The sequence below is a fragment of the Crinia signifera genome, chromosome 3 (genome assembly GCF_055691185.1).
Source record: "Crinia signifera chromosome 3, ASM5569118v1, whole genome shotgun sequence".
Taxonomy (NCBI): domain Eukaryota; kingdom Metazoa; phylum Chordata; class Amphibia; order Anura; family Myobatrachidae; genus Crinia; species Crinia signifera.
Window position 1 is genome coordinate 247,555,900 of NC_139219.1, and position 125,830 is coordinate 247,681,729.

The 125,830-nt window shown below is 45.6% G+C and overlaps 1 protein-coding gene and 2 long non-coding RNA genes across 6 annotated transcripts; 2 read left to right on the forward strand and 1 right to left on the reverse strand.

Moving 5' to 3' along the window:
* The first annotated feature begins 52,835 nt into the window (after positions 1-52,835).
* Positions 52,836-82,826, forward strand: LOC146064386 (uncharacterized). Of its 4 annotated transcripts, none has more exons than XR_014471801.1 (5): positions 52,836-54,001; positions 54,584-54,690; positions 55,111-55,228; positions 55,461-55,573; positions 55,846-57,533. XR_014471801.1 is itself a non-coding variant. In XM_083177834.1 (5 exons), exons 1-4 carry the CDS (start codon positions 53,855-53,857, stop codon positions 55,559-55,561), a joined length of 462 nt encoding a protein of 153 aa, XP_083033960.1. In that variant the 5' UTR covers positions 52,836-53,854; the 3' UTR covers positions 55,562-55,573; positions 82,360-82,826. The 4 variants fall into 4 exon arrangements, 3 of the variants coding, with proteins under 3 accessions (XP_083033960.1, XP_083033959.1, XP_083033958.1); XM_083177834.1 differs by lacking the exon at positions 55,846-57,533 and adding an exon at positions 82,360-82,826 and having other exon boundaries at positions 54,595-54,690; XM_083177833.1 differs by lacking the exon at positions 55,846-57,533 and adding an exon at positions 59,850-64,270 and having other exon boundaries at positions 54,595-54,690.
* A 14,015-nt stretch (positions 82,827-96,841) lies between these two features.
* On the forward strand, positions 96,842-115,466 carry LOC146062695 (uncharacterized). Its single transcript, XR_014471470.1, has 3 exons — positions 96,842-97,435; positions 101,782-101,900; positions 115,372-115,466. It is a non-coding gene; the product is annotated as an uncharacterized LOC146062695 (long non-coding RNA).
* On the reverse strand, positions 98,307-98,887 carry LOC146062694 (uncharacterized). The gene is made up of 4 exons (XR_014471469.1): positions 98,861-98,887; positions 98,701-98,764; positions 98,434-98,455; positions 98,307-98,338 (listed from the first exon to the last, which is right to left on the reverse strand). It is a non-coding gene; the product is annotated as an uncharacterized LOC146062694 (long non-coding RNA).
* Positions 115,467-125,830: the final 10,364 nt, after the last annotated feature.

The following is a 125,830-nucleotide window of genomic DNA, read 5'->3' on the forward strand; positions in this document are numbered from 1 at the left end:
AAATGCAATTCAGGGGTAGAGAGGACAAGGAAAAAAAAACAGGTACATTGTTTAGACCACTGAGCACACATACTGCTAAATCCTTAACCACACAGCTTTGATATCACATGTAGCTGATGACAATGAATACAGATGACTCAAACCTGGTGGTACATTGCCCCTGGAATGTCAGAAGATACGTAACACAGTAACAAGGAAAGATGCTGGAAAACAACAATCATTTGTAGGACTTGTATCGTGTCCATTGCACAGTTTTATAGTTTCTGTAACAGACTGACTGATCTACTGTATAATGATGTATTTCACACAGTGATTAAGTTAAAATGTTCAACAATTGATATATAGTTACATAGTTATATAATCGTTAAGGCAGAATAAAGACGAGCGTCCATCAAGTTCAACCTAGTTTTGTTGCACGCAGGAGTCGTGCATCCCCCTGCTCCGGCGTCATTCTGTCTGGTTGCTCGGCACCCAGGGATCCCGGGGGACAATGCAGCCACGCGCAGCTTCCGGTGGTAGCAGGGACTGTTGCCCAGCAATGGGGAATGCCACCGGGGGACAGCGGCGGAAGTACTCTGACGTTGCCGGTCAGTAGGCAGGATGTTCCCCAGCGCTCAGCCCGCAGCTGTTTTTGATTAAGCTGGGCTGGTCTTCCATGGGGATTGGCCACAGTACCCCTTTTAAGGAAGTCAGACCAGCACAGCCGGGCCGGTGATAGCGTCTGCCTTGTGCTATTCACCTGCTAGCCCTCAGCCGGTGTTCCTGCTCCTGTCTGCTCCTGGGGACGGGTCTCCAGTGGCATCTTTCAGCATCACTGCTTGTCCCTGGCTCTGTAAATTCCCATTTAGGGGACCAGGTTATTCCTATATTTCTTGGTGCCCACCTGGGCATTATCTTTCATTTGTCTCCCCTCTGGGGTTACCAGAGGGTATTACAGCATTACGCTGTTTCTTTATTTGCTGGCATCTGGATGTTAACCCTGTCACGGTGATCCCAACATTATCCATATAGTGCTTTCTGTTTGTTATGTGCTATTGGTTTGGTGTATTTTTCTTGTGTATGCGACGCGGTCACTGGTGGTCTTGTGACTAGATCTCTGGCGCATTTAGCAGTGTTACTCAGTTTAGCAAGTTGCCAGTTTCATATTTTTCACAGTTAAGCCCTTTTAGTTAGATCTCCTTTTGGCCGTACCCATAGGGGATCGCTGATTCTTTGTCACCCCTTAACACCTGGTTGCACCGGAGCTAGGGTGGGCTTAACATGCCCCTTCAAACATGGCGACTAAAGGTGAAGCCTAGCGTTTGCAGGAATCAGCCATCTCACTTCGGAGGTCAACAGAGTCAGCATAGGTTTTGCTGTGGCCGTTCACACCCGAAATACATAACAAGTTTAGTGTGTATGATCTAAAGTATTTGCTACATCCATATCCATAAGCGCAAATGGGGATCACAGGTAAATACACCATTGGTTCTGAGGAAGCCGTCAAGGGTAACCACAAGGCGGGGAAATGCGTCAACCAACGGACTAAAACTCTGCACCATCCGGTTCTATATACCTACCTGCAGACCGTTATGAGCACTCCAGAAAATGCTGCAATAATAATTGGATAAGTACCAGCAGCTGGGAGAAGACTGGGAAACTGACAAGTGCAGGTATCTTACAACCGTTTTAAGTCTGGCCAGACATGGACTAACATAAATGGAAGGATATCTAAAGGAACTTTAATAACAGTGGCCTTTTTTCTTTTTTAATAATAGACTTGTAACACGATATACCCCGGGGTTTTGTTATCCACCCTACTCATACTATTGGGACCCTTTATGTTAAATGTTGTTTGTCCATGTTTAGTGCTAAGTGCACCGTCTATCTATTTTTAGAATAATTTTTTTAGTGTTTATATTTTATGCCACACTCGCCAGTGATTAATTAATAAATTAACATAATTAATATACAAATCTTTCTAGCACAGTTTTTTCTTTGTTTATTTGCTACATCCCTTTTATAAACTTTAAGATTTGTTTTCATTATAGACAGATTACGATTGTTGTATGAACATATGGTTTTTACCTAAAAGATGCTTGACCAACCTTATTTTAAATGCATTTATTGTGTCTGCTGTCACCACCTCTCCAGGAAGAGAGTTTCACAATATAGCTACCCTGACCGTAACAAAGTTTTTTCTTCCAAGGGTACGAAATCTTCTTTCCTCCAGTCTAAACTCATGCCAAAGGAACCTACAGTAGGACACCTAGGATCCTTCCTCAAAGCAAAGAGGGTTTGTGACATTTCCTTATATTGGTTCCTGATATATTTGTACACATTAAGTATATCTCTCCTTAAACGTCTCTTTTGTAGAGAAACAATCCAGGTTTGTCTTATATTTCTTCATAGCTTAATTTCTCCATCCGCTTTATTGCTCTTCTTTGGACTTTTTCCAGTTATATGATATCATTTTTTATGGTTTGGGACCCAGAATTGTACTCCATATTCTAGATGTGGTCTAACCAATGCTTTGTATTGACTTTAAGCTAACTTCTGACTGGCATGCAACAATGACACAATAATTACACAGATTTTGTATTTTGCTTACATACTGTATATACCATACCTCCCAATTGTGTGGGTCTTGAAAATAGGGTCCCTTGTGAGACATAGACTAGCATGCTCCAAAAAAGGGACATGGCCTCTGACAGGAGGGGCATTATTGCAGCTATGAGAGTTGGTTATCAGGGATTATACTTCACATGCATGAGGCACGCAAAGCATAATTCCCCATTAATGCTGACTACTAGAACTAAACCATTACATGCAGTAATTCACTGTAGCTAATTCAATACCCCAAAAAAGTTATAATTTATCTTGGTTGGCACCAAAATGGAAAAGATGGTCTATAAAGAAGGAAACAGAGTTTTAATGTATAGTATGTGTCCTATTATACTGAAAAAGGAAAGATTTTTAAGGGAGGAAGTTAGAATACATTGCAATAACATTGCTAATCCCGTTCTGTTACATGGCAACTGTGGCCAATAAATGTATTGGAATAATGGATTCTTTGTCAGATCTAGAACAAAATGTAGAAAAAAAAACACTTTCTCTGTTACTCACAATGGCCCTTATTCTGAATCGGACGGTACGGCCCGCGTGCGGCCGTACCGCCGATGTTTTTAGTCTGCACATGCGCAGAGGTCAATCTGCGCATGTGCAGCCCCATTCGCCGCAGACGTATTTCGTCCGCCGCAAAGGGGGCGTATAGGGGCGTGAGGGGCTTCATACCCTCATTTCCCTATGTATACGCCCCGCGTTTCATGGGCGTTCCCATGCAAACGCGGGGCGTATGCATGCTAATCAGGGTATGACGCCACTGATGGGGGCGGAAAGCTGACGTCGCCGGATGTCAGCTCTCAGCCCCCATACAAGCTATCACACGGACGATTGTCCGTGTGGTCTCAGCTTGCGGGAGCTGCTGTGGCGTGCGGCCCTGCCTTCGATGGTCGACGACCATCGAATGCAGGGGGCAGCTCCCACCATGGTGGAGGCGTACGCCCCACCATTTTTATGCGGATCGCCAGCCGTCCGTGTACGGACGGCCGTGGCGATCCGTCTCGTGGGCGGGGATTGGTTTGTGCGGCCGGAGCACCGTGTGCGGCTCCGGCCGCACCAACCAGAATAAGGGCCCATGTGCTTTGCCTTCATTACAATACCATTACATTGTGCAAACTGATTAAAGTCAGCCTTTGTGCATCACTTTACAGATTCAAAACAATTGAATTAATTGGAAGCAATCAGGGGCGGATTGGGGTCTAAAAGTGGCCCTGGAAAATATCTAAAAGTGGCCTCATGTGAGCGGCAGCAAATCATTATGAGCAAGCATATCAGTAGTCTGAGCCACATCCAGCAGCGCTCGGCCTTATATTTACTGGAGTGTATGGGCAGAAGTTGGTGGGGTGGGAGGAGCTGGGGCAGTGGCCAGGAGCAGGCAGAGAGGAGGACAGCAGGCAGGAATAGGTGGGGCCGCATCCAGCAGCAGGGCCCTGTGTGGTGTAGCCACCGCTGATACATTGCCTGGGCTGGGGTGGCTCCATAACAAAATGACAGAGGGGCACCATAACAGGGAAGGGAGGGGGTTATTTGTGCATGTTCCCAAAACAGTTGGCGTTGCCTCCAAACAAGGGCATGGCCTCAAAGGGAATGACAAGGAGAGACAGTGGGTAACAGTGAACAGATGATTGAGAGATGCAGAGGGTGATGTCTTGAAAAGGCAGAGTGACAGGAGAGAGAGGAAAATGGGGAGAAAGTGCCACGGGGTAGAGCTAGATGGTGATGCAGTGGGTGATGGGAGTGATAGAGAGCCAAAGGTGGCTATAGGGAGCCAGGGAAGGTGAACGGAGGGATGGGAGTGAGAGTGGGTGAGAGGTACGGGAGACAGGGACAGTGAGAGGGGAGAGGAGTGAGTCAGGGAGGTACAGAGAGTGAGGGGAGAGTAAGATAGAGGGGAGAGAGGATGTGAGTGGAAGAGAGAGAGGGGGAGAGAAATGGGCAGGGAGAGAGGGGACTGGGAGGGTGTGAGTGAGAGACATAAAAAAGGGGGGGAGAGAGGGAAGACAGAGAGAATGTAGAGAACAAGAAGGATCGTGAGAGAGGTGGCAAGAGAAAAAGGGGGTAGGTGAGAGGAGGAGAGAGAGGGGGAGAGAGGGATTGGGTGAGGGGAAAATAAGTGACAGGGATAATAGGGGGAGGGGAAGTCAGAGAGAGGAGGGATAGTGAGAAAGGGAAGAGAAAGAGAGAAAGTGAGGGGGGGTGCATGAGAAGGGTGAGTAAGGGAGATGGGGTAAAAGTGGCCAAAGAAAGAGAGGGGTGGGTGAGAGGAGGAAAGAGTGAGGGGGGAGAGAGAGGTTGGATGAGAGGGGAAAGTAAGTGACAGGAGGATATTAGGGGGAGGGTTTAGAGGAGGTGAGGGGGGTGTAGAGGAGGAGAAGGGTGGGTGTATAGGGGGAGAAGGGATAGTATAGGAAAAGGGGGTGGTAGATGAGGATAAGGGGGTGGTAGATGAGGATAAGGGGGTGGTCAAGGAGGAGAAGGGGGGTGTAGAGGAGGAGAAGGGGGGTGTAGAGGAGGAGAAGGGGGTGTAGAGGAGGAGAAGGGGGTGGTAGAGGAGGTGGAGAAGGGTGGTGGTAGAGGAGTAGAGGGGTGGTATATGGGGAGAGGGGATGGTAGAGGAGAAAAGGGCTGGTATAGGGGGAGATGGGATGGTAGAGGAGGAGAGGGGGATGATAGAGGAGGAGAGGGTGGAAGTAGAGAAGGGAGAGCAGGCAGGTGTTTCAAAGTTACAGAAATTACTCTGCGCCTCCTAATCCTTCCTTCCCCCTCAATCAAAGTGGTGACTGTACCTCAGGCAGCTCTCCCTCTCTCTGTAGCATCGGGCCTCCTCCTCTCTCTCACAGGCATGCCAGGCTTCTTGTCTGCGGTCCCCTGGTGTAGAGCCTCCTCCTCTTATATTCGGTGCTGGGCTTTTTCTCGTGATTCCCGGCACTGGGTTTCCTCCTTCCAATCCAATGAGGAGGAGACAGGGGTTAGAAGAGGCAGTAGAGGAGGAGAGGGGGCAGAGGAGGAGATGGGGTTGCATAGGAGGATAGGGGGTAGAGAAGGAGAGGGGGGTGTACGCTCGGCACACTAATTTATTCTCCCTCCAGGGGTGTCGTGGACACCCCAGGAGGGAGAAAGTGTCGGCATATCGGCGGTCGGGATTCCGGCGTCGGGATTCTGAACGCCGGGATCCCGATCGCCGGGATCGTAACTGCATCCCGAGGAGGGAAAGGGGGGTATAGAGGAGGGAAAGGGGGTGGTAGAGGAGGAGAGGGTGGTATAGGGGGAGAGGAGATGTATAGGAGGAGACTGTGGTGGTAGAGGAGAAGAGGGGTGGTATAGGGGGAGGATTCAGTACTAAATTCCGGCGGTCAGAATCCCGACCACCGAAATCCCGACAAGGGGGGGCCGTCCACCCTTGCGGGCTTGCTGCTCTCGTCACTATTTTATTCTCCCTCTATGGGTGTCGTGGACACCCATAGAGTGAGAAATTGTCGGTATTTCTGCGGTCGGGATTCCGACGGCGATATTTCGACTGCCGGGATTCCAACCGCCGTGATTTTGACACCATCCGGGGGAGAAGGGATGGTAGTGGAGGAGAGGGGGTTGGTAGAGGAGGAGAGGGTGGAAGTAGAGAAGGGAGAGCAGGCAGGTGTTTTAAAGTTACAGAAATCCTTCCTCCTTCTCAATAAAAGTGTACCTCAGGCAGCTCTGGACAATATCGATACCGATATTGTATGAATATCGTCCAGTGTGTACAGTCAAATGATGTGTGATGCTGCGGGGCGTTAAACCCCGCTGTTGTCTGTACATGCAGCTCAATCTGACAGTATTGTCAGAGGCTGCATGTATGGCGCGAGGGGCAGGTGACGTCACTGGCGGACATTGTGAATGATATCTTAAACTGAGTGTTAGGCTGTGGGGAGGAAAGGTTAGGGCTAGGCTGTGGGGAGGAAAGGTTAGGGCTAGGCTGTAAGGAGGAAAGGTTAGGGCTAGGCTGTGGGGAGGGGGTTAGATTTAAGCTTCTAGAAGGGGTGGTTGGGACATGATGGGGGCAGGGCTGGTTAACTGGCAGGGTACTGCTGTTAGGGATAGGCAATATCTGGGAGGGGGAGGTATAGTCTGCTGAAAGGGAGGGTTACAGTGGTAGGGGGAGAGGGTTAGGGTGCTACAAAATGGTGTCTGCTTCCAATCTGATACTGGTCAACCTGACCATACTGTAACTTACTGACCTTTTACTTCTGTTCCAGGATGCTCCTCACGTGCTGTGGATATACTTCAGTGGGTGGTGTGATGTGCAAGTCACAGGCAGTGGCCACTGGCCAGCAGCAGTGGGTGGTAGGAATAGTGAAGGCAGGCACTGCAGTAGGAGCTGTGCAGGCTGGCAGCAGGATAGCTGCATGCTGCACTTGTAAGGCAGTTGTGAGGGGGCAGAGGGGGAGAGTTGTGGGTGGGTGACATGAGCAGTGCCGGAAGTCAGAGCAGACAGTTCCCCTGCCTGGACTCTGTGTCTGTGCTGCTCCTCGGCAGGAGGAAGTTAGGGAGGGGAGAAGGTCAGCTCCACAGCAGCAGCCAGTTTCATACAGGGCATGGCAGCCCCTGATGGCGGTGACTGATTAGATTATTATTACTCGTTCGTGGGTGAAACGGGGCTCATAGTCACTCTGAAACAGCCACTATGACAGCTCCCTTACCCAGAATCCGGCACTGGGGTGGAGACTGTCTCAGAAAGAGGGGGAGGGCACTTTGAGGCATCAGGCTCCGCCCCCAAAATGTCCGCGAATCGCGGGGCTGCAGAAAGGCAGAAGCCAGCCAGGATGGTGAATGGGGCTGGGAGGAGGCTGAGCCGTATCCAGCCTTGGCACTGCTGCTGATGATGCTCGGCCCTGGGGAGGGGAGGGGACAGGGCGGCCCGGCTGGGGAATGAATGACTGACAGTCAGTGTGAGTGTATACTTTACTGTATTTCGGCCTCACAGTCATCGGCCTCCCGGGAAACTTCCCGGTGGATATAATGGCCAATCCGCCCCTGGAAGCAATGTTAAAACATAAAAAGTCAAAACACAAATCGGCAGCAGCTGCAAGATAAACTACACTCTTATTTATACAGTATATTGTTTTCATTGAACTGACAAGGAATCTTGAAATGCATTTCTTCAGTGCTGCATTTATTTGACATTTGAAGGGTAAAGATAAAATATAATTCTGTACGTCACATATCTAATAGCTTCCAATTGCCGTCAAGTATAGACATTGGGTGTGTGGTGTCTGTGCGTCATATATCTTACAAGTGTGCTTTGATGGAGACAGCTTCTTTCAAGATTTCATGTACAATGGTAATAACATTATGCAACTCTCCATCAACTAATTCAAAAGGGTTTTTTAAGGACCAGGTGGTGCACATCAGGTGGGTGCTGTAAAATGCCTGTATATTGCAATGCTACAGTCTTGTTGGCTTATTAAAGCTAAACATACTCAGGTAATACTACAGTACAATGGTAGTAAGGTATACTTTTATAAGAATTTATTAAAATGACAAAGTTACTGATATTTATGGATGCCAATGTTTTGTATACCTTTTGTGTAATTGACACCATTAAGTCAATCATATTTCAAAATTCAAGAAGTGGGCTAAGTAATGTTGTAACATAAGTTGAACAGCTGTGTTGTCAAAGAAATGGACGCTGTTAATTAAATCATGAAAAACATGAAAAGGTTTTGTTTTTTAGAGGCTTACACTTGATAAACACACATGCAAACAAAATGCGCATAAGATAGTAATGTTGTACAAGTTGCAGATGTTATATGATTTCAGCACTGTGAGTGTTCTTGCAAGCTGCCACTATGGCGGGGCTGTCTTAATGGCATTGCGGACCCTAGGCAAAGCAATGCACTGGGGCCCCTACTAAAGTTAAAAAAGCATAACTTCCTGTGGCTTCTATCCACCTGCTATCAACCATATACTGTAGCAATTAGCAGCTTACAGCCGGTAACTGCTTGGCTGCAGGCTGGTAGAGAATGTTTCCCAGCAGCTCTGATGTTGTGTAATTCACAACCAAAGCACCCGGGCAGCAATCTCTACTAGCCTCACAAGAAACTCTGCAGGCCCCATCAAACCACTGCTCAAAGGCCCCTAGAATTGTGAGGCCCTAAATATATATATATATATTGCCCCTGGCAATGAGCATGTAACCCCTGGCAATGGGCATGTTACTCCCTGGTAACAAGCATAAATCCACTGGCAATGAATTAATAAAACCTGGCAACGAACATGAAACCCTTGCCTATGAGCATGTAACCTCTGCCTATGCCAGCATGAAACTCCTAGCAATGAATATGTAATCCCCAGCAACAAGCATGTTACTCCTGTCAATGAGCATGAAACCCCTGGAAATGAGCATTTATGTAAAAAAAAATTGTAATAAATGTATGGGAGGGGGGCAGAAATATTTTGGGCAGCGGGGAGCAAAGTTTCTAGTTACGCCACAGTATGTATGTGTACTAGAATTGATGCCCAGTCATGATATAATAAGTGTTCCCCATCACAAATTGTTATTACCCCTGCTAGGAATAAAATAATAAATAAAGAAATAACTATAGCTCCCTTAATAAGTAAATGATCTGCTGCTGCTGCTCATGATCTTTCTATTTTATTGGTAATCAAACATGGGTACATTCATAGCAATATTATGCTTCTAGGGAGACACCTTCCAGAGATATGTCTGTCCACTCAGTTGTGTATATACATGGACTGCTACCAATGCATTTCCTCGGTTCCTGCCCCATCGGACACTGTATATACTGTATCACTGTTGTAACGCATGTTTATTCAGTCACTGTGACATCCAGACAATTTGAACTCTTTTGCCCATTCTCCATAGAGGTCTACTGTTAACAAGTTTTTCATCCTCCTTAGAAATGATGTTCACTTTATATTTTTCATTTTGGGCACCATGCAGCGTAACAACAGTATAGAGAATGTTACGTGTGGAAATGTCATGGATATAACAGTTTCTGAGATACTCAAAGTAAAGTCAATTAGATCACTTCTCCTCCTCATTCTGTTGTTTGGCGTAAGCTACAAATTGTACCGCACAGTACAAACATGCATTTCAGCATTGATTTGCTGCCATATGATTGGCGGATTAGATATTAGTTGGCACCTATACTGCTCCACCAAAAATAGTAGCTACTGGGGGCCAGACGTAACAAGCTTGAAAAGGGATAAAATGGAGAGTGATAAACCTCCAGCCAATCAGCTCCAACCTGCCATGTCACAGACTGTGTTTGAAAAATGACCAGTAGGAGCTGATTGGTTGAAGGTTTATCACTCTCCATTTTATCACTTTTCAAGGCATCCTTAGTACACCCTCAGTATATAGATAAAAACTATTGTAAATTACACATTATAAAAAAATGAGGAGATTAGGAGTAAATGCAGTAAAGAACCTGGTTTTAGGAAAGGATATATTAAGCTTATAAATGGTGTGCTTTGCAGTGCAGGATTCCAATATTCTGTGATTTCCTTAGAGACAACTTTGAAGGATCTTTGCACTATTGTACTTCATGTTGATATTTTTCAAGTGCTGTCGGTTGTTTTTTTATTAGAATCACACTTGGATATTCCCTTGGGCTGTACATCGTGGTGGACAAGCCACCAAAATATCTTACCTCATCCTGCCATCTTAAGTGACCTCTGTATGATTCTCAGCTTCAGCTCGCATAGAAAGAAATCAGTTCCTTTGGTCTGATTACAAAATAATGACACAGGGTCAAGAGAGCTCAGGAAATGATGAAAATATATGAGCTGTTTCTGGAAGTTTGGTACGACTCCCTTTATTGTTTTGCTGCCTCTTATTTACTTTTTGAAAGTCCCCGTTATGAATTAGCATGTAATTGAAAGAAGGGTTATATGTTTAGCCATATGGGTATCAGTACTTCATTCAGACATATCAAATAGTATATATCCAAAGATGTGAAAAATAACCCACAGTACCACCGGCATACATAAGAGGTATGGATTTTATAGCTAAATCAATATTCACGGGAGTCTAATGTTCAATTTACTAGGAGCTAATACCATCATTTAGGCATTGGGCAATGTGCATAACAACCTCCTAGTACAGAACATTTATAGGGTGGATTTTGATACAGCCTGCAAAATGCCTTCACTATGCACATTGGCATCACTGGGGGGGGGGGGGGGGGTCATGCGGGTGCCACCCACCGTAGGGTGACAGCACAGTGCTATCTAATGCTCAGCAGTGGCGTAAGTTTGTCCCAGTTGCCCAGAGGCAAGATGTATATTGGTGCACCCCCCTCTGTTATGAAATATATATATATTTATACATAATAGAGAACACACACACACACACACTGAAGTGCAGAATCCAGCCCCTGTTCCTGTGTAGGACATGAAACTGCAGCAAAGACACTTCCTGGTGGCAGTCCGCACCTTCTGGACTCCCACAGTGATGAAAATCGGGGTTCAGGCTGTGAAACCATGCCCCAACCTGCAAGGCCATGCCCCCAGCCAACAAAGTCACCCCCCCCCCCCCCCCTTTTGCGGGTGTCAAAACAGGTAGTGATGCTGCTGACTATGCATTGTGTACGGAAAGGATATATTTTAATGTGTGACAGTGATTTAGGTAGGGACACAAAACACAGAAAAATATGGTGGTTAATGAGGTGCCATATGTACTGGGGTGTGGATCATTAGAAAGACCTTGTCTAGATAGACAGTCAATACCCCCCCCCCCCCCCCCAAAAAAAAAAGGTCAACATGCTAAACATTTGACAGGGTCAAATGTTTGACATGAAAAGGGACAATGTGTTAATAGGTTGATAGGGTTAAAAGGTCAACAGGGTCATAAGGTCTACTTTAAAATGGTAGACACGTGAAAAGATCGACATGATTTTTACAATTTTTTGTGCTAATGTCTCCAACTGTCGACATGAACCCCCAATTACTGTAATGCTCATCTTCACATAGGGCGATTCGCTCTCCATGCTTCGGGCTCGGTGTCTCGCTCGGCGCTACACACTTATATTCTCCCTCTATGTCGACATGGATGGTAACATAAGAACAAGTCGGTTTAAAAAAAAAAAAATAGAAAAACTTATATCGACCTTGTCATGTGTTTACCTGTTTCATGTTTTCCTTTTGAGCCTGTCCACCTTTTGACATTGTCGATCTATTGCATGTTGACCTTTTTCATGCTGACCTTTTGACCCTGTCAACCTACTGTGTAGGTCTACCTTTTGGGGTAGACCTATTGACTGATTAGATCTATCAACAGAAACCATTTTTAATGCTGCTAAAAAATGTAACAGTGCCTTGTGTGTTTTCTATGACATTACGCAATATAACTATGGCCCTTATTCTGATCGGTGCGGCCGGATCCGAATATGCGGCCAGGACCGTGCATGCGAAACCCCGCCTTCCATACGGATCGCCAACTCTGTCCGTACGCGGTAAGAAGCTGTCCGAACGGACCGCACGTGTATTTCTCATGAATACACCCCCTCCATCTCAGGGAACCTCCCCCATAATTCGATGGTCGCAGAACATCGAATGCAGGACCGAGTGGTCCACCAGCTCCCGCAACCTCAGACCACACGGACATTTTTCCGTGCAAAAGCAGGGATCTGGGCGGGCAGCTGACATCCGGCGATGTCATATGTCCGCCCCCTACACGTGCGTCACGGCCGCATTACCATACGTACGCCCAGCGTTTGCATGGGAACGCCCATGAAACGCGGGGCGTATGCATATGGTAATGAGCCCAAATAGCCCTTCACGCCCCTCTCCACCCCCTGTTCGGAGTGTTCACATTTCATGCGGGATTTGGCCGTGCGTCCCGCTCGCACATGCGCAGAGACGCCTCTGCACATGCGCAGACACAAAACATCGGCGGCACAAACGCACGCGGATATTACTGCACCAACCAGAATAAGGGCCTAATGCAACATGACCACATCACATACCAAATATGGTTCTCTTCGCTTAAAAGAACACAGGGATACACTGGAATCCATTAATATCTGACGGCAGATAAAAGTAGTGTGACCATCTCCGTCTGCCCTTTCCTTGCTGATTTAATACCTTAGACTAAAGCATGATCCTTGACTTTCGTTTCATCTATTCCGAGAGATTTGTTTTATCATAGTCATTCTCTGCCTATATTAACCTTTAACTGTTATGAAGCCAGCACATGGCATTGTTTATGGAGTTAGAACTATCTTTCAATGCAGTGCAAGCTTCGGATCGGGATTTTCAATTTTACTTTGACCAGGAATGTTCAAGCGACAAGCTTCTATGAAGGCACAGCCCTTGCTATAACCATTGCTATAGAATTTACTGTCTGTACTGAGGTTCTGTGCTATGACACTTCAGAGAAACTATGGGGGGAGATTTACTAAGATGTGTATTCTACTTCACATGTGATGTTGCTATGGGCAACCAATCAGATCCTGTCTCCTATCTTCTAGAGGGTGCTAAATAAATAAGAAGTAGATTCTATTTGGTTGCCCATAGCAACATCACGTGTGAAGTAGAATACACATCTTAGTAAATTTCCTCCTACAATATATGTGAAAACAATTTAGATCATGGCAGCCCGCAACAAGGTGTCCCGGAAGGAGGTAACACCTCCCAATGGGACTGCCTTTGTGACTGGCAGGTCGGACTTCCAATTGGAAGTCACTGCCAGTCTCACAGACTGCATATGGCTTCACTACAGTGGCAGCAGATATTACCTGAGGGGGCTGCAGCCCTGCAGCCCATACTGTAGGTAAAAACCGCCACTGGTATTTATTGTCGCTTATCAAACCAGCACTATTTACAATTTATAAACTTATAGGCACTAATTAGTATTAATTAATATTTGATAAGTATTTAAATACATTTAAAATAAATCATTAAAAAGTCACTAGTTACCCTATAGATTCCCTTAGGGGTAATACTTGCAAATCTGAATTGTAGGCACATTAACCCAACCACCTTGCATCGGTTATAAAGCAGTGCATTGCTCACTATCGGCCAGATGTATCAAGCTTCAAAAAGTGATTAAATGGAGAGTGATAAACAGCCAGCCAATCAGCTCCTGCCTGACATTTCTCAAACACAACCTGTGATTGGCTGGCTGTTTATCACTCTCCATTTTATCATTCTTGAAGCTTGATACATCTGGCCCTAAGTATACATGCTGGGACCCAGGGTGGTCTCTCATCCAATTTCATGATACTGCCGCACCATGTGATTGTAGTAGATCTGAGCTTGTGCGAAGTGACATGGTGCAAAGTGACTATGATGTGGAGCTAATTGATTCTCTTGTGATTCTGTGAGGAGATCTGGAAAACATGCACTATTGGTAGCTCTCGAGGACTGGAGTTGGTTACCCCAGACCTAAGCCATCCTCAGAAAATCACCTGGCTTTTCCCATCAGTGTAGATCACTGTGTCCTGTGGGGGGAGTGGCCAAGAAAGTTTGCACTGCCATGAAGCAGCAACACTTAACAATGTAGGGGATGCGGTTAATTTCCCGGCGGTCGGGATCCCGGCGGTCGGAATCCCGACACTGGAATCCCGACCGCCGAAATCCCGAAACTTTCTCCCTCCGTGGGTGTCCACGACACCCATAGAGGGAGAATATAATAGCGTGCCGAGCGTAGCGAGGCACCGGGCCCGCTGCGTGGCGAGCGCAGCGAGCCCGCAAGGGGGGGCGATCCATGTCCCCCCCTTGTCGGGATTTCGGCGGTCGGGATTCCAGTGTCGGGATTCCGACCGCCGGGATCCCGACCGCCGGGATATCATATCGGATCCCAATGTAGGCGTGGTTATGATCCACTATCAGTGCCCTTTCCTAGAAATGGCCAGAGAATCCATACACTATTTACTCATAAAATGATTGCAACTGTTTTTTTTTTTTTTTTCAAAGCTAGGACTGATTCTTCAAAACAGCGGTTACACTGTACATACTGTAGATATGATGCACGCATTCAGAAATGAGCATTAATTAGCAATTTTATCGAATCAATTAAATAGCATGGTTGCAATGGAATTTGACTTCTGCCAGATGGGCTTTTACTGACACAGTTGCTTCCCGGTTTGACCATATCCTTCTCTTTATTAATTGGAAAGAAACTCAGTTTGGCACAGTTCTTCTAACCCAATGCAATCTGATATATTGGTGCATTTATACCCCCAGCATGCCTCCTGCAGATGTCTTCATAACACATCCCCTTGCATGTTAATGAGTGGAATCGGCGGTGGTGGGGGACGGCCTTTCGGACAGTCGATGTCTCGGGTGCTCGGTAAGCAGATACAGAGCCAACCTGAATCGGCCCCTTACTCCCTAACCAGGTGCAAAATGCGTTGACAGAGAGAAGGAGTTGCCGGCCTATCCAAAATGATGCATCTCACAGGCGTACATCATATACACTTACACACTTTTGTTTCAAACTTTTTTCAAAATTTCAAAAATATGCATTCACTGATAGATTTGAGTTGGATTCTATAAAATCCTCTTGAATACAGGAGGTATCACTCTCCAATGTACAGTATGAAAGAATAATATCTTACTAGAAGCACAAACAATTTAGGAAAGAGCTATAAGCTACAGAAATTAATTTTCAGTCAGAATCGTAATAGTCATCATGATCCTCATCAATACCTATTCACACCAGCAACCAGGCATGTAAATTGATACATCTTTGACAGACGCACCTGCACCTCTATGGGGGGGGGCTGTACAATTACAAGAATATGTCTTTACTGTACTTGGACTATGGGTCTGATTCAGACCTGATAAAAAACGCAAAATCTTTCTCAAATGGGCAAATCCATTCTGCACAGCAGGTGGGGCAAATGTGAAATGTGCAGAGAGAGTTTGATTTGGGTGGGGTGTGGTTAAATTGAAATCTAAATTGCAGTGTAAATTTAAAGCAGCCAGTATTTACTCTGCACAGAAACAAAATAACTCACCCAAATCTAACTCTCTTTCTGCTCATGTTAGATTTGCCCCACCTGCAGTGACCATTGTTTTGCCTATTTTAAAAAGATTTTACTTTTGCAATCAGGTCTGAATTAGGCCCTATATTAAACAATTTTTAATCTCCCCAGTTCCCTCCCCTCTAATTGTAGGTGTAAAAGTGGCCTTACACTGCAGTGCTACAGCTCCAGGCCCACTCTCCAAATAAGCCCATTTTATAGTTGAGGGCCAGGGCTTTCCAACGAGCCGAAGCGAGCCCACGTGGGGCGGCGGTACGAGTCCTCTGACCTTTTCATGCCCCCACTATCCACGTCGGCGTGGAGTTGATTTTATATAGTGTGGTGAGTGCATCGAGCCACCGCGCCCGAAGCGTGGTGAGCGGCCGCGGATTACTTCACATGTATTCCGCGTCCCCTCGCGGGGCTCGCTGCGCTATACACGCTTCCGGCTCGGTGTCTCGCTGCGCTCGCCACACTATATAAGATCAACTCCACGCCGATGTGGATAGTGGGGGTATGAAAAGGTCAAAGGGCGCGTACCGCCGCCCCTCGCGGCCTCGCTGCACTCGCCACGCTTCGGCTTGGCATTGATAGTGGGGGTGGCGTTAACAATGGGGGTGCATTTAACATAGTAATCACCCATCAGGGTGCCTGTACAATTACAAATCGCATCGCATGCCATTGCAATGGCATGCAATGCAACGCAATATTAAAATTGAACAGTGCGGCTCTTAGGACCCGAAACTAGGGTCCCATCGCATACCATCGCATGCCTTAATTAGTGGTATGCGATGGCATAGGATGGGCGCCGTGCTAGTAAACAAGTACTGTCTCATGTAAATGGGTCAGTTGTTTCCGAAGATAGTTGGTTGGTTAAAGGACGGGTTGGGGGTTGTTTCCTCTCCCCCTTACACCATAAATGTGCAGGGACTAGGCTGGTGTAAAAGGGGCCAGCCTGGGAATGTCCCTGCATGATCCTGGGACCATATTCCCAGTTAAGTCTCTGCCTTTTCTGATGTGAAAGGAGTATTATTTCAAATAGCTGGGACCTGCAGTGCTCTGAATATAGCCGGGCAGCCCCCTGCTCTCTGCCCGGCTGTCATTGGCTGTAATTTCTGCCCGGCGGTGGCTGTCCCCCAGTTACCGTGAGCATGTATTCCCCTTCTTGGCAATGAGCATGTAATCCCACATGGCAACGAGCATGGAACCCCTGGCAATGAGCATGGAACCATTGGCAATGAGCATGTAGGTAAGCAGCACTTATGTAGCATAATTTTTAATAGGCATTATGGTGTTTGGCATAATACGTAATGGACATTATGGTGTGTGGCTTAACATGTAATGGGCATTATGGTGGCAATTTTTATTGCATGCCTTTGGTGCGCAATGCCCCTATTTATGAAGCATATTGTGCATTATTGCTCAATCCGTTTGGTATAGTGTGTATTTTGGCTGCTCAATACCTATGTCAAAATGTGAATTTTGCCTTAATCTGTGTGGCATAACGTGAATTTTGACTCAATCTGTGTGCCATAGTGTGAATTCTGGCTCAGTCGGTGTGAATTATGGCTCATTCCATGTGGCATAATGTGTAAGTACAGTATAAGGGGTTTACTATTGTGTAGCATGATTTGTATAAGGGGTATATGGTGTGGTAAACTTAATTGACCACATAAAAGGTGCTAAAATGTTGTCTACCAAGTTTGGGCTTTCATTTTTTTTTTTTTATGACTGGAGTGCCGCCTCGCTCCGCAAGTATTTTAGGACATCGGTATCCTGCGGGTGCACCTTTGGAGGGCAAATATCTCCCTGCATTTTTCCAATGCCAGCCCCTTGCCTTTTCCAGGCATATATAATTAGTTGAAAGTATTTACACAAATAGAGACACACCCATGAGCAGATCACCCAACCAGAACACTGGTCATGCCCCCCACATTATTAGGTGCTGGCCACAACCCCTATTATTGCGCATAATAGGCCCTTGATCATTTTCAGCTACAGGCCCATTTAGACCTTAATCTGGCACTGCCCTTAAACCAGGCATGTCCAAACTATGGCCCTCCAGCTGTTGTAAAACTACAAGTCCCATCATGCCTTGCCACAGTTTTGCTATTATGGAATGCTAAAACTATTGAAAGGCATGCTGGGTTGTGTAGTTTAACAACATCTGGAGGGCCACAGTTTGGACATGCCTGCCTTAAATCAACTGGAACCTTCCCGGGCAGTAGGATCACATGTGATATATTGCATGCGGTCCTATTACATGCAACATATTGCATGCAATCCCAGACAAGCCTGCCCGGCTCAGAAGAGATTGCATCTGTAACCAGTGCCACTCACAAGCTCCAGTACGATGCAAACGGGACTGCGAATCCCATTGGACCTGCTGTCATTCACGTGCAATTTGGGCTCTTTTCCTGCGATTGACCACCACGTTGCAGGTAAATTGGCTAGTGCCTTACGATACAAGCAACAAAAAAAAATGCATGTGGCCTATTTTCTTGCACACTATTTTCATGCGTTCACTGGAGGATCTGGAAATTGGGTATTGATGGTAGTGTAGAGTGTGTGTGTGTATGGGGGGGGGGGGTAGTTTAACGTTTTGCCTATTGTGCCACGAATCCTTACACCAACCCTGGGTGTGCTCCAACCAGTTTTCTACCCTAATTAAACTGGCTAAATCCATCCCTGCCTCAGTCACTGCTGGATTATATGAAGAAATAATACAAACCAATAACGTGTATGTGTGCACTGATTCAGATATATGCAGCTGTGACAAGGGCTCCAATTTGTGGAAGCTGTTGTTCTACTTATGTTCTGTATTCCATACTGTACATCCTTCCACGAATCAGGACAAAGTTAAATTATTCATGAAGCTACTGTTACTGAAGGAGGTGTGATGTCAGCAAAGACAAATTAGTAAAATTGCTGATTAAGCAAATTTGAGGTTTAATTAACAACATTTGTCACCTAGAGACATATTTCCAGCAGATTTCTCTCTTGATCAGAAGAATGATCTACTTATAATGAATCATGTTGCATCAAAGAAAGTCAGATACTGTCAATTTCAACAGGATTCCTGTTATCTGCTTGTGAACGTGTGCAAGAATGAATTCAAATTAGGTCATTTTCTGCTGTATTTCACATAATGATGAAATGTTGGAATATGTAGTTGATTATTGCATCCAGGTAAGGATGAAAAATGTCAGGTTCTTACAGTATCTCTTTGTTAGCAATAAAAAGGTCCTCTAGATTTTGTTACTTAAAACAATTATTTTTCATCCATTTGCAACTCCAGAATTTTTTTTACATTTTTATCAATGTGGTCCCTATTGTAATATCTTCACTGACAATGTGGGTGTGACTGGTGGTAGTGGCGACACTGGTACCGTCAGGGCTGCCGCTAGGGATTTTGGGGCCCGGGACTGATTTTCAGTCCACCCCCCCCCCCCAATTGCTCACCCAGTGGCGTTGTCAGTGGCGCGGCATCACCCTCCTGCATCCCCTCTGTCCCACTCGGGTCTCCTCAGTCATGAGTGCACATTGCACAGTGCAGCCTGCACAGCGCCAAACCTGGGACACAGAGGGGAGCGCCCGGATGATGCTGATCGGTGCTCCCCCCCTGTGTCCTGGGCTTGGCGTTCTGCGGGCTGCCCTGTGTGGTATGTGTGCCTGGCTGGCTGGGGAGCCGCCGAGTGAGATGCAATGTGCAGGCAGGTGGTTGCCCGGCCCCCGGCCCTTTCAGAGGCCGGGGCCTGGGACAGCAGTACCCACGCACCCTCTGTCGGCGGCCCTGGGTACCATAAGCCCTGATAGGCTGCATTCTCAAGAATATTGGGTTATACCGCACCAATAAATTGCTGTATCAATTTATGTGAAGTAGAGTAGCCTTTCAATTATTAATTGTGTTATAGTACACTGGGTACACTGGGCCAAATGTATTAAACCTTAACAAGTGATAAGTGGAGAGTGATAAAAATAGATAAAGGTTCTGCCAATCAGCTTCTAACTGTCATTTCTCATACAAGGCCTGTGGCATGACAGTTAGGAACTGATTGGCAGGTACTTTACCTTTCCTTCTCACTCTCCACTTTATCACTCATTAATACATTTGTCCCAGTGTGAGAAGTTGAGCCACTGCTAAAATAAAATACTGTAATTAATATTACGGAACCAATTACATATAATAAATACAGAATCTTAGAAAAATTTGTATGGCAAATGGGTAAATCATATTTCTTCAGAAGTCAGATGGGAAATGTGAGTTACATATTGTATAAAAACAAAACCAGTTCTGCTTTTGATGAACATATCACTTTAATAATGCATAAAGTCATTAGATGTTTATAACGTCTACACACTGGCAACTTCAGTATGAAAGTGATCGCGCCAAAGCTTCATGAAAAATGTATACAGGTTATATGTGTAGATTAGAACGCATTGAACAGAGAATTATGAAACTGATAAAGATATTGAATGTTGCAATCATTAGTAGAGCAAAGAGGTGATGATTGCAAAGCATGCCACATTATTAGTAGTAATAATAATAATAATAACAATAAGAAGATAAAGAAAAAAATTGGAATGATATGATACAAAATCATTATTATTTTTGTTTTGCTTTTGATTTACCTGTCAGATTGTTTTCCACAAAATATGTGTCATATTTGCAACACCAAAGTAACAATTCTCTCTGCACGTTACTTTGCCCAACCTGCAGTGCACATGGGGCCTTATTTTGGTTCATTCTTTCTGACAAAATCCTTCTTAGATGGGCAAAACCATGTGCACTGCAGGTGGGGCAGATGTAACATGTGCAGAGAGAATTCGATTTGGGTGGGGTTTTCCTTCAAAGTGAGATCTATATTGCAGTGTAAAAATAAAGCAGTCAGTATTTTCCCTGCACAGAAACAAAGTTACTCACCCAAATCTAATTCTCTCTGCACATGTTACATCTGCACCCCCTGCAGTGCACATGGTTTTGTCCATCTAAGAAGGATTTTGTCAGAAAGAATGAACCAAAATAAGGCCCATGGTCTTGCTCACTTTAATAACAAATTTTCTCTGCGATCAAATCTGAATTAGACCCTAAATTCATTAGCGATATCAGATGTACCTTCTCATAAACTCAAAGTCAAAGTTGGGGTTCCAGTACTATTGATGCACATCACTGATGGACCTAAACTATGAGATGAAGAGATTATGTATTACGAGGCTTGTAAAAACTAAATTGGAGCTACCATTTTGACAGCATCGGCAATGGGAGAAAATGTATTTATGCCCAGGAATCCCATAATACTTATGGGTTTACCATTTCAATGTAAGTTATCCAATTCTCCTTGAAGCTATCATTCGCCATGTCCATCAGAAAATCTAAGGGCCAGCCTTTGAAAGTGGCAGGTATACACTTGGAGACGTCTTGCTTTTCTCATTGACAGGTTTTCTTTGCTCATACATAGGCATATGCGTATTTCTGTAAATAAAGAGTAGGGTTGATAGAATGGAAACAAAATGATGGAAGACTTAAACTTATCAAAGTTCTTCTGATATATTTTATATTGCAAGGAGGACCAAGGCATCTTGGGGCCTGATGTAGAAGTACGCAAATTCACATGTGCCCCAGCAATTTCATTTGCAGTGGACTTCTGCAGCTTACATTCATAAGCATAAACATCAGGAACATTGGGCGCACATGGCTGGGCCTAAATCAGGGCCTTGGTATTTTAAACGGAGCTACCTAGTTTTGTAGAACAGTAGGCATGACTAGCGATCATTGATGGGTTACATCTATTGTTGGTTTATAGACAATGGTAAGGTACTGTAAGTGTTTTTTTTCATAGATAATTTTTAGTGGGTGACCCTTTTATATAGTGGGAAAACAAATCAAATGGATTTAATTTTTGTAGATGTAGCAGAGATCGGGTATTGTACACTATAAAATGGAATTAATTATGCCTCTTTCATTTGCACTTGTGCCAAGTTGTATTTGGGAGTAAAGAGTGATGTCACCATAGGGGCCATTTAGGTAATAAGCCAAACTATATTGCAGTGTGCATCACATCCTCTTTTGACCACTTGCCTGGCTTGGCTTGGCCTTCCCTGATATGGTTAAATCTGATGCAACCAGTCAGAAACACCCAATTTACAGAGGATAATATCCCATCCCTTCTGTTTCTTGGTTCCCTAACCCAGTGCCATGCAGTCAACCACTGCTGATTGGACCCTCCAACCTGCAGCTGAAAGAATTGGCAGTTACTGGGAGAATTAAAAAATGGAGCACTAACCAACCTTGTGGAGGAATGGCTGCAGAGAGGAGCAGCCACCAGGAAAATGAGCCATGATGATCATCATGGTCCAATCATCAATGATCTGATTTAGTAACCATTAATATTTGTACCAATGTTTATAAAAAAAAGTAAAAAAATATGTATTTTTTTTATAAAATCGTATTGTATGTTTTGAAGAAGTGCAAGATAAGGGTCTGTGAGTATCCTCTCTGTCCATCTGACTTTGTGTGTTTGTCTCTATCTATCCCCCTTTCTTCTGAGCAGACAGGGGGCCCATGCACAACTACCAATAGTTTTTAATTCATGCTCTGAGGCCAAGAGTGCTGAGGATGACATTCATGTAAGCCCAAAGCTCTCTCTGGGAGACACAACGTGAGGCGGTGAGTGCATTAATCTGTGCTCACGGAGGATGGAACTCAACTCATCTCCTTCCTCCAAAGTCATTGTGTCCGAGTCCAGTTGGGTTACCAGGACCATCAGTTGTTATGGCCCAAAGGTTAGACAGTGCTAATGGGTCTTTCTACACCGGCATAGCAGCAGGTACCACACTGCACCTGGCTGATTCGCCTTTGCATGCTGAGCCTGGATGGCCAATCACTTAAAATATCACAATAAAATCTCTGTCCCCAATTTATTTTATCACTGTCTACAATTGTAAAGCGCAACAGAATCTGCTGCACTACAGTATATAAGAAACTGTAAATAATTAATAAAGAAGTATATACAATAATATAATTCCAAAAACAAATATCTAAATGTAATATTAACAGTTCATTTTGAGGCAGGAGGGTGGTAGATAGGAGACCTGGGCTCCAACTGAGAATACTATATTCTCTGTGAACGTTTCTTGGTGCAGGGTAGGGAGTATGTTCATTAGATTTCTCCCAAATCCATGTCTAAACATTCATTAGAGCTAGGTCTAATATATAGCTGCTGTAGATGGTCGGCTTAATGCTCCTCCGTTGTGACAGGAATAGATGTGCAGTCACCAAGACTTTCAATCAATTTGATTGCACTACTGACAGCTGTGTTAAAGCAGCTCTGTTTTAATAGCCAAAACCTCTTATGATTTCAATTCAAAGTACAGTACATCAGAATGCTTAGGATTACCATACTATCCGTTTCAACTGGGACACTCGTGAATTACACAGGCTGATTCAGGTGTGTAACTAGACCTTCCTGTAAGCCCCATAGCAACATTTTGAAAGTGTCAAACTCCCCTCCCTACAGGCTCCATAAGGGATATGTGGAGCGCAGACGGGAGGGTGGCAGAGAGGCAAGGGTTACACTGGGCAGGACAAGAAAGGTGTCATTTATATCAACTTGTGTGTGTACACACACACACACACACACACACAGAGACCAAGATATAACATTACCATCAACTGTATACATTCACAAACATATGCCTCCTGTGCTGTACCAGGTCCAGTGGTCTGTACCCACCTAAGTCGCCACTGGGTTACCTGATCGCCAACAGCTCCACACTTCTCCATCCAGGACTCCCAATCTACCTCATCCAAGCAAACAGCAATACTGCACCCAGCTAATGTGGATCATTCGGTCGACTCAAGAAAGGTTGACACTCCTTAGGACGACACCGGAAGGTCGACAGGCAGAAGGTCGACAGGGACTGAAGGTCGACATGTATTTTTTTAGGTGCTTAGAAATAGACATCTAGTTCTGGACACTGTCTATGTGTACAGCAAATTGTCACAGGTGGAGGACTAGTTTGGATCATGTGGTGCGTAGGAATAACTTTAGGACCAGACGGAGTAGGGTTAAAGCGAGCTGGCTTTATTATGGATGGTTTCATAAAGGAAAGCAAACTTCTTAATCGAATCAGGGCTTGAAAAGGCAAACAAAGAGTCCCAAATAAAGTCTTTGGCAAGTCTTGAGTTTAAACAATAATAGTCAGAGTCTTGTGTCAACTCACGGAGATGTCGACCAATGCAGAGGGATATCCCAGACACAGTAAAGAGATGGATGATGAGCCAGAGGATAGGAGAAAGACTGGAACTGGATGCTCTTCACAGGACTGGGGGTACCAGGAGGCTGAGAGTAGCTGAAGTCCTTGAGACCAATGGGATCCCACGGGCTGGCAATACCGGGTCCACAGGTAACTACCTGGAAGGCAGCGAGAGGTCAGGGTTCCTGGAGTCAGTAACAGGGAGGACTGAGGAATAGGCTGCAGAAGACAGGAGTGAGCCAGGAGTCTCCAACTGCACAAGGCTAGGAAACCTTTGCACTGACACCAGTTCACCAAGACAGATCCCCTAAATACATAGTGGGCGGCTGTCATTGGCTAGTGTGGTCAGAAAGGGAGGAAACCTTAACCTGGCGTCCAATCTGCACTTTGCCCATAACCAAGATGGCGGCGCCGGCCTCCCGGTGACGCCCCAAACACAACTCCCTCAGGACTCTCAGGGAACCGCCCCTGTATGCCACACTTCCCAGGCGACCCAGGACCAGCAGGATGCCCGGACCAGAGCCCCAGAACGGACAGGCGGTGACGGGCACGGAGGGGTGAGTACCGGACCCGCCGTGTGCCGGCGTGGCCGTCCGTGACACAAACACTCTCATCACTCACTATGCTCCCAATGCTTCGGACAAGGTGCCTCACTACACTCGGCACACTATTCTATTCTCCATCTATGCCCTAGTGGATGGTAGGGCATGGACTACCACCTGTTCTGGAACCACAGTGGGTAAAAAAAAAAAAAAAAACCTGTGTTTACCTTCTGCATTGTCTACCTTCCACCGGGCAACCTAAGGACCCTGTCCACCTTCAGTCCCTGTCCATCTTCTGCCTGTCGCCCTTCCGGTGTCAAGTTAAGGAGTGTTGAACTTTCCTGGGCCAACCTAATGACCGCATCCCCATGCAAAGCATCCAGCACACCCTCTCTCCTGCCCTCAATCTGCACCAAAAAGGTTAAACAAATGCTTACCTCACAACTGTCTCAATTTTCACAGGACAGTAATGATATTTTGTGGCTGTCCGGCATCTCACCTGTGGGCAGCAGTGTCACACAGTGTGTGTGTGTGTGTGTGTGTGGGGGGGGGGGGGGTGTTGGGAATTAGCATTCTCTGGGAAAGAGGAAAAGTGGGCATGGTAAAGTGCTGACCATGCCCCGACAGTGGCAAAAGGGCCTTAAAGGAAGTATCACAATCATAGGCCACACCCTTTGACCATGAGGCCTCACCCCTTAATTTAAAGCAGCCAAATACATGCTTGAAGGGGCCTCATTAAGAGATGGGAGATCAAGACTTATGGCACAGTCAGCTGCCTCCGACAGATGTCTTAGAAGAACAGCACTGCCACTCTGCTGCAACCTGCACTATGTGTGACAGGATGCAGTGTCCCCTGCACTTATGATAGCTATGCCACTGGGTAGATTAAAACCAGGTAAAATGCAGGCTTGAATTAATCCAGCTACAGAACCTGTGTAACTCAAAGGAATAGTATGGTAAGCTTAAAGGTGCCCATACACCGAGCAGGTTTGGTCCAATTTCGGCCATTTCTGATGGATATGGCCTTGAAATAGGACCAAATCAGACCAAAATGCTTTTGATGTGGAGTCCACCGGCAGCAGTGGGAGCTGGAACTCGAAGACGGCTCCAGCTACATCCGCACGGCAGCTGTCGCCTGTTGACGAGCTGCTACTGTTGGAATCAGCAGGGAGCGAGCCATCCGTCACTCGATTGCAGGACACAGCAGCAGCAGGCACAAGCTCATTCTGAATCTTGGTATAGGCGGCAAACCAAATTTCCGCAATCAGGGTTTGAACGGAGGGCTCCAATATAAAAACCAGTAGGCTGTATTGGCAGGGGGATTGGAATTAAAAGTCCCATATCCTTGACGTGTTTCTCAGCTGTTAACACTAGCGGTTTCTTCAGAAGGAGATGATTGTGGGTAGTGCATTCTGCATATTTATCAGATAGAATAGATCATACAATCAAAATAGCAAACTGATCGTTATCCAGTTAGTAGATTCAGGTGAGTTTGCTCTGAGCAGGCTGCATTACAGAGTAATGGGCCCCATACATCAGCAATTATTTGTGACAATCCTGAGATCTGGAGATAATTGCCACAATTAATTTTAGATGTGTGGGCTCCCCCTTTTGGCAATCCCAATCAAAAATTAATAGGGATCGCCAATCGATTGCTTAATCAGATTTTTAAACATGCTTAATAATCTGGTATTATCTGCGGATTTTTTATATGTGTGGGCATTCCCAATTCGTCTTCTTCATCTATTTACATTATGAACAGCTGAAATGACAATCGATTGGGCAATTTCCAGATATGAAGATGCAATCTTTTAGATGGAAAAATTTGCCGATCACTGAAATAAATCTGTAATGTGTGGGCAAGTCAAATAATTGTAGAATCCATTTATCTGGCCAAAAAATCCCTGGATCTGGAAATCCATTAATTGTGATTGCTGATGTATGGGGCCCATAACTTGGCTCATTATCCAGTTAGTAGATTTAGGTGAGTTTGCTCTTAGCATGCAACATTACAAAGTAACTTGGCTCAGTGATTTCTATCATTAATTGGTACATATGCACAAAATATATAATCACTATTGAGCAAAACATGTAAAAAGCAGTTATAGAGCAAAACATACATAGTATAATAACTTATTACAAGAAATAATCAGATTATAATAAACCATTATAAAACCAAAAAGAAAGAAAGGAATGGCATCATGACATCTCGGAATAGCACTATAACTAGAGATGTGCGGCGGCCACTTTTTCGGGTTTTGGTTGTGGATCTGGATCTCCCTTCGTGTTTTGGATCTGGATTGGTTTTGGCAAAACCACCCTTGTGGGTTTTGGTTTTGGATCTGGATTTTTATAAAAAAAATGCTAAAAATGGCTAAAATAACAGAATTTGGGCCTGTTTTTGCCCCTAAAGTATTATTAACCTCAATAACATTAGTTTCCACGGTACTTGTTTCCTAGCACGGCCACACCGATATACATCGGGGTGGTCGTGTCGGAAAAATCGCGTCGATCCCATCGCATGCGATTTGGTCGCATGCGATGCGATCGACGCGACCGACCCGATTTTTTGATTGAATGAAATGTAAATCGGGTCCCTGGGACCCGATTTTACATTGGATTCAATGTAAAATATTCCCAACCCCCCCAAATTAAACGGCGTAAACCCCACCCCACGATAGATGCCAACCCAAAGCGTGGCGAGCGCAGCGAGCCCGCGAGGGGCGGCGGTGCGCGTCCTCCGACCTTTTCATTCCCCTACTATCCACATCGGCGTGGAGTTGAGAATAGAATAGTGTGGCGAGCGCAGCGAGCCACCGAGCCCGAAGCGTGGCGAGCGCAGCGAGCCCCGCGAGGGGACGCGTATACCTGTGAAGTTATACGCGTCCCCTCGCGGGGCACGCTGCGCTCGCCACGCTTCGGGCTCGGTGGCTCGCTGCGCTCGCCACACTATTCTATTCTCAACTCCACGCCGACGTGGATAGTAGGGGAATGAAAAGGTCGGAGGACGCGCACCGCCGCCCCTCGCGGGCTCGCTGCGCTCGCAACGCTTCGGGTTGGCGTCTATCGTGGGGTGACGACGGGGACATCTATAATGTGAAATGGGTCATATTGGCCCATTTCACATTTTTCACATTTTCTCACGATTTCAATGTTAAAAAATATTTTAACATTGAAGCCTATGGAAAAATCGGGGGCATCGCGTCGGGACCAATGTTAATGGTCCCGACCGACGCGATGCCCCCGATATTTTACCTTTCCCGACACGATTTCAATGTTAAAATATTTTTTAACATTGAAGCCTATGGAAAAATCGGGGGCATCGCGTCGGTCGCGTCGGGACCAATGTTAATGGTCCCGACCGACGCGATGCCCCCGATATTGTGTCTTAGCCGGCAAAATGGACCTGATTTCAAAGGAAATCGGGTCCATCGTGTGGATCGTGTACCTTAACTTAAAGGTACACGATCCACAAGATTGTGGCCGTGCTAGGAAACAAGTACCGTTTCCACTCATTTCTAGACAATTTTGATCACTTCACAGTTTACAAAATTGTTTTCATTTACTGTAGTTGGGCCAAAAGGGTATACCGAGGTAGCTGGATGACTAAGCTAAGCGACAGCAGTCGGCATCACATACATGTGGACCTTACACTTCCAACCTGGCAGAGCGGCACTGCAGGGGCAGACAGGGTGGCGGTTTAATAAACTATCCCCAAAAAAAAGAGAAATGCTCCAAACAGCAAATACAAAGAGGTATCGGCCTTGTCATTACTGGTGGTAGCAGCTTCAGCACTCCCACTATTTCCTCCTCCATCATCCTCCAAAAATGTGTTTTTATTTTATTTATTACTTTTATTTATTTTTCTTACTTTACACTGGACACAGCCTGTCACACTGGACACAGCCCCTTGGACACTGGACACTGCCTTGGACACTGCCCCTGGACACAGCCCCTGGACACTGCCCCTGGACACTGGACACAGCCTGTCACCCTGGACACAGCCCCTGGACAATGGACACAGCCTCTGGACACAGCTCCTGTACACTGGACACAGCCCCTGGACAATGGACACAGCTGTCACACTGGACACAGCCTCTGGACACCGCCCCTGGACACAGCTCCTGTACACTGGACAATGGATATATGTCACGCTGGACACTGGATATATGCCGTCACACAATGGTTAGATGTCACACTGGCCACTGGATATATGTCGTCACACTGGACACAGGATATATGTCGTCACACTGGACACAGGATATATGTCGTCACACTGGACAATGGATATATGTCACGCTGGACACAGGATATATGCCGGCACACATTACATGTCACACTGGACACAGGATATATGTTGTGACTTGTGACACTGGACACAGGATATATGTCGTCACACTGGCCACAGGATATATGTCGTCACACTGGACACTGGATATATGTCGTCACAGTGGACACAGGATATATGTCGTCACACTGGACACTGGATATATGTCGTCACACTGGACAATGGATATCTGTCACGCTGGACACAGGATATATGCCGGCACACATTACATGTCACACTGGACACAGGATATATGTTGTGACTTGTGACACTGGACACAGGATATATTGTCGTCACACTGGACACTGGATAGATGTCGTCACACTGGACACAGGATATATGACGTCACACTGGACACAGGATATGTCGTCACACAGGACACAGGATATATGTCGTGAGTGACTCGTGACACTGGACAATGGATAAGATATAGGCCGTCACACTGGACACAGCCCCTTGTATTACTGCAGCCCCTGTACACAGTGTACTACTCAGCAGCACTACAGCCCCTGCGTGTGAGCACTGCAGCACTGAGTTATTTAGTTAAATCACAAAAAACACAGGGTTCAGGGCTAAATAAATCACAACACAGGGCTTAGGGCTAAATAAATCACAACAGGGCACGGGCCACAGGACAGCCCCTGGACAGTGGACACTGCAGCCCCTGCGTGTGAGCACTGTAGCACCTAGTTAGTTAAATCACACTACAGGGCTCAGGCCTATAAACAGTCACTGACTCTCAATACAATTATACAACACAGGGCAGTGAGGGCACAGGGCAGGTCACGGAGCACAGCACAGCACAGGGCAGTGAGGGCACAGGGCAGGTCACGGAGCACAGCACAGCACAGAGCACATGGCACGGAGCACAGCACAGGGCAGTGAGGGCACAGGGCAGGTCACGGAGCACAGCACGGAGCACAGGGCATAGAGCACAGCACAGGGCACACGGAGCTTTCCAACCACCCTCTTCCCTCTCCAAGATTGGAGTGAAGATGGTGGGGCGCGCGTGCGTCTTTTATAAGATCCCGCTCCCGCGAGAATCCGACAGCGCGATGATGACGTTCGGCCTCGTTATTGGTCCGTAATTCAGGCGGAAACTCCCGAGCCGACTCGGATCTGACCCGGATCCCCAATATTCGGATCTGTCAGATCTCGGGGATCCGGACCCGCTCATCTCTAACTATAACTAGTATAAATCAAAATGGATTTAGTATGAGAGGCACTGTGGCCCATGTAGTAGAGCTCCTGTCTCAGTAACAACAGAGCGCTCAGCACTGCTGGGTATAAATCCCACAGTGTACCAAACTTTTTTGAAACCTAATAATTCGCTATGTATATCCTCCCAGCACCCCACTGCCCTGCAACAACATCCCTCTGCGCATGCTCAAAAGGGCTCCTGGACATTCTTCCATCACAAAGGACAACTCTCATTGTGATGGCTGTTCTATACAAATTACATTCCATTTCTCAGTACATACCTAAAAGTATGTATGCAATGAGTGGCAGGAATACATACTGCCCTATGGATTAAAAGAAAAACTTTATTGTAATGAAAGGGTAGTTCTAACTATCATACAATGTACAGCATCTACAGTAGCCAATGTAAAAGCTTTACTAGTATTACAGTACATACACAAAATATAATTGCAATATCTCAGGATTATTTAATATTGTATAATTTTCATTCAAATATTTTTTCGCTTCATTTGGTTCTTTGCGGCCACAGCTTATGCTACGGAATGTACGTAGTGTAACCCGTACCACCCTGGGCCAATACCATCCTCCTGTATCCAAACCACCATCTATTATCTTTAGTAAAGTTGTGGCTAGCAAAAATAGACACCGAGCCGGAATCGCGGTGAGCGAAGTGAGCCCACGAGGGGACAATGGTGCTATTTTGAAAGCGGCTAACGTAACTGGCGTAAGAATGTAAGCTCTCACGAGCAAGGACCTCTTACCTCATGTGCTTATCCTTTCTTACTTCAGCAGTCTTCGACTGCACTAAAGCACGCTGTTTGCTGCCACCTGGATACTTATGTTGAACCACCGGCTGATTTCCCTATAATCATTAACCATTATTTGTCCTGTATTAGCTTCAATTGTAAGTTACTATTTTGTCCTTTTTGATTAGTGTACTCTGTAACTGGGAGCTGCGGAACCTTTGTGGCGACATATAAATAAAGGATAATAACAATAAAAAATTAAGCTGTGGCCGCAAAGATGAGGAAGTACCTTTATTTTTATTTTTTTATCACTTTAATGTCTTACCTTAGATATATACAGTACATTGCTTTGTTCAGTTCCCTGTGTGGCCTTTTGTTATTTCTCTACAGTCAGGGAGAATCCCATTTTGCCTTTGCTCTTAATTAGATACAATTTTCCAATGCAGAGAGTTTATACTTTATGAGCTGTGATGTTCCCAGGTAAGCAAAAATAATCAAAATAAGAAAATACAGAAGCAAATAATAAAAGCTCCATTTATGTTTTCTTATCCAAAGACAATAGCATTCACCTGCTGTACATGCAATGACATAACATAATGACTTCAGAAAGATATTACCATAGAACGTAGTTAAAGAAGACGATCTGAGAAAGAATGATGCTAATAAAGATAGGACTAGCACTTAGCCACGCTACTGTAACTAAACTGTTGTACCTCCAAATGTCCACCAGGTGGCAATACACCTTATACATATAGATGCTAACAATGTAGTCCCAGATACAACACACAGTCACTGAGTTCAAGCAAAGGTCCCACGAAGATAAATCCTCAGAGGATGGAGTAGGCCCTACCTTAGTGTGCACACTACTATAAATAGGCCAGAACAAGTAAACAGTCCCCTTTTTAAAGGGGTACAGGCGAGCTCCCGTTACCTAGGGTAACTCCCTGCTGGAAATGCAGCAGTCTGTCAAGGGAGTCTAGACAGAACAATAACCTCTGCGGAGGGACAAGCGAGTTTCCATTACCTAGGGCAACTCCTTGTAGTAAATGCAACAAAAAGACAGTATGGAAGTCTTACTCTACAATGAGCCCTGCGGTAGGGTCAATGGCCCTGCTAGTAACTTATAGAAGCAATGGGGTCCCTCAACGGCCTCTCCTTGGCCAGGTGTGTAAAGCCCCTACACTCAGGGGGTCTGTGGGGCTGCGACTGAGGGCGAAGGCCCGCCTTAGTAAATGGCTGGTGCAGAGGAAGTGATAGGGCAGTCCCTGATTAACAAGGGAGGTAAGGCTGCTTTGCCTGTTTGCGGTCCCGTTCCCTGGTTATAGCACACTGTCCTGTACTGGGGCTGGTTAATGGGACAGGTGGGCCGGTGATTCAATGGGGTGCCCTGGGAGGCTTTAGGCTGCCTTGGGTGAGGTCGAACCCTGGGTACCTGTTGCTTCAGGTTACAGATGCCGGCTCCAGCCGGTAACGATCCTCCCGAATCCTCCCAACTACTGGCTCCTGCAGCGGCACCTCACCTGCGCCCGGGTCCCATCCTGTGGCTCTACTGTCCAGTGACCGCCTCCTAAGTCTGTGTGCGGTCGGCGCCTTCTTCACTCCCCGGCTCTGCTCAGCGACGTGGCCCGACTCCGTCTCTCCGCCCGCTGTCAATCATCAGCCCGGACTTCACTATGGCAGCTGCTCTTCTCCCTGCAGCTGCATGCTGCTCCTCTCCGGACGCCCGCTGTGCACTGCTCTGCAAACAGGTTAGCCGCGCTTCTCCTCTTCCTTGCAGCACGCTTCCTCCTCATGCTGCTCAGCTCTGCAGTCTCGTCACCTCTGACCTCCCTTTCTCCGCACTCTCCAACTGGCCAATCAGGAGCAAGGCAGGCCTCTTTCATGTGAAGGAGAGCTGGGGCACTCACTGAGCCTCACCGGCAGCATTGGCCACCATTGCTGAGCTCCATTTGAGGTACAGGGATAGATCAGGGGCACCACTGCAGTGGGGTGCCACACCATATTTTCCAGACCTTGATTATTCATCTTATAACCCCAACAACTAGTAATGGGCTGTGTGATTATTCAGAGGTATACGGTCACTATGTTGACATACAGTAGGAAATAAAATAAAACAGACTGTTGTTTGCGCTACAGTATGTGCAGCACTGTACAAGACCTCCCTGTTAGTGGAGGACAGTACAGTTGAATAGAAATGATGATAGATGTAGAGCGCGCTCAGTAATAGCCACCACCTTTATAAACAATTCATCAGTGAATTTAATTTTTTTATATAAAAATGTATAATCAATTCTTTCAGGATGGAAAATACCCAACGCATCACATCATGAAAATGACTTAATCAGGGGTACTGATTCCGAACCTTCAAATATGGGGTTAGGGATTAACGGTTGCTGTAATAAGCTCCTTTATAATGGACGTTCAATTACGTCCGACATGTCCAAAAGAGGGGAATATGTAGGTTTTGGAAAGTCCGTATTTTAAAGTAAACCAGCAGCAGCCAATTAGTTGTTCAGTCTCTAGTGTCTGAATACAGTAGGAAATGTCGACATGCATTGGGTCGACTACTGAAGGTCGAAAGGGCTTAGGTTGACACCTTCAAAAGGTCAAAATGACTTTAGGTTGACAGGGTCCGTCTTGAAAAAGTCTCCGCCTACTGAGACGAAACGCGTCGACGTCACAGGCCACGTCACGTCACGTCTGCAAACCCCTGTGTTTTCCATCTCACCGCCCATCACACGAGCTGGTCTGCCGCGGTCCTTTGAAAATCTGTGTGATCCACCGTCATCTGGCAGCAGCGAGTGAACATCATCCGGCGGTCGAGGTCCCCCTCCCGCTCCCTCCCGCTATTCGGCTTTCATCACAGCCGCCCGCACTGGACGTCATCTGGGCATATATTTATATCACCGGACCCCGGGTAGAGCGGTAAGATCCACCTAAGCTCCCCGCATCATCTCTGCACTGTGGTCGGGTTGAGCAAATTACCATCAGAAGCTCCCCGATACACGCTTCCCCTCCAAAAAACATCAACGGAGGGTGAGATATATATGATATATTCTACACTAACTTGCTGCTTAAGCTTGAATTGACTGTGCTACATTTTTTGATTGTGCTGCTGGCTCATTGACGCCCATTGCCTTCATACCATCCCATCTCCCCCTTCCCCCAGCTTATGCATTCTAATTGCTATGAATGACTGCTACTAATCCTCATCATTTATATACTCCGGAGTATTTTCCCAATTATCAGTTTGCAAACGTGACTTATACATGGCCAAATTGATTAATGTTTTTAACATTGTATACTATTGTATGACTTTTTGATATTATTTATGTGTATATTTTTTATATATCTTTTTCTATAAATTCATTTAAATATTGAACAGTGTGTCCAGTATCATTCTGTCTGGTGGTATCTTATGTATAAATATTTCCATTAGCAGCGCAAAGTGGTTTTAAACCCCATACTTCTTTGTTTCTCTTATGAGCTCTAGCTAACTCATATAAGGCCGCCTGCAGCAGCAGTGGATCAATTATATCAGACCACAATTGTGGTGTAACATATATATCAAATAAACAGCGCCAGAATAATTGTGCAATACGGGTTGGACCTATCCACTCATATTTGCGCATTCCCTTCCCCTTTGTGACAGGGTCAAAAGGTCAACACAAGTATTGGGTTGACAATCTGAAGGTCCACAGTCAGAAGGTCTACATGAAATTTTCTCGATTTTTTTGGAGCCGACATGTGCCAACAGGCTGTATATAAATGCCCTACTATCCACTATGGTGTAGTGGGAGGATATAATAGTGTGCCGAGCGTAGCTAGGCACCGAGCCCGAAGCATTGGCGAGTGCAGCGAGGCCTGCAAGGGGACACAGTGCACTTTTTCTGTGTCCATGTTGACTGTGTTGAAGAACTTATGTCAACCTTTTGACTGTCAACCTTCCCATTGTTGACCTAATGTTGTGAAGACCTTATGGCCCTATCGACCTACAATAAAGCCCTGTCGACCTTCAGTAGTTGACCCAATGCATGTGATCCTTTGTTGGGTCGACTCAATGTCCCATACCTGATACAGAGAAGTGCATAACCCACATGCACAAAACAGCGCAGGCATCACTATTTCAGCGAACGGCAAAAACTGGGGGGGGCCCTAATTACCTAGGCCTAACATAGTAGGATGAGTTTAGGCAAGTTTAGGCACTGGAATCGAGTGTTCGGGTGCATTTAGGTGCGTTCAAACTCTCAGGTATTCGGGCGCTTGGGTGCATTTGCGCAGTTGGGTATTTTGGAGTTGGGGCACTCGGCCCTGTGGGGCACATTTGTACGCTGTTCGGGCATGCTAGGCTGTTCAGATGCTGTTGTATTAGGGCGCTCGGGTACTCGGACGTGTTTGAGTGCTCAGGTTTTGGAGAGCTCGGGCGCATTCAGATGCTCAAGTGTTTGGGTGTTCGGGCTTCCAGGCGATCGGCATGGGGAGCCATGGCAGGGATGCGGCATGCAATTGACGTGGTGAATGACGTGTGTGTGGGGGAGTGAGGATGGCACACACCTACACAATGGTGTAGCTAACATTATATCACACATCGTAAGACCAATACACATTTTAGCGAACTTTGCAATACCCATTACACATAAGGCCACACATGATGCCCATTACATACTGTTTAACAAACCATAATGCCCATTACACATCTGACACATACTGTAAGTGCCACCTACCTACATGCTCATTGCTAGGAACTTCATGCTCAATGCCAGGGGCTTCATGCTCAATGCCAAGGGCCTTCATACTTGATGCCAAGGGGGGACTGAACTAGCTTTTTGCCAAGGAGGACTGAAATAGCTTGTTGCCAAGAGGGACTGAATTTGCTCATTGCAAAGGGGGACTGAATTAAATATACAGTATAATATATATATATAATATTATATATATATATATATATATATATATATATATATATATCCCAGAGCCTTCCAACAATTATAATAGATGTATAATATATCTTAGCCAGCAGAGCAGAGCAACAGACAGCATCACACACTGCCTGGATCCTGCCTCCCTGAACATGCTGCCTACACTATTGGACAGCTGACCCGTCGCTCTGCTGCCCCATACTGCTGTACTGCTGCGTCTCAGCTGTCAATCAGGATAGTGGGGAGGGAGCAGAGCGCAGAGGGGGGACTCAGCTGCAGTCAGATCGGATCCGTAAGAGTGATCCAATCTGTGGCAAGGGGGGGTGCAAGGGGTCAGCGACCCTACTCTGAGATCCGATGATCGGAAGGAGGAGGGGGGCGGAGGGGGCGGGCGGACGGAGGGGGGACACGGACTTGCTCTGACAGCCGGGATCTCTGCCTAGCTGTCACTTCTCCTCCCTGGCTGGCGGGGAGCGGGCAGGGGAGAGAGCAGGGAGCAGGGGGGGGGGGGTGAGCGGGCAGCACGGCTCTGGCGCCGTTTGATGTCCTTGCGTCTGGAGCTCGTGCTCTGCCGGCTCTGCCCTCCCTACGCCTCTGCACCTACATAAACTACATGCGGTAAGCATGAAAATCTTCTGGGGCGTCAGCACTGACAGCGCAGCTCAGCCCAGAAAATTTCCAGTCATACCACTGAAGGGGTTCAAAATAAATCGTAAGATTCTTCTTTGTCAAAATTTTCTCTATGCACTAAAACTTTTGTCAAGGACTGTCCGGGAGATCAAGGGAAATCTTAAGATCACATCTTTTTAGTATGTGTGTTGTCACCTTTAAAGTCATGTAAATAGGCATGTGATAAGAGGCATGTGATAAGAGGCATGTACAGTACATACAATACAGTAATGTAATTTGAAGGTGTAAAACCACTTTAGTAGATTTTATTGCTAGATTGCTATGTAGCTATGGGGAAAGCAGGTTAATTTAATTATCGCTATACAGAAGAACATATCCTAAGGCTATAACCAATAGATCTGTGACCGTTTGACCCCTTTTTTCCTGAATTGTCACTTCTGCAACTTGAAAGTTTTTGTGATTCCTCATCAGTCTGAAGATGTTTTTGCCGCAGATTTCACACTGACACTATCTTCTAATACACAAAACATGCCTTTATTTTTTCATTTACATGAAATGTTTTGTCTGTTCATATGCTCTCTCTTTAGCTTCCAAACTTGACTCAAAATTGAATCTGCACTAAAACATTTCTTTAAAGACTATACATAGTAGATCTTTCTTCAATTGTATTTATTGCCCCAGGCTAATGTCTCCATTACTCATGGGTCTCTGATTTAGTATAAGCTGGTGTTTCTGATCTTGGAAGTCCATCTTCGTGTATCTTTGAGACCACAAACTACACATTTCTCTGTTAATACATAATTAATGCAGACTGATGTCCCTCAGGGGTACACACTTTGAAATATGAACATTCAACAAATATACTGTTCATATTTCTTCACTGTAAAATAGTTTAGAAACTTTAAGATTTGGGACTTTTTAATTTAATACTAAAGTTAAATGTGAAGCAACGAAGTGTATTTTGATGTTAAAGTAGTCATAAAGAAATAGTGTTCAAGAAAATATTACTGTTGCTATGGTAGAGGCATGGAATAACAGTTAGCACTGGGGAGGAGTCTACTTTCTGTCAATCATCATTAACTGTTGCCAATAATTAGTTTATGCTCAGCGATGTCAGTAAGAACAAATCTTGGGCCTTACACAGAATTGACTGAATGATGGATGTCATTTAATTTAAAATCAAATCCACATCTAAGTATAGCATATTCACGTGTCTATGGTAAGGTGTAGTATTCACAATCTGTGTGCAGCTCTGTACCAGACAGTATCAAATGTGCCAGGTTAACACCAGACATAGGTCCTTAATCAGATCTTGTTCTCAAAATGGGCAAAACCATGTGCACTACAGGTGGGGCAGATGTAACATGTGCAGAAAGGGTTAAATTTGGGTGGGGTGAGTTGAAACTGAAATTTAAATTGCAGTGTAGAAATAAAGCAGCCAGTATTTACCCTGCACAGAAACAAAACTCACACAAATCTAACTCTCTCTATACATGTTACATTTGCCCCACTTGCAGTGCACATGGTTTTCCCATTTTGAGAACAAATTTGTACTGCGATCAGATCTGAATAAGGGCCATAGTTCACAACTACTTAAGGTGGCCACACACGGTGCTATATGCTCTGTGCTTTTTGTACTACATACAGATGGAGCCAGGCTCATCTTTGCAGGGGCTGGCGAAATTATCACCAGCCCCTTCCAGCCGCCAGCTCCCGCCCGGGGGCGCGCGCTCACAAGATGCTCGCATGCCCTGTGGCGATGGAGCTCCCCTATTCTGAGGGTTCTCCCCGCACCCCCCCCCCCCAACCCTGCCCATCTCCCTGAAGTGGAGACGGCCAGGGTCCCGGTGCCCAGCCGCTGAGAGACTGGGACGCGCGTGCGCAGGAGACGCATGTGGGTCCCAGTTTAATGACGTCCCTGTCCACCAGTGCTCGCCAGAGGGGCCGTTCTGGCAGGTGCCGAGCAAGGACAAGGAGTGCTACATCTGTAGATTGCATCACATCTAGTTCAAGACACATGCGCTACGCTACAACAGCATACGTTTTGAACTAGATGTGATGCGATCTAGTACAAAAAGTATGGGCTACACATAGGGTCTTATTTTGGTTCACTCTTATGCTGGCCACACATCAGACCAACTTTCCTCCAACCATCCAACTAGTTGGTTGGTTGGACTGAAAATCTGGTACTGTGTGGGGGCAAATGCCAATAAGCAATTTGCTCACAAACGCAGGAGAATGGACAAAAACATTCAATAAAATTGTTTAAATCAAATAGGTCCAACTACATTACATTGTCTGAGTGACAGCTTGTCTATTTTCAGATTTGGGAAACAAATTACTTAATTACAAATTACATTTGCTCCCATCCAGTACCAGGTTTTGGTACTTGTTTCCTAGCACGGCCACAACGATTTAGATCGTTGTGGTCGTAAGATAAAAAATCGGATCGATCGCATCGCATGCGATTTGGTCGCATACGATGCGACCGATCCGACCGACCGATTTTTCACCCGATTTTTTTTTTTTTTTCACCAGATTTGTTTCAATTGCCCCCCCAAATGTTACTAAGTGGGCTAGACCCCACGATAGACGTCAACCCGAAGCGTGGCGAGCGCAGCGAGCCCGCGAGGGGCGGCGGTGCGCGTCCTCCGACCTTTTCATTCCCCTACTATCCACGTCGGCGTGGAGTTGAGAATATATAGTGTGGCGAGCGCAGCGAGCCACCGAGCCCGAAGCGTGGCGAGCGCAGCGAGCCCCGCGAGGGGACGCGTATAACTTCACAGGTATACGCGTCCCCTCGCGGGGCTCGCTGCGCTCGCCACGCTTCGGGCTCGGTGGCTCGCTGCGCTCGCCACACTATATATTCTCAACTCCACGCCGACGTGGATAGTAGGGGAATGAAAAGGTCGGAGGACGCGTACCGCCGCCCCTCGCGGGCTCGCTGCGCTCGCCACGCTTCGGGTTGACGTCTATCGTGGGGTCATGGCGGGCACATAAAAAATGTGAAATGGGTCATATTGGCCCATTTCACCTTTTTTATCATTTTTCCCTATGTGAGATGGACTTAATGAAGTCCATCTAATCTTGTGCCATTATAATGGCACAAGACCGACAAGATCCTCCCGATTTCAATGTTAAAAGATTTTTTAACATTGAAGTCTATGGAAAAATCGGGTGAATCGGTCGGTCGCATCGCGGCCGATTTTAATTGGTCGCGACCGACCGATTGACCCGATTTCTGTCATTCAAAGGGAAAAAATTGTAAAAAATCGGCCACATCGTGAGGATCGTGTCCCTTAATTAAGAGCCACGATCACTCACGATTGTGGCCGTTCTAGGAAACAAGTACCCAGGTTTTTATTCCAATCCGAGCAACTAGTTGGGTGGTTGGAGGAAAGTTGGTCTGATGTGTGGCCAGCATTAGAGGCAAATTCCTTCTCAAATGGACAAAACCATGTGCACTGCAGGGGGGGGGGGGGGGGGGCAGATATAACATGTGCAGATAGAATTAGATTTGGGTGAGTTATTTTGTTTCTGTGCAGGGAAAATACTGACTGCTTTATTTTTACACTGCAATATAAATCTCACTTTGAAGAAAAAACACACCTAAATCTAATTCTCTCTGCACATGTTACATCTGCTCCAGCCTCCCCCTGCAGTAAACATGGTTTTGTCCATTTTAGAAGGAATTTGCCTCTAACAGTGAACCAGAATAAGGCCCATACTTTTTGTACTTTGCGGTGTGATGTGCGCGGGAGCACACATTACATTGCAAGGCAAAAACGAACCGTGTATGGGCACTCTTACACCAATGTTTTAAACTATGGAGATAAAAGCAAAAGTTGTAAATACAGATGTACAGATTGAGCCGCGCTCAATAATGCGTCTCTCGGCTCGTGCTTCCCTGTCTTGGCGAGTGGCACGCCGATACGGGCCGCCTTGGCATGCCAGCGCTAGAAATGAGCGCAGCTCCATCTGTAGCAGTGCTCTACAATGCTGCACCAATCACGATTCCCATGGTGATTGGTGCGATCACATGCATCTAATTTGGTCCTGCATCTAATAGAAATGCATTGCAGGTCATTATCGCAGCATGGCCATTCTGTGCAGCAAATTTGGTGCCACAAACAGGAGTGAGCAGTTGCGATCCAGCAACGATGGGCACGCGACATCTGGCTATATCTGAACACATGAACAAGCTCAGATCTTGTGGTCAAAAGATAATTGTCATAGCAATCATAACACCATAAGGTTTGTCAGTTACTAACTGGGGAAGTGTCTCTTCACAATGCCTGTTTAGAGGCATTGTGATAACAAACTGTCCAGATGTGTCCTCATACACTATTGATGCAGTCTGGCCAAACATCCCTTTTCAGCATGTCAGGTCCAGTGTGACTCGGCTTGCTCTAAATGTCTTTTCTGCATCTTTTTTTTATCAAATACTGTATGTGGCATGTTATATATCTGCATATATGATGTAAATCTGCGTGCGTAGAGTCTGAATCTGTATGCAAAGTAATCTACTACAGAGGTTTCTGCTTTTCTTCAAGCCAAGTTCCGTTATGCTATGTATGTCTACAGATTCAGACTCATTCGCACAAAGAAATACAATTTTTGCATATCAAATCAATCAGTGCAGTCTTGTGAAGTGGTTTTGTCATATCCGACTTTCACTAGTTCACACATTCAAGATAAAAAAGATGCAAAAAATATGTTACACCACTTGGCGCAGCTCAATCTCGTTATGCATCTCACATTCTTCTCTACAACCCTATCTGTCTCTCCATTTCGAGCCCGTTATATCTAGAGATGAGCGGGTCCGAGTCAGGATCCGAGCCGGCTCGGGAGTTCCCGCCTGAATTCCGGACCGAAAACGAGGCAAAACGTCATCATCGCGATGTCGGATTCTCGCGGGATCGGGATGTTATATAAGACATATGCGCGCCCCGCCATCTTCACTCCATTATAGGAGATGGTGGGTGGGAGATCTGTGCTACATCCTCTCCTCTTTGCTCTGTGCTCCGTGCCCTGTGCCCTGTGCTGTGATTTATTTTGTGTGATTTTTTATTTTGTTGTAAACTAGGTGCTGCAGTGCTCACACGCAGGGGCTACAGTGCTGCTGACTGTACATTCAGTGTACAGGGGCTGCAGTGTCCATAATACAAGGGGCTGTGTCCAGTGTGTCAGGGGCTGTGTCCAGTGTACAGGGGCTGTGTACAGGGGCGGTGTCCAGTGTACAGGGGCTGTGTCCATTGTACAGGGGCTGTGTCCATTGCCCACGGGCTGTGTCCATTGTCCAGGGACTGTGTCCAGGGTAACGGGCTGTATCCAGTGTCCAGTGTAACGGGCTGTGTCCAGTGTGACGGACTATATCTAGTGCCCAGTGTGATGGCCTATATCCAGTGTCCAGTGTGACGGGCTATATCCAGTGTCCAGTGTGATGGGCTATATCCAGTGTCCAGTGTAACGGGCTCTGTCCAGTGTAAAGTAAGAGAAATAAATAAAAGTAATAAATAAAATAAAAACACATTATTAAACTGCCACCCTGTCTGCCCCTGCAGTGCCTCTCTGCTTCCAAGATGTGCCAGGTTGGAAGTGTAAGGTCCACATGTATGTGATGCCCACTGCTGTCGCTTAGCTTAGTCATCCAGCAACCTCGGTATAACCTTTTGGCCCAACTACAGTAAATTAAAACAATTTTGTGAGCTGTGAAGTGATCAAAATTAAGAAATGAGTGGAAACTAATGTTATTGAGGTCAATAATACTTTAGGGGCAAAAACAGGCCCAAATTCTGTTATTTTAGCAATTTTTAGCATTTTTTCATAAAAATCCAAAACCAAAACCCGCAAGGGTGGTTTTGCCAAAACCAATCCAGATCCAAAACACGAAGGGAGATCCAGTACCAAAACTCCAAAAAGTGGCCGCCGCACATCTCTACTTATATCCTCCACCTCCTGGCTCTGGCTGCTTTTCATAGTGGCACAGACTGAGTACTTAAGTTCTAAGTACTATGGCTTCCATTATCCTGTACATGCCTGTACCCTGTTGATCACAGCAGCATAGCATGCGAAGTTTACTGTCTCTCCAGTACCCCAGGATCCATCCAACACCCTTCTCTCTCCACTCTCCAGCTACTCAATGTCTCTCCAGTTCTATCTCATGTCTTTCTTTTCTGTTTCACAGTGTGTCTCCAGCTATAGCAAACTTCTTCATCTTCAGCACCCTAGTCTATCTCTAGCTTCAGACCCTTTCATGTTCTGGCTCCTGCCTCCTGCCCCCTGAAACTTTCCAGCCCCATACCCACACTCATTCTGCATCTTCGGGATATGGCTGCTTCTCTTTATGGCCCAGATGTATCAAGCTTCAAAAAGTGATAAAACAGAATAATAAACAAACAGTCAATCACCTCCTAACTGCCATGTTACAGGCTGGGTTTGAAAAATGACAGTTAGGAGCTGATTGAATGGCTGTTTATCACTCCCCATTTGCAGTTCAGCGAGGTGTGACATCATGATCTTGTATGCACTATACCTATTACAGAATAACAGCTTTATGAGTACTGACATTGAAAGGGCTCTGTAGATCCTGTACATGCCTGTCAACCAGGGTAAAGTTGCAGGTCAGGGAAGGAGACCAGCTAGGAGAAAGTGACAGTTTCTAACACTGCCATATACTGCCCCACTTCAAGCACTGGCAGAGATAGTTCAAAAGGCAAAAGCAGACATACCCGGCAGCATCTTCCTGATCTCATAGGCTATTGCGTTTCCCACATTGACTCTACTTCTGATCATGACTAAAAAGACACCAGTTGCTTATTTTATATTTACTCCATGTTGCTTGCTAAATATTAATGAAGTGATAATAATAACAACTGATGAATCTTAAATGCATAAGGCACTAATGCACTTGAGGCATCAGACTGTATAAGCATCATTATAATTCTACAAATTGTCCATAAAGCAGGTGATAAAGGATTAAACCATCCTCGATGTGAGCTACTGTAAACAACTTATTAATGCAGCAAATAGCCTCATTTTATTTATTTATTTATTAGAACAATAAAATGAATTTAAAAAGAACACATTACTGAGCCCTTTATAGGATACCCGATATTTGCTATTTGATACGACACTGTGCCATTATCTCAGGTAATTAGGTCAAGTGATCTTTGCTAATAAGGACAGTCTACAACCATGAACAGAATTCCTAAGGAAAACAAAAGATAAAGGATGAACAAGGACTGAGATTCATAGCATTGAAATGCATGGATCATTCCTTTATCTAATACACCAGCTACTGTAGCTATTGTCAAAAATTGTTGCCCATTAAAAGCTATAAAATGTGTTTCTTAAAAAGTAAAACCACAAGACTATAATAGATAAATTATTTGGTCAGTTTGGTTGCTTGTCTGTCCACTTATGCATTGGGACACCCCTGCACCGTTTGGGATGAAACCAACGCAAGGTGGTCTAGTTGGGCCCTGGCCAGATTTAGGGATTTAAGGTTGGAATTCCTGTTGTTGTGCGCTGGGCAGAACTTTGACCCATGGAGAGTGTTCTGAGCCATCCACTGAATGGTGAAGAAATTGGAGGTGTTGAAGTGAGTTGCGCTGCTGGATTACACAGTAATTGGGGAGTACACTTAGCTTGGCTGAATAAAATGAATAACCGACACACTGTTGTTATTTCAAATTTTATAAATGGAAAAATAGTACATAAAAATACATTCAATACATTATATAAAAAAACACAATATTAAAAATCAAAAAAGGTAGAACAATGAATTGGGATCCCAATAATTATAGCTAAAAATAGCTCAGCAGGATTCAGCAATGTCAATTGGTCGACACAATATTGTAGGTAGTAGTTTACAATGCCAGATAAATCGGAGGGGGAGGGGAGGTTTCCAAATTATGCCCACATAAGTATATTGTGTGTAGGCTGTCCGGTGAGGTTTGTTAGAAATACTTATAATCACACTTTAGGTATGTTATGCTCAACCTGTTCGGCAGTACTCGTGCCGTGCTGTTGTACAGATGGTTCCAGCGAGCTGTCCCTTTTGTTAGTTGGGAACGATCTCCTGCCGGGTAGAGCCTCCACTCCTCTCGGCAATAAGCCGGTGTACCTGCCTATATTCAGTGACGGATCCACCGTCCTGACAACGGCGGTGTAAGGAGCTGGTTGTAGCGGTGGCTGGAGTTACTCTGCTTTGAGCTTTTAGCTGGTGACAGTCGTTCGTTGTAGCGTGGCGAGCGGTTCTTGTGGACAGCTGATTGCCGGCAGCGTAGATAGAAGCTGCACTTCAGCTGGAGGTGGGAGGTCAGCGGGGAATCGGAAGGGGAGTCTGTGTCAAGCCCGTCCCGGTCAGCGTGGAGCAGGGGAGCTGCTGATTGCCGGCAGCGTGAGAAAAGCCGCACTTCAGCTGTTGATCGGGCTGGCGGTATGCTGAATGGATCTCCAATTCACAGTGGAATGATGACGTCAACGCGTTTCGTTCCCGTCGTTGGCTGGGAACTTTATCAAGACGAGTAACTGTGCTCTTGAGGAGGCTTTATTTAAAGGCACTAAATTAGCTCAATGATCAATTAATTACATAATCAATTAGACCAATTTATATTTCTTTTCAGCAAAACATAAAAATACAAATAAAGATACTAATAAAAACAAATAGATCAGGTTATGATGCAAACAGTGTGTCCAATGGGTATATGGATGGTGGACCACTGGATGGTGTTGGATGAAGACTTCACAGGGCTGTAACGTTGGATCTCAGAAGACATACTAGTGAGTTGAGGTCCCGTAAGGGCAGTCACATCCAGCTTATTACTAACTTACTAAATAACTTGAAGATTTAAACCTGGGCAATGTTGGGTACAATACTTCCATATTATATATACTACATATAAAGTATACTATATTAAGCTGTTAATATAATACACGGTCATGAACTAGTTTAGCTTCAGATTGAAGAATGTATAGAACATTTTTATTTTGTCTGATAACTGCAAAAGTTTTTATTTTTTCATTTTTATTTTTTTAACCTGTGCATTTACAATACATATTATACAGATAGAGCAGGTATGGGGAACATTTGGCCCTCCAGCTGTTATGGAACTACACATCCCAGCATGCCTTGTTACAGTTTTGCTATGTGGTCATGCTACAACTGTTGCTGGGATGTGTAGTTCAACAACAGCTGGAGGGCCGAAGGTTCCCCATCCCTGAGATAGAGCATTGAAGTTCATTCGGTGTTTGAATAGTATATATTTTGCTTATAGAAAGCACATGGTTTGAAATGAATGGAACATTAAGTATTTGTCACTTATACACGCTTACTCCATCATTTGGTGCATATCATTTCAATGCTAAATGAGTATTACCATACAGTAGGTCCTTTAGGCTGATGAAACAATGAGATCTCATGTTTTCTATTACTCACAGACAGCTACCATTTTTACCGAGAACATTTGTGTGATAGATCAAGAGATAGGCTTTGTCTAGAAAAACATAATGTTGTTAGTGACCCCGAAATAAACACGAAATTAGAATGCGATAGCTTACTGAATATCATGCAAAGAAAATATTACCCAGGAGGAATGTATGTAAACATTACTCACTGTTCCAGGTGATGGTTTTACGTTTTGAGGTGTCTCATTTTATTAAAATGGTCAAGCTTTCATTATGCTTCCAGTGTAGGTACCGCCATGAGTCATGACAAAACTAAGGGAGATCATTCATTAAAATATGAGTTCATGTTGAAATATATTATGGGTTAAATACCCCCACGCAGCATTTATTCTCAACAATATTATATTTATGGTATACAGCCAATAGGATGTTATATAATAATACTGAGTCCAAGGTCATTCATACCTTACTTATTGTGGCCGTAACTATTTCATTGAAGACGGTACATCAGAAAAATTCACATATGCCTGCCACATTACTTATGGGATACGGTCACTAGGTCGACCCACTTTAAGTTGACATGCATTGGGTCAACCAATGAAGGTTGACGGGGCTTAGATTGACCCATGAAATAGGTAGACATAGCTTAGATCGACAGGGTTGGAATGTCGACACAAGCATTATGTGGACAATTTAAAGGTCGACAGTCAAAATGTCAACATGAGTTTTTAAAAAAAAAATTTAGTCGACATGGGGCAGTATTTCATGCCCTGCCATCCACTACAGCATGGTGGGAGAATAAAATAGAGTCCCGAAGCATGACAATGGCAGCGAGCCATACAAGGGTATGCGGTACAATTTGACGGTATCCATGTCAACGATGTCAACATTCAGGATGAAAAAAAAGTGGAAAAACTCATGTCGACCTAACCATGTCGACCTATTTCAGATGTTGGCCTAAGCCCTGTCGACCTTCAGTGGTCAATGCATATTGACCTAAAGTGGGTCGACCCAATGACCCATACCCTATGACCAATATATTTGCTACATTATTATGCACGACTCCTGGAACTAGTGCCGGAGTGGCTGGTACAAAGAGTTGGCTGACCTGGTGGGCAGAGTAACAGGTAGTCTGACATAATTGGGACTGATTCAGACCCATTCATTTGGGTCAAAATCCCCAATGTCTGGGGTTTGCGCATGCACGCTTATGATTCTTCAGCCTGGGGGTGGACTATGTTCATCTGTTCACTAGGCTGCAAATACATGTAGCCCAGCGAACTGATCTGAATCAGGACCTTTGTGTGCTGAATACAAATAAGCAAGTTCTCGTAGTAATAGGATCGGACGTGACATCAGTTACCAGAAAAATCAGTGGTTTAGGGGGAGAGGTATCAATCATTAGAAAAAGATAAAGCGGAGTAGTCGCCCACAACAACCAATCAATTTGTAGCTATAATCTATATACAACAGTCTCCAAAATAGATGTTGGAAGCTGATTTCCTGCTATCCAAGATTTGATCCTCCCATTTAGAAATATGCTAGACTGTGCAACTTGCTTACATCTTGCCATGGTGCCCATGTGGTATCCTGCTCTTGGGGGTACCCCTTTTGTACCACAGACCCACATTGGTAGCCAGTTCTGCCTATTAAGACTGATTTCCCACTATTACCTTCTTTCAGGGGGTTGCTAAGCAACCGCCATGCAGCAGCCGTCACCACACAGTGGACACTTGGACCCAGGACTCACAGCAGGTCTGAGAAAAAGTGGGAAAAAAATGGTGCCCTAAAATTGGTGGTCAGTAGGCGCGAGGCGCGCTGAGCGGCAGTGGTGTTTGAGGCACGAAGCAGGAGAGACAGAGCGGCTGTGTAGAGAGAGAGACCAGCAGCATGGCAGGGGGCATACCAAGGGGGTGTGGATCATTTGGTCTACACCAACTAGGTCGACAAGCATTGGGTCGACACCACTAGGCCGACAGGCAGCAAGGTCGACATGGGTCTAGGTCGACATGGGTCTAGGTCCACATGACATAAGGTCGACACAAGCATTAGGTCCACATGGGCAAGGTCGACAGTCAAAGGGTCAACATGGGGTTTTCACTGTTTTTTTACCCGAATGTCGACACAATTGACATGGACACAGTTTGAAGTGCACCGCATCCCATCGCATCCACTCGTTTCTGGCATGGTGCCTCGCTATGCTCGGCACACTATTTTATTCTGCACGACTCCTGGAACTAGTGCCGGAGTGGCTGGTACAAAGAGTTGGCTGACCTGGTGGGCAGAGTAACAGGTAGTCTGACATAATTGGGACTGATTCAGACCCATTCATTTGGGTCAAAATCCCCAATGTCTGGGGTTTGCGCATGCACGCTTATGATTCTTCAGCCTGGGGGTGGACTATGTTCATCTGTTCACTAGGCTGCAAATACATGTAGCCCAGCGAACTGATCTGAATCAGGACCTTTGTGTGCTGAATACAAATAAGCAAGTTCTCGTAGTAATAGGATCGGACGTGACATCAGTTACCAGAAAAATCAGTGGTTTAGGGGGAGAGGTATCAATCATTAGAAAAAGATAAAGCGGAGTAGTCGCCCACAACAACCAATCAATTTGTAGCTATAATCTATATACAACAGTCTCCAAAATAGATGTTGGAAGCTGATTTCCTGCTATCCAAGATTTGATCCTCCCATTTAGAAATATGCTAGACTGTGCAACTTGCTTACATCTTGCCATGGTGCCCATGTGGTATCCTGCTCTTGGGGGTACCCCTTTTGTACCACAGACCCACATTGGTAGCCAGTTCTGCCTATTAAGACTGATTTCCCACTATTACCTTCTTTCAGGGGGTTGCTAAGCAACCGCCATGCAGCAGCCGTCACCACACAGTGGACACTTGGACCCAGGACTCACAGCAGGTCTGAGAAAAAGTGGGAAAAAAATGGTGCCCTAAAATTGGTGGTCAGTAGGCGCGAGGCGCGCTGAGCGGCAGTGGTGTTTGAGGCACGAAGCAGGAGAGACAGAGCGGCTGTGTAGAGAGAGAGACCAGCAGCATGGCAGGGGGCATACCAAGGGGGTGTGGATCATTTGGTCTACACCAACTAGGTCGACAAGCATTGGGTCGACACCACTAGGCCGACAGGCAGCAAGGTCGACATGGGTCTAGGTCGACATGGGTCTAGGTCCACATGACATAAGGTCGACACAAGCATTAGGTCCACATGGGCAAGGTCGACAGTCAAAGGGTCAACATGGGGTTTTCACTGTTTTTTTACCCGAATGTCGACACAATTGACATGGACACAGTTTGAAGTGCACCGCATCCCATCGCATCCACTCGTTTCTGGCATGGTGCCTCGCTATGCTCGGCACACTATTTTATTCTCCCGCCACACCCTAGTGGATGGTAGAGCATGAAATACCGCCTGTCGGCATATGTTGGCTCAAAAAACAGTGAAAAAGCCCATGTCGACCTTTTGACTGTCGATCTTGCCCATGCTTGTGTCAACCTAATGTCATGTTGTCCTAGACCCATGTCGACCTAGACCAATGTTGACATAGACCCATGTCGACCTGCCGACCTAGCGGTGTCGACCCAATGCTTGTCGACCTAGTCAGTGTAGACCTAATAGGCCCCCATACACTAGCCGATTTTGGTCAGATTTCAGCCAGATCAGTCGGATCTGGCCGAAATCGGACCAAAATCGGCTAGTTTTGATGTCCCCTCAGATCCGATGCGCGGTCCCGTGCGCATCGGATCTGCGTCGGGTGGTCGGACCTGCTGCACGTCCGACCACCCGACTTGGGACCTAGTAGGGCGGCGCGGCGGTGGAGGGAGCAGGGGGGGCTGGGGACGCTGCGGGGGACACGTCTGTGTCCCCCGCTGCTGGGGACAGCGTCTGTGCGGCGAGGCGGTAGAGGGAGCAGGGGGGGGTGAAGACGCTGCGGGGGACACAGGCTGCATAAAGCCGGGCAGGGAGCCGGCCGGGAGCTGTCAGTAATGAATAAAAAAAAAAAGCCCATACAATGAATGGGCAGCCTGTGATTGGCTGCTGAGCGCTCTCTCAGCCAATTGCTGACTGGCTGAGAGAGCGCTCAGCCAATCACAGGCCGCCCATTCATTGTATGGGCTTTTTTTTTTTATTCATTACTGACAGCTCCCGGCCGGCTCTATGCCGCCTGTGTCCCCCGCAGCGTCTCCAGCCCCCCCCCTGCTCCCTCTACCTTCTCGCCGCACAGACGCTGTCCCCCGCAGCGTCCCCAGCAGCGGGGGACACAGACGTGTCCCCCGCAGCGTCTCCAGCCCCCCCTGCTCCCTCTACCTTCTCGCCGCACAGACGTGTCCCCCGCAGCGTCCCCAGCCCCCCTGCTCCCACCTCATAGCCCCCCCCCCCCTGCTCCCCGGGTTTTTTACATGTGATAAATCGAGACGATTTATCACATGTAAAAAATGGCACATCAAGTGCCATTCTAATCAAGCTCCCCCGGGGAGCAGCCGGGGAAGCTCAGGGGGAACTCGGGGGCGACTTGTCCTAAGGACAAGTCGCCCTAGTGTATGGGGGCCTAATGACCGTATCCCTGCCAAGGATGGAGCGTGCTGGGCTGCAGTGTGGCTCTGCGCGGCTAAGAGGCTAATGGGGGGAGAAAGCTAATAGAGATGAGTCCTGAGAAGTGCTGCAGCGGTGCGTGGCGCACCCAGAGGCCTGTGACCGCTCTGAGGATCGCTGACAAGACAAGATAGTGCTGACGGCGCAGGGAAGCATCGCTGCAGTAGCCACAGGAGAGCAGCCGGCTGACTGGGGCCTGTCTTAAGAGCAATGACCGCCTCTGACCCGACACTAGAGCCACAGCCTAAGAGACTCACCGAGACAACACGCCTAGCCACAAGCAAAGACTGGAGCTGACACGGCCAGACCCACCAGCTGCATCTGCAATTTAGGAGACTGAGGAGTAGATGTATGAAGCAGTAAAAAGTGAGGAGAAGTGATAAAGTGCTTGGAACTTTATCAAGACCAAAAAGTGCCTGGTACTTTGTCACTGACCAGTCAGGAGCTAACTGGTCAGTGACAAAGTACCAGGCACTTTATCACTTCTCCTCCCTTATCACTGCTTCACATATCTACACCTGAGTTACCTATTTCACTTAATAATTACAGCAGATACTCGAGGGCCACACTCCAGAAATAAGGGATATGGTCACTCAAAAGGAGGGTGTATTTGAATGTATTGTAGCACACCATTTACCCCTTTTACACATCATGCAACACAATAGTAGGCCCCTTATACAGTACTTGTCCCTTAGTAATTCCACACACCTGCTCCCTCTTAGCTATTCCACACACCTGCACCCATTAGTAATGCCACACACCTGCACCCATTAGTAATGCCACACACCTGCCCCTCTTGATATTCCAAACACCTGCGTGCCAGCTTTGTAAAATGGCACCGATTTCAGCCCCATGCAGTCACAGTGACTCACCTATCCTCGACGGCAGCGCTGCTGCTGTAGTGACATGCAGTGGGTGGGCAGCTCAGCGCTGCTGTATGTGTTTCCAATGGCGGCTGTGTGTGCATGCGGCATAGTCCTGCGGCCTTTTGCGCATGCGTCGGGCCACGTCTGGTGCTTGCTACGCATAGGCTGAGCATTGGCTACACAGGACTACACCACGCGCACACACATACAGCAGTGGTGGGCAAGTCAGGTAGTGTTCTCGGGCCGCCTGTTGCCCACCCCTGCATTAAAGACTACCGGACTCATATTTCTGCATTGTGTTCCTTATGCCACTTGTTGCATAGTCTGTGTCATCAAATCTTTAATTGTATATTATTGAATACTGTATGTTATCCTACAGTATGATGAAGTTATATGCTGTCTGTTATTTAGCATAGTGTTGTATCTTTCATGCCCTATTACCTTGCTTAACCTATTACCTTGCTTAACCAAAGTTGCCTTTAGCGGTGAACTGCGACTATCCAGTGTAATAAAAGCCAGTAATTAGTGTCCACACATCTGGTGATTGTATTATTGTGCTGAGGGTATTGTTTTCCCTGGGTTTCCGTGTCCTTCTGCCCATTGAGTTCAGGTTGATGGTGCAGAGTGGTGTGGAGCTGGCTGTTTGTGATTTTGACCATTTGGAGGAGCTGCGCAGGAGTAGGGAGGGAGCTGCACGCCAGATCCAGGTAACCCGAGTACTGTGTGCTTCATGTAGGTATCGTGCTAGGCTGTACCTGGACTCCCTCTCTGATCAACAGGTTGTGGGGATGTTTCGGCTGAACCATTTGAACTTATATGAGCAGGTGAGAGATGATTTGGACCCTTACGGGGGTGCCACCTATGCAGTGTCTGGGCTGCAGAATTTAATGTATGCCACAAGCCACTTTCTCTAAGCATTTTACTCAAGTGTTACTTGCTTTCAAGAAGTTGTGGTGCACATATATCCGATTCCCACGTTCTGAGTCCAAGTGGCAGGACCTTAAGGTGGCTTTCTATCGGCTCTCAGCCTTCATAGATTGCACCCACATCGGGCTTTGGGCACCGCACGTGAGGGGACACATCTACGTCAATAGGCGTGGGCGTCACTCTCTGAACGTGCAGGTGGTATGTGATGTGTAATGTCTGTCTATGGAGGTTTGGTCGGAGTAGATATGCTGATACAGGTAAGTAGTTTCTTCTTTATAGGTTTGCTTCTATGAAGTCTGAATAGTATACAACACCAGGGTCTCCAGTTACACTTAAGATTTTGAACAATTTATTTCAGGATTGGTAAGTATAACAGGTAAACAGCACATAGATAACATGCATCAAATATTAAATCACCTTTACAACGGCAATTATATTTTATTAATCTGGAACAAACGTCGGGGTCCCGTATCCACAGGATTTTCCGGAATGGCCCTAAGAACTAAAACATTAGTCCACCCTACCTTTGCTCTCTAAAACCAATAAATGAGTTATTAACTGTTCAATACAATTACATTCCAATATACAATGAATTCTTTCAACAGTAACTAATATATTATTATTGTGGTTATTATTGCGCAATAATACGAACACCCAGTTACAATAAGTGCACTAGTCTCTGTCTTATAGGCAAAGGGTACTTAAGCGCTTCCTATCCTTGCTTCAAGTAGTTGCAGATTAATCAGTATTTGTCTACACAAAGGCCTTAGAAGCTGAAAGTCTCTACTGAATATGCCAAGTACGCTCTTAATTCCTTAAACGACAGAATTGCAATTTAGTATTTGTAATCCAAGGTTTAATTGCTGCTAACGAAGTAACTTTTACAGCTGTAATTATTGTATCCACTGAGATGATTTCTCCTTTCTAAGCTCAGTTCTTATGTTGGTTACTCTCTAGCTGATTGGACAGGTTTGCACGAACAGACACTTCCCCATTTATCTTGCTGCACTGCACTGGCAGAATGTATAGCACTTAGTCTCTTTTTCCACTGTAACATATTTCTATGCTAGAATCCCTGCATTCCTGAGGCAACTTTCCCTTAAAGTCAGGTATAAAGGTTAAAGGTTTCTTATTTAATGAGCTATACAGCCTGCAACACTGTACTGGATACAAGGTCTCGCTCTCAGCTTTACTGTATTGGCAATGATACTTAGTTGCAGAATGATAATGAGTGCCTGAATACTGCACTGTTCTCTCAATCTTTCCCTGTTAGGTGGCTTTCTGAGTGTGAACACTGGTTGCCCAGATTTAGCTGGCAATTATCTCCTAGTTACTTCTTGGCCCTCCCCTGGTTCTGTGAACCGGGTTTCGCCTTTGACTAGTCTGATACTGTTCTGACTGAGCTGGGACAGTAAGATGTCAGTGAATATTTTCCTCTCTGTCCCTTGCAGATATAGCTATCTGATCCCTGTAGCACAGTCTCAAATTACTTCAATAAATGTTCCTCAGTATAACCTAAACTGCGAATGAATGACTGAAGAATGCACTGCTCCCTCACTCTCCTCTCTCCCAGTCAACTGGCTGAGTGTTAACACGGGCTACACAGACTTAATTAGCAATTTCCTCCACAGACTGCAGATTTAGTATGCACTGTATCAGGCTCAGAGGGATACAAGGAGTTAACTTGGCTGCACCAGCTTGTATACGCTGACCTCTGGCTGCCCTGGGCTACACTGAGAATGTCCGTTTCTCTATCTATATAGCGGTGGGGAAGACAGGCTGTCACGTAGTTAACCTAGCTGCCGTGGGGCTGGTTGTCACTCACCACTCCCCCTTGCTGTCACTAGGATGCATCTCTCTGCCCGACCTCCATCTAGTTGCCGCCCTCCGGATAATTCAGCCTCCTCCGGGTGTCAGTCTGCCGCAGATGCCGCCCAGGACTGTCTCTCAGGTCCTGCGTCACCACCCAGCCTGTGTCTTCACTGTTTGCCGCTGGTAAGCCTCAACCTGCGATGTGATGCTGCGCTGTCAGTTACCTCAGCGAGCATCCAACAGCTCCCGTCCTCCGTCACCTCAGCCTTCCCTCAGCTCTCTCGCTCTGCCTCCTGTGCCCCCTTATATCTCCTCTCTTTGAGCGGGCTCACAACGGGGCTCGCGCTGAGCACAAGCACTCCCAGCTTTATTATTCCATGACACCCCAGTGTCAGCAATTCGGGAAAAGAGGGTCCCCCTCCAGAGCAGGGAAAATAGTACAATCCATCAGTCTCAGCCATATAGCAGACTGTCCAGCACAGTCCACTTCTCCTGCTTTGAGGGGTGTTCTTGAGGGGAAATTTCTTCACTGGAGAAATTATTACTTATAGATCCCTTTTCTATGAAAAGTGTCCTGAACATAAATTTATTGTAGGTTATATTAACCCATTGCTGTATTCCCTCTGTGAGGGAAGCTAATATATGCAGTCTCTTCCAAGGGAATAAATATACAGCAACCAATATTTGGTGATGAAGTCCAACATATTACATTAATACATTTATAAGGTCAGAGGATGTCACAGATGCCAACCTAAAAATCCTTAGTGTGGTTGCAGGCTACCCAGGGAACTACCATGATGCCTATATTCTGCGGCACTAAGCCCTCTGGGACCGATTCCAGGACCACCAAATGCCAGAGGGCTGGCTACTTGGTAAGTACATTTAAATATATAGAAATGTTTGGCCATTATGTATAGTGCTACAATGTGTTACTTTACATACTAACCAATTGTTACATTCCTGTGTAGTGTCCCAATCGGGTGTAAACGGTACCCACAACTCTATAAAATCTTCATTACCTTTTAAAGGTGCAGTCAGTCTGCCTAAAATATGGCTCTGCTTGTTTTGTAAACCAGTAATTAGCAACAGTAAGTGTACCCTGTACTATAGTGCCTGTTCTTTAAAATCTAAAGTGGAACTGTAGTGTGTACTCTCTTCTGATAGGCGGAATCAGTCCCTTTCCTTTACCAGAATTGTTTATTGTTTGCATATTGGTGTTGCCCCCCTTGCTCATGTAAGACCAATGCACATATGTTACCATATATTGTACTGACCTCATCTTTTCTGTAAAGGTGACTCAGGATATGGGTGTCTCCCGTGGCTCATGCATTCCCCGGAAGGCCCTGCACAGCACCGCTATAACGATGCACATGTGGAACAACCCGCAGTGTTGTGGAATGCACCTTCGGGGTAATGAAAGGTCATTTCAGGTGTTTGGACAGATCATCAGGAATACTGCTTTACCACCCAGCAAAAGTAGTGATGATTGTCCAGGCTGGCTGCATGTGAAATGTGTGCAATAACTGTGCTACCTGTTCAGGGGTGGTTGGTGTGTGGGGTGACTGGGTGGGTAGAGGTTGGTGGGGAGTCACCACAGTTGTTGCCCTTGCAGTCATTGATGTGGCTCTGGTTTCTTCATCAGGTGAAAACGATTCGACGGGATGGAGTATGATATCCATATCTGTGTCCATCATTTCCACTGATTCTGTGGGTTGCTGCAGTAGTTGTGATGATCCTGTGTAAACAAACAAATGGGTAAGTATTCCACCATAATTGTGCAGTATGTGCCCTTTTGCTTTTAATGTGTGTTGTGGGTTATGCCACATAACAATGGGTACTGTTCAGTTACACATGTACCCCTGGACTTTATATAATGCTTACAGTGTTAATAAGAGTGATGCCTGTTTCACATTATAATCATTTCCGTTGGTACGTAGTGGCAAGAGAGGAATGTAATGTAGCCTATTGTGCATGTAACATGGGTGTAGGTACTGTATGTGTAAAGGTTTCACAATTATTTTGCTTAGCTCACACTTGGTTGACAAAGCCGCCCAGTGCGCGGCGAAACGCGTTCCAGTCCAGCAATATCCAGGAAAGACGCTCTCATCACTACAATACCCGCCAGACGCTGAGCCGACTACTAACATCCCCTCCAAGCCGCTAATTACATCACTATCCACGGACGCTGTGGCAGAGCGCCGTGTGAGTCTCCAAGCGGAGAAGGCAGCAGGAGGAAGCGGCTATCGCCACACACCAATTCACCGGCTGAACGGCGATACACATCCCTAAGCCGAGCGGAGGACAGAGAGAGCGGGCGCTGCGGTGCTGATTTTTCCACTCAGCGCAAAACTGAAAAAACGCCAGCAGACCACCACTGGTAAGAGCTTGAAAGGGGACAGGACGGACACTGTTTTATTACGCAACAACCAAAAAAACAGAAGTCCTTGCTCCCAATCTTGCTTCAACTATATCGTTGCTTTGCAAAGCTATTTCTGCAATATAATCAGTGTGCACACTAGCAATCCAAACATAAAATTGGTCTCAGTCAAATAACTGGACTCATAAGCCTTATATAAGGAACTGTACCCCATATATTTGCTTATATCCACCTGTTAGACCCTACCAAAGGGCAAAGGAAAAAATTCACACTGGTGGAATACGCTGAGTAATTGTTTGCACCTTAATCAGTTGGATGTGCTGATATTTATCAATTGTTTAGTTTATTATTCTTTATTCATTATTCATTCTGCAAATCTTTTCTATGTACTGTAAATTTTTTTCTTTATTCATTTAGTACTATTTTTAATATGTGTTTTCCATGCTTCATTGTATATTAAATATGTGATACTTTTTAAACATTGTGTGTTGATTAAAACTTTTTTCATCCCGATACCCAAGAGCGCCCCACATTTCTGTTTGGATTTTAGCTATGATAACATGACAAATGGTGTGTGCACAGCGCTCAGAGAGGGGGAGGGGGTGAACCCTTAGTGGCCTGCACCGGTAGGGGGGAATCCTGGTCCCCTCTTTTTAGAAACTCTGGTACAAGTTTGGGTGGTGCTGGCGCTCCAGGGTTACAGTGACGAGTGAGCAAAGTTTAAAGTAACTGGGTAATCTGTGGCAGGAAGCAAAAACTGTAGGCTGGGTGTTGGGAAAGCTGTCCGAACACTTCGCTTCGCTGTAGTTGGAGGTATGGACAGAGGCGTAGGGAGGCGCTCATGCTTCGGGCGCCGATTGGTGGAATGGCACCGCCGGCCCGCCCCCCCTCCGCAAATGATCCCTGCACTGCAGTCTGCACAAGTTCAAGACAAGTATCATACTACTATACGAACGTGCCTCCTGCCCTGCTCACCCGGTCCCTGCCGCCAAGCGTCACGGACGGTGAGGCCGGGCGGCGGGCTGACACTATATCCTCTCTCTAAATTGCTGCTGCTGCTCAGTCCGGCTTCCGGGCAGCGCAGCGTAACAGCACTACAGACTCCTCCCACTCCCAGAGTCACCTGTCTCTGACTCACTCCCTCCTCCCTGGCTACAGCACAGCAGCGTCATCAGCCTTCCCAAGCGCTGGCTGTAACCTGGAGGAGGAAAAGGTGTTTTGCTGCCGCCTGTGCCGCCCTGTTAACTTATCCATTATTCAAGGTGGATTTATTTTATTTTTTACAGCTAATTAATGTTGTTGACAATAAACATAGTAATAAACTTTGTTTTTGGTGGATTCATGGGGCCCAGGGGAGGGGTGGGGAGGGAGAGTGAATCTCTCTGGCTTCTGCTGCTGCCCTGCTGTGCTGTATATACAGTATCTTTATATGTATAAATATTTATTTATTTACAGCTGTCAGCATCTAATATAGCGCAGCAGATTCCGTTACAGTGTCTTATATAGCGCAGCAGATTCCGTTACAGTGTCTTATATAGCGCAGCAGATTCCATTACAGCGTCTTATATAGCGCAGCATATTCCGTTACAGTATGTTATATAGCGCAGCAGATTCTGTTACAGTTTCTTATATAGCACAGCAGATTCCGTTACAGTGACTTATATAGCGCAGCAGATTCTGTTACAGCGTCTTATATAGCGCAGCAGATTCCGTTACAGTGTCTTATATAGCGCAGCAGATTCCGTTACAGTGTCTTATATAGCGCAGCAGATTCCGTTACAGTGTCTTATATAGCGCAGCAGATTCCTTTACAGTGTCTTATATAGCACAGCAGATTCCGTTACAGCACCTTACATAGCGCATCAGATTCTGTTACTGTTACTTATATAGCGCAGTTCATTACCGGCGGGGGGTGCAGAATATGCCCTTGCTCCGGGCACCATGGCACCTAGCTACACCACTGGGTATGGAATATCCTGTCCCAAGAAGAGAGATGTTTGGCTCAGGGGGAATTGTGGCTGGGGGTTCTGCAATGTGCGTCCCTTGCTTCTGGGATAGGGTGTCCATACCTCAGATGTAAGGGTAGGTGTCAGAATGGGTCAAGGTTAAATGCAGGTGTTTGTAGTAACTTACCTTTCGGTTTTGCAGATTCAGCATGCACTCCTTGCCTGGATTGTTCCGTGTGTGGAAGTATGATGGCAGGAGGGGTGGGTGGAATAAGGGAACTGGAGACTAGTGCTTGAATAAAAAGCACAGTTTAATTAACCATATAAGCAATAGTACAATATTGCAAAGTAATAGTTTCGTCCCTATAAGGGACTTTTTCAATGGTAAGGTGCAGTGTCACCCTGGCCCTGGACTTCCGGTATGTGGTGCGCATGCGCGCAATGGTCGGCACTAGAGCCTAAGTTGCGGCTCTCTGGTGTTTAGGGAGTTGGTGTGTGTGGGAGCATCGGACCAGCATCCAGCACACACACACACACAACACCCAGTAATTACCCTACACAGAAACAATAAAACACTCAAATCTAATTCTCTCTGCACATGTTACATCTCCCCCACCTGCAGTACATATGGTTTTGTCCATTAGAGAGTGATTGTGCCTTTCCGAGTGAATCAGAATAACCCCTGTGGTGTGCGGCATAATGTGTAATTAACATTGTGGTGTGGGGCATATTGTGTAATGGGCATTACAGTGGGGGCATAATGTGTAATGGGTATTATGCTGTGGGGCATAATGTGTAATTGGCATCATGGTGTGGGGCAAAATGTGTAATTTGCATCACGGAGTGCCGCATAATGCGTAAATGACATTACGGTGTGGGGCATATTATGTAATGGGCATTACAGTGTGGGGCATAATGTATAATGACCTTCACAGTATGGGGCATAATGTGTAATAGGCATTACAGATAGACACTGTACATAGATTTAAATAGCCTCTCATTGTTAGCCTTGATTTGTGAGGCCTACTACAGTAGGTCACTGTGTGGCCTACAGCCAGCCAATTTAAGGAGGGACAAGGACATTCCTGCGTTAACCAATGTCTAGTCATGCAGGTTGCAAAAGTTAGGTTCTTCCCTATAAATTAATGTATGGGGTGCATTTTATTTGTTTGCACTGGGAGACAACTTGTCTAGAAACATAGCCTTGCCTACAGATCTTAGTAAACATGTTAATAATGGATATAAGTATATATATTAATATTTTTTTGCTTTGTTTTACAAATATTTAATACAGAAATGTATACATCCTATAGATATCATCAACATGAGATCTGTTTCTCTGTTAAATGTTTATATATAATGGTGGGATTTAGAAGCAATCAATGAATTGTCAGCTTCTATTTATTTGAGAGAAACTTATGATTTATTGCACATTAAAAGCTTCATACAATATTGAATAGGATACTAAATGCAATTTTCGTGGCACAAAGTGCATTCAAGTCTTTAAAATCCATCATGCTGGCAATTTAGCTTTTGTAATTCAATTTGTGCATTAGATTTCTCAAATTGACATTTGTACCTATAGTACTTAACAGCACATTGTATGGCTCCAACTAAGGCTACCTTGAATATATTTACTATGATTGGCCTGAGCAAATAATTATACTAAGATTCTAAAGCAGTTTTCCTTTCTTTATTTCATCATTAGGTATGGATCTATAAGATTACCATGCGTTGTTTAAACACAATGCAAGGAATCCACGTTTACTATTTTATTGTCTTAAATTAGAAGACCATGAAAATACTAATGAAATCGGATATGTACAATGAAGGATACTTTAAGTTAAGGAAGTACTGTACTCAATTGTTTCAAGCAACTTACAGTAACTACTTGCCTGCCATGGTCACATCATTTGCGACCACACCATATAATACGCTGTCTTGGAGTAATCCTTGACTCCTCTCTCTCCTTCAACCCACATATTCAGCACCTCTCACAAACCTGCCATTTTCATCTCAAAAATATTTCCAGAATTAGACTTTTTAGGGGCACTTTAAACTGAGTTCCACCACCTGTAATGGTAGGGGCAATTCAGTTCCACCTCCACAGCAGCCCTGCAAAGTAATTCTAACAGAAAAGCAGCCTGTCACAGTTTTCTCCTTGTCTGGCACGGCGTATTTGATGTCATGCCGCCACCACCGCTGCAGTGAAGAAGAAAGAAGGGGAAGCTACTGGAGGGATGGAAAAAGATATGTGCATAAAGGGCACTTACTGTGGACATTTTGTGTAAGGGGTACTATTTTATTGAGCATTATGTGACTAAGCAATACTACTGTTAATACTACTGTTAATATTATGTGTAAGCAACACTACTGTATGGCATACATGTATAAGGAGTGCATAACACGAATAAGCAAATGTAAATAAGGGGCGCTATTGTGTAATAATCTGAATAAGGGGCACTACTATGTGGCATAATATAAATCAGGCCCACTACATGCGGAGTAATGTGAATATGATTGTGCTACTGTGTGGCACAATATGAATTGAAGTGATCACCATCGTTGTCAGACCGCTGTCCCTTTATAAAGTATGGAAGTTAGAGCACAAATTTTGTAGTTTGCAGGCCCAGGCTCCACCTTATGGGTGGGGGGGGGGGGGGGCAGTGGCAGGTCAAGTGAGTTCCATCACTTATCAGGACCACTTTAAGCACAGGCAAGCAGGCATACAATGTGGTGTAAATCAATAACTGCTTCCCAGAAGTTAGCTACAGATTTTTTTTGTTCCTACCGTATAATTAACCTCAATAACATTACTTTCCACACATTTCCAGTCTATTCTAAACACATCACAGCTCACAATATTGTATTTAGACCAAAAGGTTGCACCAAGGTAGCTGGATAAATAAGCTAAGCAATAGAAGTGTGCAGCACAAACACTGGAATGATACGACACACTTAGCAGCACCCCTAGACTGATACAGCACACTTAGTCGCACCCATGGACTGATACAGCACACTTAGCAGCACCCCTGGTCTGATACTGCACACTTATAAGCACTCCATGACTGATACTGCACACTTAGCAGCACCCCTGGAATGCTATGGGACACTGAGCAGCTCCCCTTGACTGATATTACACACTTAGCAGCACCCTTTTAATAAAAACAAGGCAGCACCCCAGGACCGATACGGCACACATGCGTATCAGTTCAGGTGTGAACTGACAGGTGCACTAGAGCACTAGTGGCACTGTGGACATTTTTACAGCTCTGGTAATGCAGCAAAGTAGCAGCACTGAGATCTACTGTGCATGCATCAATCACTGGAAATAAAGCAAGGCCATAATCTCCAACACTAATAACATTAAAGTAGTTTTAAAACTTTAATGTGATCTATTTACAGTATAGAGTTGCAGACCTTTCACAGTAGATGCACGGTGATCTGAATCATTGCAAAGTTCACTAATAGCTTTGATGGTCAAGACCAGATAAAGCATATAAAGGATTTGTTAATTGCAATCATATGTGTGAGGTATAAAAATGACTTACAAAACAAACAAAAAACCTTCCACAGGGTGCTTTTCCACACCAATCAGGGTCATGTGACATATGATTATTTTTTTATGATTAAACTCATTAAAATATATACACTGTGAATGACCAGATTCTCCATTGACATGTAATTATGACTGCGAGCCCCTTCACAAATACTGTAGCTGGAAAATCTGTACAGTATGAGGGATTTAAGGGAAGTACTAGACCTCACTGCATTATTATAATTTCAGGTACTTGTGTAGTTTCATGGCGGCAGCTCTACGCTAAGTTTGAATCCAATGTTATCAGCATAGCCCCGGCAGCAGCGCTACGCTAAGTTTGTTTAAAGCTGCGTTATCAGCGTAGTCCAACGGTTGCCTTACTTCTGTAGTTTCACCGTTGCATCTTGAACTACGTTGTCAGCATAGTGACTCTGTGGCAGCCCTGCGGTGACAGGTCATTGTGGCACTTATAGTTCCACAGAGAGATAGACACCCCGGAAAACCGCTAACAAACACTGAAAGTACAGCGCCGGCAAACCGCTAACAAAGGGGTCGTCAAAATGTATACGCTAACAAAGGGTGCATCTAAATTTAGACACTCTAGCGTCTAAATTTTGATGCTCTGCAAACTGCTAACAAGGTTGCATCTAAATTTAGACGCTCTAGCGGTCATCAAAATTTAGATGATGTAGCAATTTAATTTATACGCTAACAAAGGGTACATCTAAATTTAGACGCTCTAGCGGTCGTCAAAATTTAGTTGGGTATAGAGCTACATAGGGTGCAGCAATTAAAACACTATTAAACCTGTGGACAATGACACTTGTCCTTGTAACAGCTGTCAACCTTGTTTATTCCACCATCCACGCCAGCCCGAAGCGCGGCGAGCACAGCGAGCCTCACGAGAGGATGCGTTAGGTGTCCTCCCGACCTTTTCATACCCCCACTATCCACTTCGGCGTGTAGCAGATTTTATAAAGTGTGGCAAGCGCAGCGAGCCACCGAGCCCGAAGCATGGCGAGCGCAGCATGTCCCGCAAGTGGACGCGGATTACTTCACATTAATTCCGCGTCAGTCCACACCGATGTGGATAGTGGGTGTATGAAAAGGTCAGGAGGACGCATAATGCATCCCCTCGCGGGGCTCGCTGTGCTGCCACGCTTCGGGCTGGCATGGATGGTGGTTGTTTTTCAGGAACACATTCACACCTGCCATATCATACATCTGAGACAGTAATGACGACATGTGTTAATTGGTAACTGGTTTTTAGTTAATAATAAAGAAGAAGAATGAATACAATACAATGAAAAAGACGAAGAATAAAGACAAAAACATTGAGAAAGTCATTCCTCAGAAACTGCATTTGCAGAAACATCATGAGAAGTCAATGCACTTGTCTCTTCCTCTGTGGCGTCGCCTTTCTCGGCCTGGGGGAGCAGGGATAGCGCATGGAGGATACGCTGGAACGGGTTTTTGGCACCAAGAGTCTTTCTCCATATGAACTCCTGTAAGTAGGAGTCTAGCTGATGGTGCGCAATGCCCCTTTGGCGTTTATTGCACCACTTGCAAGATCCCCAAAGCCACTCGATGTTCTCGGTGTGAACCCCTGTCTCTGGATCCACAAAGTTGTTCCGGTGGTTCACAAGAGCGTGGTGGTACCCTGCTAGCTCCAGCTGCTCTGTCTTGTAGGCACGCCAGCAATACAAGAAGATGGTCATCCCCGGTTCCACGTGCCTCTCGATGGCGGCCACCAGGGTGCTGGCATCACATCTTTCGACGGCTGTGACAAAGCACGAGTCTCCCTAGAAATGCCTTCAAAGAAATTTGTTGTTTTGTAGAAAAGCCACCGACTCCTCCTCTGTCTGCGGACGGTTGAAAAGAGTGAGCTTTTCAGCAGCCATGACTGAAATGGATCTGACTCTTACAGAATCTAACAGCTGGTCTGACCTCACAGAATATAACAGCTGACTGACTACGCTAACTGCATACCGCTCAAACTACCAGCTAACTGACGCTACAATGTCTGCAGGAACACTACGCTGCATTCGCTAAGCGGCCGCGAGAACAAGATGCTGTTCTTGACAGGGACGCTACTTTTGACTAACTATGATGACTACGCTAGAACAAGAAACAGTTTCTGACAGGTTCACTACTTCTGACTAACTGCGATGCTAGAACAAGACGCGGTTTCTGACAGGGACACTAGTTCTGACTAACTACGATGACTACGCTAGTCGCGGGAACACTACGCCGTTTCTGACAGGGACGTTACACTAACTACGTACTGCCTACGCTGACTATACTGGTCGCAGGAACACAGCATGCTACTTCTGACTGACTACGCTGGTCATGGGAACATGACGCAGATTCTGAAATGGACGCTACGCTAACTACGTAGCTGCCACCGTGAAACTACACAAACACCTAATTTCTTATTTTCTATAATAATCAATTAATCTACTGTGAGTTATTTCCTTGATTTGCCAGTGCCATGTCCCTTTAAAAATAATAATGAAAACATCTGTCTTAAATATCTGATGGAATTATACATGAAGCACATTGTTATACACTGCTTCCAGATAATTGAATGAACTAATGTCTGAGAATTTTGACACTTACAATAAATCAGATAAAACAATAAATCATTAATGATTTGGAGTCTTTGTATATAATAATTTTTATTTTACATTTTCTACTTGCAAGAGATGTTTTAATGAAAAGCCTGGAGACAAATACGTACTATGGTCCATTCTATCCTCTTTTTTATAGAATTTTTTAAAGCTTTTTTATTTCAATTCACTTTTTGATTTATATTTTATCAGTCCCATTAAAATAAAATAAAAATACTTAATAAAGGATATCAATTTTTTGCACTGAATGCAATACTATAGGAAACATTACAACATACCTTCAAACTGATTGTATTCTTGTGAGTTTGCGTGTCCCACCCAGGACTGCCAGTGCCCCTCTGCTATCCCTTGCTCTGCTCAGCAGTGGGGCTGGGAGCATGGCCGGCAGCTCACAGAGCACTGACCATGCCCCCCACAGTGGTAAAAATGGGAGCATGGCCTTGTGGGAGTATGGAGATTATACACCACACCATGTGACAGGGAGGCCATGCCCCCTTTTTTGGGCTTGTGCTTTTGGTGCACAAAAGTGTCCCTCCTCCACTGCCACCAATGTTAGGATGTATGCAACAATACTTAAAAATCATAGTTAAAGTAACTTCGAGGAAGAAAGGGCCACAAATGAAGGACGCACAATTGGCAAAGGTAGAAATGTAACAGGTTTATTTATGGAGGGCAATCAATAGAAATATTGTAGCACAGTACAGCTTGTAACATGTAAGGCAGAAGTTGATTGGGTAGCACTTACAATTGTACTGTGCCTCTTGTCAAGTTGTATGTGAGTGTATGTGTGTGTGTGTGTGTGTGTGGGGGGGGGCACAGGACACTTGCAGGAGTGCCTTGGGTTCGTGGTCCAGGGCCAATTATAATGGTCAATGTAATAGGCAAACCCAGTGCTGGTGGCCATCAATCATAAAAAATGTAGACATATAGAAGTAAATCTTGTCCCTCACCACATAATTGACCATAAGGATGATATATAAACACACTTAATTTAAAATGTGTTTCCGAATTTCTCAATAAGAAATTTTGGCCTAGGGGTGCCTTGAAAAAAAGTTGATGATCCAGGGCACTGTGATTCAAACATGTTTCGAAACCACCGGTTTATCATATTAATATAGCATAAGCATCTTTGTTCTACCAATGACTTTCTAGGCAAAATGCAATTTTGTATGTAACTCAGAGCAGGGTTGATTCAGCTTTATGTCACTCCTCCTTTTCCATTAAAATGGCTGACCAGCTGATCAATGTAAACTGGTACGGTTTATGATTAAAAATGATTTTACAATTTGTCTGTCTGATATATCTGGCCACCAGACCCATTTAAAAATGCCCACCCACTTGTGCTGTCATCACTCACAAGCAATATATTCTGCACCGGTATAACTTTCGGTCGGTGGGTCGTTCATAGACGAAAGCAGATTTACAGGTGCATGGGCTGTTCTGCCGGCCAACCTGATATATCTGTGAACTGCCTCATTCACAGACATATTTGCTGTATACACAAGGTGATATTCCAACTGGCTACAGTATTGTTCATCGGCTGTATGAATCATAGATCAGCAAGTATGTACCTAGTCTTAGACAACATGTTGAAATCAATCCAAAAATATAAATGACAATTAATATTCAACTGAAAACTTGGGGTAGAATGTGTCTTTTAAATATTGCATCCTTAGATTAGGAGCAAAGCCTTCATTTTAATAAAGCCTAAATGAATTACACCCACAAATTTTATAGTTCAGTGAAGAAAATGAGGAGATGAAGCATGTAAAAATAATCTTTATAGTGTATAATTGAACTTTTTTTCCAAAATACTGTAGCACACACAATCTAAATAATAAGTCAAACAGTAATTACATAATGAGACTGGGAAAATAAGGCAAACGGGAATGGAGGTATGATAAAGCGGAGGGAAGAGTTTGCAAGTACTGCACTTAACATGCACATTAAATATCACAGAGTAAATGACACAATGGACCCCAGGGTGAGGAGTGTGCAATAATTTCCCGATGTGCATTGCAGCATACATAGAGTAGACATAATCTAGACACATCTGTCTGTCTGGTTGTGAACTGTAATCTCCAACTAAAGTACTTGTGAAATGTCAAGCACCAAAACTGCATATAAGCAACACTGCATAACAGTGGTGGACCTACCTTCTTGGACACCAACTGCGACATTAATGGTAAAAAATAAAGGGGAGCATGGCATCACAACTTGGGGCATATTCTCCCACTCTGAACCCACGTTTTCATCACTATGGGGAGATTCAGGCTGCCCCAGAGAGTACCTTGTCTGCAGTGCCATCTTCTATGCAGAGACAGGAATTGGCTTTGGTGAGGCCAAGATGCATTCTGCAACTACCTAGTGATATCACTTTGGCACACTGAAGTAGTCAACATGTTAATTACCTTCACAAACTCTTTATATAGCTTATTAGAGGCCACTGGAGAGCCATTATAAAAAGTGGTCTACGACATCAGGAGAGTTTTGACCAATTTTTGGGGAGTAAGCAGCATTACGAACTGCTGTGTTTGAATTGTTTGCAGATTTTCTGCATGTAAGATGGTCCCTGGAAAATAATTGCTGCTGATTACCTTTGTCTGCCATTATCGAGGTGAATGTTGCTGCTGTGTGGGCCAAAGTTTAGGTGGACACCAGAGTAACCATAGCCCAAGGAAAGAGATAGACATCTCATTGGGATCTATTCGCTTAATAATTCATGAAAAGCATGGCCTAAACAAGGTTCTGCAGGCTGACTCAAGGGCAGAAGGAGGCTCGGGTTGTCTTGGGGCCACATCACGTTGGTTAGGATTGATGGTGGTCACTTAAACTTGAAAAATCATCAGTAGGAATGAATCCTGGATCTACAGTTTTAACTATGAGACCAACAACAGCCAGTGCAGTGGAACCCAGTTGGAGGTGCACCATCACTTAAGGTCCAACATGAGCACAGTGTGGCCAAGCAGATGGTTGCTGTTTTTGTAGCCAAGACTGGTTACATATGTACCTTACTACATATGCAGCAGCACACTATCACAGTTTCCAAATATGTGATGACACAAATGAAATAAATAAATTAATAATTGATAAAAAAAAACAGATTATCAAGTATACAGGAAAAGGGCACTACATGCTGCACTACAAGACATGCTAAATTACACTACATTTCCTTACACACTGCACATACAGTAACACTACATCCCCCTACATGCTGGACTACTCTACACATTACACTACATCCCCCCTACATGCTGTACTGCACTACACATTACACTATATACCATGGGTCTTCAAACTGTGGCCCTCCAGATGTTGTGAAACTACAAATCCCAGCATGCCTTGCCACAGTTTTGCTATAAGGGAGTGTTAAAACTGTGGCAAAGGCATGCTGGGATTTGTAGTTTCACAACATCTGGAGGGCCACAGTTTGAAGACCCATGCTATATACCCTAGCATTTGGGCTGGATAATAGATGGCCAAGTGCACATAGTAGAGGGACGAGCAGCCTGGAATCTCAGCAGATGGCTCAATGTACGTCTGAACCACAACTGCTGCTGCCGGGTGCCGCAGCTTTCCTCTGCCGTACTCAGAACCCCCCCCCCCCCCCCCCCCGTGTGCGCTACTGACAGGATTTACCTTTCTCAGGGTCGATATATTCAAAAAGTTCCCAGATATGTACATTAGTATTTACAAAGTTCAAATAGAATATACAGTATAAGCATATTATTGAAATGTGGTTACATTTCTTAATAAGTAGGAATTGGGTATCTTTTTCATGTCTTCACTCTTTGAACAAAATGGTAAAAATATCTAGCAAATTATAAAATGAGATAACTAACACCAGCAAAATTTTCACACATGAAAACACATGATATCTTTCCAAACTTAGTTTCCATTATAAATATTCCTGTGCATAACTATACAATGAGCTTACACGGCTGGTTTGCTAGAAATTCATATTATTCACAACATCTGTCACAAAAGCTTAATGTTGTCTTTGGAAAACAAAATAATCAAAGTTTTGAACTGTCATTGAAAGTTAATGTGCAATACCCTTGATACTGAATGCAGTAATCTCTTTACTCTCTTAAATTAAGATGAAACACAAGGCAATTCAGTTCTGAGAAGAAACTAGGTCACCCTGCTTCTTGTAGCGTACATTAGTTTCAATGAATGTATTCCTCACCAGCTATACCCTTACATGTAGACATGCAAATTCTCTGTGTTTTAACATGTGTAAATGAATCATTAAAATAAAAGCAGAATGGAAATTTGACAGTATAAATTCCGCTAGTGATGTAAAATTTGATGAAAAATTGTGTGTGACCTATAAAGATTTTGCAGGTGGCTTAGATGAAAAAGAATAAGTAAAAAACATTTGCAATTGAATATAACTCTTCAAAAATACATTATTATAGGACAAAGGAAGTATCGCTGCCAATTATAATATTTTACAGTTCCATATACAGTATAAACCGCAATTTTTTTTTATCTATTACAAGAAGAATATCATTAGGGACCTCTTACCTCCAAGTCTGTCTGTTGTTACCCAGTTTGTTTTATCTCTGTTTACAATTGTAAAGCGCAATGGAATCTGCTGTGCTATATAAGAAACTTTAAATAAATAAATAATTAACATCTACTGTATATTGTTAGATTTTTTAAACTAAAAAGCTTCCAGGAAAACTAACATAAATGTTAATGATATGTTTCCTAAAATATTTTTTTTAATTATTTTAAATATATTTTTATTGAGGAAATTTCTGATAAAATATTTACTTTTTACACCATGGGTGACATTTAATGAGATACAAAAATGTTATTTTTGCGATATTTTAAGTCAAAAACTGCAGAAATCGCACTTTTTCCCAAATTCGCATATTTAATGAGATGTGAAAAACGGCAAAAAAATGCTGATTTTGCCACAAAATCGCACTTTCTGAAAGTGCGATTTTTAGTTGCGCCGGAACTCGCATCTAGATGTTTTCCCATTGAAAAGTATACAATTTGCATATTTAATGAGATGCGAATTCGGGAAAATGTGTCTAAAAATCTGCAAACATTTAGACCAGGTTCTTATATGCGAATTGGCCAGAACCCTGCATAGATCATTGCGATCTGTGCATGGTCCTGTGTTAAAAAAATGTATTTTTTTTTTTTTAAATGGCGTGGAGTCCCCCATCCTGAGCCTAACCATCCCTGGGCTCATTGACTTGGTTCCAAAAATACGGGGGACAAAAATCATAGGGGTCCCACGTATTTCTGAAACCAGCCCTGGACTCTTGGACCGGTCCTGGTTCCAAAAATACGCGGGACAAAAATTTGGGGGTCCCCCATATTTTGAACAAGCACCAGGCTCCAACAGCCCTCATTGTCATGCCACAGCTGGGGGACACTTTTTATATAAGGTCCCCCATCCAAAACATGAGTACCGTGGCTGATCAGCCTTGGACAGGGTACCTGGAGGTGTGGGGACCCCCCAATAAAGGGGTCCCCCCCAGGCTTCACCCATCCCATGATAATGTATTAGAGGCTGTCCATTGTGAAAGAATCGTCTTCCGTGTTGCTGCAGCTATTTTGGCTATACAGATGAAGCCTTCTTCATCCTTGCCCGGTGCCCGCCAGATCCCCTTCTCTGGAGAGCGCCGGCGATAGGGACTGGGACGCGCGTGCATATCACACGCAAGCGTGTCCCAGACCAACGACAGCGGCGCATTGGGTCCCTGCCCATCTCCGCTTCAGGGAGATGGGCAGGGTTGGAATTTTTTTTAGTTTTTTTTATGTAATAGTTTATATTGCATCTCCATGTACTGTATGATGCTGTCACTAAGTTTTTATTTATTCTAACAAATGCTGACAGTATACTGTAGTTTGGAGGGATAGCCCAGGGAGATCTACACTCCATTTTGCCATCCCTGTCTGTATATCCTCCACCTGTAACTGTCTTTTAATCTGTATATACAATAAAGAAGTAGTACATCTCTTAATTACTGCCTGGCGTGTCATAACTTCCAAACCCCCTGTTAGTTCATTGTCTGTTAAGTTTTTTAATATACTGGTTACATAGCTTCTTAGTTGGTAATAACTAAACCTTGGAATATGTACCTTGGGAATTTCTCGCCTAAATTCTCATAGGAGAGCATCGACAGGTCTTCTACATCCAAGACATCCACTATTGACTTAATACCCTCCATCTTCCATTTATAGATGCTTTTTTTTATTCTGTATCAGGGATTCCTGAGTTCTTATGTTGTAATATACTGAGGGAAATATTGAGTTGTATAGAGATAATCCCAACCTAGCTTGGGCGGTTCTCCTTGCCTTACAGGTAGAGGTCAGTAGTGGATTATCCAGTATTTTAATTGGGAATTAAGATGGTCTAATATGCAGTAGGCTGCTTAAAGGCACTTCAGGACAAAATGCTTGTTCTAGTCCTACGTTTGCATAGTTATCTGTGTTATTTATCCAATCTACTGGTACCGATAGTTAGCCGCCAGCCCGTAACTCCGTATGCACGACAGGTTTATTCCTCCCAAATATGCCTTTGGACTCAGTTGATATAGAGATATTCTAGTTTTTTTTTTCCCTGCCAAAATAGTGCTTATCCTAAAATAATTCTATTCTTTAAAAAGTAAATAAATAATATTTACTAATTTACTAAATGATTTACTAAATTGATTTAGAATATTATTGTTCTCATTTTATTGATGCCTTCTGTTGAAATTGTCAGACATATTACTAATATTTGTAACATATCTACTGGAGTCTTAATTTCCTATTTTCAATGACAATTGAGATGAATATTTTAATGTTGATTACACCTTTGACTCTCCAATAATTCTAGGCACTGGGTAATAATTGCAGTCAGAGACATGGGGTCAATCCAATTTCATACAATGAACTCCTGAGTGCAATTCATCGCAGCAGCGGCTGCATGTTAGGGTGGACAAGATTTGCGCAATACTGCTCGCTGCCCAATAGGGCTCACAATACTTCTGATCGAAAGGCCCTTATTCAGATCTGATTGCAGTACAAATTTGTTTGCAAAATGGGCAAAACCATGTGTGCACTGCAGGTGGGGAAAATTTAACATATGCAGAGAGAGTGAAATTTGGGTGGTGTGTGTTGAAACTGAAATCTAAATTGCAGTGTAAAAATAATGCTGCCAGTATTTACTCTGCACAGAAACAAAATAACTCACACAAATCTAACTCACTCTATACATGTTACATCTGCCACACCTGCAGTGCACCTGGTGTTGCCCATTTTGAGAACAAATTTGTACTGCTATCAGATCTGAATAAGGGCCGAAGCATGGTGATTCAGCTTGTGAAGGGTTCAAATTCAAGTGCCATTGCCGGTGTTAAAAACACTGTGGCAATCACATACATAAGGATTGACCACTGTATTACTGTAGGAGTTCTGTGTTTGGTACTGGGAACATCTATTCATTGTGCTGCTAATAATGGAAGCAGAAAATTATAATGGCGATTGGTTTTCACCATACGATTGCTGTTAAAATGGGATAAGAGTTTTTAAAGAATGGGTTTAGTGTTATGGGCTTTTCTGTTGTAACTACTGACACTTACAGTAATTTACTATTACCATAGATGGAAGCTTTCAGACCCACTGAAGATACATATACTGTACTGTATAAAGGTGTTAAAATTCTGTTTCATATGCAATAATTCAAGTTAAGAGCAAGAAAAGCTGAAAAATCTGAAAAAAATGATAAAATATTTACAAATGAGAGGGAAGATATTTCCATTATTATTGAGTTTTACTGCTGTAATGCAGTGCCTTTTATGTGCACCAACAGTCGAAGCCTTACAATAACAGCAAATAGTAAGGGGGAGCACCTGCTGAATTGATTTTACTTTGGGCTTCTGATAAACTGGATATCCTGTCCTTTGGAGTATTACCTGGTACATCTATACTGGACTGTCTGTTTGGACCTTATTCCATCATATGGTAACATCAAATTTGGGACACCACCACCTGCAAAATAAGGATCGTAGGGGCGCATCTTGTTGAGGATACCCACAATCCCAGTGGGCGAATACTCTTCCTCCAGCGTCACTTATCCGGCAAGGTTTATGGACCCTTTCTTCACACTACCACAGACCGTACAATAAAATACCTCCAATAAGGACAATCCATCAAGAATCCAGCTCATAAGTATCATACCCAATTTTACCTAACTTGTATATGTTAATGTGATTTGATATAATTTTTATGTATTACTGTGTACACGTTTTTATACCTTTTCAGTGGATAGCCCACTATAAAATATATAAAATAAATAGATTGATTTATACCATATTGATCCAACTAGTTCTTAGCGCTCCACACTTTGCTTTTTTCTGCCTCACGAACTTGTGGAGCCACCATATTAATCTCCGCCGTTATGTCCTCCCAGATCTTCCATCTCCTTGTGTGTGTCAACTTTTCCGGTGGGCACTCGATCAAATCCCGTGCCCGGGTCACCAGGATGGCAAGCTCCTGCGGTTCATATGCCATGTTTCTGGTGGTTGGTTCCTCTGTTGCCCGATTGCGGCCACGGCCACGACCACTGGCACCGCCACTGCCACTGGCACCGCCACTGCCACGGCCACCGGTTGCTGTACTTGAAGTGCTGGCCAGGCTACTCTGTTGGGAAGCCACCTGCTGTGTTCCCAATGATTCTGCTGATGCTGAGGATGGGCCAGCTGCCAATTGGCCTGATGTCGATGGCCCATCTGGCTGCTCTTCCCCCAATGGCTGTTCAGGGTTGATGGGGACATAGGTGGTGCTGGTGTCCATCTGAGCAAATAGGTCCTGCAACTCCTGCTCTTCCTCAGATGCAGACATGTGTGCAACCACATTGCATTTGGCAAACACACCTTTATATACTATTTCTGTAATCAGCGTACATCAGCGCCACCCTGCGTTCCGTACGGCCACGTTCCGTACGGCAGCGTCAACCGTGCGGCGCATAGGCCACGCCCCCTGCTGCGGCCAAAAATTAAAAAAAAACCTGGCAGACTGAGTAAGTCTGATTTAGTAGGTAAATGCAGATTAGTACACCAATCACCAAATAAAACTGAGGTCATACATGAAATGGATATGTGAATGTACATCTGTACTGTGCACTTGTTTGGTATGTAGTAGAAATGACAATACCCATTCCATATGTAAATCCAGTGTACCACTTAGGCACAAGTAATCAGTGCTAGCATCCAAATGACAGGTGAAAGCTCTCCAAATTCAGCCTTGATGCTAGCTACTTTTCATTCCACCTCTCTAGTATGGGCCAGTAGAAGGTAAGTGTACACATGGCAGCATGGCCTAATTTTGGGAAAAGTTCTGCCACTATTTGCTATGTTTCTGCTGCATAGCTTTCATTATAAAATAGCTGTTTAGTACCTTGTTGAGTTAGGTGTAAGTGGCTAGTGATGCAGACTATTTCACCTGTTGCTTATACCCATGTTTGGTGATTGTTATAGATTATATATAATGGGTTCCCATCTTATTTGACACTGTCTGTTTAGGATGGTCTGCTAAACTATGCAAAGGTACAGCAAGTGTGGGTGTGCGATGCAATGGGTTAGCCGTCTGTTCGGGCGCATACACGCTGTTAGTGTAAAAATGAACAATAAAGTTAATACCAAATATCACTCTGATCAACCAATGACAGCACATGATTGCTTGATTTGTGCCATTGCTAAGATGGCGGCATATGGAAGAGCAGCACCCTTTTCAGCTGCGGAGCTCAGGACACTGGTCTCCGTTATGGAGACCAGGCTATGGCGGGAGGGCCCATTCATTACCAACCGCCAGAAGCGGAATGCGTATGCGGTGGCCCGCCGCCGCATATTCGCCCGCACACAGGTGCGGCGGACCATCGCTCAGCTGGAGCGGCGGTGGTCTGACCTGAGGCGTCGGCAGCCGGATTTGCTCCAGCAAATCAGGGGCAGTATTGCTAGATGTGAGTGTTTCTACAGTAAATGTCCATTTGTACTTGATTTCTTACCTGACATTATTTAAGCCACTAAGGTCACCAGCCTGATCATGAGTTAAACATGGCATACACTATATGTGTGCTACTTCCTGTTTGACACCCTGTAATGGTCATAAAATATGTTATTGGGGAGGATTAATGCTTGTGATGCTTACAATGGCCCAAATGTCACAGCATACCTGCCATGTTACAGGCTGTGTTTTGTAAAGGCCACTAAGGAGCTGTTTGCCTGTACAATTATCAGTACTTATAACCTTTGCAATTATAGCTTGATAAGGCTTCATACAAATGACCACTAATTGGCACTTTTTTGAATTTTCCCAAACACAGCACGTGATCGAGCAAGACAGGCCCGGGAGGAGTCAGAGGCGTCCCAGGCCCAGGAGGAGGCGGAGCCAGCTATGGCCGAGGAGGGTGAAAGTGAAGAAGGGGTGGCGGAGGAAGTGGAGGCAGAGGAAAGGGAGGAAGTGGAGGAGGATGTGTGGGCAGTGGAGGCGGAGGTGCTGCCATTGGTGGACGAGGTGGCAGCCAAGGAGGAGGTGGTGGCAGCCGAGGAGGGCCAGGAAGAGGGGGAGGATGAGGAGGCCTGTTAAGTGGAGCAGGCGGCCGAAAGTGGTATGTATACATAAAGAATCATCATTCCTTTTGTCATCTACTATTTGATATGTAGCACTGGTGATTCAATTGTGTTTGAAAATACTATAAAGTCAAACAACAAATTGGGTAGCAACAGACACACTTTGGGGTTAGATAGGGTGGCCAAACCATCCCTTTCATCCTGGACACATATTAATGACACAGGTTGTGGGGATGGCTTTCAGGTCGATTTTAAGTGACACTGAACCTGTGCAGTTAATCTGTATCCTGGAAGAAAGGGATGACTTGCTCATGTAAGGGTTACATGTCCCTGCTGCAAGCATACAATCTGTAGCCTCATATAGGGGAGTAGTTTACTGGTGATTGATCTTTGTAAACTAGATTCAGTATGGAATAAATGGAGTATGGACAGGCGTGGCTTAGACTGGAGTAACAAGTGGTCAGTGCCCCTGGGCCCTCCTGTAGCTAACCTCCCCCTGCGGTCTGCATGTATGTTTGGCACCATAATTGTTTGTTGATTTTGTGTTTGTAATGATTTTGTGCATGGGAGTGGGTTATTGCTGCAGCTTCACCTAACTGGCATTATGACAATGATTTCTGGAGCAGACCATCAGCAGGCAAGCCATGCTTGATTGCACAAATGTACTGAGCATTCCTGAGAGTTGTGTAACTCCCCTGCCACGCTCCATCATATAACAGACACTGAACTTTGTTTGCAGAATTGGGATTGGTGCAGCACGTGACATGCTTCTCAGAGCTTAGTCATGGGTGGGTTTGGATTGAGAAGGAGCACTATGACTGTGAGGTGTTCTACAGAGTAAAGGGTAGAGGGGAAAAAACAGGCTTTCCATGTAGTATGTATGCATGTATGTATAGCTGTATGTGTCATATATATAGTTATATATGTGTCTATATATATATATATATATATATATATATATATATATATATATATATATATATATACACACACACACACCTGTCACGGTGCATGTTTAAAATTTAGGTATGACTATGTTAAATGTATGCCTGAATATCATTAATAATTTTTCAATTTTGATTTGGTCCACAGATGAGCCAGCACAAGCACAAGAGGGTCTCCGTGGGGCCCTCTTATGGATCAGAGGCCACTTGCGGCAGGTGCTGATTGAGATCGACAAGCTAGTTGAGGGGGACTTGTAATTGTTTTTTTTTTCAAGTTTAAACTAAAAAATTTTATGTAAATAAATTGTTTATTACAGTTCGAAGTTGTCTGTGTGTTTATTTAAAATGGGAAAGTATATGTGTAACTTGTTTAAAATCTTTTAAATTAGAAAAATGTAAATAGTGTATATAGATGTATGTTAGGGTCACATGCTGTAAGGGTTAATGTGTGTAATGAATGTACTAGGAATGTGGTTCAGTATAGATTAGGATTTAATTGATTCAAATAGATAACAATCCCTTTTTAATGAGGTTGCCTAATTGCCTAAGTGGGTCATGTGATCGCTGTGTGTACTCAGTAAAAAAGTGTTGTATTGAGCGTAAATACTCCGCATCGGTGCGTACGGCCAGCTTTCCGTCCGTTCTAACGCGGTAAGACCGTGCTTACGCGGTAAGACCGTGCAGAATCTGTGCGTGTCCACCGCACACGCAAGGTTTGTACAGTATGTCGTCCGTACACACGCCCTGTTCTTAAAGAGTGAGTCCGTCCGAATGCAGAGGACCCGTGGGCGTTTCTACGGACGATGTCCGCACGCCACCGCACAGCGTTGCGTGCGGACAGCACCGTAGGAATTCGGGAAAGTAAGCACCGATCAGAATAAGGGCCTTTGTTTTAAAAGGGCAGGGCACAGCTGGGAAAATCATTGTCCTTTTACAACACATATGCTTTGTAAATACCCCTAAAGGTATGCCACAGCACTGGTAGGTGCTGAAAAGATGTAAAAACAAATTAACGGGACTGACAAAAGGGGAACATTTAGATATTTTCATAAAGTCATAAATGTCCTGGTCTCATGAGAGCAGTACAGGTGGTTATGAGCAAGTGGGGAGCACATTCAAGTATCGGGAAAGTGTTGCTACATAGGCTGGCCCTAGTGCTTTCCCCCCACAGCTCCATGGTCACCATGAGAGGTAGGCCTGGGGGAAGTCCTAGTGTTGTGAGCTGTAGGGGTGGTGGGCCTTGTCCAGGTGTTCTCATGGCAAAGGTGCATTGAGATCAGCTAATGTTCCTGAGTTTCGTGGTTATAAAGCAGTCCTTCAGAAGTAAGGTTGGTTTGTTGTTTGCCTTCTGGTATCCTTCGGTTTAATGCTGCTATAATGCTCCTATTAATTTAAAGCTGATCCTTTATAAATAGACCCTTCACATACTAGATGCCTAGCGTCCTGAAAGACTGGCTTCCCAAGCTATATTGAATACAGTATATCAGCCTACATAAACATATGTCCATCCTGAATTAACTGCCCCTCCCAATACACCTCCCCCACCAGCAATAGGTGCTAATCAGACCTAACAAATGCAAGATCAGTAACACTATCCCAATATTTTGAAGTTCTTTACATACTGTTGATATAAAATCACAATAACAGCTTTTTACAGTTTAAAGCGATATTCTGCAGTAGAATTCTGAAATAGGATAACCTGTTGAGAGGAGTCAATTCACAATCGATATCCAATGAAGTTAGAACTAATAGAACGCAGCTATAACGCTGCTATTAATTTAAATCTGACCCTTTACAACTTGACCCTTCATATGTATACTAGATCCCTGGTGTCCTAAGCTTCATACAGATATATTTAAATATTTATTTAGAATATTCCATATTGTGAGATATGAGGAAATTAATATAAACACTTAATACATTGGGTTAGAGTGCATCTCCTCCCAACTCTAAATCTGTGCTCACATGTTAAAATGTCTTTCCCCTGTAGTAACATATTGTTTTGCCTACAGTATGTACAAAATTTTAACTTCCATCTGGATTAACTTTTAACTCTAAATAATGCTCTATATGTATAACCCATAGCTCTTTGAGTGCAGCAGGTAGCCACTATTTGTATTCATGTATTCCATTTTCAAGGTATATGGTGAAGCACCCCCAATCTTTTAGAAAAATTGGCTCTGAATGCATAACCACACACAGTAATCAAAGTACAATCTTCATCTGATTTGATCTTCTCTTTTTGCGGCAATTGACTTGTGTATGTAATCTTGGTTTTGGAAGCCATTTTTTACCATACAGTACCACTTTAGAAATGATTGTATTCCATTATTTACAAGCCTCTTCTTCTGTTTGCAGCTGGTCCATTAGCCTATTATCTATAACAGACGTGGTTTCAGTTGCTATGATTTCATCTAATTACTTTGCACAAACTCACCCCAAAAAAATTAAAAACAAACTAGATCACACTGTGATTTGAATTATTCTATAGAATATGTGTTTTAGTTAGGTGGGGACAGATCTCAAGGGACCAGCATGAAACTAATAAGATTTACTAATGGCTTGAGCTGTTGTAATTTGATGAGAAGTCTAACAGAAGAATAAAAATAGCTAGGCTTTTAATTGGATATTGATCTAAACAGATATTCTCTTCCTAAGTACCTGTGAGAATTAGTTATCTTAGAATCACTGGATGCATTATATTTATCATTATTTCCTTATAATTGTTTGTGCTGGATGCTTATATAAAAATGCATTAACACTGTAATTATTTAATACATCAATACAATTAAGTTATTTTGATTTCCAAAGCACTTGAACACTAGTTTAGAGCAACAGCAAGGCTATTTAAAATGTTTAAATTACCTTTAATGATAATGCTTACAGTCTTACAACTCTATTACATTTATATGTCTTTGTGTTGCAGATCAACAAGAGACGTTTATAAAGCAATTAAAATTAAAAATAGCTTTGCATGCATGTCATATTCCTGTCTAATGTAATACTTATCCAAATTCATATATTTGCTTGTGTAAATTGCGTTACATATTTTTCTATGATTGCAAGTATGTTGAGTTGGTGAGTTTATGGAGGGGGCTAGTGTAGAATTTTTGCATATTGACAGCATACTCGACCAACATGATCCTTTCCACCAGGTACAACATTTCTCTACTCCTGATCCTTCACATTATGTACATCAACTCATGTGACAGTAAGTCCAGGATCAGATAATTTTGTATCTGATGAAAGGGGTTATGGCTTATGATGGAGAGTCTATAAAAGTCTTTGTAAATGATTGTAGACAGACGTTTCAGTGGATATTATACAATAGCTATTATTATATATTCATTTGTAAAGACTCTTTTGTGCTCTCAGCTGACATTTTATTGTGTAAAGTTGTCAAGGGTCTGCCAGCAGGTGTTAGGTATTGCCAATGCCAAGTGATGCTAGATTTATTTTTTAGGTGTGGCAGAAGACTAGAAATGCTGGTACTCTAGGGAGCAGTGATATAAGAAAGTTTGGGAACCACTAATCGGGCTCTTTATTCACTTTGCCAGGATCCAATGGTTTACAGACTATTGGGTCACTACTTTATTGCAACTAAGCTTGGCGCAAGGTTTTAGTCACCTGTAATGTCCTTCATTCCAACTGACACAGATTGTAAGACATGAATACAGCTCTTAAAAATCTATATAATAAAATAAGTGGTAATAAATATTCTTTCACCATGTGATCATCAGAAGGGGGATGCGAGAAACACAGACAAAGAAAAACATGGTGCAGAGAGCAAGAGGGTGAGAGGTTTAAGACAGAGAGTGAGCATAGAAGGAGGGGGGGGAGAGAGAGAGAGAGAGAGAGAGAGAGAGAGAGACAGGGACATAGGTGTGCGCACATTGAGTGTTAGGGGTGCACAGGCACCCCCTAATGCTGTGCCCACATTAATGAACACCTCCCTGCCATTAGCGATACCTTTTACCAACGACTTTTTCTGTTTAGAACTGTATTCCATTAAAAGACGCGCCCATCAATCAATTATGTGTTTTGCATTGTTAATTGTACTAGACCATTGTCATATCACTACATACCTGCATCATCCATATATGTTTGTGACTTTATTTGCATGTACTGTTACACAGAGCTGAACTAGGCAGGAGATTATGGTGTGGCAGAGAGACGTTTTATATTGTAGCGATTGCCAATAGATGATGGTAGACACGCCAGTTTGGCAGTGTTCGATACACCCAATGAGCAGTGTTAGCTATGCCCAATAGGTGATGCTACGCACACCCCTTTGATGGTGCACCCCCTAATAAAATGTTCAGCGCATGCCTATGTGTGGGGAGATGGGGTACAGATGCTGGGCAGGGAGAGGGGGGCAGATACTGCACAGGAGGGGGGACAGATGCTGGGCAGGGAGAGGGGCAGATACTGGGCAGGGAGAGGGATGACAGATGCTGGGCAGGGAGAGGGGGCAGATACTGGGCAAGGAGAGGGATGACATGTTGGGCAGGGAGAGGGTGGCAGATACTGAGCGGGAGGGGGGGACAGATGTTGGGCAGGAAAAGGAGAGCAGATACTGGGAAGGGAGATATGTGACAGATGCTGGGCAGGGAGAGGGGGCAGATTCTGGGCAGGGAGAGGGGGCAGATACTGGGCAGGGAGAGGTGGGACAGATGCTGGGCAGGGAGAGGGGGACAGATGCTGAGCAGGGAGAGGGGGCAGATACTGGGCAGGGAGGGGGACAGGTGCTGAGCAGGGAGAGGAAGGCAGATACTGGGCAGGGATAGGGGGGCAGATACTGGGCAGGAGGGGGACAGGTGCTGAGCAGGGAGAGGAAGGCAGATACTGGGCAGGGATAGGGGGCAGGAGGGGGGACAGGTGCTGATCAGGGAGAGGAGGAGATACTGGTCAGGGAGGGTGGAGAGATGCTGGGCAGGGAGATGGGGGCAGTGGCGTAACTACTGTAAGGCAGCCCCAGCAGCCGCTTGGGGGAGCAAGAAGCAGTGGGGTCTGTTTGGGCGCTGGCACCCGCTCGACGCACTGACATGCTGCTGCCTGCCGCTGCCCACTGGCTGAGCACAGGAGGCGAGTCAGCCACAGTGCGGGTGCGGCAATGGCAGAGATGACAAATCCCCCCACTGATTAAATTTACTGTACACAGCCGGCTATTGGCTACTGTGTAGAGGATGGGCAGGCGGATGGGCATGCTAGGGTGGCCTGGGATGTGTCAGAGTCAAGGGAAGCATCAGTGTATGCTGGTCTCTCTTCCTCTCTCCTGCTTTAGCTTCTCCGTTATGTGATGACATCACACGCAGGGGAAACACGCCGGAGAGGAGCCGGGGGGGGGGGGGGGGCGCCAAAAACTTTTTGGCAGGGGGGAGCAGAATTTATAGTTACGCCACTGGATGGGGGGGACAGATACTGGGCAGGGATGGGGAGACAATGCTGGGCATTGAGAGGGGGACAAATGCTGGGCAGGGAGAGGGCGGGGGTACTGGCTAGGGAGAGGGGGACAGATGCTGGGTAAGGAGGGGGTAGAACAGATGAGGAGAGAGAGAGAGGCTGCAGAGAGGCAGGAGCTACAGGGGCAGAGGAGGCAAGGTGCTGGGTGCAGTAACTTACAGAGGAAGCCATGTGCTCAGCTGTGGGATCCTCGGTGTTCCAGGGGTCAGTGGTGAATGGTAGGCTCCACTAGGGATGGCCATCGATGATTCAAAATCATTGATGGTTCATGGCCGATATTGAATACTTTTGTCATCGATGGGAGAGAACTAGATGGTTTCCCTCCATCGATGGAACAGCAAAACGATGTTTTGATTTTTTTTAAAGTGCTGGGACACGGAACATAGCTCTGCTCCCGACACCCGCAAAGCTCGGCTTCCCGTGATTTGATTGGCCCACAGGCCAATCAATCAAACACAATGGATGACCATCGATATGTAAAAATATAGATGGTCATCCATTGCATAGTTTAGCACTATCGATGACCAGTTGCAGAATTGCCATCGATGGCAACCATTGATGGCAATGGCAACGATGGCCATCCCTAGGCTCCACCAATCAGGGGCTCTCTTCTAATCAGTATGTGTCGAGATCCTCCAATCCCTGCTCTGCACATGCAGTTCTTGACCCTGATGCAGAGATCAGGGGGAGGGGCTCAGCACCACAGTGAGGAAGGAAGGTGCAGACCAGGACTAATGTGTGAAATTGGTGATGCAGTCTGTGAGAAGCAAGACTGGGGTACTCAGAAACACTATCTTCGCAAGGGAAAGAGAGGGGGAAAAGGGGGAAAGGGAAAGGAAATTCTCGCACAGACTACAATTCTTACTGTGACAATTTGAAACCAATATATAGATTTATTATCATACGCAAATGTATATATTATTAATTGGTGCTCCCAGAGTCATAGGTATACTGTACAAAAGAACAAAGAGAAAATATAAAAGAAACTCAGAAACACTGCAAACAAAAGTATACAACTGATAAATAAGGAATTGAAAATTATGTTCCTACGTTTTCCCTGTAGCAAATACTAAACTCACTGCAGCAACACCACCTTTGGAGGAACGCCACCTCCTAACAGACCCAGTTTCATATTGGCAAAGGAGAGGAAGAGACCCCCCACTTTCCATTTACTGGATATTACAATTCTATAAACAAAAGGACTTCCCCAGTACTGGTGGACCACAAAGGAAGGGTGATTATCCATACACTCATGTACAATGCACTGATTGATTAACGATTTGCAGTAATTTTAATCATTTTATATCATTATCGCTTCATTGTTTATATTGGTTTTTGATTTTTTTATGCATTTCATATATTAAATTGTACATTTTTATGTCATACACTCAGGGCCGGCGCCACCACTAGGCAAATCTAGGCATTTGCCTAGGGCGCCGGCCACTGGAGGGCGGCATTTTGTGCCGCCCGGTTACCTGTCCTACGGCGCTGTGTATTTAAATCTGGCGGCGGAGGCAGCGGGGGTCCCTGCAGTCCATTAGAAATCACGAGCGCTATCCGCCAGGCTATGCGGAAGTGCTTCTAGTGTGAAAACTCTGGCAGCACGGCGCAGGCTGATCTCAGCCAATCAGCGTGCTGCCAGTGTTTTCACACTAGAAGCGCTTCCGCATAGACCGGCAGGGACCCCCGCTGCCTCCGCCGCCAGATTTAAATACACAGCGCCGCAGTACAGGTGCTCCCCCCCCCCCGGCACCGGGGCGCCCCCACCCCGACTCGCCTGGGGCGCTCCGGTGCCTTGCACCGGCCCTGCATACACTGTTTCTTTATATTTAGCGCAGTTTATACTTCCTGTACCTTTCTGCAGACCAGGACTTCCCCTGGTGGTGCTGCTGTCCTCCGGAGTGTCCCGACCCACTGCTGCACTTATCCCTCTCTCCCCTCTGCTGCCAGCACTGCTGCCTGGCTGTCACACACTGTGACAGGCGCAGCAGCAGCAGCGCACATCCCATTCTGTGCAGTGGCAGACTCAGTAGAGTCGCAGAGCAGGGAAGCGCCTATGGAACACAGCGCCTCCTTGCTTTGCAGGCTCTGGTAAACGGGTAGCGACGGCCCTGCGGGTATCTCCGACTCTACAGGGGTGAATATTACCCCATTTATCGGGTGTGGCCGCATTACACCCCACAGCAGGTCATATATGATGGGCCCATCCAGCACAGATTACACAGCCCAAATCTGCTTCAAAGCTGAAATACCTTTTACTCACTAAGCATAATGGGCGCGACCGCACGGGGGGGAACGATTTTTTGCGACTGTGCATGTGCATAGTAATTTATGCACATGTGCAGCGGCTGTGTGCGAGTGGCCACGGTGAATAGATTATTCACCTGGTGCTCGCACAAAACAGTGCGGGCAGGGGGCGGCGGGCCGGGGGATTTGCCCATGGGAACGCCCAGCGTTTCATGGGCATTTCCATGAAAATGCTGTGTGTTCCCGTGGTAATTCCCCGATGGTGTGGGGGTCGGGCAGCGGATGTCAGGGCACCCGTAGATCTAAAACACCACAGAGGTGCTTCAGATCTGCACGCTGGCAAATTCATACGATGGTCATCAACCATGAAATTATTTTGTCCCTGCACGCAAGGCTGCGAATGGATGTTTATGCAAAACATCCATTCACATGCCTGCAGGGGATCGTGGCGTGCGATGGGGCGGTGTGCCAAAGACAGCGAGATTTGCAGCCTTTGCGAGTCAACCAGAATAACCTCCAATATGTGAGCTGCAAGTAGCAATAGTAAGTGACCAGACCGTGTAATGATGACATCACTGTTTATTGGTTGTAATAAAAAGGCAATTCCAGCCAGATGTAAATCACAAATTAGTTTTTCCGTTGCAGAGACCGCAGTACCGGTGAGCAGCCGCGCCAGGAGCAGTGTAGCAATCAGCAGGCCGTGATGGTGGCGGCAGGTTCAGGATGATTTGGTGAGTCCTATATCTGAATGACCCCCACGGGGTGTGTGTGAGACTGTATGTATGTATATATACATATGCATACATATGCATACATATATATACACTAGGTGATTCATCGCGCCCTACGGGCGCTCTTTACACCGTCGTAAGGGGCTGCGCCCCTTAATTTGTGAACGTTTGTATATGAGAAATATGGTTAGAATTGTATGAAAGATGCCCTGTATTGCAACTTAGGTGTCCGCGAATCGCGGGAGGGGGGGTCGCGGAGGGTGCCGCGAATTGCAGGAGGGGGGGTCGCGGGGGGTGCCGCGAATTGCAGGAGGGGGGGTTGTGGGGGGGTGGATGCTGCGAATCGCGGGAGGGATTGCAGAGAATCGCGGGAGGGGGGTCGCGGGGTGGGTTGCCGCAAATCGCGGGAGGGGGGTTACGGGGGCGGGGGTTGCGGCGAATCATGGTAGGGGGGGGTCGCGGGGGGTGTGCCGTGAATCACGGGAGGGGGGGTCACGGGGTGGGGTGCCGAGAATCGCGGGGGGGTGTGTGTGTGCCGTGAATCATGGGAGTGGGGGTTGCGGGGGGGTGGGGGGGTGTGACGTGAATCGCCACAAGAAAAAATCAACACAGAAAGGTCAACACATGTAAATGTTGACATAAGTGTGGCACTTCATTGGTGTCCATGTCGACACATGAGAATGAATATGAAAACATTCAAAAAATGAAAAAAAAACTTCAAAAACTCATGTCAACCTTTTTCATTGTCGACCATAGCCATGTCAGTGTTTTCCATGTGCAATTTAATTCTGGAGCTGCCGCGAATCACGGGGGGTGCCGCGAATTGCGGGAGGGGGGGGTCGCGGGGTTGGGTGCCGCGAATCGCGGGAGGGCGGGGTTCACAGGGGTTCCGGTGGGGGGTTCCGGTGGGGGGTTGCCGCGAATTGCGGGAGGTGGGGGGTCACGGGGGGTGCCGCGAATCGCGGGAGGGGGGGTTGCGGGGGGGTGTGACGCGAATCGCCACAAGAAAAAATCAACACAGAAAGGTCAACACATGTAAATGTTGACATAAGTGTGCCACTTCATTGGTGTCCATGTTGACACATGACAATGAATATGAAAACATTCAAAAAATGAAATAAATCTTCAAAAACTCATGTCAACCTTTTTCATTGTCGACCATAGCCGTGCCAGTGTTTTGCATGTGCCATTTAATCCTGGGGCTGCCGCGAATCACGGGGGGTGCCGCGATTTGCGGGAGGGGGGGGGGTTGCGGGGTGTGGGTGCCGCGAATCGCGGGAGAGCGGGGTTCATGGGGGTTCCGGTGGGGGGTTGCCGCGAATTGCGGGAGGGGGGGGGGGTCGCGGGGGGGTGCCGGGGTGCCGCGAATCGCTGGAGGGGGGGTTGCGGGGAGTGTGACGCGAATCGCCACAAGAAAAAAATCAACACAGAAAGGTCAACACATGTAAATGTTGACATAAGTGTGGCACTTCATTGGTGTCCATGTCGACACAGGAGAATGAATATGAAAATGTTCAAAAAATGACAAAAAAACTTCAAAAACTCATGTCAACCTTTTTCATTGTCGACCATAGCCATGTCAGTGTTTTCCATGTGCAATTTAATTCTGGAGCTGCCGCGAATCACGGGGGGGGTGCCGCGAATTGCGGGAGGGGGGGCTGCGGGGGTGGGTGCCGCGAATCGCGGGAGGGCGGGGTTCACAGGGGTTCCGGTGGGGGGTTGCCGCGAATTGCGGGAGGTGGGGGGTCACGGGGGGTGCCGTGAATCACGGGAGGGGGGGTCACGGGGTGGGGTGCCGAGAATCGCGGGGGAGGTGTGTGTGTGTGTGCCGTGAATCGCGGGAGTGGGGGTTGTGGGGGGGTGTGTGACGCGAATCGCCACAAGAAAAAATCAACACAGATAGGTCAACACATGTAAATGTTGACATAAGTGTGCCACTTCATTGGTGTCCATGTCGACACATGACAATGAAAAAAATTAAAAATAAATCTTCAAAAACTCATGTCAACCTTTTTCATTGTCGACCATAGCCATGTCAGTGTTTTGCATGTGCCATTTAATCCTGGGGCTGCTGCGAATTGCGGGGGGGGGGTGCCGCGAATCGCGGGAGGGGGGTCGCAGGGGGGGTGCCGCCAATCGTGCAAGGGGGGGTCGCGGGGGGGTGTTTTTCCGCGAATCGGGGGGGGGGTCACGGGGAGGGTTTGCCGCGATTCGCGGGAGGGGGGGGGTCGCGGGGTGGTGGTTATGCCGCGAATTGCGGGAGGGGTCGTGGGGGGGTTCTTTTTGCAGCGAATCGCGGGAGGGGGAGTCGCGGGGGAGCCGGTGTTTTTGCCGCGAATCGCGGGAGGGGGGGGCGCGCGGGGGGGAGGTTTTGCCGCAAATCGCGGGAGGGGGGCGCTCTCCTGGTGGCTGTGGAGTAGTAGTGCTGGGCAACATGGGAAGGCAGTGGGTGTCTGGCACTGTCTGTGGGCTCACTGGGCTGGTTCTCTGTCACTTACCTCCCAACATGACCCAATGCTCTGTTTCTAGACTTCCCCTTAATGTATGATTGCCATCACCTGTTTTAAACAGGTTAATTTCTCAGAAAGGTGTTCAGCACAGATGAAGGCAATCACACATTAAGAGGAAAGTCCAGGAACAGAGCGTTATAGACACAGACACCCACTTTGAGTGACAGATGTAGCCAAATATATAGGAGATATGCATACATATATATACATATGCATACATATGCATACATATATATATACATATACATACATATGCATACATATACATACATATACATACATATATATACATATACATACATATGCATACATATACATACATATATATACATATACATACATATGCATACATATACATACATATATATACATATACATACATATGCATACATATACATATACATACATATGCATACATATATATACATATACATACATATGCATACATATATATATACATATACATACATATGCATACATATATATACATATGCATACATATATATACATATGCATACATATGCATACATATATATACATACATACAGACGCACATATCTGCTGGCTGTATCTGCTGGCTGTATCTGCAATTCTAAAGAATGAAGATTTACTGTATTTAACATCACATGCCAAGATACAGTCGATATAATGCATTTACACAATGGGGGGGGGGTAACAGGATGAGGGTAGCAGAGTAACAGGATGAGAGGGTTGCCACGTCTCCAGGATTTCATGGATTCTCCCTAAATCGGTGGCAACCCTCCTGGATGTTTTTGCAGTCTCCTGGATTCTAGGATTCTGGGATTCTCCCGGAATCCGGGTGACTTTGAAAGCCTCCACAGTGCCAGAAAAGTCACAGGGCATGTGACTTGTGAGTTGCTGTCCGCTGCACAACTCCCTCTACCTCCAGAAATATTTAAACTGGGTCGCAGGAGAGGAGATGATGGAGGAGCACTGTGCAGCCAACAGCTTAGGATGTTGCAGCAGTGCTTCCTCCCAAACTGAGCCCCGGAGGAGAGATAAGCCGGCTGCTACTGTGTATCAGACACAGGGCAGTGCCGTCTGTGCTGTCAGCTGAGGAAATGGTGAGGCCAGTGTGAAGGGGGGATTTGTGTGTGTGGACGGTCAGTGTTTGGGGCAGATTTGCATGTTAGAGAAGTGAGGGGGTGGGGGAGGTTGCTGTGAAGTTGTTGTCACTGGTGTCAGGGTGAGGGGAGGATGTATGAGGTCTCTGTATAGGAGTTGTCAGTAGGGGAAATGTGTTATTAAATGTAACAATAGAGACTTTAATACATGTCTGTATTAGAGGCCACACCCACTTTTCTGAAGAGGTCATGCCCGTTTTACAAAGCCACGCCCACTTTCCCGGGAGCACACGCGCACATGAAGGTGTGTGTGTGTGTGCATGTGGGGGGGGGGGATCTCCAGGAATTGAAGATGCCTGAAGTGGCAACCCTGAGGATGAGGGTTGCGGAGTAGCAGGATGAGGGCAGGGGGATTTCAAAGAGGAAGGGGGAGTAGAAAAGTCTGCACAGGTTGGTGCTACGGCCCACTTTACAAAGCCACGCCCACTTTCCCAGGAGCGCACGCGCACATGACTGTGTGTGTGTGGGGGGGAATCTCCAGGAATTGAAGATGAGGGTAGTGGATGAGGGCAGGGGGGTAACAGGATGAGGGCAGGGGGGTAACAGGATGTGGGCAGGAGGTAACAGGATGTTGCCAGGGGGGGGTAACAGGATGAGGGTAGCGGAGTAACAGGATGAGGGCAGAGGGTAATAGGATTAGTGCAGGCGGTAACAGGATGAGGGCAGGGGGGCAACAGGATGAGGACAGGGGGAGTAACAGGATGAGGGCAGAGGAGGGTTGAGGGGGTGTGGGCGCCGGGGGGGCTGCAGGACTATTATTAGTTACTCACTGCCAAGTTCTGCTGCCAGCACCTGTGCCGGGTCCCAGCTCTCCCGGCTACTGCTGCAGCCGCAGCGCTGCTAATACAAAAAGAGACACTCGGAAAATGGCTGCCCCCATACTGCAGACAGTTTTTATGGGGGCAGCCATTTTCCAAGTGTCACTTCTCAGTACTAGCAGCAGCAGCCGGGAGAACCGGGACCAGGCGCACACGGTCGGATGCGGCAGGAGGTAACCCCCCCTGCCGCCGCACAACATCCCCGCACCCCGGCTCCCCTCCGCGCTCCCCGGCTCCCCTACACACTGACTGGCAGCACAGGTGACGGCTGAGGTAACGGCCGCACGGTGGTGGCGGGGGGGGGGGGGATTTGTTTACCCTAGGGGGGGGGCGCCCCCTGCATTTTTGGCGGGGAGGGCGCAGAATTATTAGTTACGCCACTGCATATACACCATCGTTGTTACCGTCTTTTTGATACCAACCTGTGCACTGGTCGACACCCCATTCCCCCTTTCCCTACAACAGTAACATTGGAAGGATCTGGTGTAGTTCTGGTTATTATCCATAAGGGGACTGGGAAGTAATCTGACGCTACAGACCGCGGCTCTCGCTGTGTAATTATCATTCTGACTACATGACATTAATGTAAAGTTCCCAACAGGCCAGACCACCGTAACTATCCTAGAGACAATGTGGGGACGTCCCTGACATTACTGTGGTGCTGTGGTTATGAGAGCCAGGAACCCGCTTGCCTGTACTGCAGCCAGTACCCCTGTGACGCTCCTGTGTACTTACCTTATAAGGTGCGCGTTCTGCAGCAGAAACAGGTGAAGAATCTGCAATGGGATAAAATGAGCGTTTCTATACATCACCTGCCAACATACAATCACTACGAGGCAGTATCAGGGATCATTGACCCCTATTTATACCACCTGGTATAGGTTACATTAATCATGGTGCCATATCTGGTAATGTCCCCGTCTCCACCGCCCCCATGTAATATAGCCCTTACTATAGGGTAATGCTGGAATGAGAAGGGATTACCGTCCCGATTCAGACCTGGGCCACCCTGCCAACTGCAAACACCCCCTTCCCGCACCAATGTACACATGATCGCTGTCAGTCACGGGAGAAGAAGACCCTTCACAATCACTCACCATGGAATGGTTTTCCCAACTGTTCGCAGTGCTGAGTAAGCTAGGCGTTACTTGGCGCTGCAATGGTGATGGGGACAATGAGGCCGCTGCTGACATCAGCGGGCCCTCACTACCGCCAGAAACACGCCAGCGTTACTCCCCTCGCCTGTCAATCAACTTTCGTATGGATAACAATAGCTAGCCAATCACTCACTGGCTGTAATCAAAAGGACGGCTGTTTGCATGCGCAGTCATACGATAATTGCCCGATCAGGTCTTACTCACGGCCAATATCCGGTTACTACTCACTTGGTGACTTGCTTCCTCCACCATTTCTGGGTGAACCTCGCTGGTTTACTAACAAAGAACAGAGATTATATTATAGGACTGTGCAATGGAAGAGACTGTATACTGTATGCAATGGGCTGTATATACAGGGTACACGTGACTAATACCTGGTGCGGGTGTTACTGGGTGTAAGCCGGGCACATACTGATGTGTATGACGGCCCCCTCTATGTCATTATACTACCATGGGCTGTATATACAGGAGTACACGTGACTAATACCTGGTGCGGGTGTTACTGGGTGTAAGCCGGGCACATACTGATGTGTATGACGGTCCCCCTCTATGTCCTTATACTACCATGGGCTGTATATACAGGGTACACGTGACTAATACCTGGTGCGGGTGTTACTGGGTGTAAGCCGGGCACATAGTGATGTGTATGACGGCCCCCTCTATGTCCTTATACTACCATGGGCTGTATATACAGGGTACACGTGACTAATACCTGGTGCGGGTGTTACTGGGTGTAAGCCGGGCACATACTGATGTGTATGACGGTACCCCCTCTATGTCCTTATACTACCATGGGCTGTATATACAGGGTACATGTGACTAATACCTGGTGCGGGTGTTACTGGGTGTAAGCCGGGCACATAGTGATGTGTATGACGGCCCCCTCTATGTCCTTATACTACCATGGGCTGTATATACAGGGTACACGTGACTAATACCTGGTGCGGGTGTTACTGGGTGTAAGCCGGGCACATACTGATGTGTACTGTATGACGGTACCCCCTCTATGTCCTTATACTACCATGGGCTGTATATACAGGGTACACGTGACTAATACCTGGTGTGGGTGTTACTGGGTGTAAGCCGGGCACATACTGCTGTGTATGACGGCCCCCTCTATGTCCTTATACTACCATGGGCTGTATATACAGGGTACACGTGACTAATACCTGGTGTGGGTGTTACTGGGTGTAAGCCGGGCACATACTGATGTGTATGACAGTCCCCCCTCTATGTCATTATACTACCATGGGCTGTATATACAGGGTACACGTGACTAATACCTGGTGTGGGTGTTACTGGGTGTAAGCTGGCCACATACTGATGTGTATGACGGCCCCCTCTATGTCCTTATATTACCATGGGCTGTATATACAGGGTACACGTGACTAATACCTGGTGTGGGTGTTACTGGGTGTAAGCTGACACATACTGATGTGTATGACGGCCCCCCTCTATGTCCTTATACTACCATGGGCTGTATATACAGGGGTACACGTTACTAATGACTGGTGCAGGTGTTACTCGGTGTAAGCCGGGCACATACTGATGTGTATGACGTCCCCCTTCTATGTCCTTATACTACCGTGGGCGGTATATACAGGGGTACACGTGACTGATACCTGGTGCGGGTGTTACTGGGTGTAAGCTGGGCACATGCTGATGTGTATGACGGTCCCCCCTCTATGTCATTATACTACCATGGGCTGTATATACAGGGGTACACGTGACTAATATCTGGTGTGGGTGTTACTGGGTGTAAGCTGGGCACATACTGATGTGTATGACGGTCCCCCCTCTATGTCATTATACTACCATGGGCTGTATATACAGGGTACACGTGACTAATACCTGGTGCGGGTGTTACTGGATGTAAGCCGGGCACATACTGATGTGTATGATGGTCCCCCCTCTATGTTCTTATACTACCATGGGCTGTATATACAGGGGTACCATGATTAATACCTGGTGCGGGTGTTACTGGGTGTAAGCCGGGCACATACTGATGTGTATGACGGTCTCTATGTCCTTATACTACCATGGGCTGTATACACAGGGGTACACGTGACTAATACCTGGTGCGGGTTTTACTGGGTGTAAGTCGGGCACATACTGATGTGTATGACGGCCTCCTCTATGTCTTTATACTACCATGGGCTGTCTATACAGGGGTACACGTGACTAATACCTGGTGCGGGTGTTACTGGGTGTAAGCCGGGCACATGCTGATGTGTATGACGGTCCCCCTCTATGTCCTTATACTACCATGGGCTGTATATACAGGGGTACACGTGACTAATACCTGGTGCGGGTGTTACTGGGTGTAAGCCGGGCACATACTGATGTGTATGACGGTCCCCCCTCTATGTCATTATACTACCATGGGCTGTATATACAGGGGTACACGTGACTGATACCTGGTGCGGGTGTTACTGGGTGTAAGCCGGGCACATACTGATGTGTATGACGGTACCCCCTCTATGTCCTTATACTACCATGGGCTGTATATACAGGGTACACGTGACTAATACCTGGTGTGGGTGTTACTGGGTGTAAGCCGGGCACATACTGCTGTGTATGACGGCCCCCTCTATGTCCTTATACTACCATGGGCTGTATATACAGGGTACACGTGACTAATACCTGGTGTGGGTGTTACTGGGTGTAAGCCGGGCACATACTGATGTGTATGACAGTCCCCCCTCTATGTCATTATACTACCATGGGCTGTATATACAGGGTACACGTGACTAATACCTGGTGTGGGTGTTACTGGGTGTAAGCTGGGCACATACTGATGTGTATGACGGCCCCCTCTATGTCCTTATATTACCATGGGCTGTATATACAGGGTACACGTGACTAATACCTGGTGTGGGTGTTACTGGGTGTAAGCTGACACATACTGATGTGTATGACGGCCCCCCTCTATGTCCTTATACTACCATGGGCTGTATATACAGGGGTACACGTTACTAATGACTGGTGCAGGTGTTACTCGGTGTAAGCCGGGCACATACTGATGTGTATGACGTCCCCCTTCTATGTCCTTATACTACCATGGGCTGTATATACAGGGTACACGTGACTGATACCTGGTGCGGGTGTTACTGGGTGTAAGCTGGGCACATGCTGATGTGTATGACGGTCCCCCCTCTATGTCATTATACTACCATGGGCTGTATATACAGGGGTACACGTGACTAATATCTGGTGTGGGTGTTACTGGGTGTAAGCTGGGCACATACTGATGTGTATGACGGTCCCCCCTCTATGTCATTATACTACCATGGGCTGTATATACAGGGTACACGTGACTAATACCTGGTGCGGGTGTTACTGGATGTAAGCCGGGCACATACTGATGTGTATGATGGTCCCCCCTCTATGTCCTTATACTACCATGGGCTGTATATACAGGGGTACCATGATTAATACCTGGTGCGGGTGTTACTGGGTGTAAGCCGGGCACATACTGATGTGTATGACGGTCTCTATGTCCTTATACTACCATGGGCTGTATACACAGGGGTACACGTGACTAATACCTGGTGCGGGTTTTACTGGGTGTAAGTCGGGCACATACTGATGTGTATGACGGCCTCCTCTATGTCTTTATACTACCATGGGCTGTCTATACAGGGGTACACGTGACTAATACCTGGTGCGGGTGTTACTGGGTGTAAGCCGGGCACATACTGATGTGTATGACGGTCCCCCTCTATGTCCTTATACTACCATGGGCTGTATATACAGGGGTACACGTGACTAATACCTGGTGCGGGTGTTACTGGGTGTAAGCCGGGCACATACTGATGTGTATGACGGTCCCCCCTCTATGTCATTATACTACCATGGGCTGTATATACAGGGGTACACGTGACTAATACCTGGTGCGGGTGTTACTGGGTGTAAGCCGGGCACATACTGATGTGTATGACGTCCCCCTTCTATGTCCTTATACTACCGTGGGCGGTATATACAGGGGTACACGTGACTGATACCTGGTGCGGGTGTTACTGGGTGTAAGCTGGGCACATGCTGATGTGTATGACGGTCCCCCCTCTATGTCATTATACTACCATGGGTTGTATATACAGGGGTACACGTGACTAATATCTGGTGTGGGTGTTACTGGGTGTAAGCTGGGCACATACTGATGTGTATGACGGTCCCCCCTCTATGTCATTATACTACCATGGGCTGTATATACAGGGGTACACGTGACTGATACCTGGTGCGGGTGTTACTGGGTGTAAGCCGGGCACATACTGATGTGTATGACGGTCTCTATGTCCTTATACTACCATGGGCTGTATACACAGGGGTACACGTGACTAATACCTGGTGCGGGTGTTACTGGATGTAAGCTGGGCACATACTGATGTGTATGATGGTCCCCCCTCTATGTCCTTATACTACCATGGGCTGTATATACAGGGGTACCATGATTAATACCTGGTGCGGGTGTTACTGGGTGTAAGCCGGGCACATACTGATGTGTATGACGTCCCCCCTCTATGTCCTTATACTACCATGGGCTGTATATACAGGGGTACACGTGACTGATACCTGGTGCGGGTGTTACTGGATGTAAGCCGGGCACATACTGATGTGTATGACGGTCCCCCTCTATGTCCTTATACTACCATGGGCTGTATATACAGGGGTACACGTGACTAATACCTGGTGTGGGTGTTACTGGGTGTAACCCGGGCACATACTGATGTGTATGACGGTCCCCCCTCTATGTCCCTATACTACCATGGGCTGTATATACAGGGGTACACGTGACTAATGCCTGGTGCGGGTGTTACTGGGTGTAAGCCGGGCACATACTGATGTGTATGACGGTCCCCCTCTATGTCCTTATATTACCATGGGCTGTATATACAGGGGTACACGTGACTAATACCTGGTGCGGGTGTTACTGGGTGTAAGCCGGGCACATACTGATGTGTATGACGGTCCCCCCTCTATGTCATTATACTACCATGGGCTGTATATACAGGGGTACACGTGACTAATACCTGGTGCGGGTGTTACTGGGTGTAAGCCGGGCACATACTGATGTGTATGACGTCCCCCTTCTATGTCCTTATACTACCGTGGGCGGTATATACAGGGGTACACGTGACTGATACCTGGTGCGGGTGTTACTGGGTGTAAGCTGGGCACATGCTGATGTGTATGACGGTCCCCCCTCTATGTCATTATACTACCATGGGTTGTATATACAGGGGTACACGTGACTAATATCTGGTGTGGGTGTTACTGGGTGTAAGCTGGGCACATACTGATGTGTATGACGGTCCCCCCTCTATGTCATTATACTACCATGGGCTGTATATACAGGGGTACACGTGACTGATACCTGGTGCGGGTGTTACTGGGTGTAAGCCGGGCACATACTGATGTGTATGACGGTCTCTATGTCCTTATACTACCATGGGCTGTATACACAGGGGTACACGTGACTAATACCTGGTGCGGGTGTTACTGGATGTAAGCCGGGCACATACTGATGTGTATGATGGTCCCCCCTCTATGTCCTTATACTACCATGGGCTGTATATACAGGGGTACCATGATTAATACCTGGTGCGGGTGTTACTGGGTGTAAGCCGGGCACATACTGATGTGTATGACGTCCCCCCTCTATGTCCTTATACTACCATGGGCTGTATATACAGGGGTACACGTGACTGATACCTGGTGCGGGTGTTACTGGGTGTAAGCCGGGCACATACTGATGTGTATGACGGTCCCCCTCTATGTCCTTATACTACCATGGGCTGTATATACAGGGGTACACGTGACTAATACCTGGTGTGGGTGTTACTGGGTGTAACCCGGGCACATACTGATGTGTATGACGGTCCCCCCTCTATGTCCCTATACTACCATGGGCTGTATATACAGGGGTACACGTGACTAATGCCTGGTGCGGGTGTTACTGGGTGTAAGCCGGGCACATACTGATGTGTATGACGGTCCCCCTCTATGTCCTTATATTACCATGGGCTGTATATACAGGGGTACACGTGACTAATACCTGGTGTGGGTGTTACTGGGTGTAAGCCGGGCACATACTGATGTGTATGACGGTCCCCCTCTATGTCCTTATAGTACCATGGGCTGTATATACAGGGTACACGTGACTAATGCCTGGTGCGGGTGTTACTGGGTATAAGCCGGGCACATACTGATGTGTATGACGGTCCCCCCTCTATGTCCTTATACTACCATGGGCTGTATATACAGGGTACACATGACTAATACCTGGTGTGGGTGTTACTGGGTGTAAGCTGGGCACATACTGATGTGTATGACGGCCCCCTCTATGTCCTTATACTACCATGGGTTGTATATACAGGGTACACATGACTAATACCTGGTGTGGGTGTTACTGGGTGTAAGCTGGGCACATACTGATGTGTATGACGGCCCCCTCTATGTCCTTATACTACCATGGGCTGTATATACAGGGGTACACATGACTAATACCTGGTGCGGGTGTTACTGGGCACATGTTAGAGAAAGATAACAGCTACTTACAGATGGGTCTTCTCCCATCTTGGCAGGGGATGGCGCTGGCGTCGCCAGCCGCCATCCCCCGCCAGCGCCATGGTGATGGTGAGAAGGGGACGCGCGTGCACGAGCGGCGCACGCGTCCCCTTCCGACGGTGCTTCCATCCGTTCCCCCGGGTCCCCGCCGGCTTGCCGGCGGTAACCCGGGGTCCCCGCCGCCTGCCCGCACCCCCCCTAACCCCCCCTAACCCTGTCCGTCTCCCTGAGGAGGAGCCGGACAGGGTTTCCGTCGCGCTAGCGACGGAGACTGAGACGCGCGTGCGCATGAGACGCACGTGCGTCTCAGTCTCCTCGCTGGCGTGGCTGCTGGTGGGTCGCCAGCGCGTGCGTTCTGGCGACCCGCCAGCAAGGATGGGACCTGCCCCATCTGTACGCAGATGACATGTTGGGACTGCTGTTGGGGTAGAATAATAATAATTAGAGGTGATACACAAAGCTCAGCAGCACATTAGTGTGATCCACACAACGTGACCCTACCGCACTATACACAATATACACATGAGAGTTTCTCTACAGGTCTGACCCTGAAATGTACAGTAAAACCAGTTGTGTTTCTGTTACATGATCAGAACCAAAATCAGCAGAGAATCAGCAGCTGGTAAATGCTGCTGCTTAGTAATTCTATTCCATGGTCTGACCTCTGCCTGTGTGCTAGATCTAGGCACCGATTCAGAAGGTCCGAATTCGCACCCTTGGCCAATGTTTGAGTCTGCGCATTGTCATGCAGGCCCTGGCTGCGAGCAGCTTCAGATAACTTTTTCTTTCTTGACAGACAGGGGGCGTCCCTGGGTGGACCCACAAAAACCCACGTCGATGGGTGGACCTACAAAAACGGTGGGCGCACCCATAGAAATGCTGGGCGGAGCCCATGCCACTGCCTACTCGGGGCAGGTGGATGACATCACCGCCTTCAAATCAGCCATCACCGTTCTACTAAAAAGTAAGTCCTGGCTACTTCTTATAGTGAACAGAGGGGAAATCATTTGATGGTGAGAAACCATCGAATAGTTTTACCTCTGTGCGAGCAGATGTGTAAGCGTAGATCAGTATTGCAGTAAAAATAAAGCAGGCTGTATTTACCCTGCACAGAAACAAAATAACTCTGTATACTGCCATGGAATGTCAGTATACAGTATACTGCTGTACACCCGGGATTGTAGTGACACGTCCAATGGAATGCATGTATCTTATCTGCGCTCCATAATACAGTCAATCAGATACCTACTCATCATAGGTCCAGTTATTGATCATCACCGTCCTATAACAGATCCAGAACAGAAAAGAAGTGACAGTTAGCAGCTGATCCCTGCAATACTTATAATTATTATTGTATATTATGTAAGTACGTTTCTGTATATTATGTAAGTACGGCTAGGAATGGATTATGTGATGATTGGATTATCGGAGAACCGCGCATGCACAAGCCCTCCATGCGGCCACAGCTGGTGATGGCCCGCAATCGCAGGCTGTACGCTGGTTGATTAAAAGCCATTCTGCGTGTGTGTGCGTTACCCTAGCGTTATTTGGGAGTGACACACATAAAAGCAGACGGGCCCGGCCGCTGGGAGGAATGGCTGCTGGCGCCATCAGCCCCCGATATTCCTACGGCCATCGCAGCGCCGGGTTACTATTGGCTTACACCGCACTGCACACGGAGGGGGGAAATACATTTGATGGTGTGGGGCTGACTCTTCCCACAGGTATGAATCAGCCCCACACGATGACAAGTGATGCAAAGTCACCTAACGACGTCATGTGGAGGCCCTGTTCTACCAGACTAATATTGTGCAAGTAATAAAATGATATAATTACCTCACTTCTGTTTCCTTCCCTGGTGACACCTCTGAGGAATAAAATGAGGATATTACATGGTTTATTGTATAAAACTACAACCATTTGTATATAATAAAAGGTAATTAGTAACATCTCAGGACGTACCTGGTATGGGCACCAGCTTCTGCTGCAGAGGGGAAAAAGAAGATTATTAGACAATATAACCCATTAAATGTGTGTCATACATGTCACCATTCCTGGTTGTGTATATAGGGGAGCATTTGGGGGAGTGACAGGACAGCAGAGAACGCAGAAGGGATCGGAGATTCCTGCTGGGGTCCCTCCTACATACATTTAGGGGATACGTAATATATTGCATAATAAATGGCCACATAGAGAGAGACATAGATATAAGAAATGTAAATAACTTACAAAAGGCTTCGGGCATCTATAGCCAATCACCCAGTTTAATTTGGGGACTTTTTGAGGAAATTCCCTAGAAACAGAATATACAGAGTATTATAGGGACTGGAATTGATGGGCCATCTGACAGCACTCAGTTATACAGATGAGGAGTAATAACAACACTCACACTTTGTGCTTCATAACACTCCACATAAAATATCTGTACTCCATCTCCTGCAGAGGGAATGAGAAATAGTTTACCATTGATTTTAACCTTAAACCTGCCCAGAGATCTACCGTAACCCAAGGGGGTCATTCTAATAGACTGGGTAACCTGCGAAGCTCACAGGTTACCGAGTCCCTGTGACACCGACCCACGTATCCCTGTGACACCGTCGCCACCATATCCCCTTGCATGTGCCCGCAGCAGTACAAATCATTAGATGGTCAGGTTTTACCCGTCTTTGCAAATATAAGTCAGTTGATACTGACTTATATTTGCGAGCGCCTGGACGAAGAGAGGGCAGGCGGCTTATTTAGCATTTAGGCCTAAATAAGAATGACAATGTTTGGAGACAACAGAAAAAAGTTTGGGGCCGGAAAAGAGCCACAAATACAAGAAATTAGGGAGCTCAAGGAAAACATACCTCCATTTTGCAACTCGTAGTGAGAAGTGAGGGTTCCAAGGCAATCTCTCAGAACTCTGCGTGTGTGATGTCATGATGTGTCTGTGACATCATCCCCAGCTGTGATCAACTGCTGCAGGAGCTTTCTTACAGTGTGATCCTTATATGCAGTGGAGGTTTGTTGTCATATCTTTGTATTTGTTTGGGATCTAGGGAGACAAATCCCAGTTTCCCAGACATCTCTATGTGGTCTCCCCACGTGTGTGGTGATCCCTGGTGACTCGCCGCAGATTATATCACATGTATGTTATATGTAAGTTCCCGTGTGACACACATAAGCTGGCCAAACAGCTACAGATTTATTGTCTGATCTGGCTGGCTGGAACAAAAGCCTGGTAGTGGATAACAGCAGATGACAGTTGACCATTTGCTGTGAGATGCTGGAAAACTGACAAACTGTCACTCAGATATTACCAGGTGTTTGTTCCAACCAGCCAGATATGACAATCAATCTGTAGGTGTATGGCCATCTTAAGCCAGTCAGCTCCTAACTGTCATGTTACAGGCTGGGTTGGAAAATTGACAGCAGCTGAATGGCTGCTGCATTATCACTTCTCCAGACTTATGTCCTATTGGCTTGTCCCACTGCTTACACTCCTACCAGCGCTCCCTCGCTTTTGTTATTAGCATTATACCACCTTCCTATAAGCTCTTTTCACATGTGTCCCTTGTGCATTGTTTATATAGGCATGCAGGCATACCTCCAACTGTTTCGCTTTTTGTGGGACCGTCCTGTTTTTTTTAGATGTTCCCGCCTCCTGCCCGTGGCAAGTATAGGCCACACCCCCAAAATGCTGGCTGCACACAACGTCCCACTTGCCTTAGGTCTAATGTTGGGAGGTATGATGTATGTATGTATGTATGTATTCATGTATGTATGTATGCATGTATGTCTGTATGTATGTAATAGTGGACAAACAGCTTTATACAATGGGAGAGAGATTGTTTGACATTCCCATAGAACAGGGGTGGCCAATTAATTTCTGTCGGGGGCCGTATAAAAAATCTGAAGTGTGTCGGAGGGCCGAACCAATGATAACTTGAACTTCTCGCTGCAGTTGTCAGGTCTGCATTTATTTTCTACAAATCCGGATGAGTGCTGCCTCACTATCTTTGGATACTCCCCAGGTGCCGGACCACGCACTTTTATTATACTGTATATATACTGTATATATACACACACATGTAACACTGTGTGTGGGTATCTATATATTTATATATATATATATATATATATATATTCATACATACACACATCTATACATTATAGATGTGTGTGTGTGTATATATATATATATATATATACACACACACACACACACACACACACACATCTATAATGTATAGATGTGTGTATGTATGAATATATATATATATATATATATATATATATATATATATATATTTAAAACTAATGCAGAGAAAATAGCCTGCTCCTTACTTTGCTTTAATAAAATGTATCAGTGGCGTCTGAGATAGGGGGGAAGCCAGGAAAGAGGCAAGTAGCTGAGAGGGGAAGCCAGGAAAGAGGCAAGTAGCTGAGAGGGGAAGGCAGGAAAGAGGCAAGTAGCTGAGAGGGGAAGCCAGGAAAGAGGCAAGTAGCTGAGAGGGGAAGCCAGGAAAGAGGCAAGTAGCTGAGAGGGGAAGCCAGGAAAGAGGCAAGTAGCTGAGAGGGGAAGCCAGGAAAGAGGCAAGTAGCTGAGAGGGGAAGCCAGGAAAGAGGCAAGTAGCTGAGAGGGGAAGGCAGGAGAGAGGCGAGTTAACATTTACCGCCTCAGAGATGTGGAATCCGGACTGCGCTCGCCCTGCACAGTGCACAACATTATTGTGGTGTGGGAGGGGACGCGGTCACACGGCGGGCGTAGCAACCAATGGCAGCAAAGCGGCTGTCGCGTCACCGCATCCCCTCCTACGCTCCCAGTAATGCTGTGCGCGACAAGCACAGGCCGCCATTGACAGCAGCGGCGCCGGAACAGATCTCTCCCGGTCCCCTCTGCAATTTAAATGACAAGCGGCTATTCATAGTTGGTACTGAATGTCAGTGCGGCGGGCCGGACATAAGCGTCTCGCGGGCCGCATCCGGCCCGCGGGCCGCCCGTTGCCCACCTCTGCCATAGAATAAGTTTTGCACATAGCTTCTATCACACATAGGGAGGAACATGAAAGAATCTGGGGTACAATGTGGGGGTGCATTGATTCCCATCCCACGGATCCTCAGATACTAATTACACTAACATGAATATTACATAGGTAACAGATGTGGTGTTGATGATCCAGTAAAAGCATTGTGCGTTATATGAATGATGCTGGAACATAGGGGCCCCCAGTACTATTGGGGAGCAGGATAATGATAGAGAAATCTGGGGGATTCTGTGTATTATATTCTGCTGGAAGTCACATTATTCTGTGCTCTGTATTTTAGGTTTCCCGGATGCGTCTGGATGGAGAAGATCCCTCGCAGAACCTGGGAGGTGTATACAGCTTCTGGCTGCTTGGTCCCGGCCTCACTCTGCCGTATACAGGATCCTAATGGGAGAAAGGGTTAGTGCGTTACTGAGCCAGGTCACATGTGATCATTCTTTACTGATTTATGTATTGTTACCGGTAACTGTCCGTGGTGTATCCGAGCCTTTATATACATACACAGTGCTGTGTACACTGATATGCATACACAGCGCTGTGTACACTGATATACATACACAGTGCTGTGTACACTGATATACATACACAGCGCTGTGTACACCTATTATATACACTGACATACATACACAGCGCTGTGTGCACTGACATACATACACAGGGCTGTGTACACCTATTATATACTGACACACAGCACTGTGTACATCTATTATATACACTGACATACATACACAGCGCTGTGTACACCTATTATATACACTGACATACACACAGCACTGTGTACACCTATTACATACACTGCCATACATACACAGCGCTGTGTACACCTATTATATACACTGACATACATACATAGCGCTGTGTACACCTATTGTATACTGACATACATACACAGCGCTTTGTGCACCTATTATATACTGATACACAGCACTGTGTACACCTATTATGTACACTGACATACATACAGTACACAGCGCTGTGTACTGTATGTATGTCAGTGTATATAATAGGTGTACACAGCACTGTGTACATCTATTATATACACTGACATACATACAGTACACAGCGCTGTGTACACCTATTTTATACACTAACATACATACAGCGCATACAGTACACCTATTATATATACTGACATACATACACAGCGCTGTGTACACCTATTATACACTGACATACATACACAGCTCTGTGTACATGTATTATATACTGACATACATAGCTGTGTAAACCTATTATATATAATGACATACATACACAGCGCTGTGTACTCCTATTATATACACTTACAAAAATAGACAGCGCTGTGTACACCTATTGTATACTGACATACATACACAACACTGTGTACACCTATTATAAACACTGACATACATACACAGTGCTGTGTACACCTATTATATACTGACATAAATACACAGCGCTGTGTACAACTATTATATACTGACATACATACACAGTGCTGTGTACACTGACATATGCACACAGCGCTGTGTACACCTATTATAAACTGACATATATACACAAAGCTGTGTACACCGATTATACACTGACCTACATACACAGCGCTGTGTACATCTACTATATACACTGACATACATACACAGCGCTGTGTACACCTATTATATGCTGACATACATACACAGCACTGTGTACACTTATTATATACACGGACTACACACACAGCGCTGTGTACACCTTTTATATACTGACCAGGGGTGCCGAGAGGGGGGGAAAGCAGGTACACTTTACCCGGGCCCGGGCCTGTCAGTGGGGCCCTGGTCTGGACACACAGTTCTTTTTTTATTTGGTGGGTCTGAGTGTGCCGGAGTCAGCTGTTCAGCGGCGGCATTGGGATTGCGGATGTGGGCAGACGTGGGCCTGCATGGGGGCAGCAGCATCACAGAGGTCCTTTTGAGGCAGTCCAGGGCCTGCTGAGAGACAGCCATGTGACAGGAGTTTACCGTGGCTCCGCGACAGGAGGATACTTAGGGTAGGTAGTCCCTGGGTGCTGGGAGGAACTGGGTCAGAGACAGGCCACCTTCCATGGTAGTACCACCCACTCCGCAGAATCGCAGCCCACCCTACTCCCCACATTCCTATCCCAGCCGCCACCAGCAGCAGCAGGTGCCACCGATGTCCAGGTCACTGTGTTTCAAGATGGAAGGTGGGTGGCTGGTTGCTCTGTGTCTGCTGCCTCCCTGCATGCTGCTGGGGCTGAGATCCAAGTCTGGAAGTCAGCATGTAACCCCTGGCAGAGAATGTACTGTAACCATAGGTGTGCGCACATTGAGTGTTAGGGGTGCACAGGCACCCCCTAATGCTGTGTCCACCCTTATGAACAACTCCCTGCCGCTAGCAATACCAGCAATACCTTTTACCAAAGTATTTTGCTTTTTAGACCTGTATTCCATTAAAATGAGTGCCCATCAATCAATTGTGTGTTTTGCATTATTAATTGTACTAGACCGTTGTCATATTACTACATACCTGCATAATCCATATATTTTTTTTTTACTTTATATGCATGTACTGTTATACAGAGTAATAGGAATATTACCACGGTGCACCCCCTAATAAAATGGGCTGCGCACGCCTATGGACAGGGAGAGACAGATAGAAAGGAGGCTAGATACAGAGACAGTGTAGGTAGCAAGATAGGAAGAAATTAAAATTTAAAAAGGATAGAGGGGTTGGGTGAAGGGAGGAGATACAGAGATAGGTAAGTATATTCACTGAATCTAGGCAGTGCCAAAAATGACAGCTAGTAAGTGAAATATTTAAATCAGTTTGTGTGTTTTTAATATATTTATTATGTTGCATTGTATATTTTTTCAACTTTTGTAAAAATAGTCAAATGTAGCACAGTAAACACATTTATTATATTAAAAAACCCTTTGTATACCAAAAAACCCACTGCTTGTTATTGGGATTTTTTCACAGTTCGCTCACATATCCAACGTCAAAAACTGGTCCAAGGACAAAACCTCATTTATGGCTCTTTGTGAGCGTGAGGACAACGTATGAGGCTGCAATTTTTTTTTATCTCAAATAACTTTTTTAAACAATGTAATAGAAAAATATCTTTTTTTTTTTTTTTTTATTGTGTTATATAAATGTGGAAAGGGAAAGGTGTAATTTGAACGAAGTGAATGTTAGATTAGATCCTTACAGACTTACATACTGTATATATTTATTAAGATACATTTATGACAATGAAAGCATATGGATACCAGGAGCCAATATGTGCTGTATATTCTGCACATATTCACTCCTGGTATCCATATGCTTTCATTGTCAGAATTTACTAGGAAGCTTACACCAGGAAAATGGGACAAAATAAGAAGCCTTTAACTTCAGACATAGATGTGAAATGATTGATAACATGAGATAATCATCAGGTTAATCAGTACCGTGAGTGATACATTGCAACTATATTATATTCAGTAATTTATAAATCTATAAAAAGACAACCTTTCTTGATCACAGGAAGTCTGATTTTGCTTGAAAAGGCAGTTAGCTATTGCAATTTCCATGGTGACTCATAGAAACATAGAAACAGAATTTGACGGCAGATAAGAACCACTTGGCCCATCTAGTCTGACCCGGGGGAATCGATGAAAGCGCCGTCGGAAGTGTACCCTTCTCGCTGTACAGATGGTGGCTGGCGGGGGATGGCGGCTGGCATCGCAATCGCCATCCCCTGCAAGGATGAGCCCTGCCCCATCTGTATTAGCTGCATTATGTTCTTTATATTGTTTGTCCATACTAGCCTGTGTTCCAGTGAGTTGGAACGCATCCTACTTCCTTTTGCTCATTGATATTCTGCAGCCAGTAATGTTAGCACGTTTCTGCGTGTCCTAATCCGGTAGGTGCATGCGATCCAGGGCTCTGGAACGCATAGCACTTCCGGTCTAGCGATTCCCCATTAGATTTCATAGAAGCGCCCTATGTGCACTTTACTTCCGGTATTGGCGTGCGTTCCAGGGCTCTGCACTTCCGGTTTCACGCTATTCAGTATTCTGCTGATTTGTATGTGTTTTATTGTTTGCACAGCGCTACAATTTAAATGCTATACTGGTCGCCACTGTGGCTGGCAATGCAGACATATAGTGATAAATTTTGTCCCCATTAATGCTAGTTTAGCTTACTTCCTGCCCTAGGTTCTGACAGGAAGTGGGTGTTTGGTAATTAGCACAGGTTTGCTATAAATGGCCAGCAGTGATACTACATGGTTACACTGCCTGGTGCCTCCAGTCCTTTGGATATTTCTGTCTTGACAAAGGTCCCTGTCGAGGACCGAAACGTCGACTACAGCTATGACTGAATAAAATCTGTTTCAACTTTTAAAGCTGCCTATGGTGAGTGCCTGCTTCTCCAAATATTGTTATATATGGGACTTTGTTGCCTTTAAAAGTGGAGCACCGCCGAGTTGAACTGTGAGTCTATTGAGTGTGGTATCCTACGCCTACTATATATATATATATATATATATATATATATATATATATATATATATATTACCCAATAATCCTCTACGCGCTATGTATGCAAATCCAATTGAGAATCTGTAGCAATGACTGCCTTACCACAAAGTCTCTAGAGGGTTAAGGGACAGAAAGAACAACAGAATATGCAATTGTGGTGTGGCGCCTAGAATTAATATATAAAGTCCATATATATGGTGATCCCAATGTACAGTGAAGCAGACCAGAGGGTTTCGTCCAATTTCTTGTTTATTTAATATCCTTCAAATTTGTCACCGGCAAAACCGCGAGAAATGTCCCAACGCGTTTCATCTAAAGCGACTTCATCAGGGGTAACATCACAAATTCTTTTTTAAATAGGAGAAAAATGACTCATCCAATAAATATCGGGGAGAAGGAGCAGTTCTTCTAAACCACTTTTCGCTTTATCTCTATAGAGTGGAATAGGAGTGAATAATACGCTTAATAGTATAAAAGTGTGTGAACACCATTAAACTTCAAGGAAAATGTTTTCCTTCCCTGTATAGTGCACCTCTCTCTATGAGTTCTATCTCCAACAGGGAAGGACAGCAGACTCTGAAAAAATAATTTGTGATGTTACACCTGATGACGAAACGCGTTGGTACATTTCTCGCGGTTTTGCCAGTGACAAATTTGAAGGATATTAAATAAACAAGAAATTGGACGAAACCCTCTGGTCTGCTTCACTGTACATTGGGATCACCATATATATGGACTTTATATATTAATTCTAGGAGCCACACCACAATTGCATATATATATATATATATATATATATATATATATATATATATATATATATATATATATATATATATATACGAATCCAGACAAAGGGCACTCAGGGACTTCAGGCACCAGGGCAAGCTACCTTGGCTTATACCCAAGTCCGGGAGTGCCAGTTCTTTCGGATTCTATATATATATATATATATATATATATATATATATATATATATATATATATATATATATATATATATATATATAGTGATCCCCAGAGCCATAGCTTGCTGCCCTGTACCAGAAAAACATATATATATATATATATATATATATCCGGCACAGGGCAGCAAGCTATGGCTCTGGGGATCACTATAGGCATTAGTACTAAAAGTATCTTAAAATTCATCTATGTGTAATCAGATTCGGAAAATATATTTTACTTGATTATAGTATTGAGTAAATTGAGTAAATTGCTAGATTGCTCTGCACAAGTTACATCTGCCCCACCCGCAGTGAACATGGTTTTGTCCATCTAAGAAGGATTTTGTCAGAAAGAATGGACTAGAATAACCCCCATAGTACAATGTGCTCGGTGCACCCAGCAGGAGTAAGGGGAGTATTCAATGCAATGGCGAGCGCATGGCAGCGAATCCTGTTTTTGATTCGCAGTGCGCTCGCCATGATTTTTCGCTCCCCTGCAATTCGCCGCCAGCCCTGACTATTCAATGTGTCAGGGGCTCGCTGCCCCTGACGGCGAAAAATATCCTCACTGACGAATCCCCCTGCGCAGATGCTCCATGCCTGTCTGGAGTCTGCAGGGGGATGGGAGGGACTGGTGTCGCGGCGGGGGAGCGTGCTGATGCAGGCGGGAGCCTCCGCACAGCCTGGGGACAGGTCCAGCAGCAGCAGAGCCTCCGGCTCCAGCAGTCCCAGCGCTGACATCACCGTGCTGTGGCTGCCGGAGCCAGAGGTCTGCTACTGCTGGAGCCGTCCCTGTCAGCTAATGTCCCCCGCAGTGGCGTCACTTGGCGGGTGCGGGGGGTGCGGCCCGCACCGGGTGTCACCAGTCAGTGGGGTGACACCAAAATCAGCCGTGCTGCTGCACCCCCCGCACCCACCTAGAGACGCCACTGCCAACGGGAGACCCGGTCCCTGCATCTGCGGATTAAGCACGGACGTCCGCCCACCCGCTCACCCGCCCGTAGGTAGCTGACAGCCGGGCAGACTGTATGTGCGCTGCCCGGCTGTACTAGTATCCGGCAGGAGTTTCTGTATTTTCACAGATCTCCTGCTGGACCGCCGGGCAGCCAATCAGGAGCGGCTATCAATGCCGCCGCTCCTGATTGGCTGCCCACCGGTCCAGCGGGAGATATGAAAATACAGATTCTCCTGCCGGAGACTACAGCCGGGCAGCGCACATACAGTCTGCCCGGCTGTCACCAATTAAAGACGCAGCAGCACACAGGTACTGCGGGTGGACGGGTGATTCGGGGGGGGGGGTAGTAAGCTTCCTCCCTCAAGCACAGCAGCCCGTCCCCCATCTGCGCGTAATAGTAGTCATCCGCAGGTAGTCCCCCCTGTCCACCCAGCGTGTCGGTACCCCTCAGCCAGGCGATCCCATAGACCTCGCATGTCCCCCAACCATTCCTGTGCACTACATGTTTTTGCCCTCACAACCAGCATGTGCCTGCCAACCACTGACCCTTCCTCACCTGAAAATGACAGCCTGCTCCCGCTATCTGTCACCTGCACATGCTTGCCGACCCACCCCCACAGGTGACAGCCTGCCCCTCCTCTCTGACCTACACTTACCTGCCCCCCCCTCTGACCTGCACCCCCCTCTGACCTACACTTACCTGCCCCCCCTCTGACCTGCACTACACCGGGTGACACCAACCCTAGTGACGCCACTGGTCCCCCGCATATCTCTCCCCCCTCCCGTCCCCTCACCTCCCTCCCCTCACCTCACCCCCAGCAGAAGGGCTTGCAGGGTGCTGCTGGGGTCGGAGCCACTGCACTCACTGGTCCCAATCGTGCCTATGTAATGATCGGGACCAGTGTGCAGTGAATATTAATGAGCGGCTCCGGCTCCCGGCCCCCTGCTGGCGAATGTGTAAAAAAAAAAATATATATTGTTTAAAAAAAATATACATATATATGAAAAATATATTCATGTGCTGCAAGTATATGAATAAAAATAGCATGCCCTTTCATTGGAAAAATATTCTGATTTTTTAACACCAAAATAAAAATTAAAAACGCTTTAATTTAAAAGATCACATTACAGTTCACCTAAAAAAGATGACGAATGCTAAACGGAGAATCATGGCGAAAATCAATGGAGAAAGCAGTTCTCCATTTGAGCATTGAATACACTGTCGGCGAATTCCACTAAAAACCCCATTGAAAATCACAGGCGAATTGTGGAGAATCATTTACGGCGAATCGGCAGACATTCGCTGTTCATTTGTGGCGAATTGCCTCCATTGAATATGGCGAATTGTTTTTTCTAACAGAAAATTCGCCGTAAACCCAGCGAATTGCCAGATTCACTGAAAAAAAACTGCGAATCTGAGGCATTGAATACTGGCCTAAGAGTTAATGTCACACTGTCCCGCGTTGCTCCTTCTTGTGCAGACTCAGAGTACAGGGAGAGCTCCTCTTCAGCCTGGCACACACACACACACCCATCCTGTATCCATCTGCTTGGCATTCAAGTTCAGTGTCTGAGATTGTAAACAAACTTTGTGTCATGTTTTAAAACCTTGTGTCATGCACAAATAAAATATATTTGCGTGCATTTAATGTGTTTCATGTATTTATACAACAGAAATGCAAGATACCTCTTTCAAATATAAAAATATTCCAAAATACGTAATAATCCTTTATCCAAAATACTTCTGGTCCTTAGAATTTTGGATAAGGGATACTCAACCTGTAGTAAGATTTGCCCTATTATGACAACATTTTAATTGACTTTAACATGCCTGAACAACATTTTAATGATTTGCTAACAGGTTATGTACCCAGAAAAGAGGCAACAGTTAGAAGATTAACAAAAATAACTTTTTATAGCAGTTCATTAACGTTCATGGTTAACATTCGGGCAAATTGGAACTAGTCCAATGAACATTCCGATAATAAGGGAAGAGGCCAGGACTATTCCGCTGGTAGTTGATAAGATCAATAGATAAAAAAGCACAATGCACTGTTTCCCTTACATGCAGTATTATCAAGTTCACAATAACTGCGAAAATGTTGGAAGGAGCTACTGAAAATAAAAGAAAGTAAATCTCAGCAATTAATTGCTTTACTTGCATATTGTACATCTCTTTATGTCACAGAAATGAAAAGGTGTGCTTTATGTATGAGATATGGGAGCAAACCTCATATACAACAGTGTCCTACAATAAACTTGCCTGGCGGGGTCACATCAGGTAGGTTATTCTGATTGACTCAGAAAGGCACAATCACTCTAATGGACAAAACATGTGCACTGCAGGTGGGGCTGATATAACATGTGCAGAGAGAGTTAGATTTGGGTGTTTTATTGTTTCTGTGCAGGGTAAATATTGGCTGCTTTATTTTTACACTGCAATATAGATATCAGATTGAAGTACAATCCTCACCCAAATCTAATTATCTCTGCACATTACATTAGATTACTGTTACATCAGCCCCACCTGCAGTGCACATGGTTTTGTCCATTAGAGAGTGATTGTGCCTTTCAGAGTGAATCAGAATAAGCCCCCAGATGTGAGAATGCCAGATTGGGCATTTCTTGACTTGACTGCATCTGATGCGACCAGTCAAAAATGCTCCCTTGACAGCTGCCGGAAGATAATCTTCAGTCAGCTACCAACTTCAGGGAGACCACCACTACCCTCTGTATCTTTGGGTGAAATTTAATAGGATGAGAGATTCAGAAAGTGAGAGATTTGCTAAAAAATCTCCAGTTTTTTAAAGCAGCAATCATTTACACTGCAAAATCAAACTGATTTTAAATGATTGATTAAAAGTGTAAATGATTGCTGTTTTAAGAAACCCTGGAGATTTCTTACCAAATATCTTACTTTCTGAATCTCTCATCCTATTAAATTTCACCCTTTGTTTCCTCCTTTAGGGGATTATTCTGGTTGAATCGGACCGCTACGTGCGCGGACGGAACACTTTTTCCATCTGCTGAGGAAGGGGGTGGTGGTGGGTCCCTTCTGGCAGCACAGGGTGGGGCTGCTACAAGTGCCCTGGTGGTGCTGGCAATATCCGCCAGAATCTCATTCTGGCGGCTGGTCTGCTGCGCAAGATTGTTAATTGCAGCAGCCACCTTGTCCAGCACCACCACTTGGCGCTCATTGCACTCGCCAGTTTCCATCCCAAGCTGCCTAATGTCCTTCAGAAGCTGGGTTCTGATGTCCTCCTCAGGCTGTGTAGCCTGCTGCTGTTGGTGTGGCTCTGAATTGGAAGCTACTGGGGACAGTGGAGGCTCCTCCTCAGCTGTGAAAAGAAAAAAACATTGTCACCATCACATCAATATACAATGTATGTTAACACCAACAAGGCATTTGCCACATTTCCCTGCTAACTCTGCAGCAAAAATCTCACTATCCATGGTAGCTACCCCCTGATCTCCACCGCATCAATTACATCTTGTGCAAGATGGCATAGGACCACTCCCGGTGGTCATGCTGTGCCTCCACCGGTCACCTCTTCAGGGCACACTTGAAGTCCCACCACCTAAAATTTCCAAAATAATTAATGTAAATCTACTACAAATGTTATGTTCTCTGCTACCACACATCATTACTAGTGACAAGTTAGCATTGTGACTGGGATGGTATGAATCAATATAAGTTAGCAGCTTCCAGATTGTGGACTCCATATCACAGCATGAAACTATAACATATTGCAACCCATTGAAGTGAAACGACATCCACATGTTTAATGGCCACAGTTTTGGACATGTTACAGTAAGGTGAGTTAGGTCACATTTTTCCCCTCTTTTGGGGACACACAATTATGGCTGTACCATCACATACAGCACAGGAAACCAAACGCAGCCCTCAAGGCACCCCAACAGTCCAGGTTATAGGTATATTCATGGCTCAGCACAGATGGTTAAATCAGACTGATTGAGTTACTAATTAAGTCACCTGTGGCCAAGCATGGATATACTTAATACATGGAATGTTGGGCTGCCTTAAGGACCGCATTTGGGAACCTACACATCTAGAATTATTGTCCATGGTGCAAGGTGTCATAATCACACCACCTTGACAGCACTCCCCTCTATAAATGTGCTCACATGTGTAAATGAACTAACGACATATCAACAAACACACCTTTATCCTAAAAGGTCTATACATTTTTTTTTCTTACACAAACAACTACATATCATTTAAAACAGCACATTTGCCTTTTGCACACAAACTTCATATCCCTGTGAAGTGGTGCCACCTTATTGATTTCATCTGTAATTTCACCCCAAATCTTCTACTTCGCAGAGGGGGACAGCTTCCTGGTGGTTAACTCAATCCATTCCCGTGCTCGGGGTACCAAAATCTGTAGTTCACGCTCCAGAAATGCAAGTTTCTTGTGATTTTTGTTGGGATCCTGCCTACGCCGTTTCCTAGATGATGCAGACCCATTGCTGGGGTGACCAGTTACGTCAGCACGCAACTGCTGGGTCTCAGATGTCTCAAGTAATGGCACATCTTCTTCTGCCTGGTTGCTTGGCCCCTGTTGAGCCTAACAACTTGGGTCTGCCTCTGGGTGTGAGGCTGCCCCTTGGTCTGACTGGGTCCTTGGGCTCGCCTCTCTCTCTTCCTCCTCCACTCCTCTCCCTTCCTCTGTATATTTTCAGTCATTGACTGTAATTTATCTAAAACAAGTTCTGGGTCAGAGATGGCCCCGTTAGAACTGGAGTTAGACATGTTTGCAGCAACCATTCCTTCTATGCGGTCACATATATATACGCTAAATGCCGGCCTTTTTTTGGGGGGGGGGAGAAACTTCCACCAAAAAACGGCATAAATTACACCGACTTAACGCATGTGACAGATCACACACAGACTGAGTTGAATGTGTGGTCCATGGCCCAGTCTGTTGTGTCATTCCTCAATCAATACAGTATGTATATAGAGATTCTATTTATATGTGTGTTTGTTATATTGCAATCCAGATAGAAAGGCAATGCCACACTTTACCAAAAAGGACAGCATAACAGGTATCATTAGGTGTAAATATGATTTTATGCAGATGCAAACTATTCGCCGAACAATTGCTTGAAGACAGGCCAGCTGATCCATTTTGTTTGTTGTATAATGTATAATTCATAGGTACGATTCGCACAGTACAGTAACGGTATACGCAAGCTTGTGTACGCCGGTGTAGATATTAAAGTCTGGCATAAATTTAAATGCACAAATACTGTCAATATTGAAAGGATTAATAAAGTTTAGACCAAATAAGAATGTTTCCAACCAATCAGTAAACAGCATAACTTATATATGTACCTGCAATTATATGCTGCGCCATTGCCAATATGACTTCTACTCAGTGGTGCAAGTAGAATTTTTTTCTTGGTGGTACTAATAGCCTCCACCAAAAATGGGCGTGGCCATGGGACATGAGGGGGCGTGGTCACACAAAGCTAGAGGAGTGACTAAATGACAATAGCGGCTTGGCATCAGGAGACAAGGAATGAGAAACAGGGAATGTCTGGGGGTGGGTTGGCTCTTGCTTGGGGGAGAGCAAGGCAGCTTGTGCTTACAATTGTGGAGCCTGCTCTTCACGCTGTTGGCGCCGCTGATGCCTGTTGGTGTGACAGGCTAAATCAACAGTAGCCGATAGCTGCATACAGCACCACTCATAATGCTCGGTGGGCGGGCTGCGGATGCATTATATTTAGACTTAAAATAAAAATAGAATTGACAGTGGGTCAGAGAGTAAGTGGTACTGCGTACCTGCAACATATTTCTTACAGGTACTCCGTACCATGCCGTACCCCCTTACTTGCAACACTGCTTCTACTAGGGCTGCACCCTTTGCCCCAAGGGAGCTGCTGGCGCTGGTCGAAGTGATGAGGAGCCCTTACATCAGCAACGTGGATAAGCGGCATGCGTATAATGCTGCCCGGCGCAGAATTCGTGCCCGCACGGGCATAAGGCGAACCATCACCCAGCTGATTATTTCCGCCGCTCTAAGTAATGTATATTTTGAAAATGATGTGTCTGTTTGCGAATGTTTGCAAATGTTGCAAAATGTGTGTGTATGTGTTTATGTGTGTATGTGTATATGTGTGTGTACTGTATGTGTATATGTATGTGTATATGTGTGTATATGTGTGTGTATATGTGTGTATGTGTATGTGTGTATGTATTTATTAGTTTAAAAACGCTATAATAAAATATGATGTAATTTCAATAAAAAAAAAATGTCTCCAATTCATAACCCACCACCTTCAATAACACTACAATCAAAATTCACATCGAAGTACGCGCCATGGCACGCATCAGGGCAAGAAAAGCTCGCCAGCAGGACGAGGAGGAGGAAGAAGAAGAGGCGGCAGTTGTGCCCGCTGGTGCCCACCCCATCTCTTCCTCTCATAGCCCCACCCCCTCCCTTACCTCCACCACTCCCCTGCCTCCACCCACTCCTCTACCCACACCCACTCCCCTGCCTCCATCCACTCCCCTGCCTCCACCCACTCCTCTATCTACATCCACTCCCCTGCCCACATCTACTCCACTGCCCCCACATCCACACACCCCCAACCCCTACCTATCCCCACCACACCCCACAACCTTGACCCCTACTCCCATCCCTGCCTCAGCCTTAATTGTTCCCCCATCCCCAACCACACCACCTCCTGGAGTGGAGAATATCTAGAGGAGGAGAATGCCATGATGGCTGTTGATGGCTTAGGTAAATAAACAATGTGCCTTATGTTGACATACACATTTACACACATTTACATTCACAACACCCACATATGTCCACTCCAAAACATTGGTAGTCACTCCATAACACTCCACTCCCACCATGGCCTGTTGGGTATCCTCCTCCAGGAACAATGGGTCCCTTGGTGTAGGTTTGGAGTGTGGCCATGCATCACCCCTTCAGTGATTGACACACCTTACATCCCTTGAAAGATCCGAGAGCAGTGGTGTTAAACTCATGGGGGGGACTCCAGATGTTGTGGAACTACACTTCCCAGCATGACCTGCCACATACATTTAGATATTGGCTTGTTAATACTGTGGCAGCCCACGCTGGTACATGCATTTCCACAACAGCTGGAGGCCCATGAGTTTGATACCACTGTCCTACAGTTTGAGAAGTATAAACCTGTAAAGCATCAACAATGTAATGATCCTTACACTGCATACCTTAGTCCAGAGGTTTGACCTGTTTTCCCCAGAACAAACCTCCCAAATGTGATGCTGCATACATTCAGCAAAGAAGGCAAAGGGCACTTACTTGAAGTCATGTAATATGTTTCTGTGTGTCAACATCATATTAGTTTGTAACATCTTCACAGCAGGTCCATCTTCAATGCTCCTTTAAAATGTGTGTTGCCTTCACATTTCTTTGACAGTGTATTATTCATTACAAAAATAAACATTTTTTCCTTCCCAACAGAAAATCTACAGCACCAGGAGGACTTGGTCCAGACAGTCCAACAACTACAGCGGACTCTCCAAGAAGCTACCACTCTGCTGGGATGCCTGCAGTCCCTTCTTTAAATTTTATTTTACAAATTATTTTTCATTATTTAAAATAAAAGTTTCTGAATAGTTAGAAGTTGTCTGTGATTTCTATACAAATATGTTAGTGTCTTTCTAAGGGCAGCTGGACATAGGTACATGTACATATGTGTAATGTAACTTATATATGTTATTTAAAGTCAAGGGTAAGGAATGACTGGTGTCTGCATGTGTGGGTTTTAGGCTTAAATTTAAATAAATGTACATGCATAAATGTTAGTTGTTGGTGGAGTTAAACATCTCACATATCATTAGGCTAGGTAGACATGTAAATAAATAGGGACATAATATTTATGAACATTATTTACAGCATGCATACAAACACCAAAATAAAATTAAAAATAAAACAATGGGGGACACATAGATAGTGAGGAAAGTGCCATATTAGAACTTAAGAAATATATATGTAATGACAGTAGCGCACGCAGGGGGGGTTTCTGAGTACCCAGAAACCCCCCCAGGAGTCTAAGAGCCCTAGGCTGAAAGCTGAGGGTCCCCTCTTTCCATGGGTACCAGAATTGTAAAAATCGGCCCTTCGGAACCGGATATATCTGACTTCAAAGCAGTGGTCCCCATCCAAGCCTGTTAATTGTTATTCCCAGTCAGATATTTCAGGTTCTGTCTGACAGAGTTTTTCTGAGGGTATATTCCAAAAGCTGGGACTCTCCCCCTTTGATGGACACTAGTAGCTTGTCTCTACTATTCCCAGAACCAGAGATATCAGCCTTCCAGCAGCTGGTTACTGCTACAGCTCCACACACCTGGTATGTAGTTTTATATACTCGTTGGCAGATTGCTCTGCCTCCTGAACTCTGATCCCCTAGTCCCCAATACCGTTTGGTAGGTGGGATTCTCTAGTTTTTAATTCCATTAAAATCTAAGAAATCTATTTCCGGGAACTGGAGTTATCTGAGGTCAAGCAAGCTGTCCTACCACCAGAAAATTATGAATAATGAGCCCACTCCACTATACACCCCTCCTCTGCATATTAAACATCCTCTACCACCCTGGAAGTTATGTATCAGGACCCCTTCATTCAGCCCAATGCCCCCTTCTCCCACTCCATCTCCCACCATCTGTGCAGTAAAGGGGCAATTAGTGGAAATGACTGATCCAGGCCCTACATGCAGAGCGGTTGATATAATACCCCCTACCACCCGCAGGAGGATCGGTAGGGGCACCAATACATTGCTATGCCTAGGGGTCTACACTGCTGTTGACACCCCTGTATATATATATATATATATTTATTTTTTTATTATTATTATTATTATTTATAAACATTTGGTCTATCTATAATACTTTAAATGACCCGGCATATACTGGGTCACCTAAGTGTCCATCTCCGTGCTTTGCTCCGCCCCTCTGGAAACCCCCTTCTGAAAATCCTGCGTTTGCCACTGAATGAGGGTTCAATTGTAGATTAATTAAGGGAGGCAAATGAGGTAATAAAAAGAAATCAATCAATAAAACCTAGCATAATTGTGTAATTGTTAAAAGGTAACTTCAAAGGGAATAATTGCTGGACCATATATGTGAAGCGTACGCCACCGTGATCGGACGTACGCTTCCTCCTACGATTGGAGAAACACGCTCAGTTTCCGACCGAAAAGGATGAGATCCGTCGGAGCACGGAGCGTACGCTCATATACATGCCACTCCCCTTTGCTGGCTTTTCCCACCGACCGTGTGCGGATGTCCTGAGGGCGGACACACACTCATCGAAAGAGTGAGCGATCCATTCGGACGGTCCGTCTGCACACGTGGGCGCCCGATCCAACCTGAATAGGGTCCATAGTGCCTGCCATGCAGCCAGTGCCAAGTGTGCAGTGAATGTGTATACTTCATTTGCAATTATTTTAATAGTTATAGGATCATATATACAGATGGAGCCGGGCTCCCTCTTGCTGGCGACTCGCCAGAACGTCACCGCTGACTCCATCTGACTGAGAGGCGTGTGCGTCTCACGCGCACGCGCGTCTCAGTTTCCGTGTGGCGGGGTGATGGGACCCTGTCCATCTCCGCTTCAGGGAGATGGACAGGGTTAGGGGGTTGGGGGGTGCGGGGAGGCGGTGGGGACCCCAGGTGACCAGCGACAAGCCGGCGGGGACCCAGGGGAAGCTGTCAGAAGGGGCATTTCGTGCGCGCGTGTCCCCTTTCGCAGATACAGATGGCGGGTGGCGGGGGATGGCCATGCAAAGAAGAGACCCTCTCCATCTGTATGGCTAATATAGTGAACCCCTCTTCATTGCAGTTGGAATCCCTCAGTGATGTCTCATTGTTGCTTCTTATTTTGCATAGCATTTACTATACATTATTCTACTTACATTTAAATGCTTTCTGGCCTATTTTGTGGCATATATAGCACTTGTATTTGAATTTTCTGGGCCTCTCAATTTTATAGGGGAATTCAATTTCAGGCAAAGGCTGTGATTTGACATTGCAGTCGTGTTGAAACTCTAGCAACAGATCCTCATCTTACACACCTTATTGCCCGCTACAAGCACCACAGGGGAGTGATCAGTTTAAGCTTCCATAAACTTTAGCTATTTCCACACTAATTTGCAGATGTGAGAACTTCCCCATATTTGGATTCCTCCTTAATGTGTAATGCAGCATTCTCAGCATTTATATCAACTGACACACTTGGAACTGTCATAGTTTTGTCATGACAATTTCTATAGTTAAATGTTTGCTTTTGGAGCTACCACCAGAATTTAAAACTCAGGTTTTAAGTTTTTCAGCATCATTATGGCAATCTCCGCATCCTCTAACTGCACTCCTACAGTTGTGCCATCCATATTGTCTTTTTTTTTGCACCTTCCCACATATGAAAGAATCCATGTGTTGCTCAGCATTTAAATGAATTATGCTTTTGGCTCTCTTTACATCATCTGGGCTTGGACTGTCACTAAAGTCAACTGTAACTTTCCACAGCCTTTCATGCCATCATTTTTTTTTTCCATAATTTATTATTTTTTTATGGGTGTACCTGTGTTTGTTGCAAACGGACATACTGTAGTTTTGTAACTTCAGTGTTTTTCTTAATTCTCTCTACTGGCACTTTATACTAGATGCCGGCCGAACTTGGGGAAAATCACTTATAAGGCAAAACCAAGGGGGTTATTCTAGTCCATTCTTTCTGACAAAATCCTTCTTAGATGGACAAAACCATGTGCACTGCGGGTGGGGCAGATGTAACTTGTGCAGAGAGAATTAGATTTGGGTGGGGTTTTTCTTCAAAGTGAGATCTATATTGAAGTGTAAAATCATGCAGTCAGTATTTTCCCTGCACAGAAACAAAATAACTCACCCAAATCTAATTCTCTCTGCACATGTTACATCTGCCCCCCTGCAGTGCACATGGTTTTGTCCATCTAAGAAGGATTTTGTCAGAAAGAATGAACTAGAATAAACCCCCAAGTGATTGCACCTTTAAAAAAATGCCTGAGTTTGACTGGCATCCTACACAGCCACCAAACTCAGATGGCATTACATCCCTCTGCATGTGTCTTATGCCATGTTCTCAAGCAGTGGAGTAATTTATTTAGTACAGTATTTGTGGCTATACAGCAGTACTCAAATGTATGCTCATAACAGAATCCTGTATGTAGAAGAGCTGAGGTGGAGCACCAAACAAGAACAGTGATTATAGTGGAAAGCAGCATTTTGCAGGGTTTTACAGAGTTAAGTAGAACACATCCATGTCCCTCTGTGGAGCACCGATTGGCTTGCAAATCAGCGCTATATTTCAAATAGCCGTGGACGTGCTCTGAATTCAGCCGGACAGCACACCACTCTCTGCCAGGCTGTTACTGCTTTTAATTCTGCCCGGCTGCCAGTGGTTGTCTCTGTTACCGCGAGTGGAAGCAATTCTTTCCCCCATGGGAATGACCATTTAACTCCCCCTTGGCAATGAGCATTTCACTCCCTCTTGGCAATGAGCATTTAACTACCCTATTGGGAGGGGCATAACTAGAACTCTGTGGGCCCCATAGCAAAATCTTGATTAGGACCCCCCCCCATGCGGATGTCACTATGATGCACCTTAGGCAGAGAGACAAAGAGGGTGTTGGTGAGCGGAAATCAAGAGGGCCAGGGAGAGAGAGGGTTTCTTGGAAAAAGAGCAAATGCGAAAGAGAGAGATGGTGTCAGGGAGAAACTGGCGAGAATGCGGAGAGAGAGAAGGAATTAGGGAGACGGTCAGATTCAGAGTGGGAGGAGCAAGAGAGATAGAGGGAGGGTAGTAAAAAAGTGAGGGAGAAAGTCAAAGTGGGAAGAGAAAGATAGCGAGGGTATCAGGGCGAGATATAGGCCCTTATTCTGGTTGGTGCGGTAATATCTGCGTGCGTTCGTGCCGCCGATGTTTTGTGTCTGCGCATGTGCAGAGGCGTCTCTGCGCATGTTCGAGCGGGGCGTACGGCCAAATCCTGCATGAAATGTGAACACTCCGAACAGGGGGTGGAGAGGGGCGTGAAGGGCTATTTGGGCTCATTACCATATGCATACCACCCGCGTTTCATGGGCGTTCCCATGCAAACGCTGGGCGTACGTATGGTAATGCGGCTGTGACGCACGTGTAGGGGGCGGACATATGACATCGCCAGATGTCAGCTGCCCGCCCAGATCCCTGCTTTTGCACGGAAAAATGTCCGTGTGGTCTGAGGTTGCGGGAGCCATAGGCGAATCTAGAATTATGGTAATGGGTGGTCCCAGATCTAGACAAAACAGTACGTGGACCTTTGCGCTGCATAAACGGGGTGTGGCCTCATGGGAAGGAGGCGTGGCATAAAAAAGGGGTGTGGTATTACACTTTAGACCATACACAGTAATGCCCATTACACATTTTAGCAAACTCCGTAATACCCATTACACATAAAGCCACACACCGTAATGCCAATTACACATAAGGCCACACACCATAATGCCCTTTACACATTGTGCCACACATCATGATGCCATTACATACTATATAACAAACCGTAATGCCCATTACATATTTGTCACATAAGTGCTGCTTACCTATGTGCTCTTTGCTAGGGGGTTCTTGCTTGATGTCACCATAGTACCCATTACACATGATACCGCACACCATAGTACCCATTACACATGATGCCGCACACCATAGTACCCGTTACACATGATGCCGCACACCATAGTACCCATTACACATGATGCTGCACACATAATATCCCTGACACATGATGCTGCACACATAATGCCCCTTACACATGATGCTGCACACATAATGCCCCTTACACATGATGCTGCACACCGTAATGTCCCTTACACATTAAGCCACACATTATGCGTAATGCCCCCACATACCGCCACTTGTAGCGTCCCTTAAGCAATGCCCCCAAAAGTGCCACTTACTGTAAATTTTTATATGAGCCTTCGCTGCTGCTGCAGGGAGAGATGGAGAGCGGTGCAGCTGCTTCTATGGGGAGAGGAGCAGAGCGCAGCACAGAGCACGCTCCCACTCCCCTCCTGGTGTCCCCTCTAGCCGAGTGGACATTTGAAATATTGTGTGCGCTGTTGTTGTGCGTGCCATCGGGGGAGCACGCCGGGCGCCGGCACCACATGATTAAAGGGGGGGGGGGGCTGAGGTGAAAGCGGGGAGAAGAATTGGAGCGGAAGCTGCAGGGGTGACAGTCATTGACAGCTGGGCAGAGAGCAGGGGGCTGCCCGGCTGTATTCAGAGCACTGCAGGTCACGGCTGTTTGAGATAATACCCCTTTCACAACAGAAAATGCAGGGATTTACCTGGGAATATGGTCGCAGGATCATGCAGGGACATTCCGAGGCTGACCCCTTATACACCAGCCTAGTCCCTGCATTTTCTGGTGTGAGGGGGAGAGACAACCACTCCCCTCTCCCTACCCCCCTTTACAAACCAGCTATATCTTCGGAACCAACTGACCCATTTACATGAGACCAGTATCATATTGAAGAACTTTTGAGTTGGCTTCGAATGATTTTGGTCCCGTGAAACTGGGCTGTTTGGTTCCAAAGAAATCTGCCCTCAAAGAAAATAAACAGTCATGAAATGACATTTCAGAAAAAAAAAAAAAAAAAATGGTTTAACCTCAATATCCCTGGAACCAATTAACCCATATGGATCCACCCTGGTATCAGATTGAAGCCCCAGCGATTTGGGTTAGACTGAGATCAACCTTGAGCTTCAGTGATACCGAAGGGGGAAACTGGCAGCCGTTGAACTGGGTGGGGGTTGGAATTAGCGGGTCCCATGTTATCTTATGGGGAAAACATTCCAGCTTTGCCTGGCAGTATCTCCGGTTCCCAGGGGGCTGGAGACACGGGGCTGGGCTCGTTGGAAAGCCCCATCCCTCAGCTACAAAATGGGCTAATGGGTGGTCCTGTGCACCCCCGGACCACCCCCTAGATTTGCCTATGGCGGGAGCTGGTGGACCATCGAATGATGGGGGAGGTTCCCTGAGATGGAGGAGGCGTATTCCATGAAAAATACACGTGCGGTCCGTTCGTCCAGCTTCTTACCACGTACGGACGGAGTTGGCGATCCGTATGGAAGGCGGGGTTTCGCACGCACGGTCCTGGCCGCATATTCGGATCCGGCCGCACCAATCAGAATAAGGGCCATAGAGACATATTGGCAGAGAGAAACAGGGAGTGTGTTTCAGGAGGGAGGGGGAAAGAGAGAGAGAGAGAAAGAGAGCGTGCAGAGGCTTAAGCTGGGTACACACTACACGATTTTAAGAAACAAAATGCACAATAACAATATCTTTAATGATATCAGCGTGCATATCTTTCAGTGTGTACCCAGTATATCGTTAACAATGCGCACTCCCGTGGATCATTAACCATATGCCAGATAGTTTGAACATGTAGCCCAATCTGATGATTAAGTGACTGCATGCTATGCGATATTGTTCAGTTTTCACCCTCCGATCATTTGTTGTCGTGGCACCGCTGATATAGTTAACAACATTGACAGTGCAAAATATCTTTACCTGTGTGAGGTGTCTGTGGAGGGAGACAGGGCACAATCAGGTTGGGGGGGGCAGGTAAGTGCAGGTCAAAGAGGGTGGCAGGCACATGCAAGTCAGAAAAGGATCCAATCTGTCATCTGTGAGGTGGGTCAGCAGGCATGTGCAGGTGACAGAGATGGAGGGCAGGCTGTCAATTGCAGGTGAGGCGGGGGGTCAAGGGGTCGGTAGGTACATGCTAGTTGTGAGGGAAAAACATGTAATTCACAGGGATGGGTGGGGGAAGAGTAAAGTAGCACCTCTGTAAGCAGCCACTAGCCCATCTACAACACCCCCACCTCCCTACTCAGTCACTCCTGCTGAGAGCATACTGCCCATCCTAGCTGAGAGTATACTGCCCATCCATCCTGGATGACTGTAAGCAGACATCTAACTCTCTGCTGCACTGCCTCATTAGGTAGGAGCTTGTGAAGGAGCAGCCAGGCACCCGCTGGTAAAAATGCCTTACCGAGCGATGGGCTTCCTCCTGCTAACCGTGCTCTGACTGCTCTCTCCTGCTGCTCACAGTCAGCTGGACACCATGGACCCTGCTCCCCACATGCAAATGGAGAGGGCAGCTGCAGCACCCTATACCTGGTGCTTCATGTAGTCGCTCCAGCCCACCTTCAGGCTTCTGTCTCCAACACTCCAGAAACTTGAAAGTGGCAGACAGCAGCGCAGCACCGTACCGCAATTTTTTTGGGAAAAAATATTGAAAAGGGTGCAGGCAGTGGCATAACTCTATATGGTGCAGAGGATAACCTATTGGATCCCCCCCCCCCAAGCGGCCGTGCCCCATAGCAGTTGCATCCCCTGCACCCTCTATAGTTACACCACTGCCTATGGCAGTGATTTTCAACCTTTTTACCTTGCGGCACACTAAATAAGATTTTAAAATTGTTAAGGCACACCATGACATCCCCACAGGGCAAAACACATTGGCCCCCACAGGAAAAAAAAAAAAACCTAATGGCCCCATATAAAAAATAATCACACTGGTCCCCTCCGGTAAAAAAAATAAAAATACATTGGTCCTTTACTTGAAAAGAAAAAAACAGTAAATAACAGTTGAACTGGTGGTGGCTGTAAACTGGTTTGGACATCTCTAGATCTGGGGGCACACTTGAGAACAGCTGAAGGCACATTAGTGTGCCATGGCACAGTAGTTGAACAACACTGGCCTATGGCAATAAGCATGTTATCCCCCTTGGCAATGAGATACCCCCTTGGTAATGAGCATGAAGCTCCCTTGGCAACAAGCATGTAATCCCTTTGGCATTGAGCATGAAGCTCCTGTCTTTGAGAATGAAGTCTATGGCATTGAGTATGAAGCCCCTGGCATTGAGCAAGAAGCCCTTAGTAATGACTATGTAAGTAAGCATCACTTATGTGGCATAATATATAAGGGGCATCATGGTGTGTGGCATAATGTGTAATGGGCATCACAGCATGTGGCACAATGTGTAATGGACCTTACAGTGTGTGGCATAATGTGTAATAGGCATCAGGGTGTGTGGAATAATGTTTAACAGGCAACATGATGTGTGGCACAATGTGTAATGGACATTACAGCATGTGGCACAATGTGTAATGGGAATTATGGTGTGTGGCATATTGTGTAATGGTGCAGTGTGTCTAAGGGGTTCTAGTTGGTGCAGTTTGTCTAAGGGGCTCTAGCTGGCGCAGTGTGTCTAAGGGGCACTAATGTGTGGTGTAATCTGAATTGGTCCTATTATGTGGCCACGGCCTAAATTTTTGACATGCGTCTTCCACGGGCACTGTCCCTATTTTTACATTTCAATTGATACTACACTCCATTGTAGCTCTATCCACAATATCCAGTGAGGGGTGTTAAAATTTATGTTTGCTTACCAAATAAATTAGGCTCAGGTCGGCCCTGTGTATGTGACAGTTTGTATGTAACAAAGTAACATACTGTAATAGATAAGGTTGAAAAAGTACATTTTTGTCCATAGAGTTCAACCTGTTTTAACTAATCTTATTTGGGTAAGTTCTAGATGTGATATCCTTCCCCAGGATTATACATGTTAAGCATCTCTTAATCATCTTTTTTCAAGCGTAAACATTCCTATTAGCTTAGTTGCCCTTCTCTGAATCTTTTCCATTTCTATGATGTATTTTTTTTCTGGGGCCCAGAATTGTACTATGAATTCTAGATGAGGCCTAACCAGTGCCTTATCTAATATTACCAATTAGTTCAGTACAGCTTTGAGGAGAACTTTTGAAGAGAATTGAATGGAGAACCATGTTTCCATCCAATATAACAGTCCCCCTGATCAATGTTGTCTTTCATATGCTACACACATTGCTAAACAAGCAATTTCCTCCCAAGGACAAAATAGTTGCCAATAAAGGCCGTGCTATTAACAATCTGAACATAGAGTAACGGTGCTATAACCCTACTCTGAACAGACTTCACCTTGAGGAATGAACAGAGACTTTCAGAGCTAGGTACTAGTACAAAGTACAAAGCTTTCCAAAAGTCATAGACCAGTTCCAGTATGTACCTGTATAGATGAAACATTTTGTTGCAGGAAAACGATAGATTACATTTTTTTGTTTTCTTATATTCTTCGGTCTCGTTACTATTATTTGACAATAAATACTGCAAACTGCAGGCCAGCTGTAACATACGAAAGTGCCTTTTATGATAAAGGAACAATAACACACATTTATTCTGACGTTTACAGCTGCATTGCTACCTTACTAGTCAAATCCATGCAGGAATAGAACACGAATTAAAGACTTATAGGGAGTTATGGCTCCTGTACATGCACATACAGTAAATAGTGCTATGGCTGTGCTCTTCGAGGCCAGAAATGAGAATTTCATATTACTAAAACTCAAGAACATTCCATTGTAATCATACTCTAAACAGACATAAAACATACAGGGGGGGGGGGGGGGGGGATTAAAAGCATGAGAGATTCAGAAAGTGAGAGATTTGGTAAGAAATCTCCAATTTTTTTTTTAAATCATTTACACAGCAAAACCAGTTTGATTGTCACTTTAAAAAAACTGAAGATTTCTTACAAAATCTCTCACTTTCTGAATCTCTCACCCTATTACATTTCACCCATGGAATCTTATGTAAAGTTTAATGTACGCTGTTTGTAGAGTGTACGCTGTTTGTAGAGTGTACGCTGTTTGTAGAGTCTGATTCTTTACTATTTAGAACGGGGCGAATACGTCCCCGTTCCGATTGTGGGTGGTCTCCATATTTGCGCATGTGCAGTCCCTGGGAGCGAACGGCTTTGGCGAGTTTCAGACTCGCTGAGCAGTTTGCTCCATAGGGGGCGGGCGGGA

Excerpts from the sequence above, each read along its gene's own strand:
- LOC146064386 (XM_083177834.1), top strand. The coding sequence starts at position 53,855 with ATGCATCTCTCTGCCCGACCTCCATCTAGTTGCCGCCCTCCGGATAAT. Across the intron at positions 54,002-54,594 it reads GTCTTCACTGTTTGCCGCTG|GCTACCCAGGGAACTACCAT; the intron begins GTAAGCCTCAAC and ends GTGTGGTTGCAG. Across the intron at positions 54,691-55,110 it reads GCCAGAGGGCTGGCTACTTG|GTGACTCAGGATATGGGTGT; the intron begins GTAAGTACATTT and ends TTTTCTGTAAAG.